This window comes from Euleptes europaea, chromosome 14 (genome assembly GCF_029931775.1).
Source record: "Euleptes europaea isolate rEulEur1 chromosome 14, rEulEur1.hap1, whole genome shotgun sequence".
NCBI classification, from domain to species: Eukaryota; Metazoa; Chordata; class Lepidosauria; order Squamata; family Sphaerodactylidae; genus Euleptes; species Euleptes europaea.
The window spans coordinates 34,985,248-35,109,914 of NC_079325.1; the positions used below are offsets into that span (position 1 = coordinate 34,985,248).

Consider the following 124,667-nt stretch of genomic DNA (forward strand, 5'->3'; position numbering starts at 1 on the left):
CCTTCCAACTTCTGATCTCCCACAAGATCGACAAACTTCTCGCTCTCAGCGCAGAAGCCAGGTCCAGCCTGATCTGGTGGACCCATACTACAAATCTGACTTCAGGACAACCTTACCTACACGAAACACCTATACAGGTATTCCCCGACTCTAGCCTCGAGGGATGGGGTGCAACAGCTCCAGGGTCATTCGCCCAGGGTACCTGGACTCCCTCGGAGGCCAAGATGCACATCAATCTTCTGGAGCTGTGAGCCATCCGCTTGGCCCTCCTGAAGTTTCAGCACATTCTGCAGAACCACCATGTTCTCATTCATATGGACAACATGGCCTCCAAGGCCCACATCAACAAACAGGGCTGGTCAAGGTCAAAACGGTTAAACAAGGAGGCCTCGATTATCTTGACGTGGGCGGAGAAGCACCTCCTTTCCTTGAGGGCGGAACACATCCAAGGCATTCACAACCTTGAGGCAGACTGGTTGAGCCGCCAATCAATTCAAGAAGGGGAGTGGTCTCTGGACCCACATGTCTTCCGATCAGTGACAGATCAATTCGGAGTTCCAGACGTCGACCTGTTTGCCTTTGCACAAATCCGGCAAGTTCACCAATTCTTCTCCAGGTTCTTCCACCTGGACGCGGAACAAGTGAACGCCCTCCTGTCGCCATGGCCCCAGGGACTCATGTATGGCTTTCCACCTCTACTGACTCTCCTGAAGGTCATACGAAAGATTCGATCAGAGAGGGCGAAGATCATTCTGATAGCTCCAAATTGGCCCCGCCGGCCGTGGTTCCCAGCTCTGATGGAAATGTCCATCTGTTCCCCGTGGCAGTTGCCAGCAACAGCGAACCTTCTGAGACAGGGTCCGATAAGACATCCAAATCCAGGATGGTTCCAGCTGACTGTGGAGATTGAGAGGACTAGGCTATTAGACCTTGGACTGTCCCAGGACGTGATAGCTACTATCCTGCAGGCCAGACGTCCATCTACCAAAAGAATATATAATTACACTTGGAAAGCCTAATCTAGGTGGTGCAACAGAAAATCTGTCAACCCCACTTCCCCAGACTTACCACAGTTCCTAGAATTCTTACAGGACGGGGTATGCCAAAATCTTAGAGCCTCCACTCTACGAAAACAGATTGCGGCCATTGCATCGGTCTGCCCTACCATAGATGGGGTCTCACTGTCTTCACATCCTCAGGTTAGAGCCTTCATCAAGGGGGTGGCATAGTCCACACACCCCGTCGTGCACCGCTTCCCCACCTGGAGACTCAATACTGTCCTACTAGCCCTGACCAAAAAACCCTTTGAGCCAATGAGCGAAGTTCCACTTCAACTACTCAGAATGAAAACACTCTTTCTTATAGCCATCACTTCGGACAGATGCGTTTCGGAATTAAAAGCCCTTTCCATACACAAGGACCTCTGCATTTTTCACAAGGACAGGGTAGTCCTTCGAACTGATCCATCTTTCAACCCCAGGTTTCGGTCTCAGTTCCACCAGGCTCAGGAGATTAACTTGCCCTCCTTCTGCCCCAATCCAGCCAGTTCCAAGGAATGAAGCTGGCATACACCGGATGTACGAAGAGCCTTGCACATTTACATCTCAAGGTCAGCTGCCATCAGAAAAACGGAGTTTCTATTCATTTCCATAGCAGCCCCCAACAAGGGGATGCCGATGTCCCGACAAACCATCAGCTCTACCATCCGCAGTTGCATTAGGGAAGCCTACATCGCTAGTGGCATCCAGACGCCTACAGGCATCACAGCTCATTCCCTACGGAGTGCAGCCACCTCGGCAGCCTTTTTCAAACAAGCTTCCACAGAAGAAATCTGTCAGGCTGCCACGTGGTCTAATCCCTCCACGTTTATCAAGCACTATTGCATTAACACCTTGGCATCTGCCGAAACTGCCTTTGGTAGACGTATTTTACAACATGTAGTGGAAGATGAGGACATAGATTCCCACCCAAAACAATAGCTCTTGGACATCCCAAAGCTCCAAGGTGACCTTCCTTCAGAGTGGGAAAGGTACATTGTTTACTCACCAAGAAGGTCCTTTCCGCTCTGAAGTAGAAGGTCATCTTGCCCACCCGGAGATGTAACTCATCTTCCACGGGTGGCTGTGTACGTTCCTCAGCCAGAGGGACAATCTCATAAATACTACATGATTCACATATTCTTACATACAGAATTTTATTGAACTCAAAAGTTATTACTGCATTCGTGTTACAAGGTTTATACAGTTACTATGTTGTTAGCTGTTATGTTGTTTTACCTGTTTACCTGTCTCTCGTGAGCTCTTGTAGAAAAAACGAAGTGTGGGCGTTTCTCGCCCCGAGACAGGAAGTGGTTTTAAAAATTTAGTCCTGCCTCTCCAAGCAATGGGACGAGAAACACCCAAAGCTCCAAGATGATCTTCTACTTCAGAGCGGAAAGGACCTTCTCGGTGAGTAAACAATGTACCTTTCTCAAGTTGAACTCAACTGTTACCCTCTTGATGACCAGGAGGCGTCAACAGATGCCGTACTTATGAGGCTTGGAGGTTAATGGTAGAGAATTTCCCTGTTCCCTGAGAGCAAAATGATCCACATTGAGAAGCGTAGCTACATCAGCCATATAAGTTGCACAGAATTGAATAGTGTGTACCTGAATCAGTTTTATGGCAGATCACATCATCCCGAAATAGCCCAGGAGTTTGGGCTAAAAAGTAAAATTTCCAGGAATATTATAGGCATAGAACAATACTTTTCAGTTTTTGGAAAAAATGGAAATTTGGGGAAAACAAGCGTTAACTTATTTTACTACTTTAATGCAAAATACATCATTTTAAACTTAGCATATGCAATTGTACTGTTTGGCATTTTTATGACATTTAAAAGTATAAATGCCTTAGTTTTCTGCAAGTTTTTTACATAAATTTCTTTTATTTTGGTGGAGCTTCCATTTATCCAGTCTTAATGTCTTGGGAAGATAACTAATGAGCAAACCATGGTATTATATCCTTGGGGACAGTCTTGGTACCCTAGCTAACACTGAGGCATGTGTGCAGAAATAAAACACATAATCGGCTGGGCCCAAAGCAGTGTCCAGATGAAACCAGCAATTGACGTTGAGTACTGTGGAGGAGACAGCCACCACGTTCCCCAACCATCAACTTGAGCATTTGTCTTTCTTAAAAGCTAATGTTTTGGACACGGTGTGCAACTTTGGTGCTTCACAGTATTGTTTTCTATAGCTAGAAGCTCCATGGATTTTGTCACTGCCATGTGAGGCTTCCTTTAAGCAGCAGATCATGGGAGTTATCAAGAGCTTGCAATATCTGCCAGAACTGGCTCCCACTAAAAGTAGCCCAGGCAGGTTCAGTGTTGCTAACCTGATATTTTTGTGTCGATTAGAGACTCTGTCACAGTGAGCCCTTGTAAGTCAAGAGTGAAACTGAGCCTCCTCAAGGGTAACTGGGACACTGGCGGTGGGGGTGGGGGGGAGAGGCAAGCCAGAGACCAGCCTGCAGTTAGTTGAAGGCAATGAGAGCTACAGCATGCTTGTGTTTTAAGAAGAAGGCTTCTGTATTGCGCAACATCAAAGTGGCTGGAGAGTTAAGGTTTCATTAGACGGCAATGGCATCTAATCTATTCCATAAAAAGAATAGCAATTGGCCAGTGGTTTCTTGTCGTACATTGACCACGTATAGAATGCCTTTCTTTTATGGACGAAACAAAGAAGAGCTTTGCTAGAGTGCTTCACTTTCACATCCATTAATAAATATACTTCCTTCTGTCTCTGCACGTTTAAACTGATTTTTGTCATTTTAAAAAATTCCTGAATATTTATTACAGAATCACACTGTGCTGTCTATCTAAAACGGATCTCACCAGTGAGTTTAAATTCTCAAGAAGGCCTCGTGTATCCAGCACATTTTGACCTGCTCTTCCTTCCAAGAGCACAGGACAGCATGCATGGTTCTCTTTACCCCCCATTTTATCCGCACAACAACCCTGGAAGGTAGGTCAGGTTCAGAGGGAGTGACTGGCCCAACGTCACCCAGTGAGCTTCCTGGCTGATTTGAACCTTAGTCTCTCTGGCTTAGTCCACCACTCTAATCATTACACTACACTAGCTTGCCATGAGGGCCAAACTACGTGTCACATTTGCCAAATGATCACCACAGAAACTTGCAGCAGGAAACCAGCTATGAGTTTCCTGTAGGAATTTAATTCAGAAGTTCCACAGGAGCCTGATTCAGATTGGGACTGTGGTGCTGCAAGGGGGAGCTCCCCCTCTGCCGTTTCCATGTCCTAAAACAGCCCTCACGGAGGTTCTGTTTACCCCATTGAGTAGCTGCATGTACACTGAATGCTTGCATGTGCAGACCACCAACAGGGAAAAAAACATCCCTTGGGCTCTTTTGGAATGGAAAGATGGTGCGGAGGAAGGCAGGAGTCTCTTCTCATGTGCTGTGGTCATGATCAAAGTTGAGCAGATATGTTGCTTCTAAATGTAGGGCCCACAGGAAACTCACGTTGTTATATGGCTGCAAGTACCGATGATGATCACTTGATAGATGTAATGTGTAGTTTGGACCTGGGAGCTGTTTCTTGGAGGACAGACCTCAAGACCATCAGCTCCATCTTCAATATGCCTACTGCATTGTTGAGCATAGTATCTGTACAGTTTTGCTTTTGTGCTTGGATTATAAGTGGAAATAAACGCCAGTATCTTAAATACAACTTCCCCATCCTTGAAAGACATGTTAGACTTCTAAGTGCACAGCTAGAACTTTTGGTTGCAATCACATTTTTTGACAGTTGCTGTAAAATATGAACAGTGTGTTACTAAAATCTTAGCCCACACCTCAAGAAACCTTGGACACTAATAGGCTAGCTTTTTAAAATTTGAATTGTGAGCCTTTCGGTTTTTGTCATTTTAAAATTATTTGTAACGTTAAGAGCTAAAATGAGAAACTGAAGTTCTTAGAAGCTCAGAGGTTACTTGAATGTGCCTTAAGTTTGTTGTTGATGGTAGTCATGAGACGTGGTTTTGTCCTGAGCTACTTTCCCTCCCCATATCTGAACAATGTGTGATGGAATTGTGTCCGTGATAGGTTCAGGTGTCTTGGGTGATTCTAAAGTATGACTCTTGAATCTGTGGTGCCTAAGGGAAGGGACAGTACAGTGCTCTGTCCAGCCTCTGATCTGTTAAAATTGAGCAAGTTGTGTTCTTATGTATGTATTTTTGGTCATGGTATGAATCCTGACAGGGCGGACGTGATACTGGTCAATAAGGAGGAAAATCTTAGAGGGTATTGTGCACCTTACATTTGATGGAATTCAGCTGACCTCAACTAACTAGGTTAGGTAGTCTGGTGGTTATACTTTAGCCATTCTTATTGTTGGAGAACCAAGTTAATTCAGTTGTAAAAACTGTTTTCTTCATCTCCATTTAGCATGGAGGATAGCCATCTTCCTTGCTCTGGCCACGTTGGCCTGTGCCACTGTAACCTTGAGTCGCTAGGCTATGGTAATATGCATGCTCTACTTGAAACTGCCTTTGACAACTTGAAATCGTCAGGTGATAGAGAATGCCACAGCTTGATAAATATAGGGAGCTAGGTAGAACGAGCATATAGCACATTACATGTATTGTGTGGTCACTGCATTAGTTACAGATTAGTTGCACTGTACTGCAGCAGCTTTCATCATCTGATCAAGGCCTTTTAAAGATGCAACCCTGCAAGACCCTGGAATCCTTGCCCATCCTGGCTCCTAAAATAATGTAAGGACCTCATCAACAAACCCTTAGTATCTGTTATAAATCAGTCACTAACGCAGGCAACCTTCCCTTGGCCGTTCAAAGAGGCAGTTATTCATCCACTACTTAAAAAACCATCTCTACAGAAAAATGATGTGGCCAATTATCGCCCAGTCTCTAACCTGTGCATTTTTTGGAAAAGTGATTGAGAGCATTAGTGGACTAACTTCAGGTTTTCGTAGATAACTCATCTGCTGTAGACCTTTTTCAGCCTGGCTTCAGGCTGGGCTATGAGACAAAGATGGCTCTGCCAGCTTTTAATTGACAACCTCCATCTAAGTGTAGACAAAGGCCATGCCTCCTTGTTGCTCTTGTTAGACTTATCTGCAGCTTTTAATACAGTAGATCATACCATCTTGTTGAGGTGATTGGAGGCAGAAGTAGGTATCAGCAAATGTGTGTTTAACTGGTTCAAATCATTCCTCACAGATTGGACTCAAAGGGTTGCTGTGGAAGACCAATTGTCCTCAGTGTGGGAGCTATCCTGTGGAATTCCACAGGGTGCAGTCCTATCCCCCATGCTTTTCAATCTCTATGTAGAGATCTTAGAACAAATAATTCATAACTTTGGGGCTGGATGTCATCAATATTGAGTACCCTTGTGTTGTTCAACATCTTTATAAATGATTTGGATGAAGGAATAGAGGGGATGCTTATTAAATTTGCAGATGATACTAAATTGGGAGGGTACTACTGTGTATAGCTTGTTGGAACTAGGATCCTACTATGGAATTTTGCATCATTTAATGTGTCATGTTAATACCTATACTTTGCTTTGGTTCTGTTTTTAGACTTCTGGTTGGTTCTACAATCCTAATCCTATTGCATTGTTTATTGAATGCCCCAGCCATTGATTGTACTGATCCACTCTGTGTTATCTGCCTTGAGTCCAAGTGAGAATGTTAGACTAAGACCAAATAAATTACTAATCCCTACATAACAAAATATATAAATGTAATTTACTTCATTTATCATCCATCTTTGTCACAGGAATTCAAGAGAGGTAACAAAACTTGAAAGCCAATACAAAAAACCCCCCTATTTAACAGCTTTCAACAAACATTAAAAACAATATCCGCTTCATAATGATCTCACCCATTTATTTATTCATGTTATTTATAGTCTCCCTCTCTAACCATCACACCACACTGGCTCTTATTGTCATTTCCTCAGTCTACTACAAGGCAGTAGAGTTGTTGACCAGATGGAGGGGTTGTGGCTCAGTGGTAGAGCATCTGCTTGGCATGCAGAAGGTCCTAGGTTCAATCCCTGGCATCTTCAGTTAAAGGGACCAGGCAGGTAGGTGATGTGTAAGACTCATGCCTGAGACCCTGGAGAGCCACTACTGGTCTGAGTAGACAGTACTGACTTTGATGGACCAACAACAATTTGATACAGTCCAAGACCAAGGATCTGATTCAGTATAAGGCAGCTTCATGTGTTCATGTCTAGAGTCAGTAATAGGGTTGATAAGGACCAATAAATTGAACTTAAATCTAGACAAGATTTAGTTGTCAGTGGCATGTCCTTTTGGTGAAAGAGCAAATGGATTCCTTATTTTGGGTTGGGTGTACTCCCTTGAAATAGGGTTGTAAATTTTGTTTTAAAAAGCAAGCATTTAAATTAAATATTTTATGGTTTAAACATTAACTAGACAGCCTCAAATACAGGAATAGGAATCAGCCTTGTAGATACTGTCATTTCTCTTGGCTCTTAATAAGACTCCCCTGCTCATCATTGGTTTTTATTGTTCAAAAGTTTACAGAAATATTAAAGATTTGTTTATGTCTTTTAATAATTTACATCCCTACCCTGAAACCAGGTCTGCAGTGTGGGTGCTTCTGGACCTGGCTGTGCTGTTCAGTTTCCAGTGGCAGGTGTACCCAGAAGTGCCTCTTTCCAGTTGTACTCTTGTTTGAGGATAGACCTTGCTTCATATATATGTAACCCTTGAATTATATGACTGCAGTTGAGGAGTTCTCAGACTTTTTTGCAGTGGGACCGACTTGCTGTGGGGGGGGAGGGGGATTTACTTCCAAATATCTCCAATGCTGCTTTTCCCCTCCCTAACATAAAACACAAGAATCTCAAAGCATTTAACACTGAACAAGTTTGTTTTTCATTTTTATTTATACATATAGCATTATTGAGTAACATGCTGTATTTCATGGCCATTTCACACACACAGAGGCAAACCCAAGTTTTCCATCAAGTCCCTTAAAGCGTTCTCTCCCAGCCCACCTTGTTCTTCGCCTTCCGTCCTAGCCTCACAACCCACTTTTGGCTACGAGACATAGTTTGAGAACTGCTGCGTTACTGTAATGTTCTCAGTGTGGGGCTGCCAAAATCTGTTTGGAAATTCCAGCTGGTCCAGAATAGTGGTCAGGATCCTGACAGGAACGGGCAACAGGGGTACAATTATACCTCTCTTTTTGCAAGGCTGGACTGGTTACTGGTTGTTTTAGTGGCAGAATGCAAAGTACTGGTTTTGATATGATCCAGGTCCTGTCACTAGGGGATGCCTTTTCATGTTTGTTCTTCCTGTTGTTCCAAAATCTTCTGTAAAGTCAATTGACTGGGGGGCTGTAAAAATTGAGAACTTTCTTAGTAATGGTGCCCTAGTTTTGATGCATGGTGCTCAGAGAGATCCATGTTGCTACTTTCTGCTTTTAGGAAGTGGACAAGAAGAACTTCGTTCCTGAAAGTCTTCACACAGCCAGAACTGAACTAGTTTCAATGTGCAATGCTGGAGAATTGCTGTGTTTGTACATGCCATGGATTACTGATAGTGGGTTTATCATGTGATGTTAAAGTGTCCAGCTTTCCATGTACAGAGTTCTCCAAGGAAAATAATTAAATTAGAAATGTGACTTAGGCTTTCCTCTGACTATTTGATTGCATTATTTTACACCATGAAATCTGCCTTGAGACTTAGTAAGGGCAGCAGGCTAAAAATAAAAAAAGGGCCAAATATGACAGTCAGCTCTCATCTGGTGTCCTCCTTACTACTACCCTGTCCCTGGAAATGGTTGCAGGTGTTCAACTGACGATTGAAGCAGGGCCCTAGCTTTGTGTTATCTTCTTCTCATTTTCTCAGAACAGCAGAAAGGATTTGTGGGGAGAGATTGCAACAGAGTTCTGGTATGGATATAAGATGCTTAAGTTATTGTAGAGCACCTTTAGAGTGCACTCAACAGTCCAGGTGTCCTGCCTTAAACATTTCTCTACCAAAAGGCAGAAGGATAATTAGAAATAAAGAAGAGGCCAATCAACTCATAGACAAACTTACTTACGAGTATTCATTTCAATCGGGTGGATCAGGAGGCGAACCATACCCCAACGGGAGGAATACTCCAACACAAGAAGCAGAGGCCGACAAACTTCGGAAAAGAAATAGTGGAGGCAGTGATCAGCCTGGAGCAAGTAGAACCGGGAACACCGATTACAGAAAGAATCCAAGTCAACAAGGTCGCGGGAGCAATAAAAACAGTGGTTTCTCCTGAAACAAGGCAACTGATCAACCAAGCAGAAAGTATTCAAGTAATGGAAGAACTCTCTCTAGAAGAACAGGAAGAATTCAAGCTATGGAAGAACTCTCTCTAGAAGAACAGGAAGAATTCAAGCTTGCTGAAGCTGCTGCTATTGATTAACTATGGAGAATCTTAAAATAATATCAGTAATGTCAACGGTCTTAAGTCCCCTTCCAAAAGGAAGAAAGTCTTCCACAAACTTATCAAAACCTCTTCGGACATTATTTGTCTTCAAGAAACACACATTAAACAATCACACATCAAACTCTTACAATGTAACATACTGGGGACTTTGCATACATCTTCATCACTAACTAAGAAAGGAGTAGCAATTTATGTCAAAAGCCAAAAACAGTAATAGACTCAATTGAAGATGAAAAAGGAAGATACTTAATAGTTCAAGGAGCTAATGGGCAAAAACTCACAATAGCCACCATTTATGCACCAAATCAAGCTAAGGAAAAGTTCTTCATGACATTCTTTCGAGAATTAACCAACTTTCATCAAGGAGAATTTTTAATTGTCGGAGACATGAATGGAGTCATGAATACTAAACTAGACGTCCACTAAACACAAGGGAGGAAAACTACCGAAGATGGTTTTTCAATTCATGGAAGATTGGAAACTCATAGATGCCTGGAGATATAAACATCAGAAGGAAAAGGATTACACTTTCTTTTCTAATCAACACAAAACATATTCCAGAATTGATATGATTTGGATATCTAGCACCCTGCTCAACAGATTGAGAGAAGTCAACATTTTACCTGCAACTTATGAGGACCACAACCCAATGGAATTAAACTTGCGGAGTCCCAGGATAGGGTTAAGAAGTGTGAGGATGAATGATAATATTCTTTTAAGGAAGGATATTTTGGAACAATGTCAGAAAGATTTGAAATTCTTCTTTGAGACGAACATGACTTCTGGACCAGCGCAAAGAATCATATGGGATGCAAGCAAAGCTTACATGAGAGGAAAATTAATAGCAATAACATCTAAGTTGAAAAAAGAAAGAGAACATGTATTAAATAACCTATACCAACAACTACGCCAACTAGAAGAGGGACATCATGAATCAGGTGATTTGCAGATTTTTCAAGAAATTTCCAAGTTGAAACTCTGAATTGCAAAGGAAGAATCCAAAGAAATGCAAAAAAAAAGCTCAGATTTGTCAAACAGAAATACTTTGAACTAGCTAATAAACCCGGTAAACTATTAGCGAATATGCTGAAGTGAGAATCGGAGAGGAGAAGAATTCTGGAGGTCTCAAAGGGAAATGGTCTTTCCAACAAAGAAGAAGATATTCATGATATTTTCTGGACTTTTTATAAAGAACTTTACCAAAATACAGATACTGAACAAATAGGACTAGAAGAGTACGTCAAAACCGCCAATTTTCAGAAATTTTCAGATGAGGACCGGCAAATATTAAATCAAAGAATTTCAACTCACGAAATAGTGGAAGTTTTTAAAAAACGGAAGTTAGTCAAAGCTCCAGGCCCAGATGACAGCAAAATATTACAGAGCATTCCAAGATATCTTGATTCCGCATCTCAAGAGTCTACAATGATATAATCTCAGAAGATCAAATACTGAGTTCCTGGGAAGAAGCTCATATTACGCTTATCTCCAAAGACGAACAAGAGAAACAATCACCAAAGGCATACAGACCCATATCTTTATTAAATGTGGATTATAAAATTCTAACATCTATTCTAACTGAGACTTAAAAAATGTGTTCACAAAATAATACACCCAGACCAAACAGGATTTATCCCAAAAAGACAATTGAGAGATAATGTAAGAGTGGTACTGTCAGTCTCTGACATCTTACAGCACATGATCTATGATATTGAGTTGTACATATGCAGAATTATTCACTATAAAACTAAAACTACACATACAAACAACTAATCTATTATATAACTAAAGGTTTAATTACTGTTAAGAATAGAAAGCCTGGAAATATTAAACCAAAGGCTTATGTTTCTGACAACTACTGACAAATATAGTAGGGTCAGAGGCTCCTCCACCCTTTTAGTGGAGGAGAGCAGAGCCCTTTTCATATGTTTTTAGCTATAGAAGGTCTTCCTATCCTTCCAATGACATCATGAATGGAGATGCTCTCAACTCTCCACACTACAAGGTTATTCAATGCTAAGGTTATTCAATGCTAACTAATGCAATATAAGCAATGTAATTGTGTTTTTTAATTTAAACATGTAACCTTGATACTATTGATTCATAAATGAATGTAATGAATGTGTATTGTTCTGGAGACGAGAATGGTGTTAAAATTGAGTATATACAGTTATCACAGAGCTCAAAAACTGATTGTTTATAGTAGACTAAAAGGAAAGGAAGCCCATATTAGGCAATGGAGAAGGACTCCTCAGTCCAATGGAGGAGGACTCCTCAGCCCAACTTTTGCTCTGAATCAGCATTATTGAGGGGTTTGAAACAGTATAAATACAGGCACAGTTAGGCTAGAATTTCAGACCTCAGAGTGTCTCGGAATAAAGGTGTCGGTATGTATGGCTTTCAATTATTATTCTAGAATGTGAGTTAGATACTTTATACTAAATCAGACTTATTTGACTGTTATAATTTGAAGTTGGATTTTAAAACTGAATAGTATGTAAGACTTGCTTGCTTTATTGCATACATTGTAACATACATTGTCACTGCATACACTGTAACTGAATGTAAAGACTTTGAAACTTGCATTTACACATATATACACATTTTTACTGTAAGTACATCAATAAAAAGACTTGCTTTTTAAAAGTAGGTAAAGTCGTTGAGTCCTGCTTAGTAGGTGACTGGCTGAATAAGATAACATATCACTTCTCAGGAAGTGGTCCATTCTAAGAGCCTGTCCCTTTAACAGCACGACCCGCTTCAGTACTAGCGGCTATGAACGACACTAAAGTCAGTAAGAAGAAGATGGCTATGATATTCTTGGATGCAGAAAAAGCGTTTGATAACGTGTCATGGAACTTTTTAATAGCGGTACTACATCAAATAAACTGCGGGACGGAGTCTCTGACAGCGATCAAGGCAATATATAAATTACAGAACACAAGACTGTTAATCAATGAAATGCTAATTAACAAATTTGAAATCAAAAAAAGAACAAGACAAGGCTGTCCTCTATCACCTCTACTATTCAACTTAGCCATGGAAGTCTTGGCCAACAAAATAAGATCAAGTGACAAAATTAAAGGACTTAAATTCGAGGACCAGGAGTCCAAAATCAGAAGTTATGCAGATGACGTGGTGTTGATATGTCAAGATCCACAGTCCTCTATGACAGAAATAAAACATCAAATCGACCAATTTAGTTATTTCTCAGGATATACATTAAACAAAAAACCAATATGATTCTCCTCAATCTGTCCAACAGAGAAAAATTGGAGATTTCAGACTTTTTGTAATGTTCAACTCCGAAAAAAAGTGTTAAGTATTTAGGAATCAAAATCCCAACTGGAAGTGATTCACTATTTGATCTGAACTATAAAGAGACGTGGACCAAAATTGAAAAAGACTTGGAAAGATTGGGTAGACTCCAAATTTCTTGGCTAGGTTGCATTTCAACAAACAAAATGAATGACCTACCGAGAATGAACTTTCTATTTCAAACACTTCCAATTTACATCAGTAAATCTATGATAACCAAATGGCAAAGAATCATTAACAAATTTGTTTGGAGAGGGAAGAAGCCTAGAGTCAGATTTGCGGTCTTACAAGATGCCGAAGAGAGAGGAGGTCTTTCATTACCCAACCTACTTTTATACTACCAAGCTGCCACACAGATTGGATACTACAACCAGAGAGTCGAAAAATCAGGCTGGAAAAGGCTTTATTGCTAAAAGGATTTCACTACTGGTTATGGTCAAAGGCTTTAAAGACAATACCTAGACATTTGCCTCAAGAATCCACAACTTTTCATTTGATTAAAAATATGGAATTCACTAAAATCATTGGTAAGTCCAAGAGCGCCCTAACTGATGTCTCCAACGGAAGCGTACATGGACTTCGTGAGTCGGAAATCCAATTACTATCTGACGTACGGAGATTTAATGAAAAAAGATGGCCAGACTAAATCACTTGAAGAACTAAGAGAAGGAAACATTAGAATAACATGGTTGGCATATCATCAAGTTGTACATGGACTAAAAACAGACCATCAAACAATAGATAAACCAGCGAGTTTCGAACAATTGGTGGTGAAATCAAGGGATCACTTACTTTCAAAAATTTACAAGCTGTTGTTACACATGGAGACAGCTGAGGAACAAGTCAAGACATGTATGATAAAATGGATGCAGAACTTTGGCGAAATGATTCCAATGTGTGAATGGGAGAAAATGTGGAAAACTGGAGTAAAATTTTCAAGATCCCAGGACGTTCGAAAAAATTGGTACAAAATGTTCTACAGATGGTATTTTGCACCTAAAGGCTTACAGAAAACGTACAAATCTAATCAAGCAAATTGTTGGCGTGTTCGGAAACCGAAGGGACTTTTTATCATCAATGGTAGACTTGTAAAAAGGCCCAGAGATATTGGAAGCAAATTCACAAAGAGATTATGGCGATACTCCAGGTGGAATTTGATTTAAATCCCAAATTCATGCTTCTAGGGATGATCCCAACTCAACTCCAAGCTATTCAGAAGGAACTTTTTCAGTATGCGGTTACTGCAGTGAGGGTTTTATATGCAAGATATTGGAAAAATAAAGAGACACCTAAACTAACGGAATGGATTACAAAAATGATGGAATTTGCTGCAATGGCAAGGCTTACTAATCAATTACAAGGAAAACTGAAGAGCACCAACAGAATTGGCAACGTTTTATATTATGTATGGTTGATAGTGTTTTCATTTCAGACTTGATTGTAATATTATCATGAAAAGTACTGACTTTGAGTTATAGTTAAGTGTAGAAGAATAGGAAAAGATATAAAGTAGTATAACTTGATGAGCCTTAGATGGTCAATAGTTTATAAAAAAAGAAATACTTGATTTAAGTGAAAAGCGTTATGCTGTAATTTAGTATGGTTTATATGAAAAACACCTGACTTAAATGTAAAGTTTTGTTCCAAACTGTAGAAGGGTTACAAGGTATGCAAACTATGTAATATTACTCCTTAATGTTTTTCCCTTCTCCCCCTATTTTCCTTTTTATTTTGTACCCTAAAAATCAATTAAAAAGAAAAACAGTCCAGGTGTCCTGTATTCTTATGTGCCACTATCAGATGCACGCTGCTGGTTCTTGAAGAAAATCTCAAAAGAGTTTTCTCCTGAAAACTGTACCAGAGACAGGTTCAACCAGAGTTTTGTGGAAAGTTGAAAATTTGAGCAGCCAAGCATCAGTGGTAGACAATCAATCTTGTGTTGCATGCAAGTCTGACAGACAAGCTGGCTTTTAAATGTTGCCCAGTGCTGGTTTTATTCTTTGGGATTAGCAGTGATTCACCATGTTATGGTCTGTCATGAGAATTTAGCTGCTTTGGTGGTTCCATTTTGTAGAAGGAGGAATCAAAGAATGCAAAGTGTGACTTACCCAGGGCCAGCCAGGCGCAGAAGTTGCTGTTTGTCAGTGGGCGGCCCCTTTGGCTGGGGTAGAGCTAATGGTACGCAACTGGGACTATGAGGAGGACCTATTAAGCACTTTTTTTTTCAAGTGTGTCCTGCCTTTCCATATACAGCAATGAATAAGATAAAGGTTACAGCAATAAATAAGGAAAAACCTACTGCAGCAGCATAAACAAGATTCAAAATGCTGCTAAAATAAAACTGTATCAGATTACAAGTGGGAAAGAATCATCAAACCCTAAAAACAATTAGCTTAAAGCCAGGAAGGAACCTTCTAAAAGAGCAATGGGACAAAAGTAGGACAATGGGTATCTTCACAAGGGAAGGGAGCCTAAAAGGCCTGGGAAAATAATATGTTCATCTGGTACCTGAAAGTTTGTAAATTTGATGTCAGGTGAGCTTCTTTGGGGAGAAAGCTTAAGAGCCTGGGTATCACCACTGAAGATATATTTTTTCCTCATCTACCTAGCTAGCCTCTGAAAATGGAGGCACACAGAGCAGGGCATCTGCTGATGACCTCAGATGGCAGGTAAGCTTGTATAGAATGAGGTGTTTTATTGCTCCGTCAAGCTGTTGAGCAGTGATATTACAAAACAGAGAGCAAACTAGCTGCTTTGTGAAAGTTCGCTCTGTACATTGACTTCGGTTGTAACTGTGTTTTCAGACAAAAACTTGACTGTTTTCAAACAGTAGTTTAAACCTGATTTTATACATGTATATCAGGGGTGGGGAACGTCAGGCCCGGGGGCCGTTTAAGGCCCGCGAAGTCATTTGGTCTGGCCGTTTGTGGGTCCTGGCAGATCTCTAGCTCAGAAGGACCTAAGAATGGTGATCTGCCCCCTCTCGTGGACAGGAATAGCCTCTATTCAAGGCAGATGTGAGTTTTGTTTTGCTGAGAAAAGGAACCTTTTTTCCCCCTTGCAGAAGAGTTGTTAGCTATGGAGCTGCTAGGATCGGCCAAGAAAGTGTGTTAACCCTTTCCCACCTGGGCCGTGGAGAAATGTATTCGCTCTGTACTACAAGAGGGCTGGGGGCGGAAGTGGCAACAATGGAGGGGTTAAAGGTGGCAGGGCCAGAATGCGCACTGGAGTGAGGGGAGTTCTTAGCCAGTGTGTCCTCATTTCACCCCTGCGGGAGGAGGTAGTAGGAACCGGCTGTAGAATCTTGCCCACCAGGTGGTCAAGTGCGCCACTGGTTGGATGCCTGCCTTCTTGCCCGTGTGTGTGTGTGTGGGGGGGTTCATCTGGGGCAGCTGCCTGCTTGGAGCTTGGTAGGCTAATTTTTAAGTTGATGATTTTGTATGGCCCGCAAATGATGTTATAAATATCCAAATGGCCTTGGCAGAAAAAAGGTTCCCCACCCCTGATGTATATCATGATCCTTTCTCATGATACGAACCAGTGCCTTCCTTTGACATTGGTCTTTTCCCCTTAGGTAGTATGAAGCCAACTTCTCTCTGTTTAGGCCACTCTGTTTTTGCTTGTTCTTTGCTTCTCTTCAGAAGAGGACAAAGATGGTATGTTTCAGGTCTGAGCATAAGTTCTGTCAGGGGATGCAGGGCAGTTGGCCTTGTTCTCAGATAACACGGATTGGGCCAAGCGGAACTGGGGCCATCTGTGAAGTGAGGCGGTAGGGAAGATTTGTCCTTTGAGTCTCTGGTAGGGGGTTACTCTTAAGCAACTGATGAATAGAAGTAGCATGTTTGTGCAAGCCTGTTCATGAACAAAGTTCTGTAAAGGTTTGTCTCTCTTTTGTTTGTGTTACGAGCAGAGGATGGTATCATTCAAGCAAGATGTTGGATAGTGGCTAGAGTGCTGGATTTAGAGACCAGAGTTCAAATCCCACTCAGTCACAAAGCTTACTAGGTGGCCTTAGTTCAGTGACTAACTCATAAGGTGGATGATAATTTTAAAAAAGGAGAGGACCCACATATGTCATCCTGATCATGGAATTTCATGAGCTTCTGTTTATGCCTTATGTTGAAGGAAGGTGGAGGGCAGAAGCTCTGCTCCAGGGCTGCATTTTTCTCTCAAGCAACTGCAGAGCTCCTTCTGGAATCTGTATTATCTTTTCAGGGTAGGGATCAGTTTGCATCCTTTCCAAACAGGACCATCAGAGACTTGGCTTTCCTGCTACAACTTCACTGTCCTGTCCTCTTGTTTTGGAGGCTTGTGGCTTATGAAGGTGCCTCTGTTTGCCTCCAGATCTGGTTGCTGATTCAGAGCGTGCAGGCTTGACCTGGAGGTCAGTTTTCAATTGAGTGCTCTGGCCTTGTAAAGAGGAAAGATCTTAATGATAGCCTTGAGTGATGACTTAATAAGGACTTCCACACTGTGGGTGTGTGAGAAGTGCTCTCTGAAGCATTTTAGCACTTGGCAGCCAAACTTTCATGAAAAACCAGGTTTTTAGATCCTTAAAAAATAAAATAATGATTGTGGTTTGTGTTTTAAGAGCAGAACAAAATCCTATCACACTTGAGGGTGGGGAGGAGATGAGACAAGGCTTTAGAAAAAACAGTAGATGCTAGAGTATAAAATACTTGCCATGTGGCAATAAGAGTCAGTAATAAATGCCTACAAGCTCACTAGGGATTACCTGCTTAAAGCTGGCACTGTGCCAGGGTGTCTAAAACTGTGTTAGGAAAACCCAAGCCTCCAGCTTCAGGACTGATCTTAAAATCAGTTTTTAGGCAATGACAACCCATTTTCCTATCCTCATGGTGAGTCAAGATTTGTGCAAGTTAGAATTGTTGGTCACAAGAGAGATAGGGATATGACACTAGGCATAATATTACCCTGTTCTGTGTACTACAGCAGCAGCAGTTTGCTGCCCTTGTCTTTATTAATAGAATAAGATGCCATTTTCAAGAAAGATAAATTTAAGGCCCGCTTTTTGAAGGAATTCCTTCAATATCTGGCTAAGTGTGGTTTGGTTGCAGCCTTAATGTTCTGCTAATCTTGTTTCTATAATCCCCCCCCCAAATGCATAATTCCCCCAGGGATTATTTCATGTGTATGATTAACTAGTTGTGCTTCTGCCTTGAAAGCCTCTGGGGGTGAAAGGTTAAAGATGCAGTATCTTTGTTGTCCTACACTGGGTTTCCTGTAGCCTGAGATCAGGCTAATGAATACAGAGCTCAAGGCATTAATGACTCACCAGCATTAGGGATTGATGTCTTGACTCTTTTTCAGATGTGTGGTGGGAAGCTGCTTCCCCTCTTGAAATACGTATCTGATACTAAAGGTGATGCAGTGGCATAGATATTTCAAGAAATGGAATTGCCTTGGTTTCTTTCCCCCTTAAACATTTGTCCTCAGGCTTGATCAGTAGTGAGTTCCAGAAATACAGATGCGGAAGAAACAGATAGTACTGCTCACTCTCCAGAGCTTCATCCACATAAGCAGGGACGGAGGGGGGAGCTCCTCTACTTTGTGATAATGGCACTTTGTAGGTTCAATTTTTGCACCTCTGCTTTGGTAGGCAGTTGCACCATTGGGCACAAGTTTCTTTGTTGTCTTTTTGGAGTAGATATGAACAAACAGGTGAGGCATACCCTGTGTACAATGGCTGCAGTTGCCTTAGGGAACAGCACAGAGCCTGTTATGTTGTAACTTTCTGCTTACACAAGAAATGCTTTTAGTAATCCTGTTTATGGACCCAAAGGATTCCTTGGCTTTGCTTCATCCACCAACACAGCTGCTTTTCTGGAATATGAACTTGTATGTGGTTTCTGATTAGGATGTCATCCTGAGGAAACTTGTGAAAACAACCCATTTCAATTTTTTGCATGTTGATTTGGTGAATAGGGATGTACACAACAAAAAAAATTGTGATTTTTCAGATCTGGGTATATTAGACCTGAATTTTTTTGGAATTCCTGAAAAATCCCGAATCCCTATACTGGTATGGGTCCCCGTCCCCCCAGCTTTTTCAGGAATCCTGAAAAAATGGGCTCCATTATACTTCATGGAGAATCTTTCTGGGGCTTGGGAGGGGGCTGTTTTTTAAGGTAGAGGCACCAAATTTGCTGCATAGCTGCTGGTGACTCTCCTTAGAAGAACCACTGAGTTTGGTAAAGATTATGGAAGATGGGGGACAAAAAATTGGACTCCCTGACCCAATCTTTACCAAACTCAGTGGTTATTCTAAGGAGAGTCACCGGCAGCTATGCTGCAAATTTGGTGCCTCTACCTTAAAAAACAGCCCACTCGGCTCCAGAAAGATTCCCCATAGACTATAATGGAGAAGAAGGGAGAGATTTAAGATGTAAAGTGCTTGGCGTGCTGAGTGTCCCCCCCCCCTTTTTAAAGGAGTTTCTAGTGCTGCAGCTGGTGATCCCAAAATTATCCTAGAAGAAAGCCAATTTTTTTGGCTTTTTCAGGATTACCGGCTACAGATTTAAAAACCTTTTTTTTGGGTTCGGCAGCTTTACCAGATGCACACCCCTATTTATGAGGTCACATCCACATTTTTTTATCTAAACAGTAACCTGGATGATCTCATCAGATCTCAGAAGCTAAGCAGGGTCAGCCCTGGTTAGTATTTGGATGGGAGACCACCAAGAAATACCAGGGTTGCTGTGCAGAGGAAGGCACTGGCAAACCACCTCTGTAAGTCTCTTGCCATGAAAACCCCAAAAAGGGGTCACCATAAGTCGGCTGCAATGTTGACTGTTTTGCACAATTGCCGCTTCCCAATTGTAACAAATGAACAAGGAACTCTGCAAGCACTAAAGCCACTTATTCAGCTGCTCTGCCCTCCCCCTTTTGGGATTTTTTGTGCTTCTTGTCTATGTACTTGCAGGCATCAGGATGGACACTACAATTTCATTCCTCTCATGCAAGGAGCCTTCTGCCAATGTAACAAGCTCATGGAGGGGCCTACAGCAGAATCCTCCTTCCAGCAGCACCAGTGGGATTGGACTGGTATGATCCCATCATTAGGGCTAGAAACATGCCTTTTAAAATGAAAGCTGAAAATCAGAAACTGAATTTTGTGCTTAGTGCCACATTACAGTGTGGTGGTGCAGATAGTGTTAAAAGGATGATCGGAAAGACATAGGTTTAAACCTTCAGGTTGATATTGGGCTAGTCCCTATAGACCTTTTCTACAGAATGGTAGCAATTGTAAAATAGACAGGAGGGAACCCTATGTATACCACCATGAGGTCCTTGGAGGAAGGACAGGATAAAACTATGATAGTCTACTTTTTCTGACTTAACCGTGGTGGATTCTAGCCTGGTCCTTGTTCCTGTGCAAGTGTGGGCTACGGTAACCTGTACTGAACCCTTTACATAAGAACATAAGAAAGGCCCTGCTGGATCAGACCAAGGCCCATCAAGTCCAGCAGTCTGTTCACACAGTGGCCAACCAGGTGCCTTTAGGAAGCCACAAACAAGACGACTGCAGCAGCACCATCCTGCCTGTGTTCCACCTCACCCAAAATAATAGGCATGCTCCTCTGATACTAGAGAGAATAGGTATGCAGCATGACCAGTATCCATTCTAACTAATAGCCATTAATACCCCTCTCCTCCATGAATATGTCCACTCGCCTCTTAAAGCCCTCCAAGCTGGCAGCCATCACCACATCCTGGGGCAGGGCGTTCCACAATTTAACTATGCGTTGTGTGAAAAAATATTTCCTTTTATCTGTTTTGAATCTCTTGCTCTTCAGGTTTAGCAGATGACCCCGTGTTCTAGTATTATGGGAGAGGGAGAAAAACTCCCTGTCCACTCTCTCCAAACAATGCATAATTTTATAGACCTCTATCATGTCTCCCCTTAGCCGCCTTCTTTCCAAGCTAAACAGCCCTAAGCGTCCTAACCGCTCCCCATAGGACAGTTGCTCTAGTCCTTAATCATTTTGGTTGCTCTTTTCTGCACCTTCTCAAGCTCTGTAATATCCTTTTTTAGGTGTGGTGACCAGAACTGTACACAGTATTCCAAGTGTGGTCTCACCATAGATTTGTACAAGGGCAATATGATATCAGCAGTTTTATTCTCTATTCCTCATCTAATTATGGCCAGCATGGAATTTGCCTTTTGGAGTATAACTCTTGGATTGATTGACTCATCAAACATGGATGTGTTCAGTCTTTCAGAGATGAATATAGTATGTTCTTAAATCTTAATCTTCACCCTACTGGAGTCGTACATTCAGCATGCAGAGACAGATGGAAAACATTGCTATGATAGTTGCTGCTTTGCAGGTGGTGAGAATGGCTGACCCAGGGCAACCTGAGAATCAAAAATTGAGCATCCTGATCAGATCTGCTTGGCCACAGGGGTGACTTTCTTTTCTACTGCTAGTTAAAGCTGCAGTTGATCCATAGTGGAAGAATTGTGGGTTCATGAACCAGTCAATGGTTTGTCCAAGTATACATTGTATTTGGGAGGAATGAATTTTTGGCCAGTTCAGATTTCCAACATTTTGGCTTAATCTTTGGCAGAGCAACTCCTTATGAGTGTTGGAAGCCTGCTTCTGCCTAGGGAATGAACTCTGGGGGACTGCTTGAGATTCAGACCTTTTCCTCATTCATATTTTGCAGGGTTTGGTTTTGTGTGTGTTGGCTGTTGTGGCAGCGCAGCCCTCTGCCTTCAGATTTCTGAGTCACACTGGTACGCACATGCCAAGTTTCCCCATAGCTTTCAAGCATCGGTTTTCTACAGCCATATTAGACTTCTCTTGAGAGGATCCAAGGAGTTTGCATGAAGACCTCAGGGAGCTTTTCCACATGGTTTTCTCCATTTCTGGCCCCATACTGCTTCAGTTCATCTTCTAATTTTTGCATGCATTTTTATGCCTTTAGTTTATGCTTTTGTTTTGTAACCCCCACTTTTCTCTTTTGCATTTCTTTTGAGACCACTTTTACCCCAATCTTTTTCTGGAAGCTGATTTTGAGTTGCCCTTTTCCTTGTGCATACTTTTTCCATTGGGCTTTCTTTCTCCCGCCCACTCCTACCCACCTCCAGCCCACTTTTTGGTGACTGGACTGTCCTCATCGTCAAACTGCTCCCTTTCCTCCCCTTCCCTGAAGACAAGTTTTTTTTTTTTTAAAGGCGCTAAGTCATTGATATATCAATGTCCTTGTAATGATAGTTTAAGCAGGTGCTCTGAATTCTCAGCTTTTCGTTTTTTTAAAAAGCAGGTCTCTAGTGCCTTCTCTCATAGAGAGATGCCTTTTTATATCTGTGAGGGAAGGTGATAGAGACTTACCGTACTTTAAAAAAAATGAAACCTGTGAATTCAGAGAACCAGCTTAAACTATCATTACAACTGTTTATTGACAGTTTAGTGCCTTTTTAAAAAAAAGCAGCCATTATATCAATATATTGATAGGAGCATGTGCAATAAATTAAAAAGGGGTGCTGCTGTGATGACAGCAACCTCCCTTGAAAACCCTGATATTTAAGGCATGTGTGGAAGAATATAACCTGGCTTCACAACTGGGGAAATGCAGAGGGAGAACAGATGCAAACCGATTCCAGTGCTTGTGGATCGACTCCCAAGAATATCGGGAATAAGTCAAGCGTGCGGAAAAGCCCAGGTACTCTGAGCTGGCAGTTGGTGTCTCATTTGCAAGGGAAATGCAGTTTATTCGGTTGCCCCAGCCCCTTTGTGCCTGTCTGACTTTTCTGCCTATTTTGCAACTATCTCTGGTTCCTGTTGTGTACTTAAGGCCCTCTGCTTCATGCTTTCTTCCACCCATATTTTCCTTTTTAAGTCTTCCCCACTTTTGCAGAGTGTCATCTCTGTCACTAGCATTGTTTAAAGATCAGCATTTCAACCTGAAACCGTGCTTAATGACTCCAGGGAGTAAGTCAGGATAAGAAATGGAAGATTGCAAGTATCTCCTTAGAGGCTGGGGGTGGGGTGAACGAGACTGCAGTGCTGAGATGCCCTACTTGGGCTGAAGTGGGGGGAAAGGCAGGAAGTGATTGTCATGTGGTGAGCTTAACTATAATACTAGTGCAAACAAAATCCTGTATGATGTGATTATATAGCAGAGGCAAGCTGTGACTTAACATGACAGCTATAAGGGCAGTGTGCATTTAAAAACACCTACTAATGATTGTCTTTTCTGTTTTTTGAAGGATTCTGCCGAGAGTCATCATCTGAGCATGATCCACCTTCTGGTAAGTATTACAATGTTTTTCCTTCTCTGTCCCAACAATTCATTTTTTAAATTTCATTTAATGCTTTTATTTCTGCCATTCGTCCAAGGAGACTAAAGTAATTTACAGGCAGCCCCGTCCAACAGTAAATCAGGCGAAGAGAGAGGAGACGCAGGAACATGCAGTGAGCATCATGAGGATTTGAACCTGGATCTCCTTGGCCTTTGTGAGATACTCTGTTGCCTGTGTTTCACAGAGTTGTTTGGGAACACACATTTTAATGGTCATCTTTTGCAGGAGTGATTTAAATGATGCCACTTTCCTTGGTTCCAAAGAAATCCATAGAATTGCTTTTCCCTGCTTTGCCCTGAAGGTGGAATGCTGCCATTTTAAATACTTTTGTTTTCTTTGTCAAAAGCAGCCTGTTTGTCTCTGCCTTGCTGATACAGTATCAGGACCATATCAGCACCTGTGATGGCCTCCTTAGCCGGATCATTGGAATTAGGTTGTCATTAGTTTAGCAAAAATGTACATGTACATAATTGAAAAGCTTAGGGAAAGCATAAGTGAATACAACCTCTTGCACTCCTATATTTAGTAACAGCTGCACACCAGAGTGTTGCCGCATCTGGAGCCTTCAAAGTCAACTGCTCTGTCACAGGTTCAGGCTAAGTTCATTTCTGTTAGAAGGACCTCTAGCTACCCCTTCGATTAGCATAAGCAGGGACAAGGCCAGTCAAAGGTCAGGAGTAGTTCAAACCAGGGCAACCTTTTCCTCCCCTGCAGTGTTTCCAAATAGCCCCAATCCTGCAGTGCTGGCCAAACTTTTCTTCTCCATCGTGTTTACTATACAGTTGTAAAACTCAAAGGCCGAGGCCAGGCATGACCCAAGGGGAAGCTGGAAATGGAGCACTGAAGAAGAATAGGTAGCATTGTTACTTAAAACAGGAGAAATAATTGATTTATGTTATGGTACCCAATTAGGCTGTAAAGTAGGAAACTCTTAAAGAAACCCCGTGGCTTCACGGCCACTCTTGGCTCAGCAAAGAGGAGGCACCCCAATAAAGGTCATCAGCTCTGCAAGCTAAATTATTAATTCCTTTCATGCCACTCAGGCCTTGTAAACAGTACATAATACAAGAAAACAATTGACGCTGTTCACTTATAGGCCGGAGAAGAGGTCAAAGGGGAAGAAGCTAGGCTGGCAACAGCTGGTCTTCAGAGTTCAGCAGACTTTTGTTCTGCTCTTTTACGGCAGACCTGTTTCCAAAATTTTTGGCAGGCTCTAAAATCTTTTACTTTTTGCATCTAAAGACTTGGAACGATAGCTGGACTGTCTTGTGTCGTTGGATAGCTTGTGTGTTGGCACTGCACAATATGCAGGCTCCTTGTGAACAGTGTGTGGGTTTTGTTTAAAGCATAGCTAGGAGGAAGGCTATGTGTGTGTCTGGCCGTCACATCTGCTGCTGCCATAAGAGAATGCATGTTTAAAAAATCTCGCGTAGAGCCAATTTGGCTCCTGCTTGAACGTGGCCTGGGAAATGTGTGCCTCTCTGTTCTCTTATAAGGGAGAATTTCCGTTTTCTTCAGGGAGTTTATATAGCATTGGAATGATTCTTGCTAAATTATTCCAGATGCTTTCAGGTGTGTGTTACAGTTCCAAGTGGCTTGTTCTTTTGAGGGATCAGTTCTGTTCAACTTGTTTGTGGCAGAAACTGTTCCTACCATCTGGCAGCATCCTCAGGCAGCTGACCCTTTTCTGCCAAACAGCAGCAGGTAACTTCTGCATGACCATCTGCTGACTGCTTACTGGGACTTCTTTGAAAGACAACAGTGTAACTTCAATTAAAATTTGGGCTTGTGTGCTTGGGCATTCCCTGAAAATAAACTATTGTGGCTAGAACAGGTGCTTGCCGAGAATCTCAGTGCATCTTGAATCTCTAAGTAAGCTGCCTTGAGCCAAGGGGAAAGGCAGGATATAAATATTTAAATAAATGTCAGTGATTTATGTGGCCTGTATATTTGTGCACCTAGGAGTCCTTGTCTTAAGATACATAGTTGAGAGAGAGAGAGAGAGAGATCCAAGAGTACATCAAATTTGGAGCTACTTTCAGACTTTTGCCCATATTGGGTTGGCTTCATAATAATTCATCAAAGCCTGTCCTAAGTTATGTGGTTTACAGGATTACCATAAAGAAGAGGAGACCAGAGGTCAAAGACCGCTGCTGTAACCTGCCTGTGGGCTTTAGCTAGGAGGGAGGAACAGCAATTTAGCTAGTCACTGGCAGAGGCTTCCTGGCCACAACAGATGCTAAGCTGTGTAACAGCTGCCAGAGGTGGATTCTTCAATGTAATTTAGCAACAACCACCAGGAGTGTTCTGGTCCTCATAATTTATTCGTAGCCATGGGCAGCAATTTAAAAACATTCTGGAGATGAGGGTGCCTCTCCTGCCACACTTGGCTAACTTAGTTTTTAGTCCCAGTATACATTTGGTATTTGCAGTGGAAAAGCCTGAAGTTGCACCTGCAATTTGCAGCAATGCTGTGTGCTCTCCTTTTTGCCTTACACATGTTATGTCCGTTTGATGAACTACTTCATTGTAATGATTCTGGAATTAGGCCTCTGCTTTTAAAGAGAAAGCTATTTGTAAACTACTTTTTCATCCTCTTGAAAGGTACCTCTTCAGCTAAATAGAAGTGCAAAGAGCCCAGTGCAGTTGCATGAGTTCCCCTCTTTCACAAATGTTATCTTGGCCTCTCTCAAGACTATCTGGGAACTTCCAAGGGCATTGAAACAGGCTTCCTTCTGGTAAGGCAAGCCATTCTCCAACAAGTGGTGGATTGTGGTGGATTGCTCTAAGGAGGGAAGCTGCTTTTCTGCACAGTTGTGTTCTCCTGTTTGTTGGAATTAGAACTTCCTCCTGGAAGGGTCTTTTAAAGGCGGTGCCAGGCCTGCAGGGATCTGTCTTTATTGCTTACCAGTTATGTGACTGGCAAAGCCTAGAGTTGAGGGATACTATACAGATTTTAAGACATGGCTACTTGCATGAGATAGCTATGTGTTTTATATCCGCTGAAGCAAAGTCTTTGTGTCAGCAATCATATGGGCCACAAAGGAATATAAAAATTATAACATTAGCAGAATATAAATCTTTAGTGAGATGTCGGTGCTAAAACAAGAGGAAAATGTTGCAAATAACTTTTAAAGGAATATTAAGGGAAAGCTGGAACTTTGGCAAAATCTGACCAGCATGAGAACTTCTCATTGGCAGTGTAAGAACCTGGCTGTCCTTTTGGGGTCTGGCTAGACTAAGCCAGCTAGAGAGCACATCTGATTTTCTGATAGGTATTTGTAAACCTTTGTATACTGGGAAAAGTTGTTGTGACACGTTCCAGCATATTAACAATGTGAGAATGGAGATAAGAAGAGGGCAAACTCAGTAGATGAGAGTTCCAAGCAATTTCCTTGAGCCAGGGTAGAAAGCATTTTGAGAGAGGCTGAAAGCTGTCTTTTAGAATAGCAGTCACTCCCTTGAGGTGACTAACCCTGAAATTTATCAGTTTTTTCAGAATTTGGGATAATATTTTAAAAGTGCTTTGAGTCAGGAAACAATATGTGCGCCTGTGTTCAGGCATGTGGTCTTACAGTAAGGAGGAAAGAAAAAGCTTGAATATGTGAAACCTAGAAAGGCTCAATCAAATAAAGTTAATATTTTGAATGAAGCTTTCAAGCCTTTAATAGTCGTTCTGATAAGGAGATTCTCTAGATTCTTTGAGAAGCTGTTTCACGTTAGAGTATGGATTGGGTAAGTAATATTGCATGCAAGGGACTGCTGAGCCACTTAAACTCTTCTCTTCCTTTCCCTCCTAGCTACAGATGTTGAGCAGATGAACGTTTCTTCTCCTGTGCTTCCCTTGAATTCTGGCAGTAAGTATCCCTTTTCTCTCATCTGGGAGAATTAACTTGCCTGTGTGCGTCTGTCCTTTTTGAGTGCTGCAGAAATCAAATGCAACTTGTGCAGGGATGCAGCAAGAAATGCCATTTGTCAGCAAGTTCCAATGTGGAAATGCTTGTGGGTGGATCCTTCCCACAACTCTTAGATTCGGGAGCATAGTGCTCCTGTTAATTAGTTTTTGAAATTCTGATCTAACGGGGGACTCTCAAGTCTCCCTCTAGTGGCAACTAGTGTATCAAAAGATTTTACAGAAGCAGGCCACTAGGTGGCAGGCAACCTTGTCAGAAAGTGTGGTTGGCTACTGAAAGGCTGAAGGACTTAAAACCAAAGGATCCTGTATCTTTGTCTACTTGGGCAAGTTACGAGTTTTTTCAGGCATGGTGGAACATAATATCCTCTGAAAAGATACTACTTATTCAGTGTGTGCTCAAGCCTCACCAAGATATGTCCCTGGATGGCATATCTTAGTGAGGCTTGAACACACTCTGAGCGTTGTTAGAGGCGTCCGATTTCCTCATGAAAACAGAGGAGAGCAGAAGAAGAAATTGATGGAAGCTTTGTGTGAGGAGAGAATTTTCACTCAAAATCTACCCAGACAAGCAGATTGGCGGGAATTTCACAATTTACGCTTTGTGGGTGTTTGCTTGCTGCAGTGAACTTACAGCTCTTGGAATGATTTCTCATCCTTGACATGAAGGTTGCTGATGTGGAGAAGCTGATCAGGGAAAAGTTGTATGTAGATGAGACTTTCAAGGATCTGCAAGAGATGTCTTGCTCACATGGTGTCTTCTGCTATCAGGGAGAATGAGGGTCTCTAGAAAAGAAGAGCACCAGGCTGAGGAGGGGGAAATTATCTGAAGAAGGGATCTGTTTCTCATATGCCAACTTGATAGCTCTCTCAGGATACCTCTGGAGGGTTTGATAGTGAGAGTCTTGAGCCTTAGGAGCACAGATATGTCTGTGGTAGGTGTTATGGCTACATGGTGCCTGCCTAGGGCAAAGGTTGTGGATGCTGCCTAGGTGGGCTTGTAGACAGTCTGTGCGTGGGGAGGGAAGTAAAGAAGTGTTGGGGGGGAAGTTTAGGTTTCCAGGCAAGAGGTTAAAGTCCAGGGGGGTAGTGGTAGTAGTATTTTCAGCAATGCTAGGTGATCCTTGTGTAGGGCAAGCGAGTCAGGTGGACATCAGGGCTCTCAGTGTATAAATGACAGTGGTCTTGGGAGGGTTTAAGTTTAAGCACTGGTGATTATTCTAAGACAGGGGTGGGAGACCTTTTTTCTGCCAAGGGCCATCTGGATATTTATAACAGCATTCGTGGGCCGTACAAAATTATCAACTCAAAAATTAGCCTGCTATATTTGGTCAAGAGGCATGACCAAAGACGGCTCCGAGTGTCTGCCACAGAGAGTGACTCGTTTTTGAGATCTGCTGTCCCCAGCTGGACCCAAGAGATTCAGGCAGGGCATCATCCCTCTGAGCGAGAGATCTGCCAGGACCCATGAAGGGCCAGACCAAATGATTTTGCGGGCCTTATACGGCCCCCGGGCCTGACCCCCACCCCTGTTCTAAGACAAGCTGCCCCTGTACAAATGGGGAGGTGCTGTGGCTCAGTGGTAGAGTATCTGCTTGGCATACAGAAGGTCCCAGGTTCAATCCCCGGCATCTCCAGTTAAAGGGACTAGGCAAGTAGGTGATGTGAAAGACCTCTGCCTGAGACCCTGGAGAGCCACTGCTGGTCTGAGTAGACAATACTGACTTTGATGTCCCAAGGGTCCGGTTCAGTATAAAGCAGCTTCCTGTGTTCAAATGAGATGGCCAGTACTTTTTTTTTAAAAAAAATAAAAAATTTATTTTTTTCAAATTCATTCATATTCAATTACATTTGTCCATTAACCAATTATATAACAGCATTTTCTTATCATATCTAATATATGTTTCTTTAACTTCCCCTCTCCCCTCTTCTGTCTCTTTATTGTCACTATTACTCTCTTTGTATTTATTGTCTAATTCTTTATAACAAATCACTCATATCTACTTCAACAAGTCTGAATTAGATCAAAATATATCCCTTAATATCACAATTAAATTCATTCATACAGTATTTTGTCCATGCCTCCCATTCTGTCACAAATTCAATTTCTTCTTTTTGATTTATTAATGCTGTAAGTTTTGCCATTTCAGCTAGTTCCATCGTTTTTTCTATCCACTCAGTCTTATTGGGTGTCTCAGTCATTTTCCATCTCTTAGCATATACCAACCTAGCGCGCTGTAGTGGCATACATCAAAAACGATCTCTGAGTCACTATGGTATCCGGTATTATACTTAACAGCATCATCTCCGGTGTTTTGGGGATGTTTTGTTGTAATATCAACCTTAATTCATTGTAAATCATATCCCAAAAGTTCTTTGCCTTCTCACATAGCCACCAAATATGGTGAAAAGAACCCATTTCTTCTTGACATTTCCAACAATTTGGTGACATATTTCCATACATTTTGGCTAATTGCTTTGGTGTTAAATACTATCTATAGATCATTTTATATATATTCTCTCAGTGATTGTGAGCGCATATGTTTCATATCTTTTGACCAGAGTCTTTCCCATTTATGCATATGAATATCATGTCCCAAGGTTTGTGCCCAAGTTATCATCGTTGGTTTAACAAGATCTTGTTCCGTATATAAAGTCAATAACATCTTATACATTTTTGATATTAAATGTTCATTATTGTCTAACAACATTCGTTGAAAAAGTGATTTATCTTTAATAAAACCCAATTCATATCTTGTATAAATACAGATTGTATTTGATGATATTGAAACCAAATGATATATTCCTTCAATTCTCCATATTCTTTTAGGGCACATTTATTATCCTTCCATACCAGTAAATCTTGATAGATAAAAAATTGTGCTGGTCTCAGTGTCAACATCTCTTGCATAGAGATCCATAGTGGTGTTCTGGGTTCAAAAGATGTTTATATTTTAGCCAAATTTTAATTAATGAAGATTTAACAATATGATGCTGAAAGGCCTTATGAATTTTTAATTTATCATAGCCTTCCAAATCCAAAAGTCTATTGTTTTTTAATTGTATCCAGTCTTTTAGCCATACTAATGCTGATGCTTCCGCATAAAGTCTGAAATTTGGTAAAGCAAATCCTCCTCTTTCTTTGGAGTCAACCAAGTATTTGTAGGCAATTCTAGACTTTTTCCCTTGCCATATAAAATTGAGCAAATCTTTTCTCCAAATATCAAAATATTTAGAATGTTCCACTATTGGTAAATTCTGGAATAGAAAAAGTAGCCTTGGTAAAATATTCATTTGAGTTACTGAAATATGGCCCAGTAATGAAATGTTTTTATTGGACCAAATTATCATATCTCTTTTAACAGATTCCCAAAGTTTCACATAGTTATTCTCCAGTAAATCTTTGTTTTTATTTGTAATCCAGGTACCTAAGTATTTAACCTTATTTGTCTTTTCCCAGCCTGTAGTATCCAAAAAGTCTTTTTGTTCTTCTTTTGAAAGATTTTTAAGTAAAGTATGAGTCTTATCTTGATTTATCTTAAAGCCAGAAACTTCACCATATTGCTTCAATAATTCCAATAAATGATTCACGGATTGATTCGGATCAGACAAAATGAGCAATAAATCATCTGCAAAGGCTCTCCATTTATTGGTTCTTGTAGGTCATCCGGGCTGTGTGACCGTGGTGTTGGTATTTTCCTTCCTGACGTTTCGCCAGCAGCTGTGGCAGGCATCTTCAGAGGAGTAACACTGAAGGACAGTGTCTCTCAGTGTCAAGTGTGTAGGAAGAGTAATATATAGTCAGAAAGGGGTTGAGTTTGAGCTGAATCATTGTCCTGCAAAAAGTATCAAAGGTAATGTGCTAATCATTGTACTGTAAGTATCAAGATAATGTGCTGTTTGTAGGTTATGTTTTTTCAAAAGTTTCTCCATCCTAACCTACAAACAGTGTTTAAACCCACCAAGAAAATACAACAGATGCTATGATCAGCAAAAGACAAAAGAGACCCCCTCACCTCTGCAGGAGTATATTGTATACCCTGCAGTTGTGGACAAGTTTACATCGGGAGCACAAAATGCAGCATACAAACAAGGATAAAAGAACATGAAAGATACTGCAGACTTGGCCAACCTGAGAAATCAGCAGTGGCTGAACATGGACTGACACAAACAGGACACAGGGTCTTATTCCAAGACACTGAAAGACTGGACAATTCTACCAACTTTGGTTCTTGTAGGTTATCCGGGCTGTGTAACCGTGGTCTTGGTATTTTCTTTCCTGACGTTTCGCCAGCAGCTGTGGCAGGCATCTTCAGAGGAGTAACACTGAAGGACAGTGTTACTCTGAAGGACACTGAGAGACACTGTCCTTCAGTGTTACTCCTCTGAAGATGCCTGCCACAGCTGCTGGCGAAACGCCAGGAAAGAAAATACCAAGACCACGGTTACACAGCCCGGATAACCTACAAGAACCAATGAACTCTGACCGTGAAAGCCTTCGACAATTCTACCAACTATTTTGTCAGATTACACAGAGATGCCATTGAAATTCATAAACATCAGCACAACTTTAACTGAAAAGAAGAGAGTTTAAGAATGAATAAGGCTTGGCTTCCTGTCCTGAAAACCTCCATACCAACAAAGACTACAGTCCACAATAGCCATGCAGATTAGCCTTGGATTTCATACATTAACAGATCACTTCAGGATACAATGGTTCCATACTAACATACCACACCCTCACTAGCACATTATCTTGATACTTACAGGACAATGATTACACATTACCTTTGATACTTTTTGATTCAGCTCAAACCCAACCCCTTTCTGACTATATATTACTCTTTCTACACACTTGACACGGAGAGACACTGTTCTTCAGTGTTACTCCTCTGAAGATGCCTGCCACAGCTGCTGGCGAAACGTCAGGAAAGAAAATACCAACACCATGGTCACACAGCCCGGATAACCTACAAGAACCAATGAACTCTGACCGTGAAAGTCTTCAACAATATTTTGCTCTCAATTTAAATTCTTGTTTATTGACTTTCAAGCCCTGAATTGCTTCTGTTTCCCGGATCTTACAACATAAGGTTTTCAAGGTTATGAATTGCTTCAAATGATTAGATAAAACTAAAGCATATATTTTGTAATCCACATTTAAAAGCGAGATTGGCTGTAATTAGTCACCTTTTCCATGTCTCTTCCAGTCTTATGAATCAATGATATATAGGCATGTGACCATGTCTCTGGAGCTAACCCTGTGTCCAGAATTGTATTACATACCTGCAAACGAGAGTTTTTCACATTCTCCTTAAATGTCCTGTAAAATAAAGCTGTAATTCCATCTGGGCCTGGTGTTTTATCTATCTTTTGTTTCATTATTGCTTCTTCTATTTCTGCCATTGTAATTGGTGCATCCATAATTTTTTGCTGTTCGGAGAATAATTTATTTACTTTTACATTGCTCAAAAATTTATCCACTTTTTCCCCGGAGATATTATCTTTTTGATATAGTTGCGTATAAAATAGTTCAAATTCTTTCAATATAGCTGTTGTTGTATAAACCGGTCCCTTTGTGGTCTGTATTTTGCTAATTATCTTTTTCTGCATGGAATCTCTTAATTGACTTGCCAGCAGCTTACCAGGTCGATTTGCATGCTCAAAATATCTGTTTTGCAGTTTTCATATTTTTGTTCATTTCTTCCATAGTCACCAAATTTAGCTGGTGTTTGACTACCTTAATTTTTGTCTCTATTTGTCTCCTCTGAGCTTCATGTATTTCCAAAATTAATTTCTGTTGCAAATTTTGTAGTTCCCAAAGTATGTCATTTGTTTGCTGCAGTTGTTTTTTCTTCCATGCCGTGTTCTTCTGAATCATGTATCCTCTTAGCACCGCCTTAAAAGCATCCCATACAATGTTCAAACTGGTTTCTCCATTCATATTGATCCGAAAATAGTCCTCAACAATATCCTGTATTTCTTTTCTTATTTTTCCATCTCTCAGTAACCTATCATTAAGTCTCCATCTGAATGCTTGTCTATTATACCACTCAAAGGCAACCGGGTTATGATCTGAAAACGTCCTCGGGATTATTTGCACCTTTCTCAATTGGGTAAAAACAGATTTACTCGCCCATATCATATCTATTCTGGAGTGTGAATTATGTCTAGCAGAATAAAAAGTATATTCCTTTGCTGTAGTAATCATTGTCCTCCAAATGTCTTGTATATGAAATTCCTCGGATAATTGTGAAAAATGTTTTGGTAAACAACTTTCTCGTTCCTCCTTCGCAGTTGATTTCTTGTCTAATATACTGTCTATAACTCCATTGAAGTCTCCCATCAACAGTAGTTGTTCTTCTACATTTTGCAATAAAATATCATACAGTTGCTTATAGAATTGAGCTTTCCCCTCATTTGGGGCATATATCCCTGCAATTAGTATTTTTTGTCCACCTATTTTAACTCTTACCAACAAAATTCTGCCCTCTTCATCTTTATAAACCAGTTCTGGAGCAAACCTAGCATGGGCATAAATCACAAGTCCTTTGGTTTTAGTTTTAGCTGAAGAAATAAAAGATTGTCCCAAAGTCTTCCTCTCCAAGTATTTTTTATCTTTTCTCGAAATATGTGTTTTCTGTAAGCATATTAGTGAATATTTTTGTTTTTGTAAAAATTTAAAAATCCGTCCCCTTTTCACCTTCTCATTCAGACCGTTAACATTCCACGATATAGCTTTAGCCATTTATCAGAATTTTAATTATATAGTCTTATACTCCACCCACTGCTCCTTTGGTTGCATCCTCCTCTTCTTCTTGACTTGAATCATGTTTCTGATCTGGTGTGTATCCTGCAAGATCTTTCTTGTATTTTCTCAGAAATTTTCCAACGTCGTCTTTTGTGGTAATTTTATATTTCACATCTTTGTAGGTGAATGCCAACCCTTGTGGTAGCAACCACCTATATTTGACACCGCTTTTTCTTAGAGATGTTGCAAATTCTTTGAAAATACCTCTTTTTGCCATCAAGTGTCTTGGGATATCCTTCAAGAGTATCAATGCATTGCCTGCCAACACTTTTGGGTCTTGATAGTGCTGTTGCATTATTACATCTTTCATCCTAATATCATAAAAGGATATCATGACATCTCTTGCTTTTGCTCTTTTCATGTTAGGTGGTAAAGGAATCCTGTAGATTCTCTTGATGGTGTGATCTAAGTCTTGTTCTCCAATGCTTAACAGTTCAGCCAAAATCTTAATCAGTGATTCTCTTAATCACAATCCTCCGATACGTTTCACAGGCGTAGATTAGATTCTCTGGCTTTCAAATCCATCATAGCAAATTGGTCTTTTGTAGATTCTTCTTGATTCTGCAACAATTCCAGTTGTTTATTGTGTATATCCACTTTCTTCTTGACTTCTTTATGGTCTTCCGCCATCTTCTTCACCGAGGCATCCATGGTCTTCATATCAGCTTGTAATGAGGTAACCTGGGTTTTAGTTTCTTTTACCTCTTTTACTATCTCAGCAAACATTTCAGTTACCGTATATACCCGTGTATAAGCCGACCCGCGTATAAGCCGAGGTGCCTAATTTTTCCTCAAAAATGGGGAAAAATTAGCCACCCGCGTATAAGCCGAGGGTCGGCTTATAACCCCTCCCCCCCCAGCAGGCTTACTTGTTGCGCAGGCAGGCGGCGGCAGGGCCCCCCCGCGGCCCAGGAGGCCCCACAGGCTGCTCCTAGGCCTCTCCAGGCCCGGCGAAGGTGGCAGCCCCCCCGAGGCCCAGGAGGCCCCCCCAGGGTGCTCCTGGCCTAGGGGAGGCATGCGCGCCCAGTGGGGACGACGGCGCGGCCCTGCAGTGGCTGCAGGAGGCCCTCCCAGGCTGGTGCTGGTCGGGAGGAGCCGGGCGTGCCCGGCGGTGATGGTGCTGCGGCCCTGCAGCAGCTGCAGGAGGCCCTCCCAGGCCGGAAGGAGCCGGGCGCGCCCGGCAGAGGCGGCGGTGCGGCCCTGCAGAAGCCGCAGGAGGCCCTTCTAGGCCGGGGGGAACCATGCGCGCCCGGCAGGGGCTGCGGCGCGGCCCTGCAGCAGCCGCAGGAGACCCTCCCAGGCCGGTGCGGCCGGGAGGAGCCGGGCGTGCCCGGCAGTGATGGCGGCGCGGCCCTGCAACGGCTGCAGGAGGCCCCCCCAGGGCGCTCCTGGCCGGGGGGAACCGTGCGGGCCCGGCGGCAATGGCAGCGGCGGTAAGTTCCCCCCTCCCTCCCCGTATTGACCCGCGTATAAGCCGAGGCCGGCTTTTCAGCCCTTTTTTTGGGCTGAAAAACTCGGCTTATACGCGAGTATATACAGTAGTTGAGTCATTTGCTTCTCCTGCTGTTTGGACATATGCTCCATTTGCTGCTTAGACATTTGTCCATCTGTTTAGTGAAGGTATCAGTCTGTTTGGCCAAAAGTTCTTGCATTTTCTTATCTTGCTTCTCCGTCATGGTATCAGAAGGTTTTGATGTCGCAGGAGTATGAAATGAGCCTGAGCGCTGCCGTGGAATAGACATGAAATCCCGCAAAAAGCCTCAGTTTTTTGGCAAGCTCCAAACCATTAGTCCTTGAGAGGTTAAATGTTAGTATACTTCCCCAGCCATTTCACTATAGTAAAAGTTTAATTTGCCCTCCATATAGTTTTTAAATCAAGTTTAAAAATTTTAAAATTCCATCGAGTTTAGAGTCGCTCTGGGTCGGCTTCTAGGCAGGAAGTAGGAAGTGCCGTAGACGTTCTGCCGTCCTCTCTATGGTAAGTCGGATACGTTTACCGATTGCACCATCTGACGTACTTCCGGTCCTTCGGCGTCGCTTCGCAGCCTGTCGTCTCTGCCTTGCCTGGAATCTCTCTCTCTTTGCCTTGCCGCGCAGTAGAAAATTCAGCTATTCGGGGGCCATTGCTGGAGGTGGGAATTTCCTCCTTCTCTCCCAAGGAGTTCGGCTTTGCTATTGGGTACCGGTATGTCAATTTTCAGTCCCGTTGTTTAGTCTATCTTCCAATAGCTTTAATAAGCTCCCTGCCGGTCTAATTCAAAGTTTTTGTACAGTCTTATGCAGTCATTCTCAGAGTCGGGAGGTCAGGAAGCAATACTCATTCTTTAAAAGTTTGTTTGTTTATAGTTCCAATGTAAACCAAGAGATTCTTATTACTCACTCGGATTTCGGAGGGTGAGGCTTTTGTTCCCTTAATTAGTTGCTTTGATGGTGTTGGGTAAGGGAGAGCAAGGCCTGATTCCGAATACAACGTCTGCGGCGATCTAAATCCTCTCAGCCATCGCGGGACAGCATCTGAGCGTCCGGGAGTCTTAAAAAAGCACTCTCGAAGGAATCAGGAGTCAGCACCGCTCTTCACTGGCTGCAGAAAAATTCCTGATTCCCGTTCCACTTTTTAGGGACGGGCAGGGGTCAATAAATGCCCCTATTTTAGACGTATTTTGGTCCTTCACTGGGAGCTCCCAGTGAGGCAATTCACCTCGGTCAGCGTCCTTACCGGAAGTCGAGATGGCCAGTACTTGAGCCAAAATGGAATGAGACTGCTATTGTTCAATATCAAACTAACTCTTGTGGAGAAAACTGACAGGAGCTGGGGAGCATCTGGCTCAGGCAAACTAATCCTTAATAGCCAATGGCTTTATCTGATCCAGAGGTCTAAATGGGGGCAGGAAATAACAGCCATTTAAGGGAACCAAAGGAGAGTCAGTGTGGTGTAGTAGTTAAGGTATCAGACTAGGGCCTGGGAAACCCAGGTTCAGATGCCCACTTGCGCTATGGAAACTTGCTGGGTGACGTTGGGCCAGTCGCACAGTCTCAGCCTCGACCCTGGGTAATATTTGGATGGGAGACCTCCAAGGAATACCAGTATCCTGACGGGGAGGCAGGCAATGGCAAACCACCTCCAAAGGTCTCTTGCCTTGAAAACCCTCCAGCGTTGCTATAAGTCAGCTGTGACTTGATGGCAAAAAAGGAGGGGGGTAACCAAGGGGTGTCATATTGGGCAATGTGCACACTGAGGGTACTTGGAGAAAAACACAGCATTGTATGCAAATGCTAAAAACCTCTGAACTATGATGGGGGAGTGGGAGGTCAGATTTCTTCAGGCTACTCAAAAATAAATAATGGAAGCTCAAAATATATCCTGGAGATTAGGAAAGATATCACCAAATCTAAGAGGATGTTTGCATTGCTTAATAAACCAGATAAGACCAGAAAGCTTCATTAGAAAAAGTAGAGGTTTTGCCCAAATGAACAAGGGAGAGCGTAGATGTAAGTTGATAGAAAAGTGAGAGAGAATATGGCAAGTGAAGTGAGAGGGAATATGGCAAGTATATTTCTAAATACATGAAGTCAATAAGCATTTCTGTAAATACATCAGAAACAGGAAACTTTTCTGGGAGGCTGTTAGTATCTTGATGACAAAGGGGGAGGGGGAGACTGCTGAAGGAAACAAGGAGATTCCTGTTAAATAAAGAATTCTCTGTGTTGCTGTTTGCAAATCTGGTTTAGTGGGAGCATTGCTTCTTTATTCCACAGATCCCCCTGAGGGGTTATTAACATATTGGAATACAAATTTCTTCCCACTGCACCATTTTTTTTCTTTGTCTCTTTGCTCTAATTGGTATGGCCCTTCGTTTTCTTCTTGCCCTACTAACAAAAATATGCAACTTGTCCAAAAGACTGGACAGTAGTTAGTGTTGATGCCAGTTTTTAAAAAGGGATCCAGAGGGTATCAAAAAAAATTACAGCTCAGTTAGTCTAACGTCATGGCTTCTGTAAAAAGGAAATAGTTCTTTAAACAATGAGTGATTAAAATGTGTAATTTGCTGCTGGAGAATGTAGTGATGGCCACAGGCATAAAAAGCTTTAAAAGGGGTATTTGATAGATCCATGGAGTATCAGTGGCTACTAGCCATGGCAACTAAAGGGAACCACCACATTCAGAGGCAGTAAACCCCTGAATACCAGTCCCAGGAGGCAATATCAGGGAAAACCTTTGGCCTCTATGTCCTCAAGTTGAATCTCCAGAGGAACTGATCGGCCACTGTGTGAGACAGGATGCTGGACTAGATGGACAACTGGTCTGATCCATCAGGGTGGCTCTTATGTTCTTGTCTAAGCAAATCTTCACATCCAACAAAAATGTTCTTGGATACTTGGTTTGAGAACAATTCCAAGAATACCTGATTCAAGAACAAGGATCAGTTCTGGAAACCTAGGAACTGGTTGGCCACTGTGTGAGGCAGATCTTGGACTAGATGGACCACCAGTCTAATCCAGCAAAAATCTTTTTCTGTTCTTAAGAGGTCAGCAGGTGGATAAAGCGAATAGAGACTTTTCTCCCGCTCCCATAACGTAGAATTCACAGTAGCTCCAGAGAGACAAAAGGGAAGGGCTTATTCACTTGAAGAGTAATTGACTTGTTGAATTCATAGCCACAGGATGTAGTAACACTAGTTTAGTTGGCTTTGAAAGGGCATTGAACAAATTCATGGAGGATATCTCTGTCAATGGCTGCTTAGCCCCAGGGACTAAATAGATCCTCCATGGTCAGAGGCACTAACTTTCTGAATAACAGTATTGGGGGGGGGACTACCCACTGGAGGCTTTAGTCTCCATTGCCTGCTTGTAGGCCTTTCAGGTTCTTTTGGTTGGCTATGTGAAATGGAATACTGACGTAGACAGGCCATTGGTCTGATCCAGCAATGCTTCTTTCACATTCCTATACACTGTCTAAAATATTGTGCCATAACTAATTAAATGTGATGATGGATACTAGCTTAGACAGCTTTGTGAAGAAAGTGAGAAACCCATTCCTCCATGTTCGCTTATGAGTTTCCCTAGGGGCTGCGCATACTGTTCAGTCAACGTTTGGTCTGATCCCACAGGATATTTTTGACTATGTGAACATAAGTAGCCACATCTAAACTGCATTTTTATCTCATCCTGAAGGTTATAGTACTATGCATATGATGGGTAGTAAAACTGTTTGTTCTCCCAAAGTGGCCATAACTGACAAATTGGATACCATTAACAAAAGTCACTTGAACTACTGTTATCACCTGACCATCCCAGGTATGGGATTAGATCTAACACCTGATCTCTGCACTTAGTTGCTCATAAGAGGGGTGACATTACCAGTGGTCAGATCTCTCCTTCCTTATCCTAGTGTTACCAACCATTACCTCTTCTGCATTTCTGGATTCAGCTACCTGCTAGGACCAAGAGCATAGAGAGCAAGAAAAACAAATAACTTTCTTGTCTGAACCCCACCCTCTATTGTTGGAGGACTTCCATGTAGCCAGCTGTTCCCCTAGATTATCACAGGGCTTTTCTTGAGACCCTTTTCTGCAGTTATGAGCACACTCCTTCCTTCCTGTTAAGTTAGGACTTCTGTGATGTTGAATTCCTAGAATCCACTTGGGAGAGGGGAGAAGTTACCTGGGTTAATCACCTGCCAGAGGCGACACTGTAGCTCTGCACAACCCATACCAGCCAGGCACTGCCCACAACTTGAAATGATATGCACAAATGCACAATCCCCTCAGTTCTGAGGAAGGCAGTTAATCTACCCATTTTTGTTTGAGGGATTCTCTAGGTTTCTTATATGTTAATGTGAAGGTTTTGTTCAAAGGTCAAAATTATGCTAATACCCTGGATCTGAAGATCATTTCCAGTCCTTGGTCAGAGGTGGGATCCCTCAAAACACTCACTAACCATATTTATTTTCCCCTCCTCTTCCTTTCTGTTCTGTGCCAACAGATGTCAGTAATTGCATAGAGTAAAGCAGCAGTAGCCATTCATATCAAAGCTAGAATTTCAGGTGCTTGGAGGTATTGAATATGAAGTATTGTTTGAAGGATAGTTGCCTCTGGATTCTGGTTGTGGGGAGAAAAACAGGTTGCTTTCATCCCCAGCATTTATACTTTCTAGAAACAGGCCTAAGTGCACCCTTGACCTGATCCAGCAGGGCTGCTTGTATGGTTGATATATTAGTAACTCAGGTGCCCTGTTCTGTATATTTTTAATTTTCTGCCTTAATACAAGGGGCTGAAGTGGCATGTGGGTTTTGGCTGTAGCTCACCACGAAGATAATCAAGATTCTTTTATGGGGTGGAGTTAGAGATTGTGAAAGGCTTGGCCATGTTTAGACAAATGTTCTAAGGTTTAGGACGTTTGAACAGATTAACAGATAAGATTTGATGCTGAAGATGTTAGTGTTTCTGTTGCATTCTGCTTTAACTGTTGTCAGAACGTCTGCAACTGGGTGACCCTCTTCACCATGTTGTGTAAAGTCAAAATATAATCAGTTCAGTAGGTTAAAGTATAATTCAAATATTAGCTTTTTTGTGTGCAGTCATTTTGGTAGATGGGTGGCATGTCCTTCAACTAGCTGCTCATACAGTATACCATGAATAAGGCAAATAGGATTTTAATTTGAATTTATTGCCCATACTATCACAAGGACTCCAGGTGGCATGCCAACACAGTGGAGGAGCAGGCATTATGATTGCCATGGAATGGCACCAGAGGAAATATTTCAAGTGAATTGTTCACCAGTCTCTTTCCATCTCTGCCCCTGTTTCATTTAGCAGATTTACTTTATGAGCAGTGGCCACTGCACTGTGAGTATCCCTGCCACTATCTACATCAGGGGTGTCAAACATAAGGCCCGAGGGCCAGATTTGGCCCCTTGAGAGCTCTTATTCAGCCCGTGAGCCAGCCAAGGCAGCCACCCCCCTCAATCTGGGCTGGCGAGGCATGGCCCGGCCCGACCAAGTTACATTTATGTCATATCCGACCCTCATAACAATTGAGTTTGATACCCCTGGTCTACATCCTTGGTGACCGGGAGAGTAGAAGACTTGCAATATTGCCTTTGCTTTCTCTGGGTCTGCTAAACATTTGACAGTGGCTGGGGGAACTCCTGTGTTTGACGCCATCATTGTGGTTATTACAGTGTCTGACCATGAGCACAGTGATTCTCTTAACCAGGCAGGAGGCCCAGATGTCTATGCTTTTGCTGGGGGAAATGGCCATCCGTTGTTGTAGAATCTTGGTGGCTTGAAACTACCATCTCTTGGCTGTTTGGTCCGCAGTTTGCATTCATTGGCCAGAGAGCTGACTGAAACTAAAACCCACCGACAGCAATGAATGTTGATTGCAGCCATTATTTGAACAGAAACATCTCTTCATTCCAGCCAGCTGTGCATTTCTAACTCGTGTCAGATTTCCTTCTCCAGCACATCTGGCAGTATAGGTCGAAAGCACCTGCATTCCCTTGCAGTGAATCTTGCTTTCCTAAGAGAAGTCTGGTTGGACAAGGGGCTTCCACAGGCCAGGAAATAAAGAATCGTTTGCTGCTTTCCCCAGTTGTTGGTGCATCATTAACCAAACGGAATTGTTCCAACTGAGATGCCACAGGCAAATGCACACAGTTAGGTGTGCATTGTACTTTACCCCAGTTCTCAGCATAATGCATATGTTCAGGAGGTGAGAAAATTGTGTGATGCCGATGCAGTTGCATCTCCGAAGCTAAGCGGCTCAGTGAGGGAGGCTGTCTCACAGCCATTTATATCTTATTGGTTGACTTAATATCTGGCTTTTCTTCCATTGGGAAATTCAAACTGGTTACATAAAGAGATTCCCATGAAGTGTCCCACCCTGGCCTGCCTCAGCAAGGTGACAGCATTGTGTGCCCTCCTGCAGTACCTTAATTGTATTCATACATCATACTAAGTTCATTGAAGGACGGTTAGAACACTCATTTAATAATGAGCAAATAAACAGTAGTTTTTTAAAAAAGTACACAAATCCATTGCAAATTGGTTGTTTAACTTAGTTGTGGGGAAATTACACGAGCTAGCAGTGCTTCACTTGGATTTTTTGCTGGGTCTGCAGACTGTAGAGGAGGACAAGAATAATTGGCCTGGTTGTTAACACATCCAAAGGATTCTATCGTTAGGCAGAATATTGGCCTACCTGAGCAGATAGTATACACGTTTCACAACTAGTTCACAAATCCCATGAAATAAGGAGGCTGAAGTTTTCTGCGTGTCTGTGATAAACCTCAAGGTACAGTCAACGGTCGATGGTTTACTCTGAATTTCAAACTCACCGACAGCGTTGAATGTTCAATGAAGCTATCCTAAAGCTGGCTGCAGGTGTAATTTGTACTCCTGGTGTCCTTTTTCACCTTCAAGTTATTGGCACCAATGAGCCAAGCTAACTTGGGTAGCTTGGTTTTTAAACATTTGACTTGTAATCAAAAATTCACCTGAATTTTTAAAAGCACTTTGAATAGTTTGGCTGGCAAAATGCATGACCATTCTTTTTTTCTTATTTTGACATTTCACTGCCAGGAGGTTATTCTTGATGGCCTTTCATTTATTTAGGTGCTTGTTGATGAAATGGTCTCTTGTCCCTTGGCATGAGATGAGCTCCTTTTTGCTTTATTAGGCATCAGCAAAGAATACAATTTCCAGTCATGTTGGCCTGATCTGTCTTCTACCACCAGCCTGTAGGGTTCCTCCTTGTAGTCCTCTGGGATGGGGTATACTAGAACATGAACACAATAGAGCTAATTAGAGCAGTGGAGGAAAATGTAGGATCCGTGTAATTTGAAATGTCAGCTCCTCCCTCTTGCGACCAAGCAGCTGTGAAGCTGCAGATGATTCAGGCTGCCATAACTGGGTACCTGGGCAGTTGCCACCTTCTCAAAATTAAGGAAGGCATTCATTAATTCATTGCTAAAAGGTAAATAAAAACCAACAACAACCTGGCTTTGCTTATTGTTTCAGAAACCTTGGTATAGATTTCATGGTTATTCATAAATCAATCAATATAATGTGTTAGAACAGAAACTTCAAGGAATTCTGCTGAGCAAGATACTGTGGCATGCCAAGATCAGTCCTTTATGAAGGGTACAGAGACAGTGCATTATTTTAAAATTTGTTACTGTCTTCCCCCACTGTTGCTACAGTTAGGAATGCCTAGGCCAGAGCTATTCTCTGTTACAGCTCTTGCCTTACCCATTCTTTGTTACTCTGGTACACTAGTTTCTTGTTGCCAGAAGAGGCGATATTGCAGCTGGATGCCTAGGGAACATATTTCTTGCGTTGTTTGTCCACACATTACAGCATGGTGAGACAGTATCTCTTTAATGCCGAGTGTTGACTTTCCTGTCATAGATTATGGAATTGAACCCTTGTAATGGAAGCCTCCAAGAACCAGATCTCAACTGTACCAGCTGTCCTTTATGGCTGGGAAGATATAATGGTGCAGACTTCGACGTTATTCCAAGTGTTGAGGTCCCCCACAGTCCAGAGCTTCCCAAGAGAAGAATATAGATTACCTACCCTCTGCCATAAAAACACACTTGCAACTTCTCAGATTGGCAAAAGTGCATAAGGTTACATTAAGATGTTGTTTTGGCTAGGAAAGTTCTTTGCCATACTAGTAACCAGTTTTAAGCATTTAAAGTCATATTTCTCTAGCCCTTTAGCTGTTGCTCTGACCTACACATTACAGTAACATTTAGCTGTTGTCTGACCCACACATTACAGTGAATGCTGCTTCCACCACCAGCAGAATACTGTCTGTCCTGGGACGTGGAGGCTCCTTTGCTTTTTGTGTTGGTGTGAGCAGCTTCACATTCAACAGTTTTTGAAAAGTAGCATGAACCAGATTTCAGCAAAACCTCTTGGGTCTTTCTAGAGATTGTAGTCTGAGGTACTTCGTTACAGTTTCTTCTTTCCTACCCACCCCTGGTGACATGAGTTGTTTCCCAGTTACGTTGGCCAATGTAACATTAGATCTAACCCATAAAACATTTTCCAGTATGCAAGAAGTATTAACATGGCAGTAGTTGCCTGGCTTGCAGCTGTCTTTCTGTGCTTTTGGAGCAGCATGGTCCAAGTTGTGCTTGTATAGGCAGTGCCAAGATGGCCACTTATGAATTGTCATTGCTGGGATTCCCTCATCCTATAAGGCCCGTTTAAGTAGCCACAGTGGCAGAGGCCCTTTCCTTTGTCAATGAAGTTTTCCATTGTCTTTACCAGGGCAAGACCATGATTAAAACAGCAGTCCTTCTTGTATGAAAATGGGAAGTGGAGTGAACTCCCAGCTGGAGTTGCTTCCTTTTCTTTAGGAATATGAGGTGTTTGGGTCCCTTTATAAAGCAAGAAAACTCTCCTCAAGAATACTTATGGGCCTCATGCCAACTCTGTTTCTGCTAAAGCTGTGAAAGCAGAACTCATAAGCATGTGCAGCTGCCAGTAGTTGCTGAGCTTAATTTCATTGCCAGCTGCTTTCCAGCACCTACACATTCTTATAAAAGGGGTATTGTAAACACAACTTCCATGAAGTGAAAGCTGGACTGGGAGCAGCTTGTGGAGCCTTGCGTGACAGAAGTAGGCCTTTCAGGATTTGCTCCCGTTGGAACAGCAAATGAGCCCTCCTGCATCAGACCAAGGTGGGTTCATCTAGTCCAGCATCCCATTTCCCACAGTGACCAACCCAGAGCTACAGTCCCCATATAATTCTATCAAGGGGGGAAAGAAAACAATCACATTTCTTCAATCTCATACAAAGGTGAGGCAAAGTGAGGGAAGAAGTAATCATGTAGCGTTGTCCTACTTGCAAGATGGAAAATGAGACTCCTGCACTTGAAAGCAGTGTCATGGGTTATCACAAACCAAACCTTCATAAAATTGCATTTTCAGGACTGCAAAGTGCTGGAAGGTATCTAGAGTGGGCAGCTGGCAAGAGAGCAACTGAGAGAATCATAAACAGTCATCTTTAGCAGAGCACTTGTGGAGTAATTTGGGTTGTAGATTCTTTCACTTCTCTTGCTTACAATCTCTGTCATATCAGTTCTCTTGGAAGCTACCTTCAGATGATGATTTCTTAGTATGAGTGCTTCCCCCCCCTCGGCTGGGTAAGATTTTAAGATTCTGTCTACCTCTGTTTATTTAAGACGTTTCTGTCCCATTTTTCTCCTTAAAACATGATCCCTGCTGAAAGAGTTTCCTATTAACCTCTAGCCCTTGACAGTATTCAAGACTTTGCCATCAGTAGAGGTGAGGTGCATTCCCTTGTCCTGAATCCCCCCCTACCGTGGTGGTGCATGAGCAGAAAGGAAAATGTACTTTGCAAGTGGAACTGTGCTCAAGCATTAACACAGTGGCTGCAGTAATGCTTTGTTTCATTAAAATATATATTAATGTGCATATGGATCAGTAGAATGTACAACAGATGTTTTTCACAATTTAATTTAACATTGTATAAGAAGGAATACATTGTATTTCTTGCGCATGTGGAGAAGATAGGGGTACAATGCTTTAACTTTGCGCAAGCAAATAGTGAGGAATAATTTTAGTGCTTCTGCTTGTATAGGGACTGTTTATGGGGAAATCTTCGATAGGATTGAACCCTAGTTTGGGTGAAAATGGAATGAAATAATTGCATGTATTTCAAAGCCAAAGCTTATTCTACTGCTGTAACAACATAAAATACATAAATCATATAAAATCTGTTTGGCATATTTATGGAATTTAGAACTATCACTGCCGTGGTTTTCTGCAAAGCACAATTATGAATATGCCTCGTACTTGGAAGTTATGACTGCTGTACCCTATGTTACCTTAGCATATGTATCTCTCTCTCTTTTTTTTTGCTTGCTGACAGGAGGGAAATTCTAAAACTGAAAACACGAAACACAAATTTTTAGTAAATGAAAGTGTATTGGGAAAGTGTATTGGGACAGCAGCATATTTGGATATAGTTAAACTTCATAACATTGAAAACACTCAACTCTCCAATAGTGTATTAACATACACAACACATGGAATATTGTGGACAACAGTCACATGTACAAGGTAAATATGTGAAATTATATTGTCTGTATCTACTGTAATTGATCATTCCTAAACGGGAGTTTTCAATATATCTTATTCTGAACAGAGGCCCCAGAATATGAGTAAAAAAATCCATACTGTGGGGCCGTGTGCATGTGTGGGATTTTTCTAGTACCCTGACTGACTCTGCTAGGGGGGAACACAGAAAAGGGTGGGAAGAAGTGAACAGAAAGGGAGAGGCTGACAGATGGAGGGGAAAATATAGCTGCATGTGTTTCCAGATGAGGGAAAGAAGAAAAGTAAGGTGGAGAGAAGGAATGGGGAAATGAGATCCCCCGAGTCCTCCACTTGGCATTATATAATGCATTACATAAAAATCTTCATACTTTGTGTTTTTGAGTAACTCTTAAGAAAAACATTTTCATGGTTCCCCAACATTTTTTCCATTTCTCCCGTTTCTTCCTTTACATCATTCCCCTCACCTACCAAATTGTTTTTTCCTCCCAGAAAGCAGAGAGCATTCTGCTCTTGGGTTCTTACTTCCATAATAAAATGGGCACAGGGACCTCCCCGCCAGTCATGTGCCTGCCTTCCCACTTTTAATTAATGATGGTCTCATCCAGGGCAGCAATGTAATATGTGTGCCAGTAGCTCTTGGATGTTACTTGCAACAGTTCATGATCTATGAGATTCAAATAAATTGCCAGGGGTCATGGGAATTTTCATGCTGTTAATGTAGCAGCTGGCAGCTCTTTATGGGGCACTCCTCCTGTGATGCAATGCACCAAAGGACCACCTGGTCCAGCCCCTTCCCAAAAGCAAGAGTATCCACAGATCCATGCAACTCAAGAGGCAGTGTGCACAAAGCAAAGAGTATTGGAAAAGACAGAGAGAGCAGTTGGTCCAGGTCATTCATGCTTACAGGTAACTCAAGCTGCAAAGGAAAGAGCTGGCTATATTGCCGTCAACCCAAGTGGCTTCTCTAAATTGTGTGCAGGTGAGCCTGCTTGAGAGTAAAAGTTACTGGAGGAGCAGAGTGTTGTTTTCATAGGGTGGAAGACTGTGGCAAACTACAGGTGCCTTGTCCTAAACAGCAGCCAGGCTCCAGTTATTCCAGTTAGGGGGCCTTGGGGCATTGCTATAGCCCTAGTTTGTCTCCTCTCCCCCTCTGAAGTCTGAAGTCGTTTCACATTCAGACACTTCCAAGGGCAAGACCTGCTTAGCTTCAGCAGTTATGCTGTGTCTTGTGCCTTCAGGTGTCCATGATGTCTGGTTAGCTTAAGCTTACATTTATATCCTAACAAACACAGCCATTGCTTTGCTCCCCACTTATCATGCCACATGTTTGCCTTCCTTAACTAAGGGCAGTAACCTTCTACATGAGAGATGCATTGTGTATTGACCTAGTGTTACTTTAGCTTCCTCAGAGACAAGCCATTGGTCAAGGAACATGCTCTTATTAGCAACTGGTTCTGTTCCCTCTTGTAAAACATTTTAAAATGTGGGTAGTTGAGGCTTGCAGCCAGTTAACATTAAGGATTTCATCCCCTAGAAGAGCATAGATCTACTTCCAAACTTAGAAAGGGGGGTTGTGTTTAGAGTTTGAGCACATCTGCCATGCAGAAAGCTCTGGGTTCAGTCCCTGACAGCTTCAGTTTGAAGGATTACCAGTAGAAGAATTCAGGACTCTGACCAGCTGTGGCTTTTCAGAGTAGACTATATTGTGTAAAATGGACTGATGGTCTGACTTGGCAGCTTCATATATGTTATAGTTAAAACACCTTTGGCGTGAGATTCATTATACTTTCATGCTTTGAAAAATCCAATTTGTATCCTGATGTTCATGAAGGAATGACTTTGGATTATGCACTGCAAGGTTCTGCCCCATCTTTTAGTTTCATGGCCAGTAGTCACCCAGTTTATATAAGAAAGATGCATGTAGTATAATGAGAAGCAAAATCTACCCCTGCCATGCTTTTACTCACTCCTTCTCACATCCTGAATATGTGGTCCATGATGCAGGATGCTAAGGTGCCCTTGAGTACTTACTGTGTGATAGCACCATAGTCTTATATGTAGATGCTGCAGAAAGACTTTTTAAAAGAATGGACAGGTTGTTGCTCTTAGCCTTGGCCTGCCTTTGCCTTGTGGGAACCCCCTGAGTCAGTGTTGGGATCCCTTTCAGCTACAGGATTAGGTCATATGAGCATGTTTCATAAAAAGGAGCCATCCACACAAATTTTGTGGTATGTAGCCGATTTTTAAAAGGCCTCTTTTCACATATTTATGTAGTTTGTGAGGATGGCCCATTTGTATACAATGTTTGAATACTGCTGCCCCAGGAAATTACTCCCTGCAGTCATTCATATCTCCAAAATAATGTCTTTATAACTGAATCTTTATTACTTTTTCCAAACCTCTTCTTGGTTAGTGCTAGAATTTCAGTGTGCTAAATGCCGGGGAGCATTAGTCATTGTGCCCTGATGATGAGACAGGATGCAAAAATCTTACTTGGTTTCAAGTGGAATAAAACAAGTATTAAAGAAATACTCAGGAGGTGGTTGTTGGAATCAGAGTTTTGAATGGGAGGTTGGTACAAAACAGTGTTAATATATTTAAGGGCGGTGGCCTTTTTGTCTTAAGCATTTGCTACATTTATTTTCCTGAATACAGTCCTTTGAGTCTATTCATTGGCTTCACAGGAAGGAAAAAATGTTTAACAGAGAAAGCATAGCTACTTCTGCTTAACTTCCACGTACATGTCCAGAGTGTAGGATTATAACACATAAGCCTTTTGAAATCTAAATAGATAGCAAATATCAGTCATTTTACTCCCCTTATTGTGTGACACACTTTACAGAGGGAAATACTGAGGCAGCCACACATTTTCAGTGCCACACTTTGAACAGATTCTGTGGAATCTAGGTCATGATGACAGATGACCTATGTATGGTTCGAGCATTTGGCACTGTCTAATCTTCTTGCAGAGTTCTAGCCAGATGTCATTCCTAATTGACCTGGATATTCAATGAACAGAAAGCAAAGCCAGAGCCATGACAATGAGTCTTTCCCAGGATCTACAACAGCTGGGATTTTATGAGCCTGTTTCTGGGCTTATCAGACCAGGATCCTGACTGTTAAATAGGTTGCTGGAACTCCTATTACTAATCCTCATATAAAAAGGGAGTAGCTTTCAGTACTTCTGAAGCTGTTCATAAATAATTTTCACTCCTTACACATTGTGGGACTTGTCAGCCTTTGTGCAGTGTGGCAGTTTTTCATAGCAGTACTGCAGTGGCCCAAGAGGACTCGCTGGTAGAGAGAAGCTGTGATTCTTGGCTCCTAAAGACATCTTTGCAAAAGTCTGTGGTAAGCAAAACTATGCTAATTGAGTATGTGCACAGAATTTCCTGAATTTACATGAAATAATCTGAATTTACATGAAATTATCAGAGGGAATTCAGCTCGTGCACACAATCCATGTTGCCTTGGTTGCCACAGCAAACAGGAGCTGCTGCTGCCTCTTCTAAGCAATGAGGTGTCATTACCTAGAGGCAAGGGAGCTGACTACTACAGAATAGGGCATGGATAGCAACTTGCCCTCAAACCAACAGCCTCACATTTGAACACACATGAAGCTGCCTTGTACTGAGCCAGATTCGTGCTTTATCAAAGTCATAGAATCATAGAGTTGGAAGGGACCACCAGGGTCATCTAGTCCAACCCCCTGCACAATGCATTCACAGTAGTGTCTTCTTTGACTGGCAGTGACTCTCCTGGGACTCAGGTTTTCCACCTAGTGTCTGATCCTTTTAATTGGAGATGTCGAGACTTAAACCAGGGACCTTCCACATGCAAAGCCGATAACTGCCATTCAGCCACTGTGTTTCCCAAACAATATGCATGAATCTAAAGCTGCCTTTCTAGAATCTGAAAAGTTTGAGGTATGACAGTGATGGCGACTATAATATATTGAAGCTCTCCCGTTCATCTCTGGTTAAAGCGCCCAAGCATAAGAGCTGTGATCCAGCTTAACCAGACGTGCACTGGAGCTCATCCACCCTTTTATTCCTTTGGCAGCTGCTGCTGCCCATACTAAGCTACAAACTTCTCTTGAATCTGTGGATTCAACTGTGAAGACATCTTAGAGGAAATGGCTGGGAAAACCCAGGGGGTGCATGTCAATCTGAAGTTTGCACCCCACTGAAATGTAGTTGACCATTAAAACCCTTCTCAGGCTTTCCCAGGGGAAGAGACATCTACAGCAGTAGAACAACTGTGGAGAGTGCGTCAGCTGCCCTTAGACAGGAATGTTATGGCATCTTTAAAGACTAAGAAGGCCTTATTCCAGCCTAAAATTTTCTGAACTAGAGTGCATTTTGTCAGATGCATCTACCCTTGCTGCCTGCACCCAGTCATGGATAGCAACAACTGCAGTTCATTTGAGCACCCATGGCAGTGTATTAAGGTGGGAATTTGTCTCCTGGCCATGTTGGGCACAAGTGGGGTCAATTAAATGCTGTGCAGTTGTCGATGGAGAGGCTTGTGGGGAATCTGTGTGTAGATGAGGGTAGTACTTGCTGGAAGCTGATTGGATTAGTGTTGGTATTGACTTATCTTAACTCCTAAGAGTTGTTTGCTGTGTCATTATCACAGGTCCTTTATTTCCAGCACTCAAGTTCCAACTTGTGGGTTAGAGTATGACTGATGTAGAGTCACCCACTGGGTTTTAGGATTTGAATCAGTTTGATTGGTGTTTTGGTATTTTTTTGGGGGGGGGGGAAGGCTTCTCAATCTCCCACTGTGACCAATTCAGCCGTCGTTAAATTGCATAGCTGTCAGCTTGTATCTTCTCTTACCCACACCATTCAGTCATGGTGTGGAGGAGCTTGTTTGTGGTGGTGCTTTGTTGGCAAGGGGCAATGCCAGTGCCTTTTCTTCAGTTCCATGGCTGTCCTTTAAGCTAGCCTGTCATGCTGCATATTTTATTTTTGATAAACCTCAGGGGCTTTTCTGAACAACATTGGTTAACCACAAACCGAAGCACTGCAGTCTTGCAAGTGCCAGGGCAGTTCTGGAATGACCCACTCGCTCCAGTGCAAGTATTTCCATTCTGTGCTATAGATTGTTCCAGCATTTGTATGCCACTCATGAAGCTTGGCTTCATCTGTCAAATAGCTCTCAATTTCTGACTTCAAGAAGAGTGCTGTGTTGTGATACATGTAATTAATGTTAGCTGATCAGAGACTTTCCTTTGCAGCCACAGGCTGAGTGACTCAGCTGCATAGGTGGCCTTCTAAGGGCGAAAACGCATGGGAGATTTTGCCTTGGATTTGCCACTCTCTAGATGCACATTTTCACCATCTGAATTCTCAGTACTCTGCATGAGGGCTTATTTTTGAGTTTTGAGAATTTGGCTGGGGGAAATGTGCATTTAGAGAGTGGCAAATCCAAGGCAAAACCTCCCATGCATTTTCGCCCTAAGTGTAAAATTGCTGGGAAGAGCTGGAATTGTTAAGGGGGGGGGGAGAACAAGGTGAACAATTTCTGGGTATTCCCACTCTCCTGTAACTGACTATGTTAGCAGATACCTGATATGGTAAACATTTATAATTGGGTTGCAGCTGAAAGGCAGCATTTAGCTGGCTGGTCTCATCCAACCATTTGCTTGCAGTTCTGAAGACGCATTGCTTCCATTAATTTGGGCAACCGTTTATAAATGTTGCTGCTTGGGAACTTCCTATTTTTATCTTCTGTATGAGGTCCAAGCAGCTGTTAGCAGTGAGTGGCTGCAACTTCCTGTGGAATGTAGCAGTAGCTGGAGTGGGATTCCAAGCAGCTTTTCCTGCACAGCCTAATCCATCACAGGGGTGCACTCCAAGCAGAACAATAGCAGCAGTTTTCCATTTTGGATGTAAGGCTCTGAAGAGCATGGCTGAATCGCATTTGGCTGCAGAATGGTTGCCAGAACTTCAGGCTGTGTTTGACTTGCTTTGACAGCTGTTGGCAAACAACATGCTTTGGAATCAAAGCCTCGTTTTGAGTTGTCATAGGTATTTGTATCTAAGCGTGAGCTGTAAGCTAACAAAACCTCCCCTGCAAATATTCTAGGTCTGCTTCTGTGTGAAATGCTGCTTCTGTACTTCTAAAGCCTAGTCAGGAGCAAAATGAATTTTCTCTGTGTGTGGCTGCTCTTTCTTCTTCTGGAATAGTTGTTTTTTGCCAAAGCAGGCCCACGATAATGAAACAACACTCAACATCACAATTTCTTCTCCAGAAGGCCTTCAGAATTACTTCCACTTCAGACAAAATACAGGTATTGGTGTCCCTAAAGTGGCGCTTAAATTAGCTTACCTTTCTATCACTTCTTTTCTCTAAGGCAGGAACTCAAAGTGACCCCATATATTACCATCTATGGCACAACTAGTCAAAATATTCTTGAAACCAGTAACAGACTTGGGGAAGTAGCCTCTCCCATTGCAGAGTGTTTATCCTTTTCCTAAGGGTGTGAGTTGGAGATTAATGGCTAGTTCTGCCTGCAATTCTGTGATTGCTCTTTTACAGATGGCAGTCCACTAGATGATGGCTTCAGGCATCAAGTGATGAATATACATGTGTGGATTAGCTATGAGTCCAAAGAGAAATGGCTGCTTCCCAGAACTGATTCCCTTAAAAGTATACATCACTTCTAAATATTGGTTCTAATCACTAACAAGTGAGTCTGGCTCAGCCTCAGTGTGGTAGACTCTTGATGTGTTGTTGGGAGTTCCTAATGATGGACTTCTGCCAGAGAAAGAAACTGGAAAAATATTTTCACATTGATTAATCTCCTGATTCAAGAAAAGGCAGAGCACCTGCCGAGTTCTGATTTTTGGGGGATCATCTGGCATTCTATAGAGTACAGGAATATAAATGGCTTACTAGTTTTGTTGGACTTTCTTACAGTGCCTGGTATGAGTTTTGATTGGAACGCCTCTTTATTTTTACTTAATGTTTTTCATTTAAAAAAACTGGGAACAAGTGTCCCTCAAGTGCATTTTGTAAGGAATCAGTCTTTTACCTAGGTTGGAGCCTCAGTTGTAGTGAACTCTTTGCGGGTGCAAATCTTGGAGCAGTGAGAAAGGCAGGCGAAGGTGGCTATTGTGAGCAAAGTGAACTAGAATGAAGGGTAAATGTGGTGGCAGTGAGCTCAACAGAGAGCATGTTTGGCTGCAGAGGAAGTATTTTGTTTTGAACAGTATGCACCAGAATAGGTTGCTCTGATGGGGTTGATGCATAGCCCTTCAGGCATGCAGTGAAGTGTAGAGGAGGAATCCATTAAATACAGAACCAAAGCAACTCCTAATAAGGAAGGTTTTGATCTGGTATGACGTGGTTAAAAAGATCAAAATAAAGACCCAAGTAGCCAAAAACTGCAAAAATATGAGAATAGGATACATACTATATTTGTGGGTCAAATAGAAGGGGGGGAGAAACAGATACTTCAGAATTATGGTTTTGTTCAGATGTGTACCTTTAAAAACATGATGTCCACCAATAAATAGCTGATTCTTTTGCCACAGTACCCAGTTGAGGCTGGTACTAATGTCTCAGTGATGTGATTTTTTCGTTGTTCATCTTTTGTATTTTTCCGACCTTATGCCTATGCTTATGTATTTCAAGTGGGTTGCTGTTGAATTAAAATTAAGTCTGCTTGAGTGGTTTAGCTTTTTAGTGTGGAGGAATGATGCTTCAGAATGCAAGGACAAAGTGTACCTCTAAACCAGAATGAAAGAACCAGCCCTGGGAGGAAAAAGGCCCTCAGTCTGCATTTTGAACACTGCTGGAATGGCTTGGCTGTCTGTCCCAGTTCATTGTAAAAAGGTGCTATGCAGAAGGCCATGTAACATCCAAGTAGTTCTGCCTGTTCCATGCTTGCTCGTGTCTCTTGGATACTGAAGCAACAGATTCAGCAAGCATTGAGCTGCTTGACTTACTGCTGTGGCAAGCTCCTCTAAAGTCCCCCTTCCTTAACATTGTAGTCAGAGAATTGAGAGTAGCCATGGTGGTTACAAACATAAGATGCCATGTAAAGGATAGTTTGAACTGTTAGTTGATGTTTCATCTTCAGAAGTCTGTCTCATCTGCTCCTGTATGAACCTGCCTGTGTGTTTGGGATATTCTGCTGGGGCTACGTCCCTAATGTTGAGGTGAGCTGAGTAGTTATTGGGGATAGGGCCCTCTCTGGGCCTGGGTGCCCCTAATCTTTCCAAACACCTGCATTATCTTTTAGGTGTCAATTTATAACCTCATTTCCCTGAACCTTTGGTGGCATTTGGCTAGTGTTCGTTTCTCAGTCATTTCTCAGGCATCTTTGCTAAAACCCTGAGGCATAAAGCAGGTGCATCTGGACCAGTTCTTTTGTTGCATTTAATTTTAATTTAGATTTTCTGTTCACAGGTCTGGTTGTAATTTTTTAACATTGCATGTGTAGTTTCTCCTCCAAAACTGCAGGCTCATTGAAAACCCGTGTTTCCTAAAATATTGCAGCATTTTGTATAACTGTACTTATATAGCTCAATAAATTTAGTGCCTTATGCTGAAAAATAGAAGGTCTGGATTTGCTTTTGGTTGTGTAGCTGAGTGTAATGGACTAAACACATGTTTTAGCAGCCTGGGAGGTGTACATTTGGCAGACAGGATAGCAGTCTTTTAAGCAGATATTAAGGTTGGGGAGAAAGAGGAAGCAAACTTCCCACTAGAGGTGTTTCAGTTTTGCTTTGACTGCTTTGTTTCAAGGATACAGAACCTGAGATGTGCTCCTGATTACCTATGTCCACTTCCATTTCCTCCATAACTTAATACCTTTCATAGCAACCTGGTATAGAATTTTCTTTCCCCGCCCCCACCCACCCTTGTGCTTTAAAAGTTTTTTTTCACTGTCACAGTTTGTTTCTCTTATACCATGCTAGCTTTAGTTCACAGCATAGTAGCTATTGCTTGAAGTGAACGGCGTGGACTTCCTGGTTTTATATACTGTGACAAAGCTTTTATGACCCTTGTGTTGGCTAAAACTGGCAGCGGTGCTTCTTAGGCATGGCACTGTTGTGTTGCTATGTTTGATGGACCAGACCTGCTGGGGGGCATCAAATGCTGTAATTTCCTGTTTGCTGAAGCCCCCCTCGAATAGCTCTGCCACTGCTGCTGTACTCTTTGTGTTCTGCGGCTGGTGCCTGAGAGCTAACAAATCTCTATTGTCCAGTGGGTCGAATGGTGGCTGGGGCAAAAGAATTGCTGTCTGGTTTCTATTCAAATCCAGGTAGCTGGATATATGAATGGACTTTCTCAAACAGTTGTGCCAAGATCCTCTGCTCTGCTCAGACATGTAGTGGGAGCATCCAAACAAGTCCCCCCCCCCAATTTAATTTCATTTTTGCCGTCACTGGCCTCACTGTAACATATGAGTGTTTCATGTGCACAACCTCCTCCTAAACAGCAAGCTCATTTTAAAACTCTTGTTTTCTGAAACAGTGCTGCATTGGCCGAACTGCACTCATACAGACCACAGTGTAAACTGAATGCCTTATATTGAAAAAAGAGAGCTAGAGGTGAATTCCCAAAATGGACAGCTATTGGGATCATAAAACAATCTGAATTAGGTGTTGCAAGAAAAAAATGAAATTTGCTGGGGGGTTTTAATTACAGCAATGATGCAAATTTCCCAAAAATCCAAGGGGGAAGCTCTGATGAAAATGGAGGGGGCAGCTGGCTTAGCACAAGGTTATTCAGACCAATTGCAGGAAGACTTGAACCCCTTTCATGGGAGATGCTTTGTGGAGGAGAAGGGCGGGGAAGATGCCACAGGAAGTGGAACACTAAACAGTGACACCCCATGGGATGCAATGCATACTCTTCACCTTTCTCACACAATTACTCTTAGCAGGCTGTGTGACCAGCCTCCTTGAAAGCTGGAGTCACTGGAAAATCTTGGTGCAGAATACCAAAATGATTCCATTCTTGTGCTGTCTTCCAGTCTTGGAAGAATGCATATGCTTAGCTTATAGCCTCAAACTGGACAAAGCAAACACAGTTCATGGGAAGCTTAAAGAAAATGGAATGGTACGTGAAACTGTTTGTGTTTTGAAATACACATGAAATCTACAGTCATAATCTAGTGGGCAACATCAAAGGCAGGTCATTATTCAAAAGTTCCACAGTTTTGAATGTGGCAGGCATGCTTACAGTACAGATGTAACAACCCCTGTTTCAGCAGTATTTTGTTCCCTGGTGAAAATAGTGATCCAAGCTACATGTGAGATTCAGTCTACTGTAATGGTGTCATGGAGGAGGCATTATTGCTGAAGTCAGTGCAACCCATTTACAGACTTGCATGAGAATAGAACAAACCCCAGTAAGAAGGGGTGTGTGTGTGGGTCTTAGTAAGAAGGTGGGTTCTTTGCATGGGTTTGTTTTTGGACCATCCTTGAACTGGACACCCTCCTTGATACCAGTCTCAGGACTGCTGGCTATCCTGTATGCCTGCTCGATCCCAGGTAGGCCAGTTAAGAGCCTGTTTATCCTTTCTCCCCCCTTAAAACTCAGACAGCTTTGTAAATAGCGGTCCGTGGATTATGAGAGTTAGACAAAAGCAGGCGCGACTGGAAGGGTGGGGTGGGATGGTGGGGGGAGACGTCATGGGGCACTTCCTGTCACTCAACACTTTTCAGCCCACAAATATTGCATACCCTTCTCTCCTATTTTTTTTTTTTTTTTGCCGTCTTTATTTCAAATGCACTTTCCTTCTGGCATAAGACTGCTTTTGAGTGGCACATTCCTTCAGATTACACAAAGCAGCACAGCTGGGGAAAATGGCTGGCATTTTCTAAAGCTAGTCACGGCTGCACGCATGAGCACCTCGCCCTCGTTCCCCCCCCCCAGCAGCTGGCTGACCTGTCTCATCAACGCTGGCCTCAGGGGCGACCTGGCCTGTCTGGTTTGGGCTCATGCCTTTGTCCATGTCTGGCTCAGTTCCTCCCTGTCTATATTGGTTTCCACTAACCCTTCAGGCTACAGAAGGGTTTGGTTACATCAGACCAAAGGATTTCTATAGAATAAAAACTTCAAACATCACAGCGTTCTTTTTAAGTGTTTTCTTTTTTCTAAATTAGAAGAGGGAAATCCCCTTTAGCTTATTCTAAGAATCAAGACGCTTGGGCTGGAAGAAGACTTCTGTGAATTTATCAAACACACTCCCTCCAGCTGTGTTATATTATGAGATGTATATAAAAAGAGAACAAAGGAGCACGTGCAGAAATGAGTCCAGAAGAAAATTTACTGACAGTGTTCCTGCGCTCAAACCAAAACAGGGAACGCAGTCTCTCTCCAAACCAGTTCAGTGCAAATAAAGATTCAAGAGAGCGTTAAAATTCTTACCTAGTAATAGAAAATGAGTAGTTCTGAGCTGACTTTTTTTTTGGTAGTTGAATCTTTTGTCCCCAAAAAGTTGCAGCTGGTGCAGGCGATGAGGAGGTGTGGAGGGAGAGCGCGACAGCCTTTCTTGCAGTTCAGCTTGAATGGAAAGTATAGCAATTGCCGTCCAAGAAGGCGAGGCATTCAGCTCTGCTTGAGAAACACAGCCATAAGTTTGTCACTGAACAGCGGAGGCTTGGAAGCCAGGCTAGACAGGCTATTGAACTACTTTTCTCCCAACCCTGTCTGCTCCACTTGAATTGAACTATATATGACCCAGATGATGGACAGAAGCAAATCCCGTCATGTGCAAGGCTGGGACACAGCCGATTTGCTGAGCCAAGGCAGTGCTGGGGTTTGCCTTCTGATTGGGCCAGACCTCGAGTGCTGAAATGTGAAGCCCCAGAGCGTTCAAAGGCTGTAATTCAGCTGGCTGGCTGTTTGGGTGTCTCGTTGTCTTTGCCTGAGTGGGGGGGGGGGGAAGCACTCGGCCGTTTTTGTTTGCTTGTAGCCTGCCTGTCTGAGTTTTAGACACTGGTCTCCTCTCTGGATAGGAAGAGACTGTCTATCAAAACTCTGTCATGGATGCTTTGGTGTGCACCCAGCAAATTAATTGGAGGGCTTAAAGTGATTTCCCCCCCTCGACTGTGGTTCAGATTAATTCAAGTGTATGACAGAGTTGGCGTGTTCTGAAGGCATTGTAGCATTTTTTGAAAATAAAATCTATTCCCGAGAGTTCCTACTGACTTTTGTGTGATGAAATGTGCAGTCATTACCGTTCTTGTGAGGAATCCACTGACCTCTGTCAAGGAATTTTTCTGTGGGGAAATCTATTTGAGTGTGCTCAGGAATTTATTTCTTGGATCTTCCAGAGATCCACCTAGCCCCGTGCTCTGTGTCCAGCGGTGGTCACCTCAGATGTCCCTAGGTTGTTCACAGATGAGGAATGGTGCATGTTCTTTCCAGGCTTTGGTCCTGCATCTGAGTGTGTGTGGGGGTCCCCTTTGAATACCCATGGAGAGAGGTCTTTAAGTCTATCTTCCATATCTTTCTAATCACTCCCTTTCTAATCACTTTCCTTTGCTGAAAGATATGGTGTGTTAACATGTGGGCATTCCAGGAGCCTAAAGGGAGTAAGGCTAATGCAGGGTTGCAATAAAATAGGGGGAATAGTGTAGCGGTGTGATTATTGCAACAGGAAGCTTCCACCAACTCTGCCTCGATTGCTGTGCAGTGGGAAAGGGTAACACTGCAAAATGCATAATTGTTGAATCCATACTGCTTTAATTTGAACAGAAGAATGGCAAGAGCCACTGTAGTATAGAGGTTAGAGTATTAGACAAGGGCTGGGGTTAGGATAAAATGGAGGAGAGGAGAATGATGTAAGCCACTTTGGTACTCCATTGGCTCTCCATAAATAGAAACATAAAAACATAGTGCTGGAAGGTACCTCAAGAGTCATCTAGTCCAACCCCCGGCATAATGCAGGAAATTCACAACTACCTCTCTCCCCCACTCCCTCAGTGACCCCTGCTCTATGCCCAGAGAAAGGCAAAAAACAAACAAAAAAACACCCCAGCGCTCCAGGATCCCTGGCCAATCTGGCTTGGATGAAAGTTGCTTCCTGACCCCAAAGTGGTGACTGGCATTACCCTGGGCATTAAGAAAGGGCCATGAGAGCCGAGCACTGACTCATCCCTTCCTGCCCTCCCTCTCATGATCTGTCTAAGTTCACAGAATCAGCATTGCTGTCAGATGGCCATCTAGCCTCTGCTTAAAAACATCCAAAGAAGTAGAGCACACCACCTCTCGAAGAAGCCTGTTTCACTGAGGAACCACTCTGTCAGGAATAAATAAATCATTCCAAAGCAAGGACTCTGCTGTCAACAGAAGTACCTGTCATTCAGCAGGTACACTTCTGTTTCCCAGAGCTCTTTGTTATGGAAGACCATTGTCAGGATAAGTTGGGGGCACCAGTGAGTCAGGAGCTTCCCAAGTGGACATTTGGTTGGTGATGGCAGTACCTCAGGTTTGGATTGGAGGAAGGGCTACAGGTGAGTGCTTGGGTGTGACCCATTAGCCGATTTAAATATAGTTCCTGGGCAGAATCCTGAATGGCAAGTGTTCTCACATTCCCTTGGCCATTACGCACCTAAGACAAACCGACTAGTCAGTATGGTTAACTATAATCCTTCACGCTTCTGGCTCAAAGCTATGCTGTTTACATTCATTCTAGTTGAAAAAGAGAAGGGGGCTGTGGCTCAGTGGTAGTATATCTGCTTTGCATGTAGAAGGTCTCTGACCTCCTCAGGCATGCCGTTTTACAAGGAGGAGCCACAACAGAGAATAGATGTGTACAGACAGCTATCAGTCTTATCCATGGTCATGAGCTTTTTGATTCCTTGTTGGCATATGCATATAATTATTACAAACTTAAGGGCATGATGAAGGACTTGCCCGGATGCTGATCCCCACTCCCTTCAAGAGCAGGAGGGGGGAAATGCTTTGCTTTGGCAGCTCAAAATTTACATCTCTCTAAAGAATAAGAACTTCTGGTATAGAAATATGTATGTATTCCAATTATACCTTGTATTTTTACCTACAGCCCCCCTCTTCCATGGCTAATGTATGTGGTGGTAGAAAGTGTTGTCCAGTCACAGCTGACTTATGGTGACCCCTTCATGGGGGTTTTCAAGGCAAGTGATGTTCAGAGGTGGTTTGCCATTGCCTGCCTCCATGTCACGCCCCTGGTATTCCTTGAAGGTCTCCTATCCCAATACTTGCTGGGTCAAGCCTTTGAGTGTGTGACTGGGTCAAGGTCACTCAGCAAATTTCTGTGGCAGAGTGGGGGTTCAAACCTGGGTTTCCCAGATCCTAGTTCTACACCTTAACCAGTACACCACACTGGCTCCCAGCTAATAAATCATGTGTGTATAAAATGCAGGCATATAAATATGTTACACACATTATGTTTCTGTGTGTAAAGTGCCGTCAAGTCGCAGCCGACTTATGGTGACCCCTTTTGGGGTTTTCATGGCAAGAGACTAACAGAGGTGCCTTCCTCTGCACAGCAACCCTGGTATTCCTTGGTGGTCTCCCATTCAAATACTAACCAGGGCTGACTCTGCTTAGCTTCTGAGATCTGACGAGATCAGGCTAGCCTGGGCCATCCAGGTCAGGGCACACACATACATACACATTCAAATGCAGTACAATTCAAAAGTAAAATGTTAAACAATCAAATGGAGCCAAAGCAGGAGGTGACAATATGGATCTATTCAGGCATCTCTAACAAACTAGAGTTGATTTGATAAGAACAAGTATAAATGGAACACAAATTTTCCTACACCAGAAATTCTTCACCTTTAGGGAGGTTTAAATATTGGATTTTTTACCAGCTCCCATTCTTTATTTCTTCTCATGCATGCAGAGCTGCAAGTTAAGACTTCTTGCTTTTGGAAGTCTTTGAACAATTTCTTGTAACATCCAAATGCAGGCGCAAATAGGAGTTTTCTTTCCTAGTACCCAGGAGTCTAAGCCACAATTCAGTCCTTTAAGATCCTTGTTACTGGGAAAGAAACTTAATTTTTTTTTTTAAATCCCAGATGTCACCAGATTTTAGTTTGGTCAAAGACCAGAAGGTAGAAAAGACAGTCCTGTAGCTTTGCTGATGCAAGAAGAGGGAGCATGGGAATCTAACAAAAAACCAGGATGGGCTAGTCAGGAAGAAACACGTTTGTTCATGATGTCTGATAAAACCTTTCACTCGTCCCAGCAGCTTGCACCATTTCTTGGAGTATTGCAATGGGAAGCCTTGCTGAGGCCATATCCCACAGGTAGCAAAGGTTAAAATCTCTCTTGCATTGATGGCTGAAAAGTTATCATTAGTATTTGGGTCAAATTTGATTGCTCTCCTCCTGAAGAAAGATGGGATTTTTCAGGTATGCTTGATCATCTACCATTCAGTTTGGAGTCTGTTTACCAGTTGCAATCAGTACAGTTGAATATTTGTCAAACTATTTGCCAGTTCGCACATGTTCAGCCCTGCAAATAAGACCATTGCATCTGTGTAGTCACATATTACTACTTTATCACATCTTTCCTTGTCTGCTGCCACATTTACAGTTAGTGACTTACAGTTGTTTCTATGTGTTCCTTATTGCTGACTGACTCTGATTAATCACAAAAGCTGGCAAACTGAATCTGAATCAGTTTGCACATGTGTATACTCACATGAAACTGCCTTATACTGAATCAGACCCCTGGTCTATCAAAGTCAGTACTGTCTACTCAGACCAGCAGTGGCTCTCCAGGCTCTCAGGCAGAGGTCTTTCACATCACCTACTTGCTTGGTCCCTTTTACTGGAGATGCCATGGATTGAACCTGGGACCTTCTGCATGCCAAGCAGATGCTCTACCACTGAGCCACAGCCCCTCCCCACTCACATCTCATGGGAATTGTAGGGTGTTTTTCTGACATCCCTCCCCTTATCTGCCAAGTTCTTATTGTGAAAGCTAGTTTGATTAAAAAGAGGTGTCCTGGAGCTGCATGTCTTGTTTTTTTGGTTTTTTTAATGCATTCTTGGTCTGTCATGCCTACATTAACAGGAAAGGCAGGCAGACTGTTCACACATGCACATTTTTTATACTGTCTCATTTAATAAAAAAAATACTTCCACCCTGCCTCTCTCTAAGACAGCTCATGGGAGCATTAGTTATTGTGTGTGTGTGTGTGGGGGGGGGGAGCCTATTGTGTCCTAGGCAACTGTACACCTCTTGCCCTATGTCATGATGAAGAACTGCTCTGATTGGCTGCCTTTACTTACTCAAGACCCAAAAGCATACAAAGCGACATGTAGAAAAGCCAGTAGATGTGACTACTGCATCAGGGCAAGTGTTCTCAATACAGCACTCAATTTGAACTTAGAACAAAAATATCAAAGTGAACAGTTTAGATACGGTTTTAGACCTGGTTATGGGACTGAAACAGCCATGGTTGCTCTGGTGGATGTCCTCTGCTGGAAGGTGGACAGAGGGATTGCAACTCCATTGATTCTCCTGGACCTCTCAGCAGCCTTCAATACTGATTATGCTATCCTTCTAGTCTTTCTACCCAAGCTGGCTTTGGGAGGTGCCATTCTGTGGTGGCTCTAGTCCTACCCTAGAGGGTAGGTTTCAGAAGGTGGTGCCAGGAGGTTGCTGCTCAGCCCCTTGGCTTTTGCCCTTTGGGGTGCCACAGTGTTCCATCTTTTACCCTGTACTGTTTAACATCTACATGAAACTGCTGGGTAAGATCATCTAGAGATTTGGGCTGGGGTGCCACCAATATGCAGATGACACTCAGCTCTACCTCGTATTTCCATCTGATCCCAGAGAAGCTGTAGAAACCCTGAACCAGTTCCTGGAGGCATTTTTTGAGGGAATGCAGACTAATAAACTCAAGTTTAATCTTGACAAGATGGAAGTGCTACTGATGACTGGAAGGTCTGACCTAGTATTTAAGGTGTCGCCCATTCTGGATGCAGTTGCACTCTTTGTGAAGGAGCAGGTCTGTAGTCTGGGGGTGCTCTTGGACCCATTCCTACTGTTGAATAAGCTGGTGGCATCTGTTGCTAGGAGTGCCTTTAACTAGCTTCGACTGGTTAGCTAGTTGCAGCCTTTCCTGGTCAGAAAAAATTTGGCTACTGTGGTTCATCTAGCTTAGGCTGCTGCAGTGTGCTCTACATAGGGCTGTCCTTGATAGGTGTTCAGAAACTTTGATTGGTGCGGAATAATGCTTCTAGCACGTTTACTGCAGTGGGTTGTAGGGACCATATCACTCCAGTCTTGTCCATCTACACTGGCTCCCAATTAGTTTCTGGGCACAATTCAAGGTGATGTTGTTGACCTTCAAAGCGCTGTATGGTTTGGGACCACCACACCTGAAGGACGGCCTATTCCCCTATGACCCCACCTGTCACTTTCCTACTTCATGTGCCCCTGCCTTCTGAGATTAGGTGGGTGGAAACTTCCTCCCCAGAGAGGACCATCTGTTCCCTCCTGTTGCCATCTTCCACCAGTGGGTGAAGACATTTTGTTTTTGTTTCGCCTTTCATCAGTGATCCTCCTTCCTGAACAATGTTTTGTTATTTTTATGTCTTAGCTCTAGTTCTTGTTGTTTTAATGACATGGGTTTTTTTTTGTTGGTTTCAGTGGTTTTAAAATGCTATTTTATTATGTATGTTTTAATTTGTTAGCTGCCTTGGTGGCCCTTGTGAGAGCAAAAACGAGGGATATAAATTTTGTAAAATGAAATAAAACTGATTAGAGGCTGGATTCACATATGTTTGATCACTGCAAGTGTCAAAATTCTCAGTCTTTTTGATACTTTTGCAAAATAAATTCTTCAGTAGGTGGTTGCTAGCCATTTTTCATGAGAGACAGCAACAATTGGCTGAGCTGCTAATCAGAAGTATGTTAAGGGCTGCTGCAGTCTTTTCACACAGGATCTTATCAGGTTTTCCAAACCTTTCCCCTACCTCGACGCATCTTGCTCAGAAGGCACCAAGCAGCCATTGTTTTTGAAGATTGCTATATTGTCTTGTACAAGATGTTTTCTCGGCTCAGAGGGACAAAGGGCATCTTCAAAATGGGTGTTTCCTTTTCCTCTTAGCTCGGGAGGCAGGATTTAATATTTAATTTTTTTCTTTGACTTCAGAGGGTAAACGCCCCCTAGAGCCAGTTCTATTTCCTGCCTTATCGGGAGAGCAGCCTTTCGCAGCTCTCAGCTTCAAGGAAAACGAATCTTTTATCCTTGCCTTTCTTAACTACTCTATCCTATTTCTACATTTCTTACCTGTATTGCTATTTTTCTTATATATATATTTTTCTTATCTGTCTTCCCTTATCTACCTTAGTAGACAAAGGGCAAAAATTGTTCAGGGAGCTCCTTCCCGCCAAAACAAGATGGCGGATCGGCAAGAAGACGACTATATAGCGTCAGCCGATTTAGATCCTAGCCTACTAAAGGCCGTGCTGGATCCTAACATACCCTCCACCAGTCAATCTATTGACTTGAGGGTTAAATCAAAAAAGAAAAATGGCACAAGCGGAGGAGGCGGCAAGCGCAAGAGGGTCGTCTCGGCTGGCGGCAAGCGCGCTAAACGCCTCATAGACGCCGCCCGACTTGCAGGCGCGCCAAAAAGAAGCGGATGGACTCCCGCTACGGTTAGCGCCGCGGGGGATACAGCGGCTCTTGCCGCTCCTCCTCAGCAAATGCAAAGTGAGATCCAGCAGGCTGGCGGCTCGCCTTTGCCTATTAACTCTCCGTCCTCTGGCGGCTCGCCTTTCTCTCAAGGACGTGAAGCGTCGACGGAGACATCAACTTCTGGTAGGATTCCCCCCCCTCTCCCAAGATGGCGGGTTAGCCTTTCTTCGAGCGGAGCTCTCGGCTCTCATTAAGGACGCCTTCACTGAAGGCTTGAGAGCAGTCCAAACCCCTCCTCCGCCAATATATCCACCCCCCTCCTCAGCCAGGCAAACCCAGGCTTTGCAGGACTATGAGTCCTTGGGAGCGCGCCCAAAGCAAGCTAATGCTGGCTATCCTTTCGTTGGGGACGGTAGATGGCCCACAAAGGCGGCCCTTAAAGACTCCTCAGGGCAGCAAATTATGCAAGGGGAGGAGGGAGATGAATCAGTATCTTCAGCTGACGAGAAAGCTGAAAGAGAGGAGGGCGAGTTCAGTTCGGATGGGGAAGACATAATTGAACAGCCTAAACAATCTAGAGTGTTCAATGCAGAGGAATTTCCTCTACTGCTTTCTAAAACTCTAGCAGCACTTGATCTTTCGGATGACACTGACTCCTCAGTCACTCAAACAAAAAAGGGGATGAAAGAATTCTTTCATATGCATGACATTCCAGACAAAGTGATACCTGTACCGGATTATTTTATTTCTCTCATAAAGTCAGAATGGGACAAGCCAATGGCTTCCAAACAGTTCCCAATAACATCAAAGAAATTTTACAATTTAGATCAGGCCACTTCTGAGATGCTCAGGGTACCCCCGGTGGAGACACCAGTAACTACACTGCACACCTCAGACACAGTCACAGAAGAAGGCCAGGCCTTAATCAGAGATCCTGCAGATCGAAAGGCAGAGCTGGCCTGCAAAAAATCCGCCTTGGCTATCAAGGCCTCAATTACATCCGCTCTGGTCTCGAGAGCAGCAATTATATGGGCCAGAAAGTTAACTCAAATTATTCCACAGGAAGAAAGACAGGCCTGTGAAGGTGTCTCTAGAATCCTAAGGGCTGTGTCTTTCCTAGCCGATTCTACCCTAGACTCCATGGCTTATGCAGCTAGAGCTCTAGCTACTTCAGCAGCGGCTAGAAGGGCCTTATGGCTCCGCCCCTGGCAGGTAGAACACAGGTCAAAATCAGTTTTAATGGGCTACCCTTATCAGGGCAAACACTTATTTGGAGAGAAATTGGATACCATCTTAGTGGAGACTAAGGACAAAAAGCAAGCATTGCCCAAGTCTCTTCACAAAGATTTTAAGACCTCCTCCAATCCCTCCTCCTTTCGTTCCTACCATACCCTACATAAATTTAGACCCGACCAGCGTAGAAACCAATGGGGTCAAAATAACCAATGGCGCCAGAACCATCATTCCTTTCGGAGAGGAGGTAGATTTAATAGGAATTCAAAGTTCTCCTCATTCCAAGGTGATAAAGGGAACAAATCCGGCCAACAATCAAAACAGTGACGCCGATCTTCAGCCTATAGGGGGCAGGCTCAGTCATTTTCTCCCACAATGGTCAACCCCTCATGTAGACTTGTGGGTACAAAACATAATAGCGCAGGGATATCAAATAGAGTTCTCTCACATACCTGCAAACAGACTATTGACATCCCCAACCCCCAAGAACAAGGACAAATTGCAAAGAACCTCAGAGGCAATACAACACCTAATAGATATCAAAGCGATAGAGACAGTGCCTCTATCGGAACGCTCATTGGGAATCTATTCAGTATTCTTCACCGTTCCCAAAAGAGATGGCGGTTGGCGAGCCATATTAGATCTGAAGTTTCTGAACAGATTTATCCCACTGAAGCGCTTCAGAATGGAGACACTGAAGTCAGTCTCAGAGGCATTGAGACCAATGGACTTCCTAACGTCCATAGACCTCACAGAAGCCTACATGCATATACTCATATACCCACAACATCGACGCTTCCTGAGGTTCCTCTATCAGGGGACGCACTACCAATTCAGGGCCCTCCCCTTCGGGTTAACATCTGCCCCAAGGGTATTCACCAAAGTACTAGTTACATTGGTGGCAGACCTGCGCAAAGAGGGCATACGCATTCATCCTTACTTAGACGACATCCTGGTATGTGCAGCCTCTATACAACAAAGTCTACAACACACAAGACAAGTACTAGACAAACTGACAAAACACGGCTTCATAGTGAATTACAAAAAGAGCAAGTTAAGCCCTTCACAACACCTACAACATCTAGGAGTAGTCATAGACACACAGCACAACAAACTATTCCTGACGGAGGAAAAGGTCAACCTTATTTCTTCGCTGGCCAAGAAAGCATACAATTCACATCAATCCAAACTCATGTTTCTTGCCAAATTGCAGGGACACATGGTAGCTTGCATCCCCACCATACAATGGGCTCATCTACACTCGAGACCCCTACAGTGGTTTCTCAGACCCTATCAGAGGGACATTCAAAGGAAGCGAGACCTAAACACTCTACTTCCCAAAGAAGTCAAACACAGCCTACTGTGGTGGTCACAAAGGGACAATCTCTCAAAAGGTCTCAGATTTATCCTCCCAATACCAGAACAAATTTACACAGACGCATGCACAACTGGGTGGGGAGCAACCCTTCACGAACACATAGCGCAAGGCAGTTGGACTCACCAGGAACAAAAATTACACATAAACGCACTAGAAATAAGAGCAATATTCAGAGCTCTCCAAAGTTTCACAACACTGATTCGAGGGAAAGACATTCTAATAAGAACAGACAATGTGGCCGCAAAGGCACATTTAAACAAACAGGGAGGGTCACGATCATCAACCCTACACAAGGAGGCCCTGAAAATATTAAACTGGGCAGAGTCCAACCTAGCCTCTCTTCAAGCAGAACACATTCAGGGAATCACGAATGTCCAAGCAGATTGGCTCAGCAGGGAGACCATCAGCGAAGCAGAGTAGTCCCTCCACCCAGACATATTCCAGACCATCACACAACGATTCGGAACTCCAGCAATAGACCTATTTGCCTCCAATCTGAATCACCAACTACCTCGGTTCTATTCCAGGTTTGCACAACAAGGGGCGGAACAGACGGATGCTCTAACGGCTCCATGGCCCAAGGGGATGCTATATGCCTTCCCTCCTCTACCTCTCATACCAAGAGTACTGAGGAGAATACAAACATTGAAGGCACACGTGATTTTCGTAGCCCCCTATTGGCCCAGAAGACCCTGGTTCCCGACACTAGTACAAATGTCTCACAACAACTTCTGGAGGATTCCAGACAGACAAGACCTACTGTTACAGGGACCCGTATGCCATCCCAATCCAGGATGGTACAAAATGACCGTATGGGCATTGAACGGAGGAGACTCTACAACTTAGGTTACAGCGAGGAAATAGTTAATACTATACAAGCCGCACGCAAACCTTCCACCCAAAGAATCTATAATTCAACTTGGAGGGCCTTTACTAGGTGGTGCAGGCGTAAAGGTTTTAACCCACTCAAACCGACTACACTGGGTATATTATCCTTCTTGCAGGAGGGTCAAAGGTTGGGTTTAGCCACATCTACATTGCACAGACAACTAGCTTCTGTAGCCACCATCGTTCCAAGGGTGGCAGGTTACAAGTTATCCAATCACCCTCACATCAAATTATTCTTTAGAGGGTTAAACATTATCAACCCACCGGTAAGACACAGGTTCCCTACCTGGAGCCTACACACAGTCCTAACCGCACTCACCAAACCTCCTTTTGAACCTCTCACCAAAGTTGGGTTCAAATGGCTTAGGATGAAAGTGTTATTTTTGACTGCAATAACATCAGCGCGTAGAGTATCTGAAATAGGAGCCTTATCGGTCTGCCCAGGTCTTATCACTTTTCACAAGGACAAGGTAGTCCTCAGACATGATCACTCCTTTTTACCTAAGTGTAATACAAAATTCCACAGAGAGCAGGACATAGTCCTGCCTTCATTCTGCCCCAATCCAAAGACACCGAAGGAGAAGACTTGGCACTCACTAGACGTAAGGAGGGCCATTCACATTTACATATACAGAACAGAGAGTATCAGAACATCAGAAGCCCTGTTCATTAACATCTCACAACCAAGATTAGGAAAACCCATGTCAAGAGCATCGATCAGCCGCACAATCTCCATGTGCATTAAAACAGCTTACATGGAAAGCAAATTACCAGTACCAGGGGGCATAAATGCACACTCGGTCAGGAGTGCGGCCACTTCTACCGCCTTCGACAGACAGGCTCCCATAGATGAAATTTGTAAAGCAGCCACATGGTCGTCGGTGTCGACTTTCGTTCGACACTACAAATTAAATCTATTTTCTTCAGCAGACGCAGCATTCGGTAGACGAGTGTTGCAAAGCATATTAAAGGACGTCTGACCCACCCTGGGCGGGGACTGCTCTTGTATGTCCCATTTTGAAGATGCCCTTTGTCCCTCTGAGCCGAGAAAGAGCCTTGGCTACTTACCGTGAAGGCTTCTTCTGCTCAGAGGGACGAAGGGCATCTTGCCCGCCCAGACGTCCGTTCTAACCTTAGTATCTGTTCATTCCATAGTTAATGTTATCAGTTATGTCTTAATATAGTAGTCTCTTTACTGATTACTCTTCTCCAAGTTTTTTCCATGTTATTACTGATACCTGTTTTTCAGTTTACTGTTAACTAATTGTTGCAAGATTTTTCTCAGTCACTTCTATAAGGCTTGGAAAGTTTTTTAACTGGCTCTAGGGGGCGTTTACCCTCTGAAGTCAAAGAAAAAATTTAAATATTAAATCCTGCCTCCCGAGCTAAGAGGAAAAGGAAACACCCATTTTGAAGATGCCCTTCGTCCCTCTGAGCAGAAGAAGCCTTCACGGTAAGTAGCCAAGGCTCTTTCTGTGTCAAAGCTGGAAGGACAAGTCCAGCATGCAGCACTAATGTGCATTTTTTGTGAGGCTGGTCATAACCAGTGAAAGAGCCAGTATGAGATAGTGGTTAGGGTACCAAACTGAGGTTGGGGAGAGCTATATTATAGCCCCAATCCAGCCATGGAGCTGACTGGGTGACCTTGGGCCAATCATTCTGTTTCAACCTAGTTTACCTTACAGGGCGGTTGTGAGGATACGTTCGATGGTGGGAGGAGACAATGTATTCAATTTTGAATTGCTAGAGGAAGGGTGAGATAAAAATGCCACAAGTATAAACAAGGTGGGGGAGAATTCCAAGTGAGTAACTAACATTGAGCTGGGGTGGGGAATGGGCAGCACTCCCATTTTACAGAGGATGAGTAAAGACTGTGGGTTGGATACTACCAGCTCTTCCACTGGCACAAAGAGGAACAATGGTGATTCTAATTCTCTTCCTTGCTGCAGCCCACTCCCATGATTCCAAACATAGTCTTTTGGATGGTCTTCCCCTTGCAACTGTGGAAAAGTTGGTAGAACATTTGTATGGCTTACTTTTAAAAAATGGCAATGGTGGCTAAATATTAATATGCTTATCTGTGTGTTCTGTGGCATCCTATCCCAGTATATGAAACACAAAGCACCTTGTTCAATTGCTCGAATTGCATCTTGCTCTATGCCAGATGTACCTGGCCCCCCAAACCCAATTTGAATAGAAAGGTCTTGCTTCATTTCCAGAGGACAAATATGTTTAGCTTCAGCAAGTCTAAGGTAGAGAAGCAATTTCTAGGCCTACCCCTTCCAGTGTGACAGATGATAATAAACTTCAGAGGCCATTCCCAGCTGATAAGAGAGGTAATCTCTTCAGTATGCTGGGCCTTTGCCATGCCATGTAGAGCTTTGTAGGTCATCACTCACAGCTTGAATGCCAAGCATTCAACATGAGAGTAAAAGGAAGGAGAGTGGCCTGCCCTCCATGTGTCATCCTCCTTACTGCAGCCATGTATCATCATTGCCAAGGACTGGCCATTGGCTTTCTATCATTTTGTACTGCGTCATTGCTTTTTATGCACTTTTGAGCACACTAAAAGAAATTTAATATAAACAGAGTACCTTTGTGGGGTAGGCTGGCATAGGCTGGTATATGGCTTTATGGGCACCAATAACAGACGAATAGTAAATGGCCAAACATGGAGGCTTCAGATATGGCAGTGATCTTGTGGGAGGCCACTCAGCAGGGCTGGAAAAAAAAACACACAGGAATGCTGCCTCAGCATTCTGATTGCCAGCTAAAGGGAAGCTGACTGGGGAAGGCACTGGCAAACCATCCCGTAAAACAAAAGTCTGCCTAGGAAACGTCGGGATGTGATGTCACCCCATGGGTCAGGAATGACCCGGTGCTTGCACAGGGGACCTTTACCTTTAATTATGAGAAACCCACACGACCATACCAAAACCCTCCGATTTGTCACTTCTGATGGTATGAGGTGAGCAATTCTGAGCTTATAAGAAATTATACATGTATCAAAACTGTGAACTATTAGATCAACTTGTTCAGAGATTTTTCTGGGCATCTGACCATCTATTCAAAGTATCTCTTCCCCAAGATTGAAAGAATGAATAAACAGTGGAGAAAGTAAAACTTGTACATGTTTTGCAAATTTGAAAACTAAAGCCAATTGTCAGGCTTGTGTCTGTTGAACCAATACCTCTAACAGACAAGGGTCTGCAGCCGTGCCATTGATACTTGTTTGCTCAAAATGGCTGTTCATTGCAAAAAGAAGTTGGTAAGGTGCCTGGCCAGCATTCTAGACTAAATAGCATGCTAGGGATAACTAAACTGATTTCAGTGTAGAGGGCTCAGGCCAGGTAGCACAAGCCCTGAATTCATTAAAGGTTGAGTAAAGGCTGGTGCTTCTGTGCTGTGGTTCTTGTTCTGCTGTCTGCTTAATAATAACCACCTCGTTTCTACTACCATTTCCTTCCTGTACTGAGTCTCCATTGAAGACTCAGTCCTCTATGTGTCATATCACTAGAATACCATACAATATGGCCCAAGGTCTGTCCCAGAATCTGCTCTGGTAGATTACCCAGGACCTCCACAGTGGAGAATAATTCTGTAGCTGTTGAAAGTGTTACCCCTCTCAGTCCCAGAGGCTCAGGGGAGATTATAAGAAACCCATTTAAAGTTGAAGAAAACAAACCCTGAGAAAAACCAGAACTACAGTTTCTCAAAATCACATTGATAGCATATTTCCTGTTTGCCCTCAGGTGCCATCTTAGCTTCTGCCAAAACAAAGACCTTCTACACAAATCGCCAAAGGTACCCCTGTTTTGCCTCTGAGGAGACTGGAGAGAGAGAAAGGACTTGTGACATTCTAAAGTGGCTAAATTGTGTCAGTGACATCAGTGAAGCATTCCCCCCCAAATGTCCAGGTTTGGCTCTGGCGAAGGAAAGGACCAGAAATCACCAGAAAGGCACTGTCAGAGCTCCTCTCTGTGTTTGGTACCAGTATTCCTGGGAGCGGCATGGAAAGGAAAGGCAGCCAGCAAAGTCCACACAAATGGACATTGTGATCTAAAGAGATGGTTTCATTCTCTCAGAGTCCATAGTAGGCATCCTTTAGAATTGCGAATCTGTTAGTTGACAATAGTTCAAAACCATGCTGCCTTCTGGTTGTTTGTGCTCTGTATTATTTCTTGCGTGCTTTGTGTACTGCTGTTCCTGTACACGCATTTTGAAACTGAAGAAAGTACAGCAAAATTATGCCTCTGTTGCTCAGCAGTAGCACTGCAGTGGGAAAGTGGGTCATTGAGTGCAAGCGCAGCTGCTGAACTAGGCAAGCTAGAGCACAAGTAACATAAAGGAAAAATGCAAGAGAGACAGAAAGTCGCAGGGTCTTGGCCTGGTCTGAGAATGATGAGCCACTGAGATTGGCCTGCTTTAGAATTTGTTCTTAAAACAAAACTGATGTGTTCGGATGAGTCTGAGTATCCAAAGACAGAACTGGTTTTCTAAGAGAACTGGTTGCTTTAAACACATCAGCTGCAGGAAAAGTATGCTCAAGGACAGATCTATTTTCCAAATACTTGAGCTTTTCTACACTCCTTGCTTTGTTCCAGAACCTTGTTTTCTCCTCTTTTCATTTTCTCTTGGCTAGAAGCTAGGAGCCCCGTGGTGCAGAGTGTTAAGCTGCAGTACTGCAGTCAAAAGCTCTGCTCACGACCTGAGTTCGATCCCAACGGAAGTTGGTTTCGGGTAGCCGGTTCAAGGTTGACTCAGCCTTCCATCCTTCCTAGGTCGGTGAAATGAGTACCCAGCTTGCTGGGGGTAAAGGGAAGATGACTGGGGAAGGCACTGGCAAACCACCCCGCAAACAAAGTCTGCCTTGGAAACGTCGGGATGTGACGTCACCCCATGGGTCAGGAATGACCCGGTGCTTGCACAGGGGACCTTTACCTTTACTTTAGAAGCTAGTATCTTTCCCACAAATATCGTTCAGAACTTCCATCTGCGCACAAGCAATCAGTTCTGCCTGGTAGGCAACTGAGAGGGGCTGAAAGTTTGTGAAAGTGATACCCAAGAGTTCAACCTCCATGTTGTTGAGCACTGAATGCACTGTTGACTTCAGTGTGGTTGACTATTGCAAGAAGGATGTCAGGAAGAAGGAAAGTTCTGAATTTCTCTTTACTTCAGTTACCTTCTTCTGCATGGTCAGTTCAGCTTACAATACATTATAGACTTGTCATAGCATTGTCTAAAGGTGTCTAGAGTAGTTTCATCTCAGGAGCTTAGCAGATCTTCATTTGCCAGTACCTAAAATGGAGACTTTCTGTGGACCCCATGTAAATAATAAGTAGGATACAAAAGCAACGTGGCATTTTTTAAAAACACACTTTCACTGTAACGCCTATGTTGTTTCTGGGCTATTTTAAAATACTTATAAGCTTTGTAATTGTTGCATTTTGAGCAGGATTTGAAAATAGAATAGCCCTAGATTGGCACAAATTTCCCTCTTTCATCCTGGAACGCCCATAGGGTTCTCTGATATGTGGAAAAGTAAAGGGTGATGAAATAATTTTTTAGACTCAGTGCCAGTGGAAGAAAACTTTGAGAGCAACTGAACTCAAGTAAAGCACACCTTTGCAACTACTCTCTGCTACTGCAGCATCTGTGCAAGGCCATCCAGCAGAGTTTTCTGAGTGAAAGGAGGGCTTTTCCATCTTAGATCCCAAGAAGGCCTTTATAGAGCATTTGGGAGGGGGGGTGCTACTGTTTATTTATGGATAAAATCCTTTGCATCTGTTCTGTTCTGGATTTGGTGAACGTGGCAAGTCATTCTCAGAATACTGTTCAAGTATCGCTTAGTTGCAATGGGATGGGTTTCAGTTGTTGCTGCCTGGTGATAGATATTTTGCTTGAGGAGGTATGGCCTGGCACTGTACAGTAGACTGTTGCCTATCTTGGTTTGTTACAGCTGGTTGCTTCCAAGAAGCAGATAATGCTTTCTTGAAGGAAGAAGTTGTGAACTGCCTCCTGACCTACTCCTTCTCAGACCAGCCGGTTGCAAGCACCTTTTGGGCCAGGTGCTCAGTTAGTTTGGTAGTTAATCAACTCTTGACTTCCTTGGATGAAATGGATTATCCAGAACCGTTTCGATCTAGCTTTTGACCTGTTTTTTTTTTTAACTGAAGCTGCCTTAAATGGCCTGAGAAAGAGTTAGGGAGTATTGCCATGTTGAATCTCCTGCATTTCTTTATAGCTTTTGATATCATGGACGATGGTATCATTCTGCACCAATTGGCTAAGATGAGTAACGAGGGCACTGTGCTTTGGTGGTTCCATTCCTTGCCAGTTAATACCAAAAGGTGGTGCTGGAGATTACCACTGAATCCCATGGCACTTCTGCTATGAGGGTTGGCAGGGTTCTCTCGCCCCATGCTCTGTAACACAGGTGTGAGAGGTCATCTAGAAATCAGAAGTGAATTGTCACCAGTATTTTCAAGGGAATACAAATTGGGGCTGAGCTTGGTAGCCAAGTGTTGCTTTCTGTTAACCAACTACAAAGTCTAATCCTACCACATCTGTAATTATAAGATAGTTTCTAGACTAATTGGACCTTACACAAAATTGATGGAGAGGGAAGCACCAATACTAAGTAAGAAGGCACTTTTTTAAAAAAACCAATAAAACAGAGTCCCCTATACCAAAGTTTTAGTAATTTAGTAAGCCCTCAAATGGAAAAAGCCCCAGGAATGAAGGATAGGGATAAAGAAAAATAGGGGCGTGGGGCAATAAAAAATATGGGGAAACCTCCTTCATTTCAAGAACACACTGTTTGAAAGGGTTGTATCTCCTTATATTTTTATGGAGGAGCAAGCTAGGGTGTCAGCTCATGGCATAGTTGGTAATCCAGTGTGATCTAGTGATTAGTGTGCCAGACTAGAACTGGGGACAGTTGAGCTCACTTGCTTGCCACCCATGAAGCTCTCTAAGAAACCTTGGGCCAGTAATTCCCTCTCAGCCTGACCTACCTCACAGGGTTGGGAACAAAAGTGAATGAAAGGACCCTCCTAAATGAAAGGCTAGAGAGATGGGTCCCAGGATCAGAAAAACAAGGAGGAAAATGAGAGCGAAAAGTTGCTTTCAAAAGGGGAGAGGGAAAGAAGGAAATGAAGATCTGGATGAATGATTATCCTTCAGTCCAAGGGAGAACATTTTATTAATGGGAAAGTGAGAAGCAAAGCTGGGAGCAGCAAGAAGATGCAAATGGAAGGGCAAAGAAGAAAGCCTTAAAAATGAACGTGACTAGTTGCTTTTAGGAACAGGAAAACAAAAATTGTAAAGTGAGAAGCAATTCTGGGAGCGGGGGGGGGGGAGTAAGAGAGAGGTGGGGGTGAAAACCTTGGATCTTAGGAAATGACTTCTCCCTCATCTAAAAAAAGGGCAGAAAAATAAGAAATGGGTGGGGGGAGATACCAGTAAATTGAAACCACCAGTAAGGTTGCATGAAAAATGGGGAGTGGGATTCTGGCACTCTGATTGTATCCCCCTTAAGGAAAAGGGATGAGGGGAAGCCACAAACATTTCACCCCTCTTCTGTGATTCTTTCTCACCCCCATCTGCTTGCTCATACAGAGATTCTCCTGCTGCTGTTGCTTCCTGCTCCTTCCTTTATAATCCAGCAATAGCTGTGCAGCCTGTCTGAGAGGGAAATTGATGGAGATCGTGGTAGTAGTAGGCATGGCTGCTGTCCCTCCCACTGTCCTCAGTCTTTGTGGGACACCCAGGCCTTTCCTGGCTCCATCTTTGTTGCCTCAGCAACCAGCCTGCAGCCTTGTTTTCCTTTGCTGATATCATTTGTGGATGCACGTGGCCCTACTGCTGCTTCCAAGTTGCCAGAGGGACAAAACATACCTGCCACCAGCTGGTTGGCTAGTAGATTCGCAGAATGCTGAGGGCTAAGTGACGTGAGACTTTTTAACTAGTTGAGTACGACTTGCTTCCCCCGCATCCCCACAGCAGCTGTGGGCAACATCATTTAAAAATTGGGGGAGGGATTATTCAAGTCAGGACCATGGTACAGGAGGAAGTGCTCATGACTCGCCCACACAATTTTCCCAGCCCAAAGTAGGTGGGGGGGGCAGTTATTTGCCCCACTTTTGGAGCAGGACATGAGTGGAATACTGTGCTCTGATGACACAGAACTCTTTCTCCATGTTAGCAGTCAGGTGGGACTGTGGATGTATTAAACATATATCTGGAGGGAGTAATGGGATGGATGAAGGCTAATAAACTGAAGCTGCTTTCAGACCAGACAGAAATGCTGTTAGTTAACAGAATTGGGGAATTTGTCCCTTAGATAGGGGTTGTACCGCCCCTTTAAGTGACAGATTCGTAGTTTGGGAATACTATTATAATCCAGATGGACTTTCTAGTCTCATCTGTGGTACAAAAAGCCTTTTAACCAGCTCTCATTGGGTTCCCAGCTCCATTGCTTTATAGAGAAATCAGGTTTGGCCAGAGTTATTTGAGCTTTTATGACATCCAGATTAGATTACTGCAATGTGATTTATGTGAGGTTGCCTTTGAAGACTATCTGGAAACTTCAGCTGGTGCAGAAGCTAACAGATGCATCTGCATGGGAACATCTTTTGCTGATTTTAAGAGTTCCACTGGCTGCCAGTCTGTTCTGGAACATGAGTCAGTGCTACTGGTAATCACCTTTAAACCCTAAATGGGCTGGAACTAGGGCATCTTGAGGTCACCTCCTCCCCACTATGAACCTGCCCAAACACTAAGATCTGCATTGGAGACTCTAATGAATGTGCTGCTGTTCTCAAACATGAGCGGCTTGATCATGGCTTTTTGGTATGGAATGCCCTCCCAGTTCTTTGCCTGGCAGCTCCTCCTTTGAGTTTTAGGCACCAGATGAAGATGTTTTTATTCTTCCCCAGGCGTTTGGCAATTGGGTGGGGGATGATGAGTTGTTTGTGTGTGGGAGGTTGGAGTGGCTGGTTCTGAATTGATGCCTCTGCTGCTAGATGTTTTAGGGTTGTAGTATGTTTTTTTGTTTTTACTGTTTATCTTTTTACTGTGAACAGAGGGCCTTGCACTATGAGACATTACAAAAATATTTTAAGCAAGTTGATTTTTAAAATATATATATTGTTAAAATGTTTATATCCCACCTTTCCTGTAGCTCAGATTTCTCTGAGTTGCAATATTGGGTTGTGACAGACTATTACAAGAAATGTTTCTCTCTGGTATCCCACTCAGGCATTTAGCACAGAGTTACCAAATACTCTCATCTTGTCAGAGCAGTCCAAGATGTCACTGTCCTGTCCTAAATAAGAACATGAGTTTGGCTTGTTGGATCAGGCAGGAGTTCCATCTAGCCCAGAAATGTCTTTCTAACAGTGCGAACAGCCAGGAGTCCCTGGATACCTCATAAACAGGGCCTGAAGGCAATACCCCTCTCTCTGCAGTTGCAGCATTGGGTGTATGGAAGTAGATTGCCTCTGTACATGTAGGGGCCATTTAGTTTTCTTGGCAAAGAGCTGTTCATGAGACTTGCCTTCCGTGAGCATGGGAATAAAAAGCCACTTCATTCACAATGTTTGAATTGTTGAAGTATAGGGCGGGGGACATAGACAAGCTAATGGCTGAAATTCTATAGAAGTATTTTAAAATTGGCCACTGTATCCTATGCTTAGTCACAGAAGCACAATTCTACCCCACCCCCATACTCTGAGAAAGCCACTAGCCATCTGACAAAATGGCACATAAGGAGAGATCTGGGGGAGCCTAGACTTCCTTCCCCATGCAAGCGCACATACCTCAGATTATGCACATGAATACTTGAAACATAACCCTCCCCCCCCCAAGGCTTCACATGAACAGAGAGACGGGCGCCTTTTTCTTTCCTCATCCTTACTCATGTCCAGGAGTTAGGAAGCTATTAGTGGTGGCATGTAGGTACGCTTCTATCTTCTAGCACTTCCCAGTTCAGTGCCTTGAGCCAGACATTGTGTCCTTCTGAAACAAGTGCTTCTTTAAATTTTTTGTCACATATGAACAATGTGACAGAAGGTGGCATGGCATAGGTAAAAATGGAGGCTTCTGTGTCTCTGTAACATAGGGAGCTAGAAATTGCATGCACTTTTCTGATTTAATGTTTTTTGACATATTGAGTCTATGTTTTAGCCTTCAGAACTCCGCAGCTGTGGCCTAATTCTCTCTTTCTTGTGATCTCAACATCACAGCCTCTTAAGGCAGTGTTATTCTTGGATCTCAGCAGGGTGCCATGTTAGACTGCCACTGGCTATGTCATGGCATTGCCATTATCAGAAGGCACTCGGTGTGCTTGGAAGTTCATCGGAATTTAACGGATTATCTCCCAAGTGCCAAAGAATCATAAAAGTTCAGGCACTGGAATGTAGGAACCTCCCCCGCCCCCAAGCTAGGTGTTGGCATTTCTAGCTGAAAGATCTGTTTTGGAATTCAGGGACCTGAAAGTGTTTCTATTATTTAATTGAAACGCCACCTTTCTCCCAAGGGGGGACCCAAAATGACATAGTATTGCTGTTCTCCATTTTAGCCTCACAACAACCTTATGGCTGAGAGTGTGGAGCTTCCATGGCAGAGTGGGAATTCAAACCTGGGTCTCCCAGGACCTAGTCCAGCACTCTAACCACTATACCACACTATACCACACTTCCACCTTGTGGTATCACAGTACTGAATGTCTGCAGGCTCCTTCATTCCAGTGCTCCAGCCAGACTGTCTGATGGCTGAGCAGTTAAATGTAATTTGAAAATAGATTTTACAAACTGGGAGGGCACAACGAAGCGCGGGTGGAATAATTTGGAAACCATGCCCGATGCCTCTGAGAATCTTTCCCTCTAGGATTATTTAAGATCTTGGGGCTTGAGCTGCTTAATTTCCCTTCCTGCTCCCTCCATTTAACTGTTATCAACAATTTTGGCCCCTACTGTGTTCATGGGTGGGCTCATTGTGTTCCATTCATCATCCGCGTAGATCCGGGCAGTTCACTATTAAATTTAGGCTACATCCACGGGAAGGTGGGAAAGTATGCCTCTGCAGCGCAATGGCATCCACACAGCCCTGTTCTCAAGCCTCTCGGTACTGCTGCCACCCATCCCCACTCCTCCTCCTTTTTTCCTTTGCTAAAACAGGTGTGATAGCAATTTCATTGAGTCCCCCTATGCTTCAGAACTCCCCTCCCTTTCCCTACCAAATCATGCTGTAACAATATAGTGTGCTGGCTGTGGGGGAGCAAGCATCCAGACAGATGCTTTGCCCACATCTGCCCTTTGCTTTGGAGAAAATGAGGTTTATATTTTCTTTGGAGTAAAGGGGGGGAACTACATTAGTTGTGCCCTCAATGAGCACAACATTGTCTGGATGTTTCCCTTCACTACAGGGGCTTCCTGCTGTCCTTGTGAGGGAAAAAAAATCTCTATATGGAAGGCGCCTCAGAGATTAAACATTGGGGGAAGCAAAGGGGAGGATTATCGCAAGCCATAGTTCGTTCTTCAACACATACTCTGGAAAAAATGGAGTGGATCTAAGGATTTAGCAGATAATTGTTTAGAGCAAAGCACATAATTCATTCCACAGGAATGGGGAGGGGGTGTTTTTCTCTTCCAGCTACACTAAACTGCAGACCAGAATCACTAGCAAACTCCTTAAACGGAAACAAAAGAACACATGGGGTGAGTGTCTTTAGAAAACAATCTCTCTTTACCCCTACTACCAATTCCTACTTTGGCTGCATTTAAAACATTTGAGTATTGAACGCCTGCAAAATTTTGAGGGAACAAGAGTACAAGATTTAATTAAAGAAATTATCACCTTCTGAAAATAGCTGGGAACATTGCACAGTTGCTGTGATGGTGGGATAGAAGCCATTTTCATTTCAGACCTGTTATCTTTTTATTTTACTTTCTAAATGGGTCTCTTTTTCTAGCATACCTCTCATCCTAAAAGACTCCTCATGCTGATCTCCAATCTGTGGCATTGGGGGCTGCTTATGGAAATGAGCACAGGCTCGGTGAAGCTGACCAAATTTTAGCTGGTAGACTGAAGGTTGTTAGTGGCCAGGTGGCTCTCCACACCTGCTGTGCTGTAATTGGCCCCATGCTAACCCCACACATGCCTTTTGCCCTGTTGAGGGCAGGGGACATACCCAAACAACCTTATCCTTTAGGCATGGCTTAGTCTAGAGGACAACATGTGCCCATATGCCAGCAGTTTGGGTGAATTTATTTATTTATTAATAAACATGTTAATCCCACTTTTCTCCACAATGGGGACCCAAAACAACTTACAAAAATGTCAATACAAAAATAAATAAATTTCAACAAAATACAGCATGAAGAAGAAAAACCCCCAGAAAGGTACCCAAAATATCTAGGCTGGTATCTGCTGTGTTGGTCCATCGATGCCACGGGCTGCAAACTGAGGGGCAAGAGCCCTTTGGTTCGTGCTCATGGGCCACACCTGCATCAGGAGGGAGAGTCATGTTCGCCTGGATCTTACAAACAGCCGGTAGGCATCATCTCACAATTCTCCTCCTCTCCCATCACTGTTGATTGGCCTTCTGTACCAGCTGGCTAGAGTGTGTTCTTTGCCTAAAGTTCCCAAGATGGTTTATAACAAGATACAAATGTGAGACTGTTGCGTAGAGGAAGCACGAATGCTTTTCTCACAATTAACTTGTAGAGCTTGCTGATGTGGGCTTTTCATCCCCAGTCTGCTTCCACACAGCAGTGAGTGGTATGGAAGCAAGCAGGGACAGCATCCACTTGCCCTCATCCCTGCTGCACATGCTGCCACTGCGCCCCCATTTCCCAGGCCCATTCATAGCCAGGCAACCTCCTCTTTCCAGCTGAGCCACAGAAAAAGCTGTGGCTCAGCTGTAAAGAAACAGTTTGTTAAAGGAGGGGAGGAAATGCAGAACTTAGGTCTGTCTTTTCCCTAGACTGACTGCAGGCAGAGCATCCAGAGGTTTCCCCAGTTAACTAGAATTAAGGAAGTTGTCTAAAAATCCAGTTCATCAGGGGAAAATAAAGGAGATACACGTATCATGCTGGACTATGTACTACACCACGTGGCTGCTTCCAAATAAAGCAGGGTCTTCCTGCTGTCCACAGAAGGAAAAATCCAAGTGTGCCAGCAGCCCCATTCAACTTTGCAGCACTCACTGATGTGGGCCCATTCAGGCATTTGGACTCCTGTCCATTGCAGCTCATTATCTAATTTTTAAAGAGTCAAGTACCCCATAGCTGGGACTCTCTTGCTTGTGTCCCTGCCCAGAAGTCACCAGTTTTCTATAAGCAATGCAGGGGTTTGCTTTCTAGTGCAAAAATGGGGGGTGCCCCCTCCTGGCCACAAATAGTTGACTACCTGTTCTTAGGGTTAATATTGTCCATATGGAGGAAGCATTTTTTTTTTCTAGAGGGACCTTCTACAGTGCAGGACCTCACTGCAGTTTGGTATTTGTTTGGCTTTGACATGTCTTGTTCTCAGATCCCATAATGGAATCACAGCCTCAGATTCCTTACCCTGGTTATTCCAAGGATGCCTGGCCGCATCCTGGGGTTTCCTCCCTGTTTTGCTGGAAATGTTGCAGAGCAGGAAATTTAAAATTGTACATTGGTTACACTTTTGTCTAAGAAAGGAAAGGACGGGAAAACGAGTTATCAGGCTAGCCTAGCAAAGGGAATAATTCCTCCAAACACTCATGTAAAGGGGCCCATTACATGAAATGGAATTAATAAATGCATTCCTTCTAGGAACAGGATGGGGGGGAGCCTTACACATCCAGTGCTAAATGAGTAGTCTGTGTGTTATGTGTTTGTATGTTTCAATATGTAAAAGTCAGCAGGAAATGCAAAGGAATAGCAGCAAGAGGTCAGGAAAGGCAAGATAGCAGCAAGAGAAGTTCTGACAGAAAGTAATTAGAGCAGGAGAAATGGATTTTGCCGACACATCAGAGTCTGTTATTTCTGTAGGCAGCCAGTAGAAAAGGTGTTAATGCAAAGTGACAGATCTAGAGCAAAAATGAGGGTGCTGAGGAGCCAAGCAGGAGCTGACCAATAGAGTCATCAGATGAAATGTGGCTTGTTATAACATAATTTGATTAACCAGGAAAGAAATATTTGGGTTATTTCCTTTGAAAAAACTAATTGACTTAAGGAATTTCTGTGTAGGACTCCCAGTAACATTGCGCCAAAGGAGGCACCAAGCAGATACTACCCTGCCCACATAAACAGTGACTCCTTAGCAGTGATGCTGTTGGTGCTAATGGGTCACTGTTGCTGCTTTAGGCTTCAGGCAAAGGTAAGCGGCTTCATTTGATACAAAGTGGGGGGGAGGAATGCCAGGGCACCCTGGAAAGAGGTAATCTGAAAAGCCAGAATGCCTGCCTGGCTCAGGATGGACAGGTAGCAAGTTGGCTTAGAATACCTTAAGAACATAAGAGCAGCCATGCTGGATCAGACCAGTGGTCCATCTCATCCAGCATCCTGTTTGACATATTGGCTAAACAGATGCTCTGGAAAGCCAGCAGGCAGGGCAAAGAGGCCAAAGCCACCTTCAGTTACCACCCTCAGCCCTGGCTTTAGTATTCAGTTACTGTATGGAGGTGCCATTTTATCACTGTGGCTAATAGCCATCGACAGGCCTTGCCTCCATGAATTTGTCGAATCCCTTTTAAAAGTCAACTAAACTAGTGTTCATCACTACATCCTGTGGCAGTGAACTCTACGTTTATTAGGCTTTGGGTGGAGAAATACTTTATTTTGTCTGTTCTGAATCCATTCCAGTATGGGAAAAGGAGGAAAAGGTTCTTTTTCTAATTTCTTCACCCCATTGTGTATTCATATAAACTCCCCCCACCCATTGTCTTTTCCATAAACCCAATGGCCCCACAGTACTTAGTGTTTCCTTGTAGGGAAGGTGCTCTGGTCCTTGTTCTGATGGGACAAGGCTTGGGCCACCTGAAGTACTTTTAAAACAGCAAAAAATACTTGCTAAAGTAGGAAGCGCTTTGTCTGGTTTCATTGCAAACAGAGACTGCAAGTCAAGGATTTGGGCTTTTGATTGAGCAGATGGCATGGGTCCCATTTTGTCTGATTATGGTGCCCTCTGGAATGACAGAGGTTTGATTTGTTCCATTATACAGCTTCAGAAGACGTGTTTATGTTTTATTTTGATGTAGGATGGGCTGGTGATTTCTAGGGGAAGGGGCTTGATTTGCTCTCTCTGCTGCCCCCTACTGGCTGGATGGTTGTGCTCTTGAAATTTAACTCCACTTCAGTCAAACCGGCTGAGCATGCCTTCTCCAAGGACACCTTTGAGGAGGAGAAATAGCAATTAAGAAGGCAAATGGAAAAACTGTGGTGAGCATGAACAGTTTGTCAGGTGAACATTTCTTCCCAGTTTCTTTCCTCATTTCTGCACTAGCAAAACAAATCCCCACATTGCTTGTAGAGTGTTGCGGCATCCTATAAAGTCATGCCTGGGAATTTCTAAGCTAATTGCATACAAAGGTGAGGGCACCTTTGCATACTTTTGCATACAAGGAGTAGAGATTTTGGGATCTTTACTTTGTATGTTCAGGCTGGCCTCTCTGTGGCTAAAGAAAATGGAACTAGTAAGCAACCTAGCTCCCCATGTGGTTGAGAAAACCTAAAGCTCCCCCCCCCCCCGTTTGCTGAAGAGTTCTGTTTAACTGATATGAGATCTTTTTCAGTATGAACCCCTAAAGCACTTCTGGCAGTTGCTTTCTGTCATGTGAATGCAAAAATTTGAAACTGGGTAGAATGTACCACTTGTTGAAAGATAGTAGAGAAGGGTCCAAAGTTAAAATTTCAGGGCCATGCATAAAAACAATCATGTCCACGTCAATTCTCCCCAGCCCTTGAAATGGTTTCTAAGACACAGAGAAGCAGTCTCTCAAACTGGCTCCAAATGTGGCTGATAGGAATCAAAATTAAATACAAATGACAGTTTGCTGCAAAAAGTTCCAGGTAGGCTCATGGCGGGAGCTTTGGCTAAAGTAGAATGAGGCATGATGGCCCTATCCTCAGGTACCAGCGGAAGCGGACAAGGAATGAGGATGTGTTGCAGCCTGAGATGAGTCTGCCATAATTTATTATTTATGTAGAATGTTGAATTTGCTTTGTTTGTTTGACATGTCTAGCCTAACTTATCTCTTCAAACTAAAGGCAGCTTGGATATGTTGCTTTTCCATTAAAAATGCTCAAGGTGGCTCACAATAACAATAAAACACAGGTATAGTCATAATTACAATCAAAAATTAAAATGTTTACGACAGTAAAACATTTAAACACCAGTAAGGATCTAATTTTCAAAAGCCTTTTGAAATGTTTTCCACTGGCATTAGAAGACCTGTAATAAGAGGACAAGAGTCACTGGAAAAGACAGTCATGCTAGGAAAAGTTGAGGGCAGCAGGAAAAGAGGAAGACCCAACAAGAGATGGATTGACTCAATAAAGGAAGCCACAGCCTTCAATTTGCAAGATCTGAGCAAGGCTGTCAAAGATAGGACATTTTAGAGGACTTTCATTCATAGGGTCGCCATGAGTCGGAAGCGACTTGACAGCACTTAACACACACACACACACACAATAAGAGGGCCAGGTATAGTTTGGGGGGGAGGTGTGTTTCAGAGATTGGGTAGCTGCTGCACAAGCCCTCAGTTGGGTAGCTGCTGCCAAACATACCTCCCTAATTGCAGGTTCCATGCAGCACTGCCTGTCTAGATAATCTTGGAATACAAGTAAATATGTATGGGTGGAGGCAGTTTTAGATCCAACTTGAGCCCAGAAGCAAACTGGGAACTGTTGTAGCAGGAGCAAAATAGATGTATTATGCCCATTGCATCAAGCCTCTATTAACATTCTGACAGCCACACTAAATAACCTGAAGTTTCTGGGCTTTATTCAAAGCCATAAAGCATGTTACACTTGTCTGTCTGGGAAGTTTCCAGTTTCTGTGTGATCGTGGCCAGGCCCATCTTCTCCAGGAATGTCCACAGCTGGTGAATCCCCTAACCACACTTACATGATAGAGATGACGTGTGAATCAAGGGTCAGTCAGGAATTCTGGAGCTCTCCCAAATTGCAAGTTTGCTCTTTCAAGGGGAATACATTCCAGTCCACTTATTGCCAAATTGGTTTTATCCCTAATCAATAGCACTGCTGTGATATTGTTTTTCTCCTGAATTAAATTTATATAGCCTCATTGAGTTCTTCACTGCCTAAGCGAGTCTACTACCTCCCTGGAAATAAATAGAAAGGAAATACAGGGTTGAGTGTCATCTCCATACTGATGACAGCTCACTCCAAGATCATCTTTGGATGATCTCTTGCAGCAATATCAGGTAGATGTTAAATAACACGAGGCACATGATGGAACCTTTGCAGAACCCCATATACTTAAGGGTCAGAACAAAGGTCCCCAGCACAATTATCTGGAATCTACCCTCCAAAAAGGACTGAAACCACTCCAGCACAGCACCACCACCACCCCAATGGCCCATTTCTTCCAGGCATTCCCAACTGATACCATGGTTGATTATATTACAAGTAGCTGAGAAGTCCAGAAGATCGAACAGGGATGTACTTATGCTGTCAGTAGAGTGGTGTAGATTATCCATTAAGGCAACCAAGGCAGTTTCTCTGCCATACCCAGGACAAAAGCCAGATTGAAAAGGATCTACATAATCAGCTTTATCCAGAAATACCTGGAATTGATAAGCCACTGCCTTCTTTACTATCTTACTTAAGAATGGTGGGATAGACTCAGGCCTGTACTAAGAACCCTTCCCTGAATCCCCCTATAATTAACTGGACTCAGCTTCAGAGGGAGAGTATTCTTGAAAGTTAGGATTTATTTGATTTATACAGCCCCCTCAGTGTACATTTAAGCAAAATTTTCTGCCCCAACCATCTCACAATCTGAATTCCACCAGGGTGGGGGGAAGGTTCTGAGCAAATGCAGTTGTGTGGACTTAAAGCAGAGAGGGGGCTGAAGGATAGGGCCCAAAGCTCTTTGCCATCTGTGAGACAGAACATGTGCTGCTCTGAGTACTTTGTCCTGCTGCCATCCTTCCTGGCAGCCCATAGTATAGTAAAAGGCACCAGAAAGGATTGTAACTGAGCTAGTTTGTAACCTGCTTTGCTAGTTTCTGCAACTTTTCTGATACGGTATCACTTGGAAATTCCTTCTTTTGCTTTTTTGGGTGGGTGGGTGGGAGACCGTGTGCTAAGAATGGCCTGGGGGCATAGGTCAGGAAAGCAGAAGTGAGAAACCTTCTCTTGCCCATTGGGCCAACTTTATATCGTGTGTTAGGTCATGCCTCTTTCTCCCCCTCCCCCAATGAAAAACGGGAGCAACCCTTGATCCACTGGTAGCTTTCAAATCTGTACTGAGAGTCATGGGAATGGTGCTCAGTCCCTCAGGCTGAAAAAGAGGTCTGCCATAAAGCACCTATCCTGTAGGCTGTTAGCCCCAGGGCCTAAGCCCTTCCTTGAGAAGCATTGATAGTGACAGCAACTGCACAATGCTGCCCTCTTGCCTTTTCCTGGGGTGGGGTAGCAAGGTCATACTCAAATCTGTTTTTATCTGTTTTATCTAGTACAGCCTTCACATTAAATCTTTCCCGGGGATCAAAGGTATTCTTATACAGTAAAAAATACGAATCAGACAAAATATCCCTTTCATTATATCAGAAAGCTATATTTGCAAGGTTAAGGAGCTTGAAATAGGTTCTGGTCTGGTGGGATTCCTTCCCCCACAAATTACTGTCAGGCAGGGGCCAGCAGTTTAAACTTTCTGGAGGAGTCAAAATACAGTCCTAGTTCTAGCTGACAAGTGCTTAAGAAAATGTTTGTAATGTTTACATGTTGTAGCCCTCCTCTGTTTTAAGAATTTATAAGTAGCCTTTTTCCCCAAAGATGGGCCAGAAGTATGTTAGAACATAAGAAAGGCTATGCTGGATCAGACCAAGGCCCATCAAGTCCAGCAGTCTGTTCACACAGAGGCCCAACCAGGTGCCTCTAGAAAGTCCACAAACAAGATGACTGCAGCAGCATCCTGCCTGTGTTTCACACCACCTAATATAATAGGTCCTGTGGCGCAGAGTGGTAAGCTGCAGTACTGCAGTCCAAGCTCTGCTCACGACCTGAGTTTGATCCCAATGGAAGTTGGTTTCAGGTAGCTGGCTCAAGGTTGACTCAGCCTTCCATCCTTCCGAGGTCGTTAAAATGAGTACCCAGCTTGCTGGGGGTAAAGGGAAGATGACTGGGGAAGGCACTGGCAAACCACCCCGCAAACAAAGTCTGCCTAGAAAACGTCGGAATGTGACGTCACCCCATGGGTCAGGAATGACCCGGTGCTTGCACAGGGGCGGTTTACCTTTTTTAATATAATAGGCATGTTCCTCTGATACTGGGGAGAATAGGTATGCATCATGACTAGTATTCATTTTGATTAGTTGTTGGGATCCAGGAGACCCTAGTTTACATCCTTGCTGTACCATGAAGCTTGGGCCAAATAGCTTTCTCTAAAACTAGCCTACTTCACAATATTGTTGTGAGTAAGTCAGAGAACCATGTATCCCATCCTCCTCCTTGGAGAAAGTGTATGATAGAAATGAACTGGATTGTGAGAACCTCTGCTCAGAAGTTCAGCTACCACTTAGGGACAGAAGAGGTACCATCCTGCCTAGGAAAAGGCTCCTTCACAGAGCACTTGCCTTCTTCCTGGGGGTTTCAGAGTGTGAGCTGGACTGCTGTGATTCTAGTCTAGAGCTGGAGTTAACTAGCACCCAGTCCTTCAGCCAGAATGGTCTGCATCTTTGCCTTGAGAAGCTGAAATGATGACTTGGCCCAGTACTAAGGAAGATGCTTCTGCAAGGCTAAATCAGAATTAGTCGTCGAAAGAATAATTCCCAAAGCAAGCCAGTAGTTTAATGCTACTTGCTTCTCTCTCTCGTTTTTGTATTTGTAACAATTGCTTGCTGCTGAGAGCATGGTTGCATTTTCCTGAAAGCTGGCTGCCCTGGTTCTTCTCCTTGCCTGCGGAAAAAGTCTGAAGCTTATTCCTTCTCTCAGCTCTGCCTTCTGTGGAAGGTCCCCCCTCCCCACCCGCTGCTGGGGCCAGTCCCGTAAACTGAGCGGAGGAGGCCCCATTGGTCGGCTCAGCAAATATTTGCCATCCAATCGCAAGGCCGCCCCCCTGATCAATCACCAGACCAGCCTTTCACGAGCGATCGGGCCGGGGTGTGGAATGTTTTGGCTTCGCCGCAGGAAAGGGGAGAGGCGGCCGTCTCGGCCCGCTCACGATCTGAACCAGGCTCCGGGAGCTGCGCTGGGCCCCTGGATCGCCCTGCCCCTTGGGCCGCGGCTGGCTGACTTTCTGCACGCCGCCCCCAAGAAGCAGCAGCAGCAGCTGCTGCTGCTTTGTTGACATGGGGCTCGGGGCTGAGCTGCTCCCTTGAAGGCTGCGTGGCAGGGACAAAGCCAGAGGCCACCTTTATGGAAGGTAACCTGGCTGCTGAGGGCGGTGGGAGGCAGGCCACGGGCGCTGGAGGCGGCGCTAGTGCAAGAGGATGAGCGCGGAGGCGTCCGCTTGCATTTGGCCGCGCAGCAGCGGCGCAAGACCCCAGCCCTCGCCCGTGTGTCTTTTTCCTGGGGGTGGTGGCAGGGTTGGGGTCAGGTCGAGAGGGGTCTGGGGCTTTTCAATCCCATCCTGGCGGGACGTCTGCAGCGGCGTCGCCTTTCTGCGCGGGCGGACGGGCGGACGCGGAGTCCCGGGGCAAGCGGACGCCTCCCTGCGCCTGAGGGGCCGGGCGTCGCTGCGTGGTTTCTCTCTCTTCTCTCCCCCCTGCTCCCCAGCCCCGCAAGTTGTGACCTTAGGGCTTGAACTTTTGTGTCACATGACCAGCTTGTAAACTGACCTGCGAGGGAGGATGATCGCTGGGTCCGCGGCTCTGAGAGGGAGCGGAGGGCTGGGAGGGCTCCCGGCCGGCGGCGGCCTCCTCTTGAGCTCTGGGTCCCCGCTTTCTTCATGGCTGCTCTTGAGCCCCTCGGCGTAGGCGGTGAAGCATGAAATGGAGACATGGGAAGGTAAAGGCATCGCGGGGAGAGGAAGAAGGGGTGCAAGGCAGTCGATCTTGTTTCAGAGGGTTGGATTGGAAAAGGACTTAATGAGCCCAGCCCCCCTTCTTGGTATATTTTGCAAGCCTGTGTAGCGCAGAATGGGTGTGTTGGTTTTCTTGGTGTAAACATTGCTGTTCCGATCTCCTACAATCAGCCTTACCACGAAGAGAAGCTGTATTTCACATTCTAGATGGTTACAGGACTATGTGGACTCCTTAAGAATATATGCCTCTCCTCTGTAAGTGCTTTACAGCTTGGGCTTGCAACCCCCCACACCAATTGTCCTGCCTTCCCTCCTCGGTTAAGGACCCTGAATCAGAGGAGGAGGCATTAATTGCTTTTGTTTGTGCCTGGCCCTAGTGGGGGCTTCCGGCTGCTTAGCAGTTGTTCTTTTTTAAGTGGTCCCTCTTTTTTCCTGCCTTTTCTCTCTTGCAAATTGCACATGTAGACTTTCAAAACTGCCAGCCGGAACTTCACATCCTTCACTGGGAAGTGAGTCCAGTTTTTGCTTTGCATTCAACTTGATTAAAAAATAATAATTTTAAGTGTGTCAAAGTAAGGAGTTGAAATGCCAGCTAGAGCCTTCTTAGTTCTGGGGAACTAGTTAATTGATGGATGTGCTTAACACCCATAAAGGAAAAAGGCACATGGGGATGAGTCTTGTTTCATCTGTTCAGTATCAAAGCTTCTGATGAGTGCCCATAGTTTCAGATAATGCTTCCCTAGTTTTTAGTAATTCTAAGAAATTATTCAAGTTTTCTGGATTCCAAGGACTGTTCAAGCTACATTTTTTGTGTGTGCACAGATACTACAGAAGCATGCCTTGTAGGGTAGTGAATGGTCTGAGAGCCAGATAATTCACTAAGAACAGTTGATGCTTTTGCTACCAAAATTATGATTGTACAGGGCTGCTTAAGGTGGCAGTAGAAAATCCTTGTTAGCAGAGGGAGGTGAATGGGCCGTGGCCACGGAATGGTGCCTCTCAAAAGTTCTTGAGAACCTCTTGCTATCAAGGCCGGATGGTATAAAAACTGCTCCGTATCAGTAAGCTCTGAACAACTCAAATTGTGACACATTGAAGGCCGTGGGAGTAATTTTCTGTACCATTCTGCACGTGTGCAAAAGCTGTCTCCTAGCTGGGTTTTTGTTTTAGTCCACACAGGGTTAATTCTTTACAGGCTTCCTCTGGCGTGGGCTGGTCTTGGAGCAGGGCAGTCTGGCTTTTCAGCCTTGTCACTCACCAGGAGGAAGCCTTCTGTCTTAAGCTCCCCTCCTCTTCCAAGATGGGGGTTGGGGCCCAGATCAATGAGAAGCAGGAGCTGCAGCTATTGTGAATAGTTCTCCAAGAGCAGGGAGGAAAACCCTGTGAGGATTCATTTGGAGCTGAGATTCTCTCCTAAGTAAATTCCAGTAGAGTTGCTTCCCACATGAGACTTTGTGACACCTTCAATGGTGGTAGGAGCTTTCTGAGGCAGTGGCTGCCTTATGTGGGATGCCTGGGGAGGGGGAAAACAAGAAACATTGGGCAGGGGACACGGGCTGAAGAAAGCACATATGTTATTTCTAAAAGACTTCTGAAGTTTCTTAAGATTGGTCAAAATCAGATCTTTCAGACATTTCTCACAAATGTGCCAGAAACCACTAGTGTGTTCCAGTATATAAATGAATCTAGGGGAGGAATGATCGTGTGTGCAGCATGTCTATGCATGAATTGGAAGTGCTGAGCTCTTTGTATCTGAAGCTGAGGGAAGTTTCTGGAGCAGCTGGTAATGCTTTACCTATACATGGGGTGCCTAAAGAGGCTTGGTAAATCTGTTTGCTCCTGTCCTATTTTATTATTTCAATTAATATACCAGAAATGCTATTTGATGTGGTAGCCAAGTTATGCATACTAGTTAGCACCTTTCACTTTTTAAAACTAAAGTTTAGATTTCACAAGATAGCACTGCATACACTTAAAATCAAAGGGAGAGACTCCATTTTTGCTTCTTCATCCCAGGAGCCTCTGGGGTATGGTGAAATCTGATTTGCACCTAGGGCTGTGTAATCTTTTTAACTCTGCATCCCGTCCTGGTCTCCATTTTAAGGAAGCTTGCAGTTAGCCAAACTTTTGGCTTCTGTCAACATGCCCTGAATGGTTCTTTTATCTCCTGCTATTTTTTTGTGCAGAATATGCCGCCTGATTAAGAGCTCTGGGGAGCTTGAAAGTTCATGCTCACTGTTTGGTGATATTTTGGTTGGTGCTAATGAAAGGGTACCACACTCCTTGTCTTGGGATCCCCCCCATGGATGCATCATAATGTTTCTTAAACTATTGTGTCCCTACAAGTAGTTTTCAAAAACCTGGTGTTTGGGTCCCCCCCACCCCAATTTGGCTTCAGGATTTCCAGAAATGGCTCATCTGGGGTAGGATATATATTGGGGATTGCCAGAAAACCCAGTTAAGTGCTGCTTTGACAACACAGAGCCATGCAGATTGCCTGGCTTTTTGTTCTGCTTTCTGACTTGGTTACTTCTTAGGTGAGTGTGTACTCCCCTTCTCAGGCCACGCCTTGCATTTGTTTTTGCTCACCTAACAAAATCTGCCCAGGAGAATTGTCCTTGATCTAAGGTGCCACAGTAATTTGAGGTGCCCCAAAACAAACATGGGGCAGTGTCTCATGATTACAGAGGAATCCTAAGCAGGTCTAATCAGAATCTCACTCAGGTCTGTTCAGTGAGACTTACTCCCAGGAAAGTGTTCTCAGGATTGCAACATTAGGGAACCAAAGCAGCCTCAAGCCCTAACCACCAAGAAATTGGTCTCAAACCATTGGAGTTAACTAAGCTGTCTCTACTCATTTCTGGCAGCTGATTGCAAGATGTGAATATAAAAATGTGCACTGAAAAATTGGAGATTTTTTTTAAGTTAAAAGTCCAGCTGTATTTTCCTGATGTGAAAATTTTTACATGGTTTGTGTGAAATCCAACTGTGAAGATGGGTTCTCTTGAACCTAGGGAAGCCAGACATAACCAAATGAAATCTTCTATGTTAGGATCCTGAGTTGAAAACAGGAAGCAAAATTGATGCTCATGGTAGGGAAGGGAGTATGAAGCGTTTGTTTTCCTTGCTCGGGAGAGCCACACTCTCTCAGAGGTGTTGGGTGTCTGTAGCATAACAGATGATGGTAGGCTGTAGTTTGCTGAAACTACTCCCCTCCCCCATCGAACTGTTTGACGCTGGGAGCAAACCTTCTGAAAAGGCAGTGTGCAGTAGGCAGGGCTTTTCATTCCTCCGGCTGTCATTGGATGAAGAGGGAAAGAGGCACGCATCCGGCAGGGATTTGAAAGCTCCCCTGTGCCGGTTTGTGGGGAGCCTGTTGGCCGTCTTGCACTGTCCATGACATGAGTCTTATTCAACGGGTACTCAGGCAGAACCTTTTGCGGTCTGGCCTGTGATGCTTTTAGTTCATATAAACACAATATAATTTAAAACTTGGTTAATTCGCATCTTGGTGAGGCCATTTGAGTATTTTATGATCTCAGTATCTGCAGAAGCTTGAATCTGTGAGCTTGAATGGAGGTGGGTAGCTGAGGGAGATTTGCTGCTGTTTCGTTCTGATCACTTTGCAAACACACCACCTTCCAGGTTTGTCTTATTAAAGTAAATAATGTTGTGAAGAGGTATGAGAAGCAAGAGCCTCCATGTGCCTGCTTAAAAGCTGGATACTCCCCCCCTTTATTTGCTTCTCTGCAATTCAGGACTACGCATGCAGAACCATATAAGAATATTGGTCAAAGATAGAGGCTGACTTGAAAACAAAGAACTCTAATTCACTTCAAGGGTTGTGTGTGTGGGGGGCTGAGGATGTAGTAAAGGAACAGCTGTAAAAAAACCTTCTAGGTTCAAGATGAGGCTGAAATTTTTGTCCTAGCAGCAACTGTTGATTAATCCCCCTCCCCCACGGTTTACAATAGCTTGGGGAGAACAAAGCCTGGTGTCCCTTCCTAAGACTTCAGTGTCCTGCTTTAAGCAAGAAGCAAAGTTACTTCCCAGTTCCCCTTTATACCACTGATCTCTATGAAAAATATCACATTCCACTTAACTGATCTTGGTGATGTTGCTTTTACAGTTTGCATTGCCAGGTAAAGCAGGCAGAGCTTGTGTGTTTAATGCAGAAGCTGTAGCTTTTTTTTTTTTTTTTTTTTGCCATGATCTGGAGTGTACACAAATTTCAAGGTTAAGTAACACTTTGAGGCATTCTGGTTTTGCAGTAAATGAAAACCAGAGGAAATGGAAAGGTCATGGCTATTTCTGCCATGGCCTTTTTTTGCTCTCCCTGATGAAAGGAGTGCCCATTAATGAGGGTGAAAATCACAAAGGTCAGAAGTTACAAACCCCTCTGCCTCTGTGGATTGCCCAAGGGCCATTTGGAGTACGGTCTTGCCATAGCTAGAAGGTTTCTGCTGTGGTTCGCTAGGCCTTTGATAGACCTTTCAAGGTTCCACAGAGTTTGTTTGTGGTGGATCTGTTAAGATGGGGCAAAAGTCTGGGTGACTTGTTCCTGGATTCCTGCAAATTATGTTGCATGCAATTTGAAAATACAGTAGACCCTCACCGTTTGTGGGAGATCCATTCTGGGGATCACCACGAATGGCAAAATCCACAAATACTGGGAGGTCAGGGTAATGCTGCCTCAGAGTAGCAAAACAGCCACATTTCCTGCAAAATTCACCATTTAATGATTATGATGATGGCTCAGCGGAAATAAGAACAGTCTAGAGACCATTGCTATTTATGCCTGGGAGGTTTTGCCTTGGGTTTTCCACTCTATAGATGCACTTTCACCCCATCCATATTCTCAGAACTCAACAATAAGCCCCCATGCAGAGTTTTGAAAATTCAGATGGGGAAAATGTGCATCTATAGAGTGGCAAATCCAGGGCAAAACCTCCCATAGCACATGATCGTACTGTAGAGTGCAAAAAGAGAAATCATGAACCCTCAAATGGTGAGGATCTAGAGAATAGAATGGGCAAGGGGGATCATTCCCTCATGCTCTCACTGGTCTGTTGTCACATAAGGAATTCTTGTGATTATTTAATCAGCTGTAACTTGGAAGAAACTGGAAACAAGTTCCTCTTTCAAACAATTTTTATAGTTGCGTTTCACTTTGCTGCTTTGCATTGCTGCTCTTTTTTTTGCATCAATATCTTTTTAGTATCACATGCTACTCATGTTCAAACTGTGAATTTTTGCTTTGGAGCAGATGCCTGGTATTGGCACCCCTTTGATCACCCCTGCTCAGGCCAGTGGCATTTGCCTGCTGCAGACCAGTTCAGTATTTATGGTTTTGGTTGGGAGGGGGAAGGGAGAGGCTGGGAGAGCACAGATGAGTTAAATCCCACCAGAGAGGACTCTTAATCTTTCCACCACCACCACCCCCTTTACTGTGGTCATCTGATAACTAAAGACCAAGATTATGCAACTCGTGACTCCAAAGTCTGTTTAGTAGCTGCTCTTAACCACAATACTTGGGATAGGGAAGGTTCTCCAGTGTTTCTTCAGAGGCTGGCTAAAGGGTGCAAACTTCCTTCGCATGGAAGTTGGTTTTATAGATTCTTTTCTGCAGATCCAACCATGCAATTAAAACAAGCAGCTTTCCCCCTTCCTTCTCTTTCTGACCACAGTACATCTCTAGTTTTAGGAGAGCCCCCCCCCCAACTTCTCCTGCTTCCTATTTCAGTTTGAAACCTGGCATATAGTTAGCAACCCGTTTTTCATACCAAGCATTTTTCCACAATAGAAATTCTAATTTCATGTGCATTTTGCTCTTTGTTTTTTGAGTAGAAGCTGTTTTTATTCAACTAGTCATGGGGGGGGGATCTTGTGACTTGTCACCTTGTCCTATGTAATGCTCTTTGTTTAATTGCATTGAAAGCACTCTTTGGAAATTAGATTTTGCTTGCACCTGCTTTCTAACCCTGCAGTTAAAGGGCCTTAATAGTATGAAATAATTTGGGGGACTGCTCTTGTTGGGATCCTTTATGTGAACACCTCACAGGCCATCTAGAAAAGAGAAGTGAGGATACTAAATAGTGAGGTGGTTTGGCATCTGGATAGGCAGGTTTTGAACACCGATTTACAGTAGATAGGGGTGTTGGTAGCATTGGCCAGCCATGGTTTCTCTTCAGCAGGGAAGGGCTAAAGATTCTAGACTGGAGGATTTGGATGTCACTGGCGTATCAGTGAGTCAGTCAATTAAATCTTATATGACTGGAGGTTTGGGAGTAGTTGCAGGCTTCAGATTATGAGACCCCAGTTTGTCAAGGCTATCATATGTTTTAAATACTTTTTTGTTTCAAGAAAATGGCAGTGTCGTCTCAGCTTGATTCTGTCTTGGCAGGGATGGGGACATTTTAAGATGCCAGCCAAGTGAAAGATGACAGCTGCTATGCTTTCGAGGGGGGTGTTACTTTGCATTTATTTTTAATCAGAAGCTGTTGTCTTAATTAAGGTTGGGAAAAGGGCTTGAATATCAGTCACTGTTACCTTAACATAGCTGTTGTTTTTAAGCAATTCTCATTGAAATTCTCCTTCTCCCTAATCAGTTTCTATCAATGCTTTTCAAAGGTAAAATGCAAAGATAACCAGCAGGAGCAAACTGTCACTTGTATGAATGAAACACAAGCTAATTTATGCTAGTGTATCTGAGTAGTGAGAAGTGTGTGTTTCTCTGGGCCATGGCTCAGTGGTAGAACACGTGCTTTGCCTGCAGAAGGTCCCTGGCATCTCCAGTTGGATGGATCTGTTGGGGAAAACTTTCTGCCTGAGACTCTGGAGAGCCAGATGGACCAGTGGCTGTCCAGAGTCTCAGGTGGACCAGACAGCTTCATGTATTCGAATTTATTTACTTTTAGCAACGGTCCTTTTCTCTCAGCCCCAGTTAGAGGCTCTTAATGTGATCCTTGCTTATGCCTCTCTCCAAATGTTCGTGGTACTTTTTGGGCACCTTCTGTGAGCTCAGATTGATGGTAGTGGACACACAGGCACCGCAGTCCCTGACCCATAGACCCTTACACGCAGAGAAGAAGGACCTTCAGTTGTATCCGCCCTATTATTTTGCTGAGCCAGAGGTATGATCTTCTCCAAGCTGCTGCCATCCAAGACCTTATCTGAGTCTGGCCTTTCCCAGTATAAGCCCTTGGTTAGGATATGTATTGAACTGTCCAAAAGACTTCCTTTGGACTTTTTTGGGTATCTCCTGGGCTGCATGGCAAGTGGTGCATTTCCTCCTAATTCTGTTTCTCTTGCAGATGACCGAGTTGATCAGCGAACCTGCCTTATCTGTGGAGATCGCGCAACAGGGCTGCACTACGGCATCATCTCCTGTGAGGGCTGCAAAGGCTTCTTCAAGCGGAGCATTTGTAACAAGAGGGTGTACAGATGCAGCAGAGACAAGAACTGTGTCATGTCCCGCAAGCAGCGCAACAGGTGCCAGTATTGCCGGCTGCTCAAGTGCCTCCAGATGGGGATGAATCGGAAAGGTATGTTTGTAAGGCACAGTGGGAAGAGGCGTGGAGGCCTCCTTCCCATGTGTACGTAGGAGGTAATGATGGTTGAGGCTGAAGCAGTCCTTTGCTTGGGTTACAGATTGAGAGGATTTACATAAACAATTGAAATCACATTTCCAGCTTTCAAATCCATACCTTTCCTGAACAAGCATGGATAGTCACCGGCTGTTGCAATAAATAACACAATACTCTAAAATCTCTGGTCATGCAGCTTGCTGTGAGATTTGTTCACTGACAGTAGAGGATGTTGCTGTTCAGCCTGTTCATCACTGTGGTTGTAACACATCATCAAGAGATAATGTCTGTATAGATGGTTGGCTCCTCATGGTTCCATTTCACCTCTCTTTCCTCCACCATGTGTAAATGACTCTTTATCTCCTGTCTACCCTTGGCCTGCACATCAGTGGGGAGAAGTCTTGTCCTTACCCAGTAAGGGCTCTGTAATTTATCAGGGCAACTTTTCTCAGGGAGAGCTTTCCTCCCTTCAGACAAGACTCACTATCACCTGCCAAGCACTGGTTTTTCTACAGCATCCATTAGTCTCCCAGTCAAATCCAGCAGCTGTTAAGCTTTACGGCAGCTTCCATTACCGCATTGTGCTTCAACAGGGTGAGAATGAGTCATCTTCAGTGCTGTTCAATCACAGCTGCCAACCAGTGCAGTACTCACAGGAGAAAAGTCTGCATCTTCCATCAACAATAGTTAAGGCTCCAGTGGTCAACTCGTCCTTGCCACCTACTCCCAGAAGTCCCCTCACTCCTCCGTCACCTCATGTGCTCCTCAGAACATATGCTTCACTGTGGGGATGGGTCACGCACTGTGGCAGGCACTCTTATCAGCCTTCCATGGTCCTTGCAAGACAGGCAGCTCCATATCAGCCATCTAGAGCTGTTGGATGTCTGCAAATCACTTTGTGCCTTTCTTCCTGTACTGCAAGGAAAAGCAGTACAGGTGACAACAGGCAACATGACCACCAAGTTCTGTATAATAGGGCACTGCTATATCTGTCAGTCTGAATTGCAGTAGTCGAGATGCAAATTCTGGCACTCCCTGTTATCCCCAAAGTCTTTGGGAATATGGGAAATGTATGTACTGCACCTTGATCACTCCTTTTTGGCCAAGGCAACATTAAAACCTTAGTAACCAATAATCAGCTGTCCATGGGCAAATTTTTACATGTGCCTTAGGTTCCTGGCTCAATAGCAAAGCAGGATCTTGCATCCCAACACCCAGGCTTCTGAACATAGCAGCACAAAGCATGCTACTGGATCATTGTGTTCTGAATTCCATAAGCCATCCACTGGATGGTACTACAAACTTAAGTGAAAGTGCTTTCAAACCTATGCTTAAATATGGAATCTTAAACTTGTCCAAATAACTTCTATCCTGGACTTGCCTTGTCTTATGTTCTCTAGGCTTGCTTATTATTCAAGACCTTTCTAGTTGCTCTTTCAGCTTTATGTTGCTTCATCCATGAATGCTCACTCTTTGCCCAGCCTCTTGTGAAGCAGCTGTTCATGGGCCTCGCTAGGCTCAATTCTGCAATGAGAGCACCAACAACTGTGTGGGACCTTCTGTTGGTCCTCACCCAACTCGTGTGTAAACCATTCAAGCTTGATGGCAGGTCTCTGATATGATCTTAGGCTGCTTACCTACAAAATGGCTTTTTAAAAATCTCAGTCTGCTCATCAAGGAGGGCCAGTGAACTCTGCCTGCAGGGATAAGGTGGTGTTATGCCCTGCAACTCCTTCCCTGGTACCAGCCTTCTATCTTTGTGTGGTGCTGTGCCCTTGATGTCAGAGCCAGAGAAGCCACATCCTTAGCAGGACAGTGCTCAGTGCGCTCTTCTCCCAATTCCAAGTGGCCTAGTTTGCTACTCTTTACCCATCAATATGATGCACAGACCACTTAACCCTAAAAACATTTTGTTTATCTGCAACTGTTTTCAAGTTGTCATCTGTACATTCAAATGACCCACTTGCCTTTCCCACGACATTTTTAGCTTGCTGTGAATATCCTTTTGGAGTGAACAGAGCAAGAAGATATGAGTCCTCTCCCTTGTGGTCACATCTAGTCACATCTGTACCTCTGAAGGTAGACTATTTTCACACATTAAAAACTGGCTCTAGAAGTTTCTGAATTGAAGCTTTGTGCCCAACAAAGCCCATCACTGTGAATGCACAGGTAACCATTTGACGAATGGCAGTTCCATCTGTTTTTTTTTCTTCATGACATGAAGTGTGTGCTGATTGGTTTGACAATTTAAATATTCATACTTTGAAGAGTAATGAATACCATACCTGATCTTGTTGTGTTTGAAAGAGGTTATTGTGAAACCAATCCTTGATTCCTGTAGATTATTCCAATTTATAATCAGTTGCAAATCTCCCCTTTGGGAGCAAGGTGCTTGTACAGGTAACAACAGTTCAACTCCAGGCACTTTTGTATGAAAATGAGTTTCTGGATCTGCCTCATTCAAGCTTTAAGCCTGGGCTTGGGGCTGTTGGTTACTTTATTTACTTATAGCTCACTATTCTCATTGAGACTCAAGATGGATTACACAGTGTAAGAAAATACAGTCAAATAGCATGAGATATCCAACAAACAATGCAAATAGGACTAGGATCACAAAAATTAGAAAGAATGCATAAAGTGTATCAGACATTATATGTCATAAATAATGCAAAAATGGAACTACAAAAGTAAAAAACAAGAGCTAGATAATACATACAATAAACAGTGGAAAAGACTGCAAACCTATTCCCTTTATGTAGTCTTACTCCTTTTGTACAGATGCCCTCCTGAAATATTATATTTTAAAGAATTTGTAGAATGGCCTGCCTGAGGAAATCAGGAAGACCCCCATATGACTATCGTTATGCAAAGTGGGAGCCACAATAGAGACAGCACATGTAATGGCAGTTGTTCTTACCCTTTTGCAAGGTGGCATCTTCAGAAGACTTTGCTCAGATGAATAAATCTGTCATGGAAGAGCATAACAAGAGAGATGGTTCTGCAGATATGAGAGTCCAAAGCCATGAAGGGCTTTGTAGGCAATAGCCAGTGGCTTAAATTGAACCCAGTAACTGATAGATAGCCAGAGGAGTGACTCCAGAGTGAGTATAATATGCATATGCTTCCTAACTCCTGCTAATAACCAAGCTACCAGCATTCTGTACCAAATGGAGCTTCCAAGTTGACTTCAAGGGCAGACCCAAGTAGAGTGCATTACAGTAGTTTAGTTTCAAGGTCACTGTGGCATGGAATCCACATGGCCAGATCAGCCAAGGCAAGGAGCCATCTCCCAGGAGAAAGGAAGATTGGGTATGGTTGTTATGGCCAACCTGTGCTTGGATAAAAACAGGGCATGTGACTCTGTTGATTATCCTGTATGTGTCATTTGCTTTTGATACCATCAACCATGGTGTCATTCTGGATTGTGTGTCATCAGCGTAGGGGTGGGCATGCTCCGGTAAGCGGCTGCACCTATTCGATAACTGGGTTCCAGAAGATGCTGCTGGGGGCTTTAATTCTTAGCCCTGGCGAATGCATCACAGAGTTCTGCAGGACTCCATCTTGTCCTCCATATTCATTAATATCTGCATGACACCACTGGATAAGTTTGTCAGGGTATATGGAATGAGGCTCTATGAATATACTGATATTCAACTATTTCCTTTTCATCCAACTCAGATGGAACAATGGATATGAACATGTGCCTAGAGGCAATAACAGGCTGGATGAGGAGAATGGAAAAAAACTGAAACTACCTCCTCCAGACAAGATGGAGGTGCTTCTCTGTGTGTGTGTGTGTGTGTGTGTGTATGTGGGAGGGTCAGATTAGGATGGTGGCCCAGGATAGTTCTGGATATGGTAGCTCCTCACTTTAGGCTGATAACCTGCTCTTGGTGCTCCTAGATCTGATTTGTGGATGCCTCTTAGTGCCCTTTCCAGAAAAGATAGAACATGGCTCTTGTAGTTCATACTCTGGTTCGGCTGACTTTGAAGACCTTTTGGAAACTCTGTCTGGTCCAAAACAGCATGGACAGGCTATCAACAAGAGTATGCTGAAGTGGTCACATCTTCCCTTTATTGAAAGAGCTGCAGTTTGTTTCTGGATCTGCTTCCAAAGAGCTGGCTTTATTCCTTGAAACCCTACATAATGTGTCTGAAGGACCATGTTTCTTTGTTATGAACCTACCCATCTGCCAAGATGTTCTGGAGAGGCTCTTCCCTGGGTACTCCCACCCTCTTGAGTGGTGAGGGGTGTGACAAGAGGTAGGGCCTTCTTTGTGGTGCCATGCAAAAAATTGCTTATTTCATAAGACTTTAGATTGCATTCATTCTCTCTTCCCTTTCCCCCCACTATGAGGAAACCATTTTGTCCTATAGTGGCACTGGGTTCCCTATGCCTTAAAACTCATAAGAACCTAAGAGCATTGTTGGATTGAACTAGTGGCCCATCTAGTTGAGCAACCTGTTTCATACAGTAGCCAATCGGTTAGCCTGGAGTGCCAGCAGCAGTGGGTAGAGGCCCAGGTCTTCCTTTGATGTTGCCTCATCTGGCTGGTATTCAGATGTTGACTACCTCTGAAAGTGTAGGTTCCCTTAATCATCATGGCTAGCAGCCATTTATGAACCTATCCTCCATGAATCTGCCTAATCCCCTTTCTACATCATCCATGTTTGCGGCCATCACTGTGTCCACTAGCAGTGAATTCTACAATTGCTACTATGGGGGTGTTTGAATCTCAGCTCCACTTCCAAAACGGTGCAGGGTTGGTCACTGCCCTTTAAACAGCTTTCCCCCCTTTCCCTGTCAAGTGGATTGTAGCATTACAGTGTTGCTTAGTAGGTAAAGGTGTATTTCAGGGCCATTGTGGGGTTCCAGTGCTATCTCTGTAGCACCTACGCTTTTACACAGATGTGGTGGAAGAATGCAGCAGCAGGGAGTAACACAGGGATTAGGGTGTGGCATGGATGTCATTCCCACACTTCTTGTTGCTATGGTGTGTGTATGTTTTGTGCCCTTGTAGGGAAGAAACAATTTCTAGGCCTGTTTGTTGCCTCTTATTGCACACTGAGAACATCAGAACCTGTCCTACTCATATTCTTATTATCTAAGGCTAGATTGATGGCATCAGGGAGCAGGGCTTTTTCTGTAGTGGCCCCTGCACAGTGGATCACATGATATAAAATGTCATCAGATAGCATAAGACATCCAGTAAACAATACAATAGGACTAGAATTAGAAAGGTTAGAAAAACGTTGCATTAAAAAAAAGGTTTCGGGTATGATATTTATTTAGAATACTGGTATCCTGCTTTTCTGACTTAAAACAACACACTGGGTGGCTCACAAAACAAAGTAAACATACACAAAAATCTGTTTTTATAAGCACAACATTCAAAACTCTAAAACTAACAGAGCAATAAAATAAGCTCAAATATTAAAATCATGAAAGGTAGTGAGATCATCAGTAGACCATAAAATCCACAGATTTCTATCATTTCGTTGTTGATACTGTTATCCTACATTAGCTGCCCTACAGACTGTTAAGGAGCTGTAGTTCAAGATACAAATCTTAAACGAGTAATCCCAACCCAAGGCTTGGGAGCAGGGCCGTGCTTTAAAATAGCCAGTTAAATCAAAAGAATATGCTTTCAGCCCCAAGGGCTGCTTTCACTGCTTTGCATTGTCATCTCAGATTCCTTTGCAGACAAAAGCCCTCTAAGATCATAAACTATGAGGAGTAGGACAGAAGACTGAATGACCTGAGTGGAAACACCACATTTCCATTACAGAAGAGTGACCTCTTCTGGGCACTGTTGAAAAATGCAGACTGGAAACTCAGTGAAAGCAGTTCTGCATTTCATCTGTCTCCTTTCTTCTAAAAAGTGTTTGGCTATCTCATTAATTCCCAAAATAAAGAGTCCTGCAGCACCTTGAAGATGAATGATTTAATTGTGGCACAATGTTTTCTACGAAAGATGGTAAACTTGGGTTGTCATTGTAGAGGGCAGGTGCCTTTAGCCATGCAGAAAGTGATGACAGATGATCTGTGTCTGTTTACTCCAGCTGGCATTGTTGTTTTTTAAAAAGTAAGAGAACAGAATAAATTGTCTTGGCTGCCCAAAGGCTTTCTGCATGCTGGGTTCATGTTGACCTGTTTGTGGAAGACATGCCTGGAATCCTTGGGTTAACTTGGATGGGTAGATGAACAGGCTTAATAATGAATAGATTTCAGCAGCCTTTTGAGTGTTCCCAGCAGTATAGACAAACCCATCCACATGGCGTTCAAGGCCCATTATCCTTGCTCTGCATGGCCAGGCATGGATCTGAAGAGCTGCCTTAGTACATCATTGGACCAGTGGTCCCCACAATCCAGGAGTGACTGACCAGGTTGCCTCCACATGGACTATGGCAAAGCAGCCCGCCCCCAATCTACCCTCTTCTGGTGGGAGATGGCAGGGAGTGGGTCTTTTTCTGCTTTAAAAGCCTCTTCTGTCTGAGCCTCTTCTGTGAGGTTGACATAGTTTAAGGGGTTGAAGAGTTTATTGGTTACCTTCAAAGTAAACCATGGGGCATAGTACCAGCAGAGACAACAAGACTACAAGGGGATTTTCTTGACTTGGGGGGGGGGGGCAATTGCTGGCAGCCTATCTGGATTTGATTTGTTAAGAGCTGCTAGAGGGGAATCCAGGTAGCATCTCTCCTTGGAGGAGGAAAATACAGTGGTTGTGCTGCAGTTTGGCCTCAAGGCATGGCTAGTGTATTCTCATCTGACGTACTGCCAAATAATGGTTAAAGTGGGGACAGAACTCTGGGTAGGAGTTGCAGATAAAGGATGGTCTGTCTGCAAAGACTGAGCATGTAGAGTTGGTGTGTTTGGAGACTAATGCTGCTTCTTAGTGGCTTGGCTTCAGAAGTAAAGCTGTGATATCGAACTGGCAGGAGTTCTAAGTATTCCAGAGGATGAGCTCCTTCTGAATTGCTTCAGAATAAATCACCTCTTTCAGAAGCTTCTGTGCCAGATCCATTTGCTATGAAGTGTTAATGGAGATGGGTCCTAGTTGTGTTTGCTGTGAGTTTTCAAGCACCACCTACAATGCACACCCTTGCAGCTTGCAGGTGCCAAAAGGACTTTGGGTGTGCTAGAATAAAATGTCCTTTTAGAAGGGCTTTTAAAATAATTTGACATGAGAGCTGCTCTTGGAATGAAAACTTAAGTGAAATAACATCTCCAGCCTCTTCCTGTACCCCATAGCAGTGTCTTTCTGTTGTGCACTGGTTTTCAAGCAGCAGGCACGGCTGAAAGATCAGGAGGTGGCAAATGTAAGGTTTTTTTTTTACCCAAACATGCTGCCCTCAATTATTGGCAACCATAGTAACTGGTATTTTTCATGAACAAAGGGTCTTGCAGTTTCTAACATGTTTGCAAAGCAGATTCCTGTTTTATGTAGCTTCTCCAAGTCCCACCTGGTGAGTCTATGGTTGAGCTGGCACGTGTATTGGTGGTAGCAACACTGTAGTCCAACCAGTAGATGGAGCCCAATTGCACCCAACTGTGGTCCAGGAATAAATCCAGAGGCAGCTTAGAAGAGCTCTGAACAGCTGTGCACAAACGCATCTGCTGGGGAGGTTGTGCTTCATTTCCTCCTGCTTTCACAATTCAATCAGCAGACAAATTATTTGACTGCTGGTTTGTTCAATGGTTGTGTCCCTCCCTTATGCTTTGAGTGAATTGTCTGCCTTTAAAAAATAATTGAAATATTATCCAATCAACACCTTTGGAAAATTACTCTGAGGAAGTGGGTGGGGGTACGTGGTTTCACAGGCCCCAGCCAGTTAACACTGTACAAGCTGGCTTCTGCTGCAAACTGGCGGAATCAGTTTGCCTAGCACTTCATCCTAGAGGAGATGTTTTCCTTTAAACACAGCATGTTGTTTTCTTCTGCATACACTAGACCTTTTGGAGAGCGAAAATGCAGGACTTGTTTCTGAACCTCTGCAGTCAAAATGGTGTGGTTTTCTTAGAAAATGTCCTGCTGGTGCCACACCCCAAGGCTGTTGCAGGAGTTCAGATGACATGAGCCCTCAGCCTGATCCCCCAAAAGTGGCAGCATTGCTGGCAAAGGATTATCAGGAGTGGGAAAGAATGGGGTATGGCAATGATCCTAGCTTTCCTTGAGCCTAAATAGCCAGAGGGGGAGGGCTGTGTCAGCCACAGTCACATTCTTCTGGGGACTTTCCAAGTGCTTATTTTGGGTGGAGAGGGAGAGCACATTCTTCCGTTTCCTTGTCTGCCCTGTTTCAGCTCCTAACCAGCTGCTCTTGCATTCTCCTTTCTCCCCCCCCCTCAGCAATCCGAGAAGACGGCATGCCAGGAGGCAGGAACAAGAGCATTGGGCCTGTCCAGGTAAGCTATCTGTCTGGGTGTCTGAGTCCAGCTTTCCTCTGCTGGCCTGTTGTCTTTTCTCTGTCGCCTGGCTCCATCAGTGCTGTGGTCCTATTGATGCCACTGGCTTTTCAGAAGGCTTTCTGAAGCTGTTCTTTGATAACATTGTGCTCCCATTGCTAGATGTGTTGGGCAGAGCTGTAATTTGTGAGAGGGCGAAGCAGCATGCCTATTGTGCATAGGTTTCTCTTTCCTTACTTTCCTCCCACAGCTGTGGTTTCTGTTTATGTATCTTGGCTGGAAGGAAAGCCGTTTAGTGCTATTTTTTCTGAGTTTTACATCTGTAGAGCAAGGGTTTTTTTTGTCAGCCTCACACCTTTGGTAGTGTTTCAGCCCAGCTTCTGTGCATACGAAGCCATCCCAGCCCTGTCATGGATTTCTCTCAACTGGCTCTGCAAATCAGCTGACAATCCCTCCAGCACAGGAGCAGACCTTCCGTCCTTCATCAACCTATGAAAGCCCTTCAGTCCTTGTCATGCTCTCCGTAAATCTTTCCGTGATCACAGCACAATTTCTTAAGTTGTTACATGTGGGGAACCCAGTAAATGTCTTGCTGATTGATGGGCTGGCTTGTTGGGAGATGTCTTGTAAAATGCTGGGTAATTCAGTGCAATAGCTTCTGCCACACAAGTGAGAAATGATTGCCACTTTCCAGATGGCCACCAGAAGGGCTGCTTTGGAAGGTGGAGAGTGCTTTTGCTTTTGATTTTTAATGTGGTGGCAGAGTGGTCTTAAAGGATGAAGCTTTCTGGGGCCAGGAGTAGTGCCTCTTGAGAAGTTCAGGTCCTTTCTTTCACAAGTGATGCTTTAGCCTTCTTCCAGAGATGGAGACTTTTAACTTTGCACTAACAGGAATTCCTGAGGGATTAGTCAGCTGGTTACTGGGGGGGGGCACTGAGGAGCAGTCCTTCCTCTTAATTACACATAGGATAGGCTGCGAAGAAAGTCACAGGCTGAAACCTGACCCAAAGCAGAGCCGGTGGACAAAATTTGCTGGGTGGACTTCATTCTTTGGTGTTGTTAACTTCAGGATAGTAAACACAGTGCTGGGAAAGGAAGAGATACCAGGGTGGTTGAAGTCCTGTTGAAATTATATAGCTGCCTGTAGCAAGGAAGAAGAAGAAGAGTTGGTTTTTATATGCCGACTTTCTCTACCACTTAAGGGAGACTCAGACCAGCTTACAATCACATTCCCTTCCCCTCCCCACAACAGACACCCTGTGAGGTAGGTGGGGCCGAGAGAGCTCTACAGAGCTGTGACTTGCCCAAGGTCCCCCAGCTGGCTTCCTGTGTAGGAGCGGGGAAACAAATCCAGTTCACCAGATTAGCCTCCGCCGCTCATGCAGAGGAGTGGGGAATCAAACCCGGTTCTCCAGATGAGAGTCCACCGCTCCAAACCACCGCTCTTAACCACTACACCACGCTGGCTCTTGAGTGCTCCTGAGACTCTTCTGAGTGAGGCAGAAAATAATGCCACATACACAACTAGTTGCCCCTGGCAAGGGACCCTGTGAAGGTCCCATCTGCATCCATCCTTCTAGTTGCCCATACTAGTGTACTGTGGCTTGGTGGGAAGTTGTGTTCCCTGGCTTCCTTCCAGAGAAGTCTGTCCACTCTCATTGATAGCGGACACACTCTTGTCTCCTACCAAAGAAAAGGAGACAGGACATAAACAAGATGCTCTGGTAGAGGCGGGCAGGGGAGGTTTAGCCCTTCTGATGTTTGCAAGGCCAGTGGCTGGAATGAGCAGCCAGTAGAAGTCTCGTGATCAGCTGTAATTCTCTGCTGGGCTTTGTTTCAATCCTCCTTCAGCCCTGTGGAAGCCGAGGATGAACATGTCAAGCAAACAGAGGGAGAGTGTTTCTGTGTTGCTGTCCCTGGCCCAAACATCTGTGCATTTCCAAAAGCGTCTCTGCAAGGATAAGGCAGGAAAGTCACTTGTTTCAAAACCACATGGGATGTTTATGTCCTGAGCTTTTACTGTCAACAGCGAGAAATGCTAAGCAGTCCTCGTGCTTCCTGTCCTGGAAGCTTCTCCCCCACCTATCCCATCGTGTGGGAGCTGGTCATCAACTATTCTGTAGGGAAGGAAAGCTCCAAGTCTGGGCCCAGGTGAAATGAAGCCCTGAATTGTGCCCCTGGAGCTGCCTTGGAATGCTAGGAGGGTAGCCTTGTTCGCCTCGTGAAATGGTCGGTCCTTCTTAACTTCAGAAAACAGCAGCATTAATTGCAGTCTGTTTCTTTTCTCTCCAAAAGATATCTGAGGAAGAGATTGAGCGCATCATGTCTGGGCAAGAATTTGAAGGGGAAGCCAATATCTCTTGGAGCAACAACGGGGACAGTGACAACAGCTCTCCTGGCAACGGGGTGTCTGAGAGCAACCAGCCCTCCCCTGTCTCAACTCCATCTTCAAGGTGGGACTTCAGAGGGGGTAAAACATTCATGGCTTGGCTGGGTAGGGCAAAGCCATTTTTACTTGCATCTGCATATTATTTCTGCAAGGTCTCTTCTGCCGATTTGTCCTGTGCCTTCCCAAACGTAGGCAGCCTGCACCAGGTGCTCAGGATGGAAGAGTGTCTTTGAAATGGAAATTAATTCATAAGTACTGTGGGCTCGTGGACTTTGCAAGGATTTCCTGTGAAGTGGAGTCAGCCGGTCAGGCTTCTTCCCCTTTAGTCTCTCAAAGCTGCCTTGTATTTTCCAGTAGGTCTGTGGAGCTGAATGGATTCACTGCACTCAGGGATCAGTATATTGGGACGCCAGTGTCTGCACACTATCAGTACCTTCCGCACCTTCTGAGCTGCCCGGCTCACACTGCTCTGCTGCCCCCTCAGCCCCGAAGCCTTGACCCTCAGTCCCATGGCCTCCTCATCAGCCAGTTGGTGTCAGCAGAGGACCTGGAGCCCTTGGGCACCCCAATGCTGATTGAAGATGGGTGAGTGGCTCCCCCTTCCTTGCGAGGCTTGGCTTGCTTGCATAAGCTGTCTGGAGTTCTTTGAGACCCTTGGCTTGCAGCAAGCATACGGCAGCCTGTGCGACTTGTTTCTTTGTACAGATGAGCTGGGTGGCTGCCTGGTCCTTCCTCCTCTGTGGACAAGTGCTGGAGACCTTTTAGTTTCTGGATTTAAATGGCAGGCACTTGGTAGCTGGTCTGTGTTTACAATAACTCTGAGATTTCTTGGCACAAGCAAATGTTTCCGTGTTGGGCCCAGGAAGTGAAAACAAAATACAGAATGAGAAGCCGCCTTGGGTTGAGCTCAGAAGTGTTTGCGAGGGGCACGAAAGATTGCCATGCCTCTTTCCAGTGTTGGGTTGCCAAACCTGGTCAGTGGCCCAAAGCCAGCTGTGAAGTTCTCCCATCTCTCATGGTCAGGAGTGGGGCCTGACAGATGGGTCGGTCCCAGTTGTCACCACTGGGGGGTGCTGCCATCAACTGAAGCCCATTGGTCTCCATTGAACATCAGCTGCCTGTTTTGCTTTTTCTGCCACAGCTCCTCTTTTTTCTCTCTCCTGACTGCTCCTGCAGGTACAAGGTGACTCAGGCTGAGCTCTTTGCGCTGCTCTGTCGGCTGGCAGATGAGCTGCTGTTTCGGCAGATAGCCTGGATCAAGAAGCTGCCCTTCTTCTGTGAACTTTCCATCAAGGACTACACTTGCCTCTTGAGTTCCACATGGCAGGAGTTGATCCTACTCTCCTCCCTTACGGTTTACAGCAAGCAGATATTTGGGGACCTGGCAGATGTGACTTCCAAGTACTCTCCCTCGGATGATGAGCTGCACAGGTGAGGGTGGGGAGGCAGCTACAGCCTTGTGCAGGGTAACTGTTTGCTGACTCCGCAGCGAAGCTTAGGTTAATCACTCTATATTGGTCAGGAATCCCCAAGTGATGCCATAGTAAGACGCCTGAATGAAGGAAATAAGGCTTATTTCTACCATGCAGTTGCAACAGAGCTGGAATTGCTTGGGGAAGGTCACAGACACCCTGTTCTGTGGTGGCAGGGAGACGTTGTCATCAAGGCAGCCTCCTTCCTGGGGCTTGAGAGCCAGCATGGTGTAGTGGTTAAGAGTGGTGGTTTGGAGCAGTGGACTCTAATCTGGAGAGCTGGGTTTGATTGCCCACTCCTCCTCATGAGTGGCTCATGCTGTTCTGGTGAACTGGGTTAGTTTCCCCACTCCTACACATGAAGCCAGCTGGGTGACCTTGGGCTAGTCACAGAGCTCTCTCAGCTCCCAACTACCTCACAGGGTGTCTGTTGTGGGGAAGGGAAGGTGATTGTAAGCTGGTTTGATTCTTCCTTAAGTGGTAGAGAAAGTTAGCATATAAAAACCAACTCTTCTTCTTCATGCCTCCATGTCTCTAGCGCCATAGAAAGAGAGACCTTCCTTGAGCTTTGCTTGTAATGTTTCATACATGCATAAATATAAAACTGAAGACTGCAGAGTGCTTTGGATACATTCTTACATAGTAAAGGGAACCAGGATGATTAAACCCCGATTATAGACAGGGAGAGCGGAGGTGCTCAGGCTGAGAGGGGACGGCTTGCATAAGACCATCCACTGAATACTGGCAAAGCTGCAGCTCCCACTTACGGATCATGCTGCTCACCAGTGTACTTCCCCAGTGGAAGAGCACTGACTCCATTAGCTTAGGAGGAGTCTGGGAGCCTTCAGCCTTTCCTTTGAGGGAAAGGTGCTTCTTGTCTTTCCTTTGCTCTGTTTTTCATCCCATGGGGCTTCTGAAAGTCCCATCCCAGAGCCGTTTTGCCTCTAGTTCCAGAAGGAAGAGTTAGGAATTAACTTACTGCTAGCCCTGTTTTTCCATAGCAGGTGACTCCCAGGTCTGAGTTTTGGGCCTTGTGAGCAAAGGGGCACTTGTCACTTCCCAGAATGAAGGCTTAGATTGAGGAACTAAAAAATCCACTTGGTCCCGGGTTGTTTTCTACCGCTTAAATTTTGGATGGCCTGGCCTGACATCATGGTTAGCTGATGCTCCCAGTGACTCTGCTGGTAATCAATCATTTGGTAGGGGGAGGGGGTGTTTCTAAATGCCAAACTATCTTACTGGGATAGTTACTCCCAGTGGGAGTTGCCCCCCCCCCAATCATCTGGCACTTGATTCTCTCCAGTTTGATGTGCCATCCTGTCCTGCTGCCAAGGTCTCCTTATCAGCAACCAGGTCCTTTGTAAACCCACCTTTGCCCAGTGGTGTTGGGGGGAAGCCCATGTGATCTCTTAACTTGAGGCATGTGCTTTTGTCCCCTTCCCCACAGGTATGAGTTGAGAATATGTCAGTTGGGGCTAAGGTCATGATACGGGATGGATGAGGCAATCTAGAGATTTTCCATGTGAGCAGGCTCTGCCTGTCCCTTGTGTGCAGACGTATTCATTTTTTAGGTCTGCTGCTGTGACGCACGAGGCGTAATTCTCACACGCTCACACTTAGCTCTCTGTCCCTTCTCCCCTTCCTGGTATCCTTCTGAATCCTTGACCTGCAACACTTTCAGCTGCCTTGAAACTCCTACCCTCACTAAATCAAACCCTGTCTGTCTGTTCTCTCCCCCCCCCACTTGTGTCTCTATAATGCAGCACCAAATTTATAGCATCTTTTTCATCTAATCCACCTCTTATCGGGAGTTTCGTTATTCAATTCGATTGTTGCACCAGTCACAGCCTGGCTCTAATTAGCATTGCCATCTTCGGAGGTGGCTGAGCACACAGAAATGCAACCCACTTGGGCTGTTTCACATGTTATTTTTTTCCAACATGGGCTTCTGTACAGCGAAAGGAAACTGGCCTAGCTTTTGGAAGCACTGAGCTGCTGGCACTGTGCAATTAAAGCTGCACACAGAATGAAAGGCTTTTGGTGCTCATTAACTAATTCAGTAGTCCGATCTTGCACCTGCATGGTCTCCGCTTTCAGGGCGAGCATAAACAACCTTGGGCCACTCTGCTGAGATTAGCCATCAAGACAGAGTTCATCCTGCCCCAGATTGGTTTCCTGTGAGCTGACCTGAAAATCAAACAGCAGCTTTGCTTTCTCTTTACAGAAACTGAATCCCACCAAGTATTTTTGGTGTGTGCCAGAAGAAGGGTCCAGAACACTCAGGTCCTTATGCCTAGGGATGCTGGTGAAACACCTTGCTTGATTCCTCTCATGCCATCTTTGAGGAACACTGCCTGGCCTTAAACGGCAGGATATGAATTGAGAGAAAGCCAGTGAGGGAATGAATTCAGCATTGGCTTGAATTGGCCTTCTAAATAGATGGTTTGGGCCTGCTTGGTTGATCTTGTTAAGAACCACAGGTTCATAAGAAATTCTGAAGACACCTTTTGTTTCTCCAAATCTGATGGGAAGTTTCTGGATGGCATAGTCATCTCTGGGAGGCTTCTCCTTGGAGAAGAGCTCTAAGCTGTTAGGAAGTTCCCGACCTAGCCCCAACCTCAAAGCAAAACAACTTGTATATAAAAAATCATCAGTCCATTTAGTCTTGTCCCTATTAGTTCAAGGGGATGATGCTTGGCAAGAAGTTACTAATCTCAGGTTTACAGTTCAAGTTAGATCATGAATTGAGCACTGATCATAACAGTTGGTTACACTCCTGCCCTTCAAAGCAATCAGTGTGGCATCCATGGGATTCAAGGCAGTCCTTTATCCAGGTGTTGGCTGAGGACTCCCTAAATTAGCAATATTTAGTGAAGGCAGCTGCTTCCATTCTCGCCTTTTGGGGCTAGGGGTCAAACTGGCTTGCTTATTTAATTTAGACAATTACACCTCGTTTCTTTCCCAGTGGGGACCCAAAGTGACTTGCAACATTGCTCTCCCTGCCTGCATTTTTTCCTCCCAGAAACCCTGTGAGACGGGCTAGGTTGAGGGAGTGACTGGCCGAAAGTCACCCTGTGAGGGTCAATGGCAGATTCAAACCAGGGTCTCCTAGATTCTAATTTAACACTCTGACACCATGCTGGCACTGTAGCTTGATAGCCACACTTTGTATGCAGACGTTTGCATTTAACATCCAGATGGGATTAGACCTAAGAGCCCGTGCAACAGAGTGGTAAGCTGCAGTACTGCAGCCAAAGCTCTGCTCATGAGCTGAGTTGGATCCCGACGGAAGACGGTTTCAGGTAGCCGGCTCAAGGTTGACTTAGCCTTCCATCCTTCCAAGATCAGTAAAATGAGTACCTAGCTTGCTGGGGGTAAAGCATAGACGACTGGGGAAGGCAATGGCAAACCACCCCATAAACAGTCTGCCTAGTAAACGTAGTAATGTGACGTCACCCCATGGATCAGTAAAGACCCGGTGCTTGCACAGGGGACTCCCTTTACCTGTAGGATTACACCTGAATGTGGTTGAACTCTCATTTCTCTGTATGGTTTAGATATTCGGGTACTTTGGTGTGTCCCTCCAGGTTCTCACAGTCCCCGACATCTCCCCTTGTGGCAGCTGTCCTTTCCTTGCTGTGGCTCACTGCATGCAGGCTTGCATGTTGGGAAATGATGGGTGCACTGCATGGTCCTTTCTTTCCCTGTACAATGCTGAGCAGTCTCTCCCCTCCCGCATTTGGCTTCCTTACTGCATGCATCTCCATGGGATGTGGAGAAAGTAGGATGAAGACAGGGCCAAGGGGGGAGGTTGCTCACTTCACTGCCGCAGGTGTAAAAAGGATTCCAGCCTCCCCCCCCGCGATGCCCCCCTGTATTACCCATTCTTTCCCTGGGGCTGCCCTGGTATGGGGCACTATCCTCTTAGCTTTCAAAGTACCCACTTGCATAAGTTTTAACAACTGTCTCACACGAACGAGGAATTGCAGCTCTGCAAGCACACTAGTAAGAGTCCTTTGCAGGTGGTCTTTTGCTTTGGAATCTCTTTTGTTTTATTATTTATTAATTTATATCCGCCTTTCTCCCCAGTGGGAACCCAAAGCAGCTGACATCGCTCTCTTCTCCATTTTATCCTCACAACAACCCTGTGAGGTAGGTTAGGCTGAGCGTGTGTGACTGGCCCAAGGTCACCCAGCAAGCTTCCACAGCACTAGTGGGGATTTGAACCTGTGCTTCCCAGATCCTAGCCTAACACTTTAACCCCTACACCATGCTGCCTCTTGTTCTGGAGTTCATGCTAAAGGTGTCCTGGAGCTCGCTGACACAGGCCTCTCTTTTCTGTTCTATTCAGATTTAGCGAAGAGGGGATGGAGGTGATGGAGAGGCTTATCTACCTGTATCGCAAGTTCAGCCAGCTGAAAGTCAGCAATGAGGAGTATGCTTGTATGAAAGCCATTAATTTCCTCAATCAAGGTGAGTGCCGCTGCAAGGGGCTTTCCTTGCCAGTCCAAGTAAGAGTTGGTCCCTTTGTAGTCATCTCTGTTGCTCTTGGAGACCTCAAGGGAGTGGCATACAGCATGCTAGCCATGTATCTCTTTCCCTGGTAACAAAATTGGGGTTAGGAGCTGCCCAGGTGAGGTTTGTGGAGGAGGTGCATTCAGCAACCAGTTTAGAGCACATAAGATAAAGGGAGACATCCCCAGATAAAGGTAGCCAAAATGAGTCTGGTTTTTTTTTTTAAATTGTGACCTTTTTTAATTCTTCTCTTGCCTGAAAGGTAAGCCCAGGTGATTTTGCAGAGAAAGAACCAGGTTCTAAGCCTCTGGATTATCTTGCAGGCAGAGACTTGATGGGGCAAACAAACATTTCAGCATACATTACTGCATCAATTGGGAGCAGTGTGCATCTGGTCTGGCATTCTCTGCTCTCCCCGCCATACTCCTTCTGCCTTTATACTCACAGGGCCAATGGGGAGGGGACTCTTGCTTTATATGTGGTACAGTTTCTGGGGCTCCAGCAGCACCATGCTGTAGGACCATTTCTGCTTTAAGAAGATGAAGGGTTCCCACAAGAGACTTTACCCAGAAAAGTTTATACTTCCAGTGCCATTGGCCTTCACATTTCTATTTCATAGCAATCATGGCCAGATACTAATATGCCCTCTGGGATGGAATTTCATCTCAAATTAGTATCCTGCCAGAGGATCAACGCCCATCACACTAAACTGCTTGGAGCATAATCACGACCTTCGACAGACAGCAGTTTATTGCGGCGCGTCACGTTGCGGACCCTTCCCTCAAGGTCATGGCCTTGTCCATAGTCCTTCGGAGGAATGCTGACTTAACCAGTCCATCCTTCCGTATGACACTCAGTCGTGTATCTAGCACCTTGCCCTTGAGGGCACCTCCATTGCGTATTGGGAAACCACCCCTTCAGGGCACTTCGCTCTTCAGCGATTAAACGATGCCTTTCTTGATCGTCTCAAGAAGGATAACCGCTAAATCCTTGGGCATCGCCCCACTGTGCCAGCTTATAGCCAAAATACTTTGGCAACCAGTCTCAACCATCCCGCCTATACAGGTACCAAGATACCTTCCACCTCCATTCTCACTTCTGCCCAGCAGGATAGAGAGTTTTTGGGCACACCTAGACCCAGGAAGGGTCCTAGCCCATCTCTCAACCGCCCTACAAACCTAAGCAGGCGTAGCTAGATGCTCAAGTGCTTTTCACAGACCGGTTACCTGGTTGTTACAGTATATGATGTCCATCACTGATGGTAATTGGGTTCTCAAAATGATAAAGCATGGATGCTTTATTAAGCTCGAGACGCTGCTTCCCTACCTCTTTCCGGCTTGCACTACGTTGCCAACGCCCGCCCAACTCCTACAGGAGGTTCAGGGACTTGTAGAGAAAGGGACCACCCGGGAGGTCTCCTCTAAGGATTGGGGCTACGGGTACTATTCTCGTTTCTACCTAGTTGACAAAAAGAGGGGGAGCGCCTCTCTAGACCTGGGGAATTGACGATGCTGTCAAGATGCACAAATTAATATGTTGCTCATATGTTAAATACCCAAGGTCCTGCCACTCCCAGATGAGCAGATATGGTTTGCCGTTGGGCTTGAGTGATGCATATTGCACATTCCAATCCACAAAGACTGCGGTCTCTGTTGCGTTTTCTCTGCAATGGCAAGCACTATGGATATGCGGTTCGCCCTTGGTCGTGCTATGGCACCTCGCACCTTCATGAGTGCTTATCTGCAGGAGTTACACACCTGGCCCTGCAGGGATGTGTCATTCTCCATACTTAGACGTCTGGCCGATAGTCGGTTACTCAGAGCTTGCCTGTGCTAGTCAGGCAGAAGTTTTTATTTTCCGTCCTAACCGACCTGGGTCTCCTGTCTCCATTGACCTCTTCTAAGGCCATAGATTCATGGTACCCACCTGCAATTGGCCACAGCTAGAGCTTACCTTCTAATACAGGGAATACGCTGCATTTGAAAGCTAGTTAACCTGTTCTAGGAAAGGTTCCAAACGACCCCTACAATTCTCTACTTGAGACTCGTGACTTTTCCACTGCAGTTGTTGCCTTTGCTCCTCTGCGGATGTTCCCTTTGCACACTCGGTTTTCTGACAGCATTCCAGCTGAATATTGACCCTCAATACAAAAAGCTGTCTATCCCTACATCGGTTATTGCCTCTATGGTCTGATGGTCCTCTTGGCCGGTGTTGCCTTTCAAACACCTGCTCCACAGGCTCATTTGTTCCTGACACCTCCTTATCAGGATGAGGAGCTCATTGTAGGGCTCTTAAGGCCCATGGTGTATGGCCTGCTCAAGAGTACCCTGCACATTAACTTTCTTGAGCTTCATTCTATTAGGCTTGCTCTCTGTTCCTTTGCAGGAGTCCTCGAGGATCGACATGTTCAGGTCACAAAAGACAGCACCGCCCAGCACAAACAGGGCGGCACAAGGTCCATTTGCTGTGCACAGAAGCCATTCCAGTCTGGGACTGGCTATAACACATGGCTCCATTGTCACTGCCATTCACATCGCAGGCACGAGTAACATTCTAGTAGACTTCGTAAGTTATCATCCTGACGATTGTCACAAACTCACTGTAGACTCACGTTGTCTCTGTTATCTCTTCCTAATCTGGGGCACCCCGCAAATGTATCTCTTGTGACTCAGCACAATTCAGCGTGTCCTCAGTTGTGCTCCAGAGCGGGGGAGAGCCCAGGCTCCATGGGGGAAGCATTCCAAATGACTTGGTCAATCCCCCCCTTCCCCTTGCTGGTCAAGGTTCTGGCCAAGATCTGGACAGACAGGACAAGTGGCATCCTGGTGGCACCATCCGGCCCAGGAGATCTCAGTTCACGATTCTAATGCCCAGACTCAAGGTAGTACTGTTCCTCCTCAAGATATTTCTCACATTCCTTCCAGAATCAAGCTGGCAGCATGGAAAATTCTATGTAATCTATGGTCAGATAGGGTGGCTCAGGTGCTGCTGCACCCCATTAAGTTGTTCACGAGACGTTTTTCTTGATGCCAAGTGGAAACGTTTTTCCCTGTGAGCTGCTGACAATGGTTTGTCCGGAGCTGCTTCTCTCCTGTTGTCAATTTTTGACTACCTCATATGTTTAACGATGCTGGACTGTTCAATCCCTCGACTAATGTTCGGCCCTTCACGCTGAGTTGGACTCTCTTTTCTGTGTTTTTTTTCACACCCAGATTCACAGAAGTTTTTTTACGGGGACATATTAACCTCTATCCCCGGGTATCTCCACCTGTTCCTCAGGGGAGCTTTCCCTTCATATCCCAACTCAGGAAACACCGTTTGAGCCTTTGGCCAACGGGGGTCTCTCTTTGCTATCTTATGAGACTGCCTGTCTGGTCACAATCACCTCGGCCAGTTGTGTCAGATTTAACAGCTCTTTGTCGTTCCTCACCGTTTACTAAGTTTCACGCTGATTAAGTGGTGTTGAAACCCGAGCTTTCGTTCTACACAAGGTATCATTTTACCTGTGTTATTGCCGATCCCTTCTTCCGATGCGGAGAGGGCTCTATATATATGGAGGGCCCTCCCTTCTTATTACAAAAAACCTTGTTTGCAGGGAAAACATTAATATGTTATTGCTGTAGCGACCACCGTAAGGGTCACCGAGCCTCCCAGCAGACCCTGTCCAGGTGGATTACCTCAGCCATTAGACTGTCTTATGAGAGAGCATACGTGGATTTCCCAGACATGATCAAGGCGCACTCCACAAGAACTTACGCTGCCTCCGTCGCCTTTTCGTCTAAAATCGACCTCCGAGACATCTTCCGAGAGGCGACATCGTCAACCCCTTCTACTTTCATGAAGCACTATGCGGTCGACATGGATTCATCTAGAGAGGTGGCAGTGGGACGTGACGTCTTGCAGTCATTGTTTCGGTGACTGTCCCACACCCACCATCCGGGCAACCAAGCTTGCTACTCTCCCAATGTGGGACTGCATAGAAGCCACACAGATGAAAACAGAGTTTCACTTACCTGTAACTGTTGTTCATCTGGTGGATCTTCTATGCAGTAACACATCCCTCCCTCCTTCCCCGCTGTGGGACCTCTCCGCAATACACGTGGTTGGTTCCGTGGCGGCAGGTTGGAGAACTGGAGGGGAGAGTGCTCCCTCCCCCTGGGTCATGTGACCGTTAGGAAGGCTACATGCCCTGAGGGGAGGGGGAGCACTCTCACTTTCGATTTTGCTAGAAGCTGACGAATCTTATCCGTGGCTGGCCTGCGCCTGCGCAGTCCCAATGTGTTACTGCATAGAAGATCCACCAGATGAACAACAGTTACAGGTAAGTGAAACTCTTGTTTTCTTGTACGCTTCTGTTCTTTGGTTTTGGTAGTTTTCATGGTATGTTTTTATTTATTTGCCTGACTTACAAACACCAGCATCATGGTTCCCTCTCCTTTGTCCTACTCTAACCCTGCAGTCAGAGCTCCATAGCAACAAACCTGGTCTAGAAAGCAAAAGGTGGCTGCTGTGTTTGGAGGCTGACTTTATGCCTCTTGCCCCTAGCTGGTCAAGCTAAATTTCAGGAGAGCAGATCAGAACTGGCACTACTGTCAGCTAGAAAATGGTCCACTACAGCAGTGGCAGAGGAGAGGGACTGAAAAATCAAAACAAAAGGGCAGGTAAAACACTGCTGATGTTAATATATAACAGAATTGCCATATTTAAAACGAGTAATGACCTGTTTTGAGCATTTCCTTCTTCTGGTATTGATAGCATCACTCCAGTATGTTCAGGCTTCCAGACCACCATAAACAGGCAGAAGTGCTTTAAGGGACAGTTTAAAATGTTTACAGCCATAAAATTCTATATATTTATATCAATCCACTTAATACTGACATTGGAAGATGGCGGGAAGAAAACCTGACTCTTGTGGATTTGAGGAAGTGTACCTAAAACCTAATACCCTGGGGCAAAGATTTTTCAGAAACCATGGTATCTCAGAGTGGGCTCAGTTACTGGAAAAGATTTCCACCAGTTTGAAAACAATGCCTGAGCCTTGTCAGACAAGGATTGTAGAAGAAAAAGAAGAATTTAAACTAACCAGTGTGGGGCGCCTGAGAGCATTTCCTCTGCTGTCCCTCAGATCAATCTTGTGCTTCTGTCTCCGTTCAGATTTATGCAGAACTATTATAAATTGGCTGCTTCCCAAACAGATCTGATACTGAAACATAGGAAAGCTCCTGTATCAGCCATGTCCCAGACAAAAAATAATTTGTTGTCTCTGTGGTCCCCCCCCCCAACTCACCTGAGCTGCATGAATGGAATAAGGCTCAGGGCTGCAGGCTTCAACCAGGCAATAACTGGTGTCTCTTGAACTGCTCCTTCCAAAGTCTCTCACTCAGCTGGCAGATGTTTCTTCTAGAGGTTTGTTGGCCTTGGAAGTTATCTGTTTACTAACTAGCAGAGTTGAGCCTAAGCACTCGGAGCAGTTCTGAAGTCCTTTACTGCTGTCACTTGCACTTACTGGTATCCTGGTTCCTAATGTTACCCAGCTAGGATGAAGGCCAACTTCCCTACTCATGTCACTCTTCTCCACCTAGATATCAGAGGCCTGACAAACGCATCCCAGTTGGAGCAGCTGAACAAAAGATATTGGTATGTCTGCCAGGATTTTATGGAGTTCAAGTACCCGCATCAGCCGAACCGCTTCCCAGATCTGATGATGTGTCTGCCAGAGATACGCTACATTGCAGGTAAGTCTCAGTCTTTCATCACCAAAAAGAGAAAGCCAAAAGAGCACACTGACTCTCCACCACCCCACCACCACCTTTCCAGCTGCAAGGAGCTGCCCACCATTTTGGCTTTTGTGTGGGGGGCAAAGTGGTGTGGCATACTTGACCATCCCTGCCCCTTTTGTCTTAAGAAAGCGGGGGAGGGTCCTTGTCTGCTTTTAGGTGTTGCTAACCGGGCAATGCATTTCCTGGCAGAAGTGGGCCCATCCCTGCAGTCGCAGTTAATAGAAGTGGGCTGGTGTCAAAAAGGGTGGCTGGCAATCCGTAACCTTGGCTGTGAGGTAACTCATTTGGGTTCTTGCCTTGACAGGGAAAATGGTGAACGTCCCGCTGGAGCAGCTGCCCCTCCTGTTTAAGGCTGTTCTGCATTCCTGCAAGGCCAGCATGAGCAAAGAGTGAGCTCTCATTGCACCCCCACCCACCCATCCCTTAACTCTGGTGCCTCCGGCAAGGGGAAAGAGGAGGAGCCCACGGCCCAGGCAGTTGGGAATGGCCGTGGCAGGGCAATGGGTAGCCTTGCCATCGTAGCAAGAATCTTTTTTTAAACCTTGTTTCCTATAATATTTATTTCACGACAGAGTTGAATGTATGATCTTCAACACAGCGTGTTTCTCTCGCAGTTTACAGAATGTGAAGATGTTTGTTGCAGTGTTTTAGGGTTAGATCTTTTGTACTGGGGGGAGGGTGGGCTGGGGTCGATGACTAAGACTACCTCAAGGAGAAGGTGCTGTTCAGGAGCTGCTCTTTCCGTGGGCCACACCCAAAGCAATCATCCCATCAGGCAACCTGTTGTCTTCCGCAGCCAGGATCTGTTCTGCCCTAGAGAAATGCCAAGCTAAAGGGTGGGTATGGCTGGCCATTTCCAGCCACTCCCCATTTCCTTTGCTGCAATATATAGGCCATAGAACCTCCCTGGGTGGCCCTTCAAGTATCTTCCCCCACACACTCACCCTCTCTTCCTCTGTGGTTTGCAGTCCCTGCAGGTACCTGGCAGCTGTGTTTCCGTTACTGCATATGGGAGTGATTGCAAGAAGGAAACATGGCAGCTGGAACAAAAGGTGGTAGGTTATAAGGTATACTCACCTGCCTTTCAGTTTGCCGAACATGTTGAAAGGGCTACGCCAGGCATGCACGCATTAAGAAGCTTGAGGCAAATTGCTTTAACTGCAAAAGCCTTTCTCTTCCACCACCAAATTTCAAAGCTGCAGAGTCCTCCAGGTGTCACTCCAGACCCCAGACCCTTTTGCAAGCTGATGCTTGGCACATCTCTAGGGTTGAATCAGATGCAGGTTGGTGTGGGAATGCAGATGGACGAGGCATGCTGAAAAGTGAGCCTGCCTTGGGCCTCACAAAATGCCTCCTCCATCTTTGGCTTTGGGGCACTGGCCCATAGGATGAAGCCTGACTTGGCTACACCAAGGAAAAGCTCACTTTGTTGATCTTCCCTCTCAATGGTTTTGCTGCTGATGCTGCTGATTACCAGCAAAGTGAAAAACGGGTAACGGCTGCTGCTGGGACCAGATTTGTTGCTTCGTGAACCTTCAGACTGGAGTCACGATCCCTTTGCTTTTTTCCTGTTGGTCCAAATAGCATTTTTCTCAGGAAGGCCTTCTGTTTGACACAGTATACCTCAAAGGGCAGTGGGAAGATTAGAACATTTTCTCTGTGTGTCTGCCTGCCTGCCTGCCTGCCTGCCAGAACATGGTTGTATTTTAATTTTGTTTTTTTATTTTTGCAAAGAGCTTTCCACAATATGACTAGTTATCCTTTGGCTTGCTTGTGTTCATCAGGGGATACTTATATTGCACAAACAGAAGCTCGACCCTCACTGCTGAAGGTTTTTCTCGCCAGTTTTAATAAGGGTTGTTTTTGAAACCAACAGATGGGTGGCCACGTGTTTGTCAGAAGCTCCCCCCTCCCCGCCATCTTTCTCCTGCCTCCAAACATATTTCAAAGGTGGGTTGACTTAGGAGGAGCACATCATGCTAGTCTGCCTTTAGTAGTTGGAGCTGTTTGTGTGGGAGGGGGGGAGGTTGCTGGCCATTGTCTCCGCTCCTTCTTTTCAGCATTAGCAGCAGCCTCCGCTGACAAAGACTGTTTATGTCTGGGAGCAGAAAAGCCAAGCTGAATCCACAACACGAGCCAGAGGCTAATGTAGCAAGCCAGAAGGTAACTTGTTGGGCTGTCATTAATGCCTCCTGCAACCAAGTCTGCTAACGACTTGGGAGTTTGAAACAGGGTAAAGTGAATGTAATGCATTGCGGACTCAGGTATTATGTGAAGAAAATAGGACTGTAGCTAGAGGCGTAGAGACCGTAGGTCACTCACTAGATGGATTTGTGAATTTGGTTTGAAGGACACCCTACAAAGGTTGGAATTTTTTTTTGTACTATTCTTCGCTCAACAGTCATTTTGCAAAGGGACCATATAATTTTGTTCTTAATGCTTGCGCGGGGGGAGGGGCACAGTAGAAGATCAGGCATCCATTATCTTTGGCTTTCCCTCTTGGGCCTCTGGCTTTGAAAAATCCATCTGCCATAACAGGGTCCTGCTAGGTTTTTTTCAACACTGTGCCTAATTTTTATCCCTTTCTTTGGAGGGGGAAACAGAGAGAGGGGCTAGGCCAATCCCCCCCCCTTGCCGGCAAAAACATGGACCACAGGAGTTGCTTCCATAGAGTAAAGCTGCTATAACCACCTCTTTAGATCCAGGACGCGCCACCCAAGTGGCACACGTCTGTCCCCATATACCACATCCTCTTCAGACGCTGAGCGGGGAGCCTGGATTCCCCTTTGCCGTTCGGTCCAGTCCTTCAAACCAACTTTTTTTGTTGTTGTTTATAAACTTGAACTTCTTTTTATCTTTATTTTATTTCTAAAGGAAAACAAACCAAAAATGGGTGGGAGGGGGAAGATCCAACAGCCCCTCTCCCTCCCGTAACCACGGCTGTCACCGGCTGCCCCTCTTTTGGTTTGATTTTTGGCTCCAATGCAACAGGGTCTGTGGAGACCAAGATGGTGGCGCTTCCTATTTCTCAGGCTTTTTAGTGGCAATCAGCCCTGCCCAGCGAGGCAGGAGAGGAGGGAGGGGGTGGGGCAATTAGCTGAAGGATTAAGCTGTTTTTGCATTGTAGAAGATACATGAATCCAAGGTGACATCCCACCAGATGACACCAGCGGTGGCCAGCCGTGAAGTTTCTCTGAGTTCTTGTGTACAACTTGCGTTGCACACTGAAGCTCAGGGATATGTATTTAAATGCAACTCAGAGAAACCCCCGTGGCTGTCACCGCTCCAGGTAGGTTTCTTTCTTTTGCCTGTTGGGGGACTCCTTACACTCTGGAAACAGAATACAGGGGCTGTTTTGGGTGGCCAAAAAGAGGCTTTTATCACCCCCCCCAAGCAAGCCTGAGAAAGAAGCCACTGGCTGGAGTAGAGAAAAGGCCCGAGTGGGCTAACATGGACCTCAACTGAGCCTTTGTGATAGATGGTTTTTCTTTCCTATGTATGCAAATGTCTTGTACTAGTTGTTGATAACATTATTGACTCAATTTCCATAACAAAACTACCTCTTGTGTGACATCCTGTTTATCATCTCAAAGGGGATTGTGTGAAAAAAACACTTTTCTAATATCTTAAACAGGCTGCTGCTTTACCTATCTGAGTGAAAACACCGTGGGGAAAATACCTGGGTTGGGGTTTTTTCCTGGCACGCCAATTTGTGTTGTTGTTATTGTTGCTGAATTGCACGGGGCAGAGCAATTGCACTGGGCATTCCAGTTGGTTGAAAAGCTGGAGCTGCTGTTGGCATTTGGAAGGAGTAGCAGCTGTAGGGTAGCAGCTCCCCCCCCACAGCCCCTCTTTTCCTCTGAAGTGACTGGAAGGTCTACTGTCCTCCAGGCATGCTCCATCCCTCCCTTGCTCTTCAAAGCACCCGCATCAGCACCAACTGTTACGGCAACTCAGGAATAAGCAGGTGTTGTTGTTGTGGTGCAGCTTCACCACCATGGCCACTGACGAAGCTGGAGCTCTGTGGGTGTGAATTGAGGCTGTGCCTGGACCATGTCTGAATCACTCCACACTCACCCCCACTCCGCACGCACACTTCTGCGTGTTATCACAAGCACAAATGTGGCCACAAACTCCTCACCCTACTCTTTGCTTCTACCTCTTGGCCCACCTTTCTGCTGCCTACATCATTTCTGGGGTTCTCTAGCAGGAGGAGGAAAGGAGGATGGCGACTCCTTGACCAGGCTGCTCTCAATATATTTTTCCCATAATCCCTTGTAATAAATCAGGGAAGCAGGATGTCACTGCAACATAACAAATAGTGAATGTTTAGCTGTTATGTTTTTAACATGCTTTTTGGAGCAGGAGCTTTGGGCAGGCTGCACAGCAGGGTGGGATCAGTCTGTAGTTGGCCAGGTGGGCCTGCTGGTGCCTCCTAGCCCAGCAGCGTTCTCTTTATTATGCTCTGACCAGTGAAAGTTGCTCCTGGCCACACTGCAGGTCCTGAACGTCTTGCGTCCAGCTGCCTTGGCTCCCAACTCTCCACTCTGTGACTTGACTACCTGTGGAAATGTGACCAATAAGTGTTAAACGCATGTTTAGCAAGTGATAGATATTTGAACTAATAAATGTGAACGGTTCTGGATCGTCTGGCTCTCTCTGTTCTCTGCTGTGTCCTGTTTCCTTTATCACTTGGTTGGGACCTGTTCTACCTTTTTTCCAGTGGGAACAACTGCACATCAGTGTGTGACTGGTTCAGCGAGGGACAGTGGTATACAGGCTCAGAAATTTGGGTATAATGCTTCCACACAGACAACAACATTTCTCTCCTTTCTCTGTGTGTGTGGGGGAGGGACAAGGTACACAATCTGGCACCCCCAGAACAAAGTGTACTCCCTTGGACTTCTCAGAGAAGGGCTTGGTTGCGAGACGTTGTGAACATGCACCAGATGAAATAGGCAACTGTCCTTTTTGTTTGGTGGTGTGAAAGGAGTGAATTCTTCAGCCCCTGGATGATGTGCCTCTTGCTTTTAATAGCTGTCGCGCAGCAAGAAATAAAACAAGCAACCAAACCAAAAAAAAAAAGTAGCCTTGACCAGTGCACTGTGGAGGGAAACAAGGAATCAATTAAAGATCTCTTGTGCCAGATGAGAGCGGCAAGCCGGTGAGGAGGGGGCTTTGTATATTTAGATTTCTATACATCCTGGAGTGCATACATTAGGGCCCATTCAGCTGGAAGCGAGCCATGCAATCACAAAGGCAAAGGAAGCGGGGGG

At 44.3% G+C, this 124,667-nt stretch overlaps 1 protein-coding gene across 3 annotated transcripts; it reads left to right on the forward strand.

The window, feature by feature from the left end:
• Positions 1-23,043: 23,043 nt before the first annotated feature.
• On the forward strand, positions 23,044-120,319 carry NR6A1 (nuclear receptor subfamily 6 group A member 1). Of its 3 annotated transcripts, XM_056860380.1 has the most exons (10): positions 23,044-23,080; positions 26,932-26,988; positions 96,559-96,789; positions 105,180-105,235; positions 107,531-107,688; positions 107,982-108,209; positions 108,801-109,055; positions 113,448-113,569; positions 119,194-119,346; positions 119,696-120,319. In XM_056860380.1, the coding sequence occupies exons 2-10, from the start codon at positions 26,949-26,951 to the stop codon at positions 119,782-119,784; spliced, it is 1,332 nt and encodes a 443-aa protein (XP_056716358.1). In that variant the 5' UTR covers positions 23,044-23,080; positions 26,932-26,948; the 3' UTR covers positions 119,785-120,319. The 3 variants fall into 3 exon arrangements, with proteins under 3 accessions (XP_056716358.1, XP_056716360.1, XP_056716359.1); XM_056860382.1 differs by lacking the exons at positions 23,044-23,080; positions 26,932-26,988 and adding an exon at positions 88,558-88,645 and having other exon boundaries at positions 107,979-108,209; XM_056860381.1 differs by lacking the exons at positions 23,044-23,080; positions 26,932-26,988 and adding an exon at positions 89,129-89,229 and having other exon boundaries at positions 107,979-108,209.
• Positions 120,320-124,667: the final 4,348 nt, after the last annotated feature.

Coding starts and splice junctions, on each gene's coding strand:
- NR6A1 (XM_056860380.1), top strand. CDS start 26,949: ATGAACGTTTCTTCTCCTGTGCTTCCCTTGAATTCTGGCA. Junction 113,570..119,193: donor CATTAATTTCCTCAATCAAG/GTGAGTGCCGCT, acceptor TTCTCCACCTAG/ATATCAGAGGCCTGACAAAC. Junction 119,347..119,695: donor AGAGATACGCTACATTGCAG/GTAAGTCTCAGT, acceptor TTGCCTTGACAG/GGAAAATGGTGAACGTCCCG.